The sequence below is a fragment of the Notamacropus eugenii genome, chromosome 4, assembly GCF_028372415.1.
Source record: "Notamacropus eugenii isolate mMacEug1 chromosome 4, mMacEug1.pri_v2, whole genome shotgun sequence".
Lineage (NCBI taxonomy): Eukaryota > Metazoa > Chordata > Mammalia > Diprotodontia > Macropodidae > Notamacropus > Notamacropus eugenii.
In genome coordinates this window covers 37,755,109-37,899,287 of record NC_092875.1, presented here as the reverse complement: position 1 = coordinate 37,899,287, position 144,179 = coordinate 37,755,109, and the positions used below count along the sequence as shown (strand labels likewise).

General features: G+C 41.1%; 3 protein-coding genes across 8 annotated transcripts; 2 read left to right on the top strand and 1 right to left on the bottom strand.

Annotated features, from left to right (window-relative positions):
• The first annotated feature begins 5,710 nt into the window (after positions 1-5,710).
• Positions 5,711-8,528, top strand: LOC140499335 (hydroxycarboxylic acid receptor 2-like). The gene has a single exon (XM_072600598.1). The coding sequence runs from the start codon at positions 5,743-5,745 to the stop codon at positions 6,826-6,828; it is 1,086 nt and encodes a 361-aa protein (XP_072456699.1). The 5' UTR covers positions 5,711-5,742; the 3' UTR covers positions 6,829-8,528.
• A 26,172-nt stretch (positions 8,529-34,700) lies between these two features.
• KNTC1 (kinetochore associated 1) lies at positions 34,701-125,330 on the bottom strand. Of its 4 annotated transcripts, none has more exons than XM_072600587.1 (64): positions 125,072-125,330; positions 122,923-123,069; positions 119,698-119,818; positions 118,047-118,162; positions 117,576-117,654; positions 116,168-116,245; positions 114,701-114,735; positions 114,281-114,391; positions 112,178-112,271; positions 110,706-110,758; positions 110,330-110,445; positions 108,847-108,898; positions 108,140-108,238; positions 107,298-107,341; positions 107,135-107,200; positions 106,950-107,025; positions 105,629-105,754; positions 105,132-105,221; positions 104,309-104,362; positions 103,078-103,139; positions 102,094-102,205; positions 100,153-100,296; positions 99,922-99,978; positions 99,723-99,824; positions 97,766-97,885; positions 97,530-97,673; positions 97,179-97,277; positions 96,280-96,383; positions 95,490-95,589; positions 94,353-94,487; positions 93,752-93,871; positions 92,585-92,657; positions 88,704-88,771; positions 85,303-85,583; positions 84,451-84,623; positions 83,402-83,499; positions 76,333-76,471; positions 76,110-76,166; positions 75,045-75,208; positions 73,815-73,919; positions 71,095-71,223; positions 68,710-68,826; positions 66,961-67,070; positions 65,489-65,699; positions 62,419-62,508; positions 59,854-60,025; positions 59,702-59,760; positions 59,356-59,569; positions 58,364-58,437; positions 57,422-57,632; positions 57,218-57,327; positions 55,749-55,795; positions 49,959-50,034; positions 49,060-49,178; positions 48,188-48,323; positions 47,225-47,320; positions 45,305-45,361; positions 44,937-44,991; positions 44,763-44,826; positions 43,248-43,377; positions 37,582-37,671; positions 36,829-36,974; positions 36,394-36,484; positions 34,701-35,259 (listed from the first exon to the last, which is right to left on the bottom strand). In XM_072600587.1, the coding sequence occupies exons 2-64, from the start codon at positions 123,049-123,051 to the stop codon at positions 35,236-35,238; spliced, it is 6,624 nt and encodes a 2,207-aa protein (XP_072456688.1). In that variant the 5' UTR covers positions 123,052-123,069; positions 125,072-125,330; the 3' UTR covers positions 34,701-35,235. The 4 variants fall into 4 exon arrangements, with proteins under 4 accessions (XP_072456688.1, XP_072456690.1, XP_072456691.1 ...); XM_072600589.1 differs by having other exon boundaries at positions 125,123-125,330; XM_072600590.1 differs by lacking the exons at positions 117,576-117,654; positions 119,698-119,818; positions 122,923-123,069; positions 125,072-125,330 and having other exon boundaries at positions 118,047-118,127.
• On the top strand, positions 125,318-143,846 carry RSRC2 (arginine and serine rich coiled-coil 2). 3 transcript variants are annotated; one of them, XM_072600595.1, is made up of 11 exons: positions 125,558-125,682; positions 130,408-130,564; positions 131,619-131,662; positions 132,501-132,578; positions 134,132-134,344; positions 135,069-135,242; positions 136,335-136,457; positions 139,702-139,781; positions 141,143-141,375; positions 141,680-141,769; positions 142,560-143,212. In XM_072600595.1, exons 4-11 carry the CDS (start codon positions 132,571-132,573, stop codon positions 142,737-142,739), a joined length of 1,101 nt encoding a protein of 366 aa, XP_072456696.1. In that variant the 5' UTR covers positions 125,558-125,682; positions 130,408-130,564; positions 131,619-131,662; positions 132,501-132,570; the 3' UTR covers positions 142,740-143,212. The 3 variants fall into 3 exon arrangements, with proteins under 3 accessions (XP_072456694.1, XP_072456695.1, XP_072456696.1); XM_072600593.1 differs by lacking the exon at positions 132,501-132,578 and having other exon boundaries at positions 125,318-125,682; positions 134,154-134,344; positions 142,560-143,846; XM_072600594.1 differs by lacking the exon at positions 132,501-132,578 and having other exon boundaries at positions 125,532-125,682; positions 142,560-143,846.
• The last annotated feature ends 333 nt before the right edge of the window (positions 143,847-144,179 follow it).

Genomic DNA, 144,179 nt, shown 5'->3' with positions numbered 1-144,179 from the left:
CTCCATTATATGTTTTGTTTTCTTCCATTAAAATGGAGGATCCCTGAAGGCAGACCTGTCCTGCTTGCTTGGATTTATATCTCCAGAGCTTGGCACATTTCTGTTGTTGTTATTTAGGCATTTTTTTCAGTTGTGTTCAACTCTCCTTGACCCCATTTGGGGTCTTCTTGGCAAATATACTGGAGTAGTTTGCCATTTTCTTCTCTACCTCTTTTTACAGATGAGGACCCCTCCCCCCCCACCATGTATAGACCCTTGTCCATCCCAGTCCAACTTTCCATTTCAGGAACCACAATCAAATCAACTCTGTTCCTGTTCCTGGAAAGGCTGTGTCAATCTACTCTGCTGTGGTTCCCCTCATTCACCATCCCTATAACTTTCCATACTAAACCACGTCTGCCAGACCACTACTCCCTTAGATGTATCGGTTCCCCCTAGGACTCCAGGCACTGTTTCCTATGATTTCCCTAACCGAAACATTCCTCCCTGACCACTCAGCTCAGCGCTTGGCATTGAGACATGGCATAATAAATGTTTCCAAATCCATTCATATGTTGGAATTTTTTTCTACTTCCTCTTACAACATTCAGTTTTCTCCATAATTATCAACTAAAAAAATCCCCCAAAACCTCTTCTCTGAAATCCCTGTGATAAGAGAGGGTGGAAAAGAATCTCCTCAGGAAGGATCTCTTCTTCTCCTTTCTCTGAGAAACATGTCATCAGCTCCTCTCCATATTTCTCCCTGAATAACTAATTCCAGATGGTGTTGAGCAATCCTCAAGGATCCTAGATACAACACTCACCTTCTCCCTAACACTAAAGAGATGAATTTTTTGTCAAGTCACTTTCTCAACTGGCTTTTCAAATGCCAACTGTTTTGGCAATTTAATTGGCAATAAAATGCGAAATTGTTTTATCTCAACATTCTATCTGCATCCAAGTACTTAAAAGGAAGACAATGGTTTCTATGGCCTCAGAGAGAAAGGCTGCCTTGAAGCTTTTCCCTCTAGAATGAGTCCTGGGCCTCATGTCTGCTAAGGACCCATCTGATTGAGTTTGGAATTGTTTAATCATTTAAATGGACATAGCTGAATTTGGGATGGGGGGAAATGGAAAGGCATAGGCGTTTTATACAGTATAGTACCTACTATGTGCCAGGCATTGTACTAAAGCACTGTACAAATATGATCTCATTTGAGACTCACAACAACTCTTCAAAGGAGGTGCTATTATTATCCCCATTTTATAGTTGAGGAAACTGCTGGGAACAGGGGTTAATTGACTTGCCCAGGGTCACACGGTCTGTACGGTCTAGGGCTGGATTGGAACTCAGGTCTTCCTGACTCCATGCCTGGTATTCTATGCACTATGGCACCACCCAACAGCCTTTGGACATAGCTCCTCATGAACCCCACCTACAACATTAGAGAGGGGTTGAGATCTGGAAAGAAGGCCCCCAAAGAGAACCCCAAAGCATGTCTAGGGCCTAGCCCACATAGGATCATAGATTTAGAGCTGCAGATGGGAGATCTAAGGCACAGGAGGCTAAGTGACTTAAACAGGGTCACACAACTAGTTAGTCTGAACAGGATTTGAACTGAGGTCTTCCTGATTTCAAGTACAGCACTTTATCCATTATCCCTTGGTGCCTTTCCTTTCCCCTCATTTGGTCCAAGAGAATCGGTATTATACCAAATTCTACACTCTAGTGCATGGTGTATAGATTTCATGGAGTCTGTTAACTCGGATTGGGGGAGGAAAATGACATCTTAATTTTCCTTAACCTTCAACTGAATGCAGCTTTTACTTAAATTATTTAAAAGCATTCCTTTGAGAACAGCTTCTACAGGCTCCATCAGATTGCCCGAAACAATCAAAGATTAAGGATGTCTGCTCTGCTGAGATCTGAGGATGAGGAATAGATGGGAGAAATGTATTATCCCCAGGGAGGAGGACAAAAGAACACAAATGGGCACTTGGTCCGCTTCCAGCAAATGAACGGGTTTTCCAGGACCTCATTCTTCCCCTTTCCTTCTATGGGTCCCTCTGTCCACTCTATGTAAAAATAACCAGCTTCCTCCTAGCCCACTAAGTTCCTTCCTTCCACTAACCCACACTCTGCTTTCATTTCCCAGATCAATTCAGTTCAACAAACCAATTATGACAAAGCATTGGTATCATAAAGATCAAAATGGCAAACATCCTGTCCTCAAGCAACCTAAGTCTATTTTACATAGTGGAGGGGAACAGATATCATCTGTTGGTCTTTAAATATGACAGTGTTGATTTTTGCCAAGTTAATGACAGTAAAATAAAAAATATTGAAAAATACATTTATTATATATGTTAAAATACTTAAATTGGAAATAACAGAGCCTCATAGTTTTATACATTGTTATTTTTCAGTCATTTCAGTTGTGTCCAACTCTTTGGGGGATTTTCTTGGCAAAGATACTGAAGTGGTTTTGCCGCTTCCTTCCCCAGCTCATTTTACAGATTAAAAAACTGAGGCAAACAGGGTTACTTGACTTGCCCAGGGTCACACAGCTAGGAAGCATCTGAGACTGGATTTGAACTCAAGAAGGTGAGTCTTCTTGACTTCAGGTCCAGTGCTCTACTGGACCACCTAGCAGCCCACAGTTTCATATAGAATCCTTTTTTTCAGTTCTCTTCATAATTGTTGTTTATAATAAGCAAGAAAGTTTAAATTTTAAAAAATTCTTAAGTAAATAAAAACAAAATGGAGCCTCTCACATACTTTAACCAGGATGCTTTAGAAACATCAACCAAGTTACTCCTGATCTATGGTGCAGATTGACCAAGATTGGGGGGTGATCCACTGAAAATACTCTGCTTTTCATGGGGTTTCAACCAGCTTGGTTTCTGTCTTTTGAAATGATTCACTGTGACAAGCTTCCTGAGCCTGGTGAATGGGAAAAAAGCCTAAACAAGATTAAACGAGCCTCCAATCTTCCTTTAGGGTAAGAAATTCCCTGAAATTGGCCTCCAGAATCCAAGGAGAAGAGTCATTTGTTGCCTGGAGAGTTTTGAATTTTTGTTTAGAATCAGAGAGCTGGAAAGATCCTTGGTGGTCTAGTCCAATCCCCTTGTTTTATTGATGAGGAAACTGAAGCCCAGAAAAGGAGATGATGGTATCCCAGAAACACAGCTTATAGAAGCAGAGTTAAGTCTAGAACTTCCCCTATAACAATGGAGGAAAGCTCTGAGCATCATAGAATTACAACTGGAAAGAACCATAGAAGTCTATTGACTCTTATTGTACAGATGAGGAAACTGAGGCCTGGAGAGAATAGATGTCTTGCCCAGAATCATACAGGGAGTAACAGCGGCTAGAGTTAATTCAGGTCTTTAGCTTCAAATCCTGTGCCCATGTTGTCTCTTGTCTCTAAGGAAATCAGTCAGCCATTAAACATTGACTAAGCACCTACTATGTGTCATGTGCCACACTAAGTGCTGGGGATATAAAGAAAGACAAAAACCAGTGTCTGCTCTGAAGGGCATTCACAATCTAATGGTGGAGACAAATAACTAGGTACAAACGAGCTACAGACAGAATGAATGTGAAATAATCCACAGAGAGACAGCCATAGAATAAAGGGGGATTGTCATCAGTTCCATAGATTTTACTTCCCAGACCATCCTTCGTATAGCACAGATCTGCCCTACTCAAAAGGGTATGAGTATGCTCCTTGGCTCCCTATTGCTTCTGGGATAGAAATATCAACCCTTTCACTTGACCTTTCAAGTCAACTGCATTCTAATCCCCAATCTGTCATTTTCCTTTTCTCACATTAAAATTAGACTTATTTTATGTTACTCCCTTTCATAAGCTCTTTGGTTCAGCCTTGTCCCACTTCCCCCACTCCCTTGCATAAAATACTTTCTCTTCTCCTTCCTTCCTTCCTTCCTTCCTTCCTTCCTTCCTTCCTTCCTTCCTTCCTTCCTTCCTTCCTTCCTTCCTTCTTAGGTTAAGTCAATTCTCACCTTAGCCTTTTTTAATCCAACTGGCTCACCCCTCTCCGATTCCATAGACTGTCCAGACCATCCAGCAATGTACCAGGACAGCAATGTCCACCCAGTGTAGACCTCTTACCACCTTCCTGTCATTTATACCCCACCCCCACCTTTGCTTAAGGAACAATAATAAAATTAATGAATTGCTATTGGAAAGGCTGAAACAATTTACTATTCCATTTTTCTACTTAAAAATTCTCATGTCTGCCAAATTAAAGCTCCCTTCCCTGGCCACCTGGCCTAGATATGTGCTGTTTCCCCCAGCAACAATAATAATGATAATATCGTACCTATTAGGGGCTAGATACATCATGTATGAGATCTCATTTGAGTGTCAGAACAACCCTATGAGGTAAGTACTACAGTAGTCTTCATCTTACAGATGAGGAAACTGAGACAAACAGAGACTAAGTGACTTGCTAAGGGTCATACAGCAATTATGTATCTGAGTCTGAATGTGAATTCAGATCTTTCTGACTCCAGATCCCTCTCTCTAGCCACCTAGACTGTGTTCCTGAGGTCCTTTCTGACTGATTTTCTGTGAAATTTCACTTGCATGCTATTAATAGGGTCTTGCCACTAAATACCTCAATTTCCTTAAAATAGGAGATCTTTAGAAACTGCCCACATGCGTTTGTGCCTTTCTTTGTAAGTAGCAGTGTCTGACACGTAGGAGCCGTGTAATAGATGCTGCTTTTTATTGTTGGAAAAAAGAAGAAAAGTTCACTATAATTCAATTTCCTGCCCCACTGGAGAGCCAAAGAGGGCTCGCAGCAAATGGCAAAACAATTCATTTTTTAGCATACTTTTCTAACTAGAAAATAACTTAAAATTGAGGGCTGTTTCATATTTGTGGAAGGCATATCAAACGGGACAGTGAAGAGAAATTGAAGATATTTGCCCTTGCAAAGGATTCATTACTATTTTCTCAGAATTCCAAAAAATGATATAAATGGATGTATGTGTTTGTGTGTGAGTTCAAATAGTTCTAGAGGCTTTTTTTAAGAAAAAATTACATTGTTTAGTCTGGCAAATGTGTTTTTGTCAGACATAAATAAACTCATTATTTATCCTTAATAATTTCTGTAAAATATCTCTACGCACACACATACATACCATACACACTCCATAGTGACAAACACACAGGATCACAGAGCTGGAAAAGACAGCAGAGGTCCACCTCTTCATTTTACAGATGGGGAAACTGAGTCTCAGATCGGTTAAGTGACTTGCCCAAATTGACACAAGGGTGCAAGTGACAGAGAGAGGATTTGAGGCTTTGACACTAGAAGTCCTGAACTGGCCTCACAGACTCAATCCTCCCATAGAGGATATCCTTCACATTCATAATAATTAAATAGCAGTCTGTTCAAATTTACCCTTCACATTTTCACCAAGTATTGTGAGTTCTATTGACCTCAGGGATTTTTATTATTTGTTTATGCAAACAGCTAGTGAAAGGTTGCATAATCTCTCTGCTCTCTGTCTTTTTCTCTCTCTCTCTTTTTTTAAGCTGTCTCGTAGTTTCCTGGTAACCATTCAGTCATCTATTTCGACACTTCTGACCTAACATAAAGACAAGCCCACAGTTAGTCACCCTCACGCACACACCTCTTTCCTTGAGAGCTCATGAGGAGAGGCAATCCGATCCGCCAGTTGTAAGGAAGAAACTCTTTGGTGGAGGTTCTCTCTTTGCAAAACCAAGCCATGAGTAGCAACAACTGCTGTGTCTTCCGTGATGAATTTATTCCTCGGGTGTTGCCCCCAGTGCTGGGACTGGAGTTTGTATTTGGGACCATTGGCAATGGTCTGGCTCTGTGGGCTTTCTGCTTTTTCCTCAAGTCCTGGAAATCCAGCCGAATCTTCCTCTTCAATCTGGCTATGGCTGATTTGCTTCTGATCTTCTGCCTTCCCTTCCTGACGGATAACTATGTCAGAAAATGGGACTGGAAGTTTGGTGACATCCCTTGCCGGATGATGCTCTTTATGTTAGCCATGAACCGGCAGGGCAGCATTATCTTCCTTACGGTCGTGGCTGTGGACCGATACTTTCGAGTGGTTCACCCCCATCATGCGTTGAATAAGCTATCCAATAGAACAGCGGCCATCATCAGCTTCCTTCTGTGGGGTATCACCATTGCCCTTACCGGCCATCTCCTTGTCACCTCCCATGTGAAAAAGATGGGAGACTCACAGTTCTGCAGCAGCTTTGCCATCTGCCCAACCTTTGGCTGGCACGATGCCATGTTTCTCCTGGAGTTTTTCCTGCCCCTTGGCATCATCATATTCTGCTCTGCCAGCATCATCTGGAGCCTTCGGAAGAGGCAATTGGACAAGCAGGTTAAGATCAAGCGGGCCATCCGATTCGTCATGGTGGTCACCATTGTCTTTGTGATCTGCTTTTTGCCCAGTGTGGCTGTGAGGATAAGAATCTTCTGGCTTCTCTACTCACAGGGCACCAGCAACTGTGAGATCTACCGTTCAGCAGACCTGGCCTTTTATATCACCCTCAGCTTCACCTACATGAATAGCATGCTGGACCCCCTGGTATATTACTTCTCTAGCCCATCTTTCCCCAACTTCTTCTCCAAGCTGATCACTTGCCATCTTTGGCAAAAGTCAACAGGAGACTCTGATAACAACCGCAGCACCAGTGGGGAGCTCACAGGGGACTTGGGCCTGACCAATTCCAATGGTGGGAATGCCATCACCAGAGAGAGTCTGCCAAATGCATTAATGATCAACTCCAGTGTGGCATGGAGCCCTATCAATACAGCCCCAACTTCTCCTTAAACAACCCAGGTGATGGCAGAGAAGGGAGAGTGAGGCTACTAGAACTAAGATTTCTAGTGGTGGTCTATGGACCAATGCCAATGGACTGGTCCATGGATACCTGTTGTCTTCAGAGCTGATGGCTCAAATGGAACAAGAAAAACATTGCAGTAACTTTCCATTCTGACCTGCTGCCATAAATTCTTCAGGAAAAAGGATGGGAGTAAAGTTCATCTTCTGGACCGCTTGGCTTAATTTATGCATCTCAAAGCATCTGCTACATCACAAACCTAACAACATGGGATCGAGGCCAGAAGAGGCCATAAATTTTGACCAGCCATTCTCTCGGCTGTAAAGCTTCTGGTCAGAACTTACATCTTGTTCCTTCTCCTTCCATGCGTGGAAGTAGAGCTGGTGGGGGAGGACAGGTCCTCCACTTCAGAAGCAACATCCGGCAGGATTGTATGCAGAACCAAGAGACAGGAGGAGAGCCTGGTCCTTCCAGCAAAAACCTGGGTTTAGGTGGGGTTAGTGCATCTGGGATCAAGGAGACTCCTTAGCTTCATTAAATAATATCCGTGTTCTCCAGAATGAAAGGAAGAGAATGAACCCAAGGAAATATAGATCCCATTAAAAGGTGAGGAACTGGACGGTGTTACTAAGTGATATTAAATGACATTTTCAGTCCAGCTAATGGGCTACTAATCCATCCATAGTTTGTTTACACTTGAGGGTTCAGTAGTTAGAAAAAACAAACCACCCTCTCTGGTCTCAGAAGAAAGCTGCCTCTTAATTGTTTGCTTTTGACTTTTAAAGGGAAAATGCTTGACCTGTGGGTCAAAGGAAGGTGGCTTGTGTGCTCTGTGCATATTTTTAACCACCTCGGTTATCCAGTTACCATGATTTCATTACTTTAATAAACTTTAATAGAAAAAATGCCAGCTTGTGTTGCATGTGTTTGGGTGATGGGTCACAGAAATGCTTGTCTGTCCTTTGAGCTGTTATGTTGAGTTATTGAAGGTGTACAATGGGAAAATGCAGAACAAGGACGAGCATTAGTTTTTCACTGGGGGAAAAAGAAGTTTCCATTTTGACAGTTTCAATTCCGAATCTTAACATGGTAAGAAAAAGTCCTGGTTTGTGGCGAGTTAATCACCTGGGTTTCTGCTGAAGCTCTATTCTGGCTCCCAGGCACTCCTGGATTCCTTAACGAGTAGGAACTTGTCCCTGACCTCCTTAGATCCTGACAAGAAACTTACAGATGGTCCCACCCTATCTGCCTGAACAGAGATAAATAAATAATGAGAGTAATCTCTGTATTTCAAGACTCCCCTGGATGTGTTCATCTTACAATACTTCTGAGAATGATAGGGCTACTGGGAACCCAGGGGCCTTGGAGGGCAACCTCCCTACTTACAGATAAGGAATCAGAGTTTCTAGGGAGGTGACAAGATTATGGACTTATAGATCGGAATATGAAAGAAACCTCCGAAGCCATCTAGGCCAATTCTCTTAATCCCTCCCCTCCTATTTTACAGATGAAAAAATTGAGATCTAAAGAGAGGAAATTACTTGTCCTGGGATCACACAAGTAGTACATGACAACAAAATTTGAACCCAGGTCTCCTGATTCCAAATCCATCTCTCTTTCTATTTAATTGCCTTTAAAATTTAATTGAGATCTTTTCTTTTTAACATCATCTAAATTTTCCATGTCGTTTGCCCTACCCAATCCGAAAGAGTCATTCCTAATAACAAATAATGAAAGAAAAGAAGGAAGAGGAAAAAAATCAGCTAAACTGATCATTTTTTAAAAAAATCTGATAATATATGAATCTGATAATACATGCTCATTCATCGATGATCCACATGAATGATTCACATTTGTGGAGCCCTGCACCTCTGCAAAGGAGTCAGGGGGGTTCAACTGCATTTCAATCAACCAGTCTGCAAGCATTTTAGCCCCTTATTCTGTGAAGGGTGTATGTATGAGACACTAAGCTAGGGTCTGGGGCAACAAAGAGAAAGAAGCTAACTAGATTCTGCCTTCAAGGAGCTCATGTGCTAACAGGGAGAAACACTGTGAACATAAAATAATATATGATACCTACAAAGTGGATACAAAGTAATTTTGTAGGGGAAAGCACTTGCTGCTGGGTTAGGGTTGGAAGATTGAGAAGGGTCTCCTGCAAAAGCCTGCATTTGATTTGTCTTTTTAAAAATTAAGTCTATTTTATTGATAGCTTTTGCTTTTTCATTACTTATATTTCTCCCTGGATCTCTTTCACTCCCATACCCCATTATAATAAAAAAAATTTTTATATAAGATGAGGCAAAAGAGAACTAAAATTCAGCAAAACCAATTGATATGCTAAAGAAATATGACACTGTGCAGCATTCTGCATCCCTAGATGTCACTCTTATTCCCTACGTCAGCAAAGGAATGAGGAATAACCTTTGGAGCCAAGGCTATTCTGTGTAATTTGGAGACATTCATTTTTCATTCTTCTTTCCTTTTATGTCGTTAAGTTTCGAAAGAAGCTTGGGATTCTAAGAGGTGGAGGGGACTTGGGGAAAACATTCCTGGCCGGTGAAATGGCACATAGATCATCTCATTTACAAAGAGGAAGAGCCTGGTGCCCTGAGAAACACCAGGGACTTTCCCTAACTCAAAATTCATGACTCAGTGGAGGAATCAGGTTCAGAAATTTCTAATGCTTGAAACAGCTTGAGTCTGCAAGTGTCTACAAAACCATCCCTCATGCAGAGAGGAGGATCCATTCCCTTGAGCAAAAGAAATAGGCAGGGAAGAAAATAAGTTGTCTCTCTTTTCTCTGATCATCCATTTCAACTGATCCCTCCAGGGACATATTATTAGCTTCAGAAAGTTTCCAGCAGTAACATGGAAGGATATTTCGTGCAAAGGCATGATGAATTCTGCTCTATGACAACTTCAAATAAATCACAATATTCTTCAGATATGTTGAGCTCCTTTCAATCAAGTCATGAGTCTATTATCCATGGGAGTTATCATCTAAGCTGATTTTAAAATTATTTGTCTTTTGGGAGACCTCCTCTTGGTCCATGGTTCAATTAAATTGACTCTCCTCTGTATAAGGTAGAACGTTATTTGTTCTAAACAACCTCTTTTCCCAAGCACCAAAGTAATACACCCTAGTTCTAACATTCCAAACACTGAGGGAAAATGCTATGTTTATCATAATCTTATAAACTTCAATCATGGCCTTCTTAGAGACTTCATCTTGCCCATTTTTTAAAAACAAATCCCCTTGATCATGTTCAGTCACATCTGACTTCCATGACCCCATCTGGGGTTTCTTGGCAAAGATACTAGAGTGGGTTGCCACTTACTTTACAGATGAGAAAACTGAGGCAAAACGGGTTAAGTGACTAGCCTAGGGTCACATAGCTAGTAAGTGCCTGAGGCTTGATTTAAACTCAGATCTTCCTGACCCCAGACCCAGCACTCTATCCACTACTTCACTTATGTACCTCCCTTGATCATATTAATACCATTTCTCTGGACCTTCTCTAGGTAAGCACAATATAGTAAACTGGTCTTGGAGTCAGGAAGCCCCAGGTTCAAATTCCACTTCAGATGTGTGGCCCTGTACAAGTCATTTAATCTCATTCTGTCTCTATTTCCTCATCTGTAAAAATGAGAGGGTTGGACTCAGCTACTTCTGATGATCCCGCAAATCTAGGACCCTTGTGGCACTTTTTGTCCTTCTCGAGGTGGGGTGAGCCCCCCAGAAAGAAATACACAGGATGTTTCAGGCACGGAGTTATAATTTTATACAATGCTAGGGATAATCAGAAATGCCATTTACACAGTGATCTGAAATTTGTGTAACACTCTATACATTATCTTATTTAATGATCCCTACAATGACTTTGTGGAGTAGGCACTATAGATATCATCCTCCTCACTAACAGATGAGGAAACTGAGGCTTGGAGGGGTCAGTTGAATGTGAACGTCTTTAGATTAGGTGCTACTTTTTTTTGTCTTTGTAACCCTGGCTACTCGTGTGGCAGATGACACACAGGAGGTGCTTCTTAAATGCCTGCTGTAGTAAACTTAATGACTCATCAAAGGTCTAACAGTGGTCAAGGATCAGAAGTAGAATCTGAACCCAAGTTTTCCTGACTCTCATCGGCTAGGCCAAGGCAGGTGACAAAGTAGACAGAGGGCTGGGCTTGGAATCAGGAAAATCTCAGACACTTACTGGGTGACTTTCGGCTAGTGACTTAGCCTGCATCCTCAGCTGTAAAGTAGGGATAATATTATCACCTCCCTCTGAGAATTGTTGTCAAGATCAAACGAGACAGTATTTGTAAAGTGCCTAGTATATTGTAGGTGCTTAACAAATAGACCTTCCTTCTTTCTAACATCTTTCCCAGTAATCTTGGGCAGTTAGATGACATTTCTGGATGCAACTGACAAATAGGATGTCTTCACAGAATGGCTTAGAACATCGGATCTCCAAGTGTGGTCCCTAGGTCGCTGAGAATCCCTGAAACCCTCTTAGAGGGATCTGTGAGATTAAAACTATCTTCATAATAATACTAAAATTGTATTTCCCGTTAAAATACTCCTCCCTTTCCCACCTGTGTAGTCATGTGAGGCTGAATTTTCTGCCTATACTTTTATCAAAATATATCACCACAGATAGAATACAAAAGCTGAGAGGAGAATCCAGCTGTCTTCTCTTAAACCAGACGTTAAAGAGATTAGCAAAAATATTCTTCTCATTAATTTGCTTTGGAAAATATTTTTTACTAAAATATGCCATTTATGCTAACATGTAATGGGGTTATTATTTTAATGAATTAATAAATAAATATTTTTACAATTTATCAGTTTTCATTTCTAACATGAGAAATATTGATAGATACAGCCACACAAATAAAAGCTCTTTGGCATCCTCAACTGTTTTTAAGAGTGTAAAAAGTTCTGAGACAAAAAAGATTAGCAACTGATGGTCTAAAATGCCTTATAGATTCTTTTCCAGGCTCTGTGACTGACACTCAAAGATAAATCAGCAACATTTGATATTTCTGGCACTGACAATGGTGCTTGAAGTATTAGACTATAGCCGCCATTTTGGTTTTTGTGTTTTTGTCATTGTTGTTCAGTTGTTTCAGCTGTGTCCAACTCTTTGTGATCCCATTTGGGGCTTTCTTTGCAAAAACAGTGGAGTGGTTTGCCATTTCCTTCTCCAGCTCATTTTACAGATGAGGAAACTGAGGCAAACAGGTTAAGTGACTTGCCCAGGATCACATCTGAGGCCAGATTAAAATCCAGGTCCTCCTCTATCCACTGCTTCACCTAGCTATCCATATGGCCACCATAGAGATATGAAAACTTGGGAACTGGGCACTGCCAACAAACCTGGCATTGGCAATCCATTTCTCTGTCTTCACTGTCAGATTCCTGGAATTGAATTCTCTGTACTTTCTCTCATTGGACTTCATCTGGACTATTCTTTTTTGGGTTCCAAGGCTTAAGAAAGACATGAGGAAGCTGAGGAATGTTCAGAAAGGGGAAGCTGAGATAATGAGGGATTTAGAGTAGGTGATATTTGAGTACTGATCAAAAAAACTGGAGATATGTAGACTAGCAAACAGAAGACTGGAGACAGATGTCTTCCAATATCTGAAGGGCAGCCATAGGAAGGGGGATTAGGATCATGGCATCGGAACTGAAAAGAGCCTCAGAGACCATCTTGTAAAATATCATCTTTTTTTCACAGATACTGATTTACTCAGTATGTTGGCCACATCTATATTATATAGCCATTACTATCGACAAGTAACAGGTGTTTGATATACCACTCCTAATACAACTTGAAAAGAAATATAACCTAACACAGAAAATATGCTGGTTGAAGAAAGAAGGGTTTTCTTTTCAAGATGATTATGAAATGCCATCCTTAGGAAATAATGCTTCTTCCCCCGCTCATTTTTAAAAATTCTGAACTTAACAAATATGAGCCCTTGTCCTTTGGATGTGATATAAAAAAATAGAATTTGTAATTTTTATTAAGAAAACAAAACTTAGTTTTATTGTAAAATCCATCATAGCTCATGGGATTGAGATCATTGGTTCCTAGACTAGAGAGCATTAGGTCCAACTTTCACATTTTACAAATAAGGAGACTGAAGCTCAGAGAGGGGAAATGACGCATTCTAAGTCACACAGCTGGTATGCGCCCAAGTCAGAATTTGAACCCAGACCTTCTTGACTCCATAGCCTTATCTGTTATGTTACCAACTGGGTAATACAACCTTCTTCACCAGTTGGGGCTAAGCTGATTATTTAATCACAGGATCATATCATTTAGAGCTAAAAGAGAATTTCTGGATCTTCTTGTCCAACCACAGCTTTTCCATTTTACAAAAGAGGAAACTGAGGGCCATAGAAGATAAGTTACTTGCCCAAATGCACACAGGTCGTGTGAACCAGAATCTAGACTCTAACCACAGGATCACTGAATTTAGAGATGGAAGGCATGTCAGTGGAGTCTACGTCATCCCAAACCTAAAAACAATCCCCACGTGCAATGCACCTGATAAGTGGTCAGGTATCTCATAGTGGGACATATTGGGACAAAGACCCTAACCTATTCCCACCTTTACGTTGAAGTCCCCAGGTATTGTGTATGTTGATTTCATTTGGAGGGTCCCAGTTTTTCATAGAATTTCCATGTTTATCCGTTGAAACTTATGCTGATTGAATTAAAAAATTGCTAAGTGCTTAGTACGTGCTAAGCACTACATTAAATATTAAGGTGAAAAATGGAAAAGCTATATAATTCCTGCTCTCAGGGAGCTTCTTTTCTGACAGGAGAGGACGCCAATCAGAGGTAGCAGCTTCAAGTCAGTCTAGAAATATTTATTAAGTGCCTATTGTATACCAAGTCCTGTGTTAAGGGCTGGGAATTTTGTTCATCCTTCATTTCAAAGAGGGCCAATAACTTCACAGGATGATGGGAATCTAAAGAAAGACAAAATAGAGTTCCTGCCCTCAAGGAGCTCACAGGCTAAAGGATGAAAACAATTATGTACAAAGAAGACACAGGCTACACTGGACCATCAGGAAGCAGATGGCAAGATCCCATGATCCTTGGGGAGAATCAGGAAATAGGCAGTAATGCATCTTTAAGCTCTCTTGATTTCATCATTTCTGATAATGAGCTATTTGAGAGTGCCAAAGAGTTGGTGGGGAGAACTTTCTCTTCTGGATCTTTAGTAGCTCTGGTTGCTGAAGAGGGAGGGACCACAGAGGCAGTAGGAGGTTCCATCACCAAAAAGGCTGATTCTCTGGATAACAGCTAGAGCCAGAAGAAGGGGTGGTGGTCTGAGGGGATTCTGGGACTCAGGGTCCTGGAATTTTCTGCCCCTTTAGCTCCAGCTCTTAAATGTCCTTGGGTTCCTTCGAGAATCATTTCAAATCCTACCTCCTGCTTTCCCAGTACTACTCCCCTACTCCTATATCTCCCCCCCATTCTTCCTTCTGAGATCACCTCTCATTAGCACTATAAATATTGTGTATGTTCATAGTTATTTATGTTTTATCCCCTCTCCTTCACCACAAAGAGAATTTGAGTCTCTGAAAGGCAAGGAATATACGTATGTGCGTGCATATATGTATGTATTTTCTACTTTATATAGTTTTTCCAATTACATATAAAATTTTTTAACATTCTTTTTTTTTAAATTCTGAGTTCTGTGAGAATATATTTGATATGATTGCACATGAATAGCCTTCATCAGATTGCTTGCCATCTTGGGGAATGGGGAAGAGAGGGAGAGAGGAACAAAGGGAGAAAAATTTGGAATTCAAAACCTTATGCAAATGAATGCCGGAAATTGTCTTTACATGTGATTGGAAAAAATAAAATACTATTTACATCAAAAATAAACAAAATTCTGAGTTCCAAATTCTCTCCCTTCCCTCCCCTCCCACTTCATTGAGAAGGCAAGCAATTTGATATAGATTATACATATACGTCAAGGATAATATTTAAAATTTTTTCTTAAGTTTTTATTAGTCTTCTTTTTACATCACCATTATCTCCAGTGTTCCTTCCCCTTCGTATTTTTAAAGAAGAAAAAAAATCAACACAACTGATCAATCCGTTGACAATTTGCAAACTTGTGCCCCTCATCCATGGGGAGAGGGGTGGCAGACCAGGGAACTGGCTGATGAGAATCCAGTCTCAGGAGCATGTATAAGAGACCCCCTTGGAGACTAGAAAAACTTTCCTTCCTCTTTAGAGCATGCACAGGTATCCTATGTATGCTTACGGTCTTCTCACTTCCTGCCTTTTTGATCAACTGCTAACTGGGAACTAGGGGCACATGCAAAAAAAAACTCTCCCAGATGCAGCCAGGTCTCCCTCCTGCCTGTTGCCATTTGAGTAAGAAGGATGGAATGCTGCAGAGCTCTGTGAGAGAGAGGATGTGAACCTTTCTTTTCCTTCTGTCTCTGTTGTCTCTATACTTTCCAGATCTTGGGTGTAGGAGTTTTGGAGATGACAGTGAACTCATGAGCTTCGACAGGTTAGAAGTCTGTGCTTCTAGAGGTCTGGGAACTTTAGTCCGTGCCATAGTTTGCCAGCAGTGAGGAATGAGTCGTAGCATCCCTGCCCAGTGGTGAATCAGACCTGGCAATGAGCTGCTGTTTTCTGGAGTGACTCCTTTGCTCAGCCATGACGCTTTTGGAAGAGAACTTGGTCAGGGAGGGAGGGAGGAGGGATGCTAGGTAACAATCCAACCACTGTAAGTTTGGTCTCACTCTCCCCAGACCCTGAGATGATATAGGGGAGAGGATATAGCCCCTTTTTTGTTCATCTGTTCTGGCTATATTTTCTTGCCTATATATTATCCCTTGGTAAGAGTATTAGTATTAATTGGTTAAATGATACTAGGAGCTAATCAGTGGGTCAATCAATGATATAAGGAAGATGCTTACTATAATACTGGAATGGGAGCAACACATATAAAAATGCATACATACTTATACATATATACACATGGATATATACATATATAAAAATACATATACACATATACATGCGGGGGTACAATACACATATATATATCTGTGTATGAACACATGCATATACATGCATATATACATGCACACACATTCACTTGCACAAATATATATACACATACACTTAGACACAGACATAGACATAGACATAGACACAGATCCACATTCACTCCAGCGAAGCCCTGAAAGCCTGAAGGGAAAATATAACTAGCCTTGTTCTGGGGTGCCTATCTTCTCAGTGAAGGTTCAAGTTGGAACAAGGCTCCTCAGAGTCTTCAAAGGCTGCATTTTTATCCCTTGCATTTAGCACAGTGCCTAGCACCTAAAAAGGGTTTAATAAATACTTATTGATTAACTGTACTTCATTGCCTTTCACCATATGATAAAACCGACTGTCAACTGTTTCTTCTAACCTCATGAAAATGAGAGATGGTATAGCATGTATCACTCATAGGTTCGTTTAATTTGGCCAACATGTCTTTCTTGGGTCTCCCAATCAGCTTAGGTGGTTTCAGAGCATGCCAAATACATTTATTTAAAATCACTTATCAACCACAAATTAGAGCAGAGTTTCAGGTGAACCACACAGCAGAGAAATTCAGCTTCAGGAAGAGTAGGAGGGTGATATTAATAACAGCTTGATTTTTCCATAGGCAAACAATGTCCAAATGCTCTCTCCTTCTTTCCACCTGTCTTTTATTTTAGTGAGGGAAATTAATCACAGAGCTACGTAGGATGCAAATTAATGGATCCCAGAGAAACAATTCTTATTGGCCACTTTTCACGGTAGAGAAAAGAATTAGCTCATCCTCCAGGGTTCCCATGGTAGCTGAACATTAGGCTGGTTAATACTTATTAACTTTTCCCCTCTACTTTTAAGGAATTAAAGCAAGACTGTTATAAATAATATAGTTGTTTCAGAAATAATTAAACACCTCTCTACCTCAATATATCTAACTTTATTATTTTTCTTAATAAAAAGCTCATTTATTTTTTATTTTAAAGGTTCTAGGTTCTAGGCTTGTTATTTTATCTGTATAGGAAACTCCTGGATGAAGAAAGTCTCTTACCACTGCAGGTCAGCACCTTCTCTGCAACTTAAATTAGCCCATCACAATGAGAAGCTGAGTGACTTGCCCAGGGTCACACAATCAATACATATCAGGGACAAGATTTCAATCTGGGGTTTCCTGGCTTCCAGACCAGCTCTCTCCCCACTTTGACTTATTGCCTCCCTGTTTTAAAACATGTGACTTGGGCAGCTAGGTGGCTCAGTAAATAGAGTATTAGTCCTGGAGTCAGGAAAACCTGAGTTCCAATGTGACCTCAGACACATCTTAGCTGTGCAACCCTAAGCAAGTCACTTCACCCTGTTTGCCTCAGCTTCCTCAACTGTAAAATGAGCTGGAGAAGGAAATGGCAAACCATTCTACTACCAATAAAACCCCAAAAGGAATCATGAAAAATTAGAACAACGATATATTGCATTTTTGTTTATTCTGTTAAACATTTCCCAATTATATATTAATCTGGTTCTAGCATACTAGGCTACTTTCCTGGCCCCATGCAGGTGGTTCAGCAAAGTCTGACCCCTCAGCACTAAAGGATCTTTAAACTCCTTTCCCTCTTCATATGCACAATCCCAAACAAGAAGGAGAGGGGTGCTTTGAACCCAGGACTTCTCATTCCAAAACCTTAGCTCTTTTCCTTTCATAGCACCCAGTCTCTAAGTCATAAGTAAATTTTAAAAAAATTTTTATTGACCCCTTTTATTTTGATATTACATTACTAGTCTATCCCTCCTCCTCTGCTTATCCAGAAAACTAGCCCTTCAAAATAAGGAATAAAAGAGAAAAAAACAAAACAAAACAAAAACCCAGCAAAATTAACCCCTGGATCTGACAAGTCTGACATTGAATGTCGTCATCCACACCCCCGGTCTCCCTGCTGTGCAAAAGAAAGGCGAGTGTAGCTTTCTCATCTTTCTTTTTAGGAACCAGGCTTGATTTTGTTTCAGTTTAGTTTAGTTCTCTCTTTTACTTAGAGTCACAAAAATTGCTGACCAGAAAATGGTTAACTTTGTCCGCCAAATTTGCATAAGCTTCATCCTAAATGTCTGGGGAAGCCAAACCTACTCAAACTGAAATTGACAACCCATACCCCTAGGTTTATAAAACTGCCTCCTGTGGAAACATTGCAAGTTTGAAGCAAAGGCAAACTTGGCCAAGCCGACCTGAGTCAAAATGTCTCAGATCTCTTCCTAGGTTTCTGTAAGAACGTATTTTTGTGGGTTAGCCATTTATAAAAACCCTGAAATCAATCCCAAGAGCTTTCAGTTATCCTCAGTTTCCCTCCTCATTCCATAAAGTGAACCGGGAAGGCACCAACATGTGCAGAGATAAGTAAATAGAAAAGAATCGGGAGAAGCAGATTTCAAAGGGTTCTGTGGAAAGATAGGTAGGAATCTATGGATTAAAATGTTATGAGAGGAAGTTAGCCCAGCAGGGATGGCAGATACTCAAGAATGAAATCTTGATTGGTTGGTGTCTCTCATGCTTGGGGGACCAAAATGACATTACTATGTGGGGTCAAGGTACAGCGTGTCTAACTGTGGCAGATGAAACGAATATAAGTTTGGAAGGCTCTACCACAGGTCAGACATAAATAGTCATCTCTAAATTTGTGTATCTTGAGTTTCTTTTGAGCTACTGCAGTTCTAAAGAGTACAATGCTTTCTTTGATGCTGGCACACTCTGCTGGGGGGTCCTGGGCAAGTGTCTCACAATTGATTCCAAAATTCTTCAGAGAGGTCTTGAGAATATTGTCATATCATTTTTTTCTGACCCCTGTCTTGTGTGAGTTCTCCACAAAATAGTCTTTCAGGCAAACATTCATTTGGCTTTTGAACAACATGGCCAGCCCACCAGAGATGCACTCCCTGTAATACAGTTTGAATGCTTGGCGGTTTAGTTTGAGCAAGGACCTCAGTGTCTGGTACCTCGTCCTGCCAGGTGATCCTCAGAATCTTCCTAAGACAGTTCAAATGGAAGCGATTCAGTTTCTTGGCATGGCACTGGTAGACTGTCCAGGTTTCACAGGCATACAACAATGAGGTCAGCAGAACAGCTCTGTAGACCTTCAGTTTGGTAGTCAGTTTAATATCTCTTCTCTCCCATACTTTCCTTCAGAAACTATTAATTTGTCAAAATACCTTTTAGCGACATATTTGATTTTTGATATCTTCAGAACTTTGACAGGCATCCCTTCCTTTCCCCCACTCCCAGACAGCCTTCCCATATAATAAATAATATTTGAACAACTATTTAAGCATCGTTGTTCAAGGCATAATGCTCGGTATTGGAGAGGAGATGCAAAGATAATTAAGACATGGCCCTAAGGGAGTAGATAGCAAAACAGGAGGATACAACCATACACACACAGAGATGTGTGTATATATATATATATAAAACTATATTATTATAGAAATGTTACTCTAATGGAGCTCTGATCTCCTATTAGCCATAAGAGCTAACATTTATATAGCACCTTCAGATGATTTGCAAAGTTCTTTACATAAATTATCTCACTTAATAAATGCTGTTATCTCCTATTTACAGATGAGGAAACCGAGTCTCAGAGAAGCTAAGTGACACGCCCAGGGTCACACAGTATCTGACCCAAGATTTGGACCCAGGTCTTCCTGACTTCAAGACCTGTGTTCTAGCCACATCTAATAGTCATAATAACTATTTAGATTTATAGAGAGCCTTAGGGTCTTCAAAAGTATTTTCTTCACACTTCTATGAGGGAAGTAGGAGCAAGTGTTGTCACCTCCCGGCCATTTCCAAACCTTGCCACAGATACCCAAGCTGCTCCATTCTTTCTAGCACTGGACCTGAAATCAGTAAACTTGAGTTCAAATCCAGCTTCAGACACTTACTAGCTGTGTGACCCTGGGCAAGTCACATCAGCCCTGTTTGCATTGATTTCCTCATCTGTAAAATGGGGATAATAATAGTACCTACCTTCCAGGATCATTGGGAGAACTAAATGAGATAATAGTTGTAAAGTGCTTAGCAAACCTTTAAGTGCTATATAAATGCTGACTCCTCCTCCTCTTCCTCCTCCTGCTCTTCTTCCTTCTCCTTCTAGCATCTTTTATTCTTCTGTCCCCAGTGACTAGCACTAGTGTCTGGCACATAGAAAGTGCTTAATGGTTTTTCATTTATTCATTCATTCCCTTTTTAGGGAGAGGAGGCTGAAGTTTGGAGTGATTAAGCAACTGCCCCAGAACATACACAGTATGATGCAGTAACCAAGATCCAAGGAAAGGAAAAAATCCTAAGATCTCAGAGCCGAAAGGGACCTCCCAGGCTTCTGGAACAACTGGTTTCTGAGCAAGCATCTGCTCTTCGACCCGTTGACTGCGGGGGGATGAAGTCTTAGAATCCATCATTTTCTACTTGGACAGTCAAGAGAGGCCTCATAGGGGTGGAAATGAGGAAGGAGAAGGAATTCGAGGCTTCCTCGCTAACACTAGAACAGGAGAATATTGCAGAAAAATTCAAGAAAACAAGTTCTATGTGACCTGGATAAGTAAACCACAAACTGTCATTTATACGTGATCTTAATATTTGCAAAGCCCTTTACAGACTTTATGACGTTTGAATCTCACAACAACCCTGAGAGGTAAGGACTGTAGGGATGTTTATCCCCATTTTACAGGCAAGGAGACTGAGGCAAGCCTGGGGTAACATAGCTAGCAAGTACTGGGATTAGGATTTGAACTCAGGTCCATTTCCAGCACTCTTTCTATTAGGCAGCCAGGTAATGCAATGCAGTGGATGGAGAGGGAGACCCAAAGACAGGAAGAACTAAGTTCAAATGCAGCCTTATGACCCTGGGTAAGTCACTTCTCTGTCTGCATCAGTTTCCTCATTTGTATAATGGGGATAATCATAGCATCTCCCTCCTAGGACTGTTGTGAGGATCGGATGAGACAATATTTATAAAGCACCTTGCGAACCTTACTTCACTATACATAGTATAATAATTATTATAATGATTACACTAATAATTATTACTATTACCTGTTTGTTTTACCAAGAAATGACTGGGGTAAGGCGGAGGGGCTGAAAAGAAATAGAGGAAGAAATCAATTGCTCAATCAACTAGTATTTATTAAGTTCCTACTGTGTGCCTGAGACTATGATAAGTTGTTGTCCTCTCTGGAAAGCCAGTTATTCAATTTCCATTGTAGCATTTGAACCACAGAAATAGACACATGCTACAAATTAGCACTTAGTTGACTGTTTTGTTGATGGTCTAGCCTTAAGAAAGCCATGGAGAAAAAGTTAACAATGTGGATTCAGCTTGAAAGAGTGAATGGGTTTCTGGAGAGCCGGTTGCTAAACATTGATCAGCCCACTCCCTGCTCAGAGTATGGCAGCTCCTGCTTGTTTGTATTATCATCTCCTTCTCCCTTAACTCCCAGTAGAGTTTGGAAGTGGAGCCATTCCAGAGAGTTTTTGTTGGGTGGCAAGGTGAGATGGGGCAGAGAGGTCAACAGTAAGAGATGGATTATGAGTGTCCCTTGGTTTGTTGTATTTTGAGACTGTTCTTAATAGACTTCTCCGCTTCAATAAACACTGGCACTTATTCTTAAGTCAGTGTGTAACATGTAAACTATAAAACCGAATGACCAAGTCACCTGCAGCCTAAACCTGTGTCAAAGTCAAATGATTAGGAAAAACAGGTCCCTTCTTGAGACTGCTGATTGGGTCAGTAACATTTTGAGCAGAGAGGAGGTGTTTAATAAGTGCTGGTTAAATGAAGTGCCCTCAGAAATTCAGTGTGGCTCATTTGAATTGGAGCTGGTCCCACAGAGAACTCCACACCAAGGGGAAGAGGAAGAAGGCATGTAAATTCCACTCGCTCTTCCAGATGGGGTGTTTTTTCACACCCATCAGGGAACTCAATATCTCCACTGTGTATGGTCTAGAAAGAGGTGGTTTGCTTATTCAAAGGACCTTCAGTTGGATGGAATGTGAATTGTTTCCAAAACAACCAACAAGGGTTGGTTAATTAAAAGGAGAAAAAAAAACTCATAGCAAAACATGAAATCCTGCTGATTGAGGGCTGGATACAGGGACTGGGTCCCTTGGCTGCATCAAAATGACAAAACCCAGCATGGGTTACCATGAACTGTCCACTTGCCAGTGACACAGTCCAGCCAGTGCATGGGAGGAAATTTGTTTCTTATACACAAATTCTTCTTTGTTTCTCTGTTCATGTAACTTGAGATTGCTTTAGTTTTTTCCCACATACAAGATGGGATGAGTTCACTGCCTTTAGTATTGGGGGGGGGGGGCAGGGAGAAAGGGGAGAATGAGGAAGGTAAGAGACTAGACTTATGACTTTACTGGTGAAGAGAATGCCCAGTGAGGAAACACCTTGTTCCAATGTAGATCTAACCCTAGTATCATAGATACTACCTGTTATCATACACACACACACACACACACACACACACACACACATACAGTGTTATTATCATCCCCATTTTACAGTTAAGGAAAGTGAGGCAGACAGGGGAAAGGATTTGCCCAGGGTCATACAGCTTGTGCCTGAGAATGGATTTGAACTCAGCTTTTTCTAACTCTCGATTCAGTGCTCTATCTACTGCATGACCTAGCTGCCTCTAGACATAAAACTCTCTATTTTTTCCTATTAATATTTAAACATAAAGTCTAAGCATTTAAAAAGAAGATAGTTTCCTGCCCCAGAGTCCTCCTCTGATGACTCATCTTGGAGTGGTTACGACCCTGGATTCTCAAAGGCTATGCTCCATAGGAAAACAGTCTTTGGCAGGCCCTACATCAAGCTGGAAGACTTTGAGTGCCTACCAGGGGATGGACTGAACTCTGGCAGAGACCTGAGATAAGACCTGAGAAGACTGGATCCACCACAGGGCAGGCGCATGTGATGACAACACCTCTCAAAGACCATAAACCAAGTTCTAGACAATGCAACTTATGTCCAGTTAGGGAACCCACATAAAGGAGAAATTTCAGACCCTCAAGAGATGGACACATGATTTCCCAAAGGCAGAAACAGAATGCACGCAATGAATGAATGAATGAATGAAAAAAGCATTTAATAGTTATCAGGCAGGTAGGTGGTACAGTGGATAGAAAGCTGGGCCTAGAGACAGGAAGATTTGGGTTCAAATTCAGCCTCTTTGCTAGCTGGGTGACCCTGGACAAGTCACTTTATCTCTGGCTGCCTCAGTTTCCTCAATTGCAAAATGGAGATAATGATAGCGCCTACCTCACAGGGTTGTTGGGAAGATCGAAGAGATAATATTTGCAAAGGCTCTTAGTACAGCACCTGGAACATTGTAAATATCATATAAGTGCTAGCTGTTATTATTAATAACAAGAGGTTATCCACCCACAGAGAAACAGAGGACAAATGAGTATAGTATGGCCTTACATAGATGCATAGGAATGTATATGTCCATACATGACTGATTATAAATATCTAAGTATGTATGTGTGTATGTATGTATGTGCATGTGTACATATGTGCATCTTTGTGTGTATATGTATATGTGTGTACACACATATACATGCATATACATGCACACACACATATATGATTATTTGTAGCTGGGGGAGGGGGAAAAGAACAAAGTAAAATGTGTACAGCAGAGAACTAAAGAAAACTTACAAGGAAGCGAAGGCTCTGAACACAGCATGCAGCATTTATATACAGGCTTTCCTGAAATGGAAATTTATTGCTGTGTATTTTGAATCCTCTCATGTTTTGCTGTGCACATGGCAATGTTTTTTTCTTCTTTTCTTACTTTGTATTATTTTAGTTTTAGAATTTAAAACTTTTCTTATTTTGAATTTAAGTTTAAAACAAAAAAAAAATTACCAAAAAAAAGGGAGTTTCTTACGTGCCAGGAACTATGGTAAGTGCTAGGGATATAAATGAAAGTAAGCACAATGGTCTCTGGGAAAGACGAGGCAAGACAGACAGGAGAAGTTGGATGTGGAAGGGGGAAAGGTATGGAATGGACTACATTGTTTGGAGGTGCCCAGGGAGTATCCTGGTCAGATTCTGGGCCAGATAAGAAGGAAAATCCTGCAGGAGCCCAGGGTCCCAAGGTAGTCGGAGGTTTGAAAATGGAGGCCATCGGTAGTGGGAAATGAAATGCTCTCCTTTGTAACCTCGCCACTGACCTTTTACTGTAACTCTGGAATGGGGAGAATAGTATTGACCCAGCAATTAACCCAAGCACCCTCTCCACAGCCAGACAAATGTCTCTTCCCCTTTATGCTTCAGCCACCTTCTCTTACTACCTTTTGTCTACTGTCTTCTTCCTTTCTCACTAACACTGACCTCCTATTTTTCCTCTTTGCTGTACTGCTTCCTTTTTTCAAAAAGTCCAAAATAAAAATTAAAACAGGGTAAAACACCCCCCAAACCAACACAGATAGACAGACAGACAAAGACAGACAGACAGACCGAAACATAGATGATAGATATATGATAGAGATATAGACAGAATAGACAGATAGATGATACATGAATAGATGATAGATGACAGAATAGACAGGTAGATAGATAAATTATATTTCAGTAGAGTTGGTTTCCTTTGTAACTCTATGTATTTTTCAGTCACTCAACAAGCATTTATTAAGTACCTACTATGTGCCAGACACTGTGCTAAGCACTGCGGTTACCAAAAAAAGGCAAAAGATAGTCACTGCCCTCCAGAAGCTCACAATTTAATGGGGAAAGAAGGAAGGAAACAAGTCTATATTAAGCACCCACTAGGTGCCAGGCTCTGCACTAAGCACTAGGGACATAAAGAAAGGCAAAGGAGTCCCTGCCCTCCAGGAGCTCATGACCTAAGGGACATCTCTTTTGTTCTATGCATTTAAAAACAGAATTCTGAGAAAGGGTCTAAGACTCTGACTGTCAAAGTGGTCCAAGACACACACACACACACACACACACACACACACACACACACACACACACGCAGAGGTTAAGAATCCCTGATCTAATCCACCTTTTTCTGGATTGTGCACTCTATCCCATACAGCACGTATGCTCGAGAGTCAGGGGAAAACACATAGTGTGTCAGTAAGATGTCCAGCTCTGTTGTTACACCATATACAACAATGAACCAGTAATTAAGGGGTTCATGACCATATAGGGGATGGGACTCCTTGGGTGTTGCAATGACTTCATTTGACTGTACGGACAAACAATGTGAGTTATGAGTAATTTATTCCTTTAAGGCCAAAAATACCAAGTCTATAAAAAGAATGCCGAACAAAATGAGTTGGTGCTAATCATTCTTTAGCTGTAACACAATGTTCTCCTGAATCATTTTGTGGTTCATTTGAAGAAAAAGGGATCTTATCCCTGGGCTAAAATGTTATGTCCTTGAAGGCAGGGACAGACTTGGTTTTGCCTTAGTATCCCCAGTACTGAGCATTATACCTGGCACACAAGACGAGGTGACTAAAAACTTGTTCATTGATTCTATGGACATACACAAGACTTCTTAAACTTTTCTCACTTTTGACCACATCAGCACTTCTTAAACTGTAGGTCTAGACTCCATAGGGTCACGACCCACAGTTTAAGAAGCAATGCGAGGGATAGTGGATAATGGGAAGACCCAGGTTCAATCCTACCCTCAGATCTTTCCTAGTTGTGTAATCATGGGCACATCCCTTAGCTTTCCATTTCAGTTTCTCTATTCACAAAATAAGACAAAGTGTCCTGTCCTTGGCCCTTTGGAGTTGTGGGGAAAGCTCATTATAAAACTTAAAGCACTGTAGGAAATCGAGTTCTTAGTGATAATTAACATCTAGATGTGTTCTTCATTCTTCCCTTATAAAGCTACTTTCCTTTGGCTTTCCAAGAAAGCTGTTCCCAATGGTTGTCTCTTGTTTCCAGTCTAGAATTTGTACTGGAGATTTTACAACGTCCATGATGGTTTCATCCATTTAGCAGATTTATTTAAAATACACTTACAATGTATTTACTTATATTAATTAGTTTGACTGAACTTTCTTTCCTGCTTTCCTTCAAAATCTATGTTAAGAGGAAGGGCTCATAGGATAAAGGAGGAAAGAGGGATATATTAATATATAATATAGAAACACATGAAATAACATTAATATAAATACATTATTAATGTATAATATAATATTATTGTTACATGTTGTGATATCATATGTCATAATATAATATTGGGAATTATACAATATATTATATGTAATTATAATAGAAAGATATTATTATTAATGTATGGTATAATATATATCCATATATTCAGAAATGAAAGTGGACAAGGGACTGGACCTGGAGTTAAGAAAGACAATTCAAATCCTACATGAGACACTTACTGGTTATGTGACCTTGGTCAAGTCACTTAACCTGCCTGCCTCAGTTTCCTTATCTGTAAAATGGAAATAATAATAGCACCTTCTCTCAGAGTGGTTATGAAGATCAAACGAGATAATATTTGCAAAACTCTTTGCAAACCTTAAAATGCTATATGGATGCCAGCTATTACAAACAAATTAAGATAAACTTTCTTTTTAAACTCAACATCTAGTCCGGGGAGGGGGGAACCTGTGGCCTCAAGACCATATGTGGCCCTTGAAGTCCTCGAGTGTGACCCTTTGACTGAATCCAAACTTCACAGAACAGTTCTGTGATCTAGTCCTTTAGAATTTCCAGGGGTTTGGACTCAATTTAACCAACTTGTATTGAATACCAGTCACATGCCAGGCATTGTACCAAGTACTAGGGACACAAGGACCAAAATTACATCACTACTGGTCCTTGAGAAAGTTCCAGGCTAATGGTGTACCTTGTGTATGTGACAAAAAAACCACACAAATAATGAAACACAAAGTCATATGATGTCATTTCAAGAAAGACAGAGAACTGACCACGGGGAGGATCAGGTGAGCCCTCCCGCGAGCTGGAGAGGCGCCTGATTGGTTTGAAGAAAGTTGGGCTTCTAAACAGACAACAAACACAACATTCACAAAGAAAAAACTCCCAGGTATGTTTTTCAAAGATCCCCTGGCCTAAGGAAGGAACACTAAGAGAAAAGGAAAATGTCTCCCCAAAGCCTTAGATAGAAAATATTCTGTCCTCACTGTTCTCCAAGTGACTCACTTTCTGGTTGGGTTTGTAGCAGAGATACAGGAAGAACTGACATTTTGCAAGACTCCCTAATTTTACATAATAGCAGAGTGGTGGGGCTTACTCTCCTGTTAAGCAAGATTCAGTCTTACCATATATTTCTCATTCATCTCATGACAGATGGGAGAGCTATTTCAATAGAGTAATGGTCTTCTGACTAGCTGATTCATGTATCCTTTGAGCTTTTCTTTATTTTTCTTACTACTAAATGACAAAGAGTTGTATATACAGAAAGAGGTCACAGAATCTCAGGTTTAGGAGTGACCTCAGATGTGGCCTGGTTCAACCCAGACTGGACCAAGAGTCTCTAACATTCCTAACAAACTTATATACTGATTCTCCCTTTGCATAGAAAAAAGGGATTCATTCATCCTGTTTCTAGATAACTCTGATTGTTAGGAACTTTCTTCCTTGCATCTTTGAGCCCAAATCTGTTTCCATTGCTTCTAGCTTTGCATTATAGGGCCAAAGAGAACATGCCCTTTCCAAGGTCATATTGGTCCGATCAGTCACAGTCAGACACATTGAAACTTCACTTTATCATGGTGATGTCATTTTGGTCCTCTTTGAAAACGGAGGACAACAACCTTTAAATGCTTGAAGGGGAAGGGGAAGAAGGAAGGGGATGCACTTTATTAAGGTGCAAATATAAAGATGTAATGATATTTATTAAGCACTCTGCAACTCCATTTCATGTTTTCTTGGCAAAGATACTGGAATGATTTGCCATTTCCTTCTCCAGTTCATTTTATATATAAGAAATTGAGGCAAGCAGGGTTAAATGACTTGCCCAGGGATACATAGCTAGCAAGAGTCTGAGGCCAGACTGAAACTCAGGAAGATGTCTTCTTGATTCCAAGCCAAGTGCATTGTCCACTGCCTCTCTTACCTGCCTTTATTAAGCACCTACTATTGGTGGGGTAAGGGATCTGGACCCCCTCTCCCTTGGACTTTCCCAGGAATTTCAGGAACCCAGATCCCTGGTGTTGGCCTGAGGCATCAACCTCATCCCGGTATAATCCTTTCAACTGTCCTTTCACTGTGGCCCCTAGACCCAGCCCAACCCTTCATTCTGTTACCTCAGACCTAGTAACTGAATTTTCCCATACATTTTCAGTTTCAGTCGATGCGTCTGCCCAAGGCATTTGGCTCACCCCAGTCTACCTTGATTACTTAATTAGTTTACTTGACATTCCTTAATCCCATCCAGTCCCCCTTTCTCTGTTACCTCCGGGACCACCTGGGCTATTGACCACTCCTTAGTCCTATCCAAATCTTTCCAAAATTTTTTTTCCCTCTAAAAAACATCAGTCTTGTCCCTATCAAATGCACAGACTTAATAGGAATCTCACCCACCCCAACATGTGTTTTAATAAATTCACCACTTGGACTAAAAGAAGAATTGAATGGTGGAATTCTTTTGAGGCAGACCCAAGTCCTTTACCCTTACATTTCAGGGTTCCCAAGACCCCAACACTATGTACCAAGCACTTTACAAATATTGTCTCCTTTGATGATAAAAGGGAATGAGCTTTTATTAAGGGCTTAGCATGTGCCAAAGGCTTTACAAATATGATTTCATTTGATGATAGCTATCACATCCTTCCTAAGGTTTCTTTTCTCCAGACTAAACAAATGTCATTTCTTTAACCAATACTTGTCCTGTTGAAGATGGTGATCTTCATGATCTCAAAGCCCTTCACCAATCTGATCATTCTTCTCTGGCCTCCTCCAATTTGCATAAATGTCAGCAATATTGCCATTATTATAAAATTATACACTCAGGAATCAGAAGGGTTCTCGGGAGCCATTTAGTTTTGAGCAAGATCCCTTCTATATAATGTCGCAGCACAGAGCAGTGTAAAGAATGCTGGATTTGTAGTTAGAGGTCCTGTTGTTGAGGTTTGGGGTGCTTGGGATCCCAAATACCGACACCCTGGGTCCTGCCTGAATGAATTTGACTCAAGCCTTCTTTTAGTCAAAGAAAAACAAAGTTTGTTTAAGATCCACCATATTGGGTTCACTCTTAAGAGGTCTCACCATTGTATTGACAAGAGGGCCAAATGGAATCTGAGCTAGATTGAATCTGAGCATCCTCATGGAGGCAAGAAGGATATTATATATAGAAAGACTGTGTGAGGGAGCTAGTGGAGGTCTGGGAGGAGACATCTAGGGAGGGTCTTGAGGAGAAGTCTAAGGAGGATCTTGATGGGACTGGGAGGACTAGAGGTCAGAACTAAGAGAGTGGGATTTTGATGGGATCAAGAATGGGAAGTAGCTGGAGGCAATTAAGAAGTAACAGACAATGGAGGGCTAGGCTCAGTTAAGGGTAATGAAAGGCTTCTGGCTTCAGGCAAACACCAGATCAAGTGAGAAGGAGTTCAAAGGGGTTCCCAGAGCCTATACCCCATCACTGGGTCCAAATCCTGGCTCTGTCACCTCTTCCCAGGGGGTGTTCAAGCAGAGACTGGATGACCATTTGCTGAGAATCATAGATTTAGGGTAGGAAGGGACCTCAGAGTTCATTGACCCCAACTCTGCCAATCAGACCCATGAAGATTTTAAGTGACTTGTCCAAGGCCATCCTGGTAATAAGCAGTATGCTCTCTAGCTTCCCAAAACTATTAAGCTACATTTACTGATCCAAAGGTCACATTGTCCTAGACCACGGAAGGAATTTTTTGATGGATTTATGCAAGGAAGAACCACAGGATTATAGATGAACAGAGGTCAACTAATTCATCCTCTACATTTTAAAGGTAAAGAAAGGGACGTGTTAAGAGGTGAAGTAACTGGTACAAGGTCACACAGGTTCCTTCTAAACGGCAGAGTTGGAACTAGGCCTGGGATCTTTCTTCTACCTACTGGGAGAATCTGCTCTAACTCAAAGCTTCTAACAATCAGAAAACTGTTTTTGCTTTCCCTATCCCTTAAGGTCTTAAAGGCACAAGTGCCTTGAACACAGTAGTGTAGGAAACAAAGGAAAGAGTTCTGTTTCCACAGGGTAGAAACTTTCAGCTTTGAGTGGTAAGGGTCAATGAGAGTTGTGATCTAGCATGATCAGGTAAAAAAGGTCAGAAACTTGTAACAGAGAGCAGGGGTTAAGTATCCACAAAGGCTGTTAGCCCCTAAGGTTACGGAATAAAAATTGCAAGTGGCCCTGACCAATCAGAAAACAGTTAGGGGCTTTCAGAAAGACCCATGAAGAAGATAGAACTGGTCCAGCTTAAATCAGCTGGGGTCACTGACAGGAAAACCTAAAAATCCAACTGACTTACTAATGACATACAGTGAGCCTGTCAAAAGATTGTGACCAGAAAGAGAATGGACCAATCTGTCCTCTGATGGGAGGATCTGTCCTGCACTAATCCTATAAAATGCTTTCACGTCCTTATCTCTCTCCCCTTTTTGAAGAAGGTTGGAGTTCACTTTGGCCAAAGTGTTCGATTCCTCTAAACTCTAATAAATTTTCTTTGATACTTTTCAGTATCAAGTATGTTTTTAACAGCAGGCATTTAATAAATGCTTGTCAGTTGACTGACAGATCAAATTTTCAAAGAGAAGACTTAACCATTTTCTAAGTTGGGAGGGCCTATGGTGGATGCACAAGGCCAATTACACTCTGCTCAAGTCTTGGGCTGAACCCAAGAGGCTTCTAGTACAAAGTAGCAGTTAGCCATGACAGCAGAATTAGTTAAAATCACGAAAATTAAGCATGGTACACTTACTTAATTTGTCTGTAGCTAATCAAGTAAAGCAGGTGCTAGCATTTGCTCATTTAATAACAAAATGTTTAAAACATTCATTTCCCTCTGGAATCTGAGGGGGATATGCTAAAAATAAGCAAATGCTGAAGATAAATTTGTATTCCAAAAGACATTAGACCTCTAGCTCACAAATGCATGGGGGCTTAGCTCTCAGGAGGGGATGCTAAGCAATGAGATCAATGTAAGGTTCCTTTTCAGCTCTTGAAAATGACTTGGTCAAAGCATTCTATTGCATTCTAGTGCCCCCACGTAAGCCTTTCCTTCCTTGGCATCTTTACCCAAGAAGGGGGCGCATAACATCCTTAAGAAATTTCAGCCTCAAAACCCCTATTTGTTGATTTGGGAATGAGTTGTCACTCAAAATGCTTTCTAATTTTCCATTATCTCTAAGAAAATGAATATTCGCTTGTAATATAAATCACAATCCACTTAATTTTTAAAAGTTGATGTTATTGTCTCTATGTATTAATTTAATAGGCAAGATACTTCTAAGTAACAGGTCTAGAATGGACCTGAGAAATTATTTAGTCCAATATCTTTATTTTACAGATGGAGAAACTGAGACCAGAAAGATAAAGTAAGATCATGAATGTGGAGAATCCTTGTTCTATATTAAGTTTTACTTTCCCTTACTGTATGCACCATATGGTTAGACATCCTTGTTCTATATTAAGTTTTACTTTCCCTTACTGTACGCACCATATGGTTAGACTAAACCCCTGAAGGGACGAGACATTTTTGGGGGCTTTCAAAAGAATTTTTTAATTTTTACTGCTATCTTTTTTCACATTATCTTCATTTTCAAATATATCATTCCCTTAACCAGTGAGCCATCCTTTCTAACAGAATAAAAGGAGAAGCAAAGAAACGATTCTGACAAATTAACCAAGAGACTCGTGAAATTTGACAGTCACCTCTGCAAAGAAGAAAAGATGCATATTTTTTTATTTTTTCTTCTTAGGCCAAGCTTGGTCATAATAATTACATAATTGAACGAGCCCCTTAATATGCAAATCCAACGGGTCTAGGGAATGGGCCTTGATTTTCTAGGTGTGGGGAGCTTTGGGGAAGTGCTCTCTCTACTAGTGCAGGCTGCCACCTTTTCTGAAACTTGTTGTCTTAGAGGGTTGCCTGGAACCTTAAAGGTCAAATGACCCACCAAAGTCACTCCTGGGATGTGAATGCCTATCTTCCTGACTCCAGTGCTAGTTCTAGATCAACTAAGTAAGGGATTCTTTACTTTTGTTGTGTCCTGGACCCCCTATCCATCTGATAAAGACTATGGACCTCTTCTCACAATGTTTTTACCCAGGCTAACAAAGGAAGTCAATTATACTAAAATACAGTTATCAAAATATTAAAAAAACAAACCCAGAACTATTTCACAGGCTCCAGGCTAAGAGTAGGCCATGCTGCCTCTCACAGAAAAGCAAAATGCCACCAGCTAATTGTAAACTATTCCCGATATTCCTTTACAGTGACCATCATATTTCCAACCTCCCTAAGATAGGCAAGGCTCTTACCATCTTGTACCTGGATTGTGGCAACCACTTCCAAATTGAATATGTTTTCCCTCTGGGGCAGTATGTCCTGCTCCCCTCTGGTGGATTATTTTGACTAAATACCAGTTCTCTTCACATTTCCCAGGCTCCAAATGTTTCACATCGCCTGGGAGCACATCAGGATTTCCTGGCAGCCCCATCCTACTGCTGACTCATGCTAGGCTTCCTCACAGGTCTCAGCCTTTGCAAAAACAAGGAGTGCAGTCTTTGCAGGTCTCCCCCACACTCTGCTTGTACAGTCACTCTCTGCAAGCCACCTGTGTTTTCCAGCCCAGCCACCAAGAAGGAAAGAAAGAAGGGTAAGAACATGGACAATTCTGAAATGACTCAGGCCAAAGGTGATGCCTATTCCTTATACTTCTGGGTTTCTTGGTTTCTGGGCCTGTTTTCCTTCCTGACTGTTGGTTTTTGAGTGTCAAAAACCATACTGCAGACATCACTATTATTCTAAAAGTATTGACTTTAAGAGATGGAGGATAAGAAAGTAATATTATTAATAATAACAGCTAGCATTTGGTTTTCAGGTTTATAAAGGGCTATACATACTATCTCATTTGATCCTCACAACCTTCAGCAGTAGGGTCTCTAAATATCCCCATTTTACAGGTAAGGAAACAGAGGCTGAGAGGGGTTAAGTGTCTTGACTAGGGTTCACACAGCTACTAAGGCAGGATTTGAAGTCAGGCTTACCATTTCTATCCCCTGCTTCACTTTGGGAAACTAAGTAAAGCTCCTGATAAGTAGCTTTGCTTTAACTTCATTATCCCTCTCTCTCTTTAGTAGGAGGAATGAGGGTTGGAAGGGGGGGTAAGACCTCCCCAAAGACTGGAGTACAGGGGCAGGTCACCTGGAATGAATTCACGGACTCAAGCACTGTTGAGGTCAAGGTGGTAAAGATTTATTACGTTTTTCAGTGGGCAAGAGTTCTCAGGGAACTTGCAACCTTAGAGGGGTACAAGTAAAGTTTATATAGTATATTCTGTGGTATAATATGTGCCAGGTCTACTGAGTAGGTGATTCAGGGCGAGGATTAAGGAGTGGTTAGTTCTTAAAGGAACATGCACTTCTGGTATCTACCGTACAAGTATTTTACCCAGAGTTAGTTGGGAAATAGCCCAAGGTGGGGCTACATGGAGGTGTGGTTTTAGGCCTGAAACATCACTAAGTCAATTAATGGTCAGGACTGACTAAGGAATACCAGGCTGCTCTCATCAATGTCTTGTTAGACAAGATAAACGTAAGGGAGTACACATATGTCTAAGTCTAGGATATGTACGATCGGTCAGTGAGTAGTAAATGTCGTTATGACCCAGTACACAGCCAGTTCAGCCTCATAAATTCTATTGGTGCAGCTGGCAACTGTAGGAGGAAGGGAGATAACAGTTGCTGCTGGGGCAGGCTGTGTCCTTGGGCTGGGGAAAAACTGCCTGGGATAAAACTGTCTGGGATAGTGTTTTGAGGCTAGGGAGAAACGTGATTTTTAAGGAGAAAGGCAATTTTAGAATTAGAGTCCAAGAACATGAACCCAAGCACCCCTTTAGGAGCAACAGTTTCCCAATCAGAAATTATCAATTGTAAAGAGGCTCATTTAAAATATACATCAAAGCCCATAACTTGTGCAATTCTCTGTACAACAAAAGGATCTCTCCCCTCACTTGCTTGGAGCAGTATTCAGGAAGTTAAATCAGATAGTTTTTAATATGCTTCACATGTCCTTTTTTTAAATCTGTGATTTTCATGGGTTAGGAACTTGCAGAAAGGAAACTGCCTCTATCAATGCAGAGAAACCTGCTCTACTGCTTCCAACCTCTGATATCTGGGGGAGGAGGGTGCAGGGAGCGGGGGAAGGGCCTTGAGGGCTTTAGGGAAGAGAAGTGTTGATTTACTGAACAAATCTAGAAGCAGGAAGAGCACTTGGAGGCCTGGATGTCAGAAGAAAGGTGAGAAGGCAGGTGTTTGAGGCTCTGAGGCCAGCTTGTAGGGCCATCTCCAGTCCTCCTGATCAGTATGTGGCAACTGAACCCAGATGGCTGCAGAGGAGAGAGCGAGGCTGGTGACTCTGCACAGCCCTCCTCACTTAAATCCCATTCACTTGCATGTCCTGGAATCACCTCCCTGAGGTCATGGTCCTCTTGGAGAACGAAGGACAAATAATCAGTTCTGGCCTGTTGCCTACTTCTCCGTACTGAATTCTGCCACAAGGGGGGGAATGAGTAAAGAATGTCAGAGCAGGCTGTAATGCGACTTGGTCTTTAATGTAAAATTGAGTCAGTGATGATTTCTCAGTGGTCAGAACAAAAATAAATTACATTGTGAATAATCACAAATGTCTTAGGCTACAAACAGAACAAAATAAATAGGGAATCTAAGTTCTATACTATTGACAAAGCATTATTTTTCCAACTGCCTTCAACAAAAGTGACATATTGAGGATAACAAAGCATTTTGTGGATACATGAGATTTAACAGAGCATACATAAAGAAGCTGCTTCTTCCTCCTTTTTTCCTTTAAATAAAAGGGAAGAGAATTCTCGTGTTGATGCAGTCACCAAATTCTAGAAGCCCGTGGGGCATGTCAGAGAGGTGTGTGGCCTTTGAGCCTCAGGTTACCCAGAGGCTAGACAGGGCATGGACACACCGGGATGTTCCGTCTCACTTGACAAGTGGCTCCATTCTCTATAGCGCAGTAAATGCTTAAATCCAGTACCACTGTCAGTGAATGTCGAGTCCAAACCTCCACTCGTCCTTCCTGTGCAAGGTTTGTGACGATCACTTTGATTCACTTAGAAACATCTGATAGGAGAGAAAGGAGAAAGAGTAAATAATTGGGAGTCTGGTTTCTTAATAATTTTTTTCCACAAGAAAAAATATTTTGCAATCTCAAGCAGTGTTTAAAAACTGAATTGGATTACTGAAATGCACAAGCAAAGAAGCTCATCTGATCCTTGGAGGTTAGGCAAGACAAATGAAAGGTTGAAACATAATCTCCAGACAATACAAGCAACTTTTTTCCCCACTTCCTAATTTTATTTTCTAAGTTTCTCTATCGAATGAACTTTCCCTTTCTTGAAGTCTTGCACCATCAATACAAGTGTGTTTGGTCTGATCTGAAATGAAGAATAACAAAGGGACCAAGGATGTTTTAATAAAGCTTCATTTACACCACATTCTAAATAAAAACTTCCAACTTGTACTTGAGTTACACACTTGGATTTAAAGTCACTGGCACGTTGGGAACTGAAGATTTGGCTTCAGAGTTCAAATCCTGCCTCTGATATTTAATACCTGTGTGACTCTGGGGAAGTCCCTTATGCTCTCTAAATGAAAGGGTTGGACAAGATGGCCTCCAAGGTCCTCTTCAGTTTTAGAACCAAGACCCACCAATACAAACTGAAAGCTGCCTGTAACAGCCCAGAGAGGTTTGTGACTGACACAACACAATCACCCAGCTGCTAAGTGTCAGAGTCCAAGGCCAGGCCTCTGCCCATCACCCCTACAGGGCCTCCATGTCATCAAACTCCAATTGGCCAGGGGCATTATCATTTTTGTTGTTTACTTATCAATACAACACCTGTTTTTCTACTTAAAGTGTAGCTCTATGAACAATCACAAGAGACTGAAAGAGACTTAGGGACCCACTGAGTCCACAGCCAGGGAATGGCAAAGCTGGGCAAGGAGTCAGGGCTGAATCTTCTGACTCCAGAATCACTAGGACACTTTTCCCAACAGATACACTGCTAATAATCTGTATTTCAAAGATTTGCTGAAAATATTAGCAAGTTCTGAAGTATATGCAGCCAAAAAGACTGCAAACACACACACACACACACACACACTCTCTTAAGAAAAACTGTCCACTTCAGGACACCAGGAATGTGCACTTTGGAAGTGAGGGTCACTTCCTATGGTTACAGAAGCTATCCTTACCTTCACAACGTCACAAGGAGCTACATCTGGAGGCACAGGGTTCCCACACTGTTTTAAGTATTCCTTTATTAAGAGTGAGGCCTCATCCAAACTAGGCAATAGAAACAGTGATCTCGTTAATGCTTTAGCACTGATGTGGTTGCAATACAAATAACTTGAAGCCATTACCAACTATAGTCACCCTGGAGAAGAGCTGTAGGAAGGGGTTTGACCAGTTAAGTAAGTGCATCCCAACCAACTCCTGGCAAATCCTATTCTGGTGAGGGAGAGTGCTTTGGGTCGCTGATATGCAATTATTGATTCAAATAGCAGCCTTCTTCCTCGAGTAAGTCTAAAACCCAAGGAGTTTCAGCCCCATCCAGTTGTCTCTGTTTCATTTCTTGCTTCAGACACACAAGGAGACAGCCCACAATGCGCCTTTCTGGGCTAACATACCTGTCATCATGGACGAGATAGGTCACCAACTCCTTGACCTTCTGGGTACTTATCACTTGGGATTTCGACAGGGGAAAGTACTTTGTGTTTGCCAGCATTCCAAACTGCCTCTTGTTTATGATATGATTCAGAATGAAATTCCTCACCTGTGAAACAAGTCTCCTTCCATATGAATCGTGGCACAGACCTGCGGCATCACCCCAAGCTAAGGCATTGTTGATAATCATACACAAGACACCACGGTCAACCCTTTTTTGGGGGGAGGGGGCCCTAAATCCTTTGTATTACATGATACAACAGCAAAGACTCAATAGTGTCTGTTTATTGTTTTGTATTTCATTGGGATAAATCTGTTTAAATAGAAATAATAGCTAGAGATGCATATTTGAACATGTGACTATGCTAAGGAATGCTCCAAGGAGCAGTAATTTTGTTAGTACAGAGAAGGCCTCCTCCACTGATCTCATCAGGCCCAGGACTTGGGTCGAGGCCCAGAGAAGCCTGTCCCCCTTCTTCCACCCCCATGTCTCCCCCCTGCCCTTCCCCCCCACCCTCCCCCCGCTAGGAAGGGTCAGCAGTGGTGCTCAACCAGGTCTTCCTGATGAACTTGGGTTCAACATCTTCTCCCTCTATGCCAGGCTGCCCCTTGGCAATCTGGACATTAGAATACTCTGGTCCTCATTTCGGCCCAGCTCTCACCCGCTAAGATAAAGCCTGTGATGTTGTCAAAAGTGAACTGAAGTGGTGACTCACTTGACAGGCAAACCCTGCCAGCCGGCCGGTGTTCATATGTTCATCTGCTTGTTGTAAGACGGTCTCAGGATTACAGCAGGCCAAGAAATTCTGTGGGGAAAAAATGCAAGCATGAAAAATCAATAGTGGAGATTCAAATGTGATGAAAAGAAAGAAGCATCCTCACTAGGAAGTTAAGTCATGCTCGGAGTATTTCTACTTGAAAACTGCCAAGCCTTCAGGAGAACCAAGTGTAAAAGAGATGATGGATCTATCAGCAGGACTGCTCATCACTGCCGAATTACAGATGAGTGCATTTCAGTTCAATGTAACAGGTTCTTACTGAGTAAGGCAGCAGAAGCACAAAGACAAGAGGACACGCAGTCCTCGCCATCTTCCTGGGAGCAAGGGAGAGATCTAACATTCACACATATGAACAAACAAGACAGTTTTGAAGAGGAAGGGTATGCCAACACATGGGGGAGCAGGGAAGGGTCCCTACAGCACCGGGGTTAAGCCTTGAAAGACAGAGGGATTCTAAAGGAAGAAGGGAAGGAGGAAAGGAAGGAAGGAGGGAAGGAAGAAGAGAAGGAAAGAAGGAGGGAACGATAGAAGGGAGGAAGGAAGGAGGGAAGGAATGGAGGAAGGAGGGAAGGAAGGAGGGAGGGAGGGAGGGAAGGAAGGAGGGAGGGAAGGAAAGAAAAGAAGGAGGGAAGAAAAGAAGGAAGGAGGGAAAGAAGGAAGAAAGGAGGGAAGGGAGGAAGGAAGGGAGGAAGGAATGGAAGAAGGGAGGAACAGAGGGAGGAAGGGAGGAAGAGGGAGGAAGGGAGGAACAGAGGAAGGACGGGAGGAGGGAAGACTTCCAGGCTCAGGGACACAGGCTTGGGACAGCTTGTGCAGAAGTACAGAGGAGGCAGGGGAAGGTCATTTTCAGAGAAGGGCAGGTAAGCCAGCTTGGATAAACTTGGATTCACTACAGCACGTGAAGGGGAGGACTATATGACAGTCCTAGACAGATAGGGCGGACCCAGGTGGGGGAGGGGGCTTTAAATGACAAGCAGAGGAACTGAAGTTTTATCCTCAAAGTAAAAGGGAGCCAAGGAAGCATCCTGAGCAGCAGAGTGACTTGGTCACACACAGGGTGACCAAGGAGGAGTGTTCTGGCAGCTGTTTCTGGAGCTGCTGCTGCGCCCTCCAGGAAGACCTCATCCAGACCACAAGCTTTCTTCTTCACCCTGGGCTAACTGGAGCATGTGCAATGTTGTCCTCCTGGCCCCCAACCCCCCATTTCTTGCCTGGGAACTATAACCAACACAGCCACTATTCCTGGAAAGGCTCTTGTTCTAGTCACTGTCTCTGTGAGTTCCCCTTTCCTGTATGTGTTCCCTCAGGGACTAGTTCGCTTTTGTTTTTGTATCACAAGAACACAACCTAGTTCCTGGCCCCCAGTAAAGGCTTTTTCATTCATTTTTCTGTGGAGGATGCATGGGAGGGAAAGACACTTAAAGCAGGAGGCCAATCAGGAGGCTGTTACAGCCATGTAGGGGAAAGGTAACAGGGACCCGGCCATATGAGCAGAGAGAAAGGATGTCTATGTGGAAGATGTCGTGGGGGTCACTGCCCACAGTGAGAGAGACTTCAGACGTCCTATCAGAGTGTCTGGAAGGACAGTGGGTTCCTTAGCCAACATCAGGGTGTCTGAAGAAGGTGGGGGAAGATGCCACATTCTGTTAACTGTTTAATGCTCAGCTGTCTTCTCATCTCATGCCTCCCTCACTAAAACCATGAGGGTGTTTTTCACATCAATGACTTCCTGTCCACGTTTCCCTCCTTGCTCTTGCACAGGTGATACTGTGAAGCCAAGTGCTAGCCTTAGTCCTGCTCACCTGTCTCATCAGCTTGAGAACATGCCCCAGTCTGGTGAGTTCTCCTCAGTGCTAGAAACGCTCTTCTCTCTTAAAATGCTGTGTTTGTACTGGGTTCTGGAGAAGGGATGCCCAATCTTGCCCAACAACTTCAGGCTGAGTTTATTCATTAAATGAACTTCTATCAAGTTTCCAACATGGGCAATGTTCGGTGATGGACATGGACATGGAGACACAAAGAAAGGAAGGGGACACTCTTTGTGTTCTAGAAATACACACCCCTCCCAGCTGGGTAGAGTGTGGAGCACTGCCCATGGTGTTAGATACTCACCATCATAACTAACATTTACACAGCTTATTTTGTATCAGGCACAGTGCTGAGCGCTTTACATCTGCCCCGGGAGGGAGGTACTATTATCTTCCCCATTTTTTACAGAGAAGGAAACTGAGGCAGATAGCAGTTTAGTGATCTGCCCAAGGTCGCACAGTTAGTAAGGATCTGAGGCTGGATTTGAACTCAGGTCTTCCTGACTCCACTATGCCACCTTGTTGCCTGAATCCAACTAACATGTTGGTTGGTTTTGTTTTTCGGTGTTTTGTATTCTAGATAGGGAATGGAAAAGAATATAGTCAGAAATAAAGGTGTTGTAAGAACCAAAGACATGATCAACATCCCCCCTAAAAAAAAGGCATAACTATAGCCTTTATCCCCTAAAGGGATCTGTAATGTAGGAAGGGAGATAAGATAGAGATAATAGAGTAACTATTATAAAATGTGGACCTTTTTTGGGCACCAAATTGGTTGTATTAAAATAGTACCTTGTTCTGGTTTCCCTGACCACCCTACCTCCAAAAGCTAGTATACTAAGCTCATAAGTGACTAGTATAAGGTAACAGCAGTAGGGAGTTGGATTGCAAAAGGGGAACACAGAAGGCACAACTGTTCCACAAATTAAGGATGTATAATAGTTCCTTGAAAATGGTCTCATAAATTTACAGGAGCTTGAGAGGCACCGGGAACTGTCACATAAACTCACTGAGGCCACATCCTGAGATTATGCGCTAAATTAGGGGGAGCCAGCTAGGGCCTAAGTAACAGCCTCTCTATCCATCCGTAAACTATGGATAAGCCCCAGACATGTGCAGTAAAACTAGGAACACATTATGCAAATAAACTCACCCTACGGTAGTACTGGTAACTTGAGACATTGACGTGTTAATGAACTAAGCCTGAGGTGGTATGGATAAGAGTTAGTCATTCCCACCACCAAATACAAAAAGGGGACCCCAAACTCCTGGCCCTCCATGAGCTAGGGTCCAGTTATGTAAATGATTCTTTGTGGCCCAAGGCCTCCTCAATCTCTTCCCGGACTGTCCTGCTCTCTCCCTGGTGCCCATGCTGTCAGCCTCAGTGGGACTGAAGCACTACTCCCTACCTGCTGCCTTGCAGGCTTTCCCAGTAAGTCCTTTAAATTCCCAGTGCCTGGCACACAGTAGGTGCTTAATAAATATTTACTGATTTGGTGACACATGTGTGGTATATAAACATTGTAAAAGAGGCACCACAAAGAAGAGAAGGAACACTTCACCTAGAGAAATCAGTAAAGGCTTCAGGGAGGTGTTATGTGAGCTGAGGCCTGAGGACAGATGTCATCGGGAGCTAAAGCTGGGAAGAGGGAGAGCAGCTTCCGGGTGAGCAGGACAGTGTGAAGAAAGGCAGGGGCAGAGGCAAGTTTGGTACAAGTGCTGGGAGGGCCAAAGAAATGTCGAGTGTGGAGACTAAAAGAGAGAGGCGTGGAGAGACAGGTTTGCTAGAGGCTGTCAAAGATCTTCAGTGTCAGGTTAAGGACAAATCATGCCTCCGTCTGAGTTCTGCTTAATAGGGGTGATATTTGTACTGTCCCGTAACACTGTCTTGTAGCTTTAAGCTACTAATTAAATCCTGCAAGGCTTCGTCACCTGTTTACAGTCATTCCAACTCTAAGTTGGTAAGTAATAAAGTCTGTCTCTGTAACAAAAACTCTTGCTTCAAATGACATTTCTTTTCCTTTCAAAGGCCCATAGTTCTTAGTTTGACTAGTTAAAAAAATTTTTTTAAAGAAAGAAAACTGTCATTAGTCTGAAGGGATTTTTCTGGTCCTTCAGCCACCAGCCCCATAGGAAAAGATAGACAGCAGGGGGTCCATGCTGCAGAAGAGACAAGGCTCCTTCTGCTGGCCACGCTCTGAATTGCAGGCAGCCACAATTCCCTCCCACCAGGGTCTCTTGCCCTTTTCTGTGTCTTGGACACCTTGGGCTGTGTCTGGTGAAACCTACCGACCCCTGCTCAGAATCATGTTCTTAAATGCATCACAAAAATGCAGATTACAAGGAAAATGAATTATATCGAGACAGTTATCAAAATATTACAAAAGGATCGATGGACATGAGATTAAGAGCCTGTGCTTTAAAGGAATGATGCATTTGAGGATTACAGGCTCACAGCATTTAGGCTTGGAAGGGACTTGAAGATGGTCAAGTTCAGCTCCATTTTACAGAAGAGGAAACTGAGGCTGAGAGAGGGTCTCAGAACAATCCCAAGAAACAGGAACTATTATCACGCCCACCTATACTGATGAGGAAACAGGCAAACAGATTAAATGACTTGCCCACAGTTACACAACTATTAACCATCTGAGACTAGATTTGAACTCAGGTCTTCCTGACTCCAGGCCCGGTGCTCTGTCCACTGAATCACCCTATACTGTGCTACGAGTTTAAAAGAAGGGCAGCTAGGTGGTGCCGTGGATACAGCACTGGACCTGGAGTCAGGAAGACTCATCTTCCTGAGTTCAAATTTGGCCTGTGACACTTCCTAGCTGTGTGACCCTGGGCAAGTCACTTAACCCTGTTGGCCTCAGTTTCCTCATATGTAAAATGAGCTAGAAGAGGAAATGGCAAAAGTCCAGTGTTTTTGCAAAGAAATCCCCTCCTCCCCCCAAAAAACCCCAAAAGTGGTCATGGAGAGTTGGACACGACTGAAAAGTCTAAAAGGAATCTCTTGCATGAAATCTTCCTGGACTGACCAATGGAGAACTGAGTGCTCCCCTCAGCACCACCCCCTCATGCGGAAATGTCCGTGTCTAGTCTTTCTACCCCAGGCTCCTTCCAGACACACTTAACCCAGCATTCAAGAGGGGGTTCCTAATCCAGCACACTAGCTGAGACAAAATACATCAATAAAAATAATGGACAAATGAAATGAGTAATTTCACTGGTAATACAACGGCTGATCTCAATCACACCTGTGCATCAGGGAAGGACAACCATGGCCCCATGAATGGAGCCTGTTCTGTGCCTGCCAAAAGAAGGGCAGCTTGGGTACATGGAGAGGTGACAATGACTACAAGGCATAACAATGTGGGCACTGCAAAGAATAAGAACAGCCCGAGGGAGCTTCAGCCTCCAGAGGCACACATCTGGGCCCACTCTGGGCAAGAACGACTCAGGAGAACTAAGGCCCAGGACATGGACAGGGTGGGGAGGGGGAGAAGGAAGGAGGAGCAGGAGTGGGGGAGCTCCTTCAGTGCCACTGTCTTGAAAAATCAAGACTTCACGTGGTTTTTTTCTGGAAGTAAAAAGTTAATGTGGTCAAGGGAGAGTCACTTTTGAGTGCTCCGTCTTGATCACTGCTTTTCAGGAAATAGGAAGGAGACCTGACAGCTGAGGTCTTACAGGCTTGTGGAGAAACAAGCAGAGCCATGGGCCAGGGACATGCTATGCAGGCCTGAGGGGGATCTGATGGCTCCTGGGTCAGGGGTCCCTCCTCTACCTCTTCAGTACCTGGAGCTGCTGGTCTCTCTTGTCCGAGTGGGGCATCAGCAGGAGGCAGGCCAAGGCAAAGGCCGGAAGCTCCAGTTGGATGTACTGCTTGGCAATTGCAACCATATCCAGGTCCATGGAGACAGGGCACCTTCAAGAGAGCAGGCAGTTACTTCCTAAAGAAGCGTCTGAGGCAGAAGACACTAATCACCTTTAGCGATTTCCCACAATTGCTTTTTACCTCTTCAACTTTTCATTATTTAAAAAAAGATTTTCTTAACAGAACTAAAAACTATTGGCTTAAATGTTAACTAATAAGTAAACCAGTCATCCGAGAACTTGCTCATGGTCTGGTGTGAAAAGGAAGGCTGAACTCACAACTAAATGTATCATGGACAACTAAAGGTCTATTTAGTGCCTTCTATGTGTCAGGCACTGAGCTAAACTGGGGAGAAAACGAAAGGCCCGGACACTATTCCTGGGCCCTCGAGGAGGCCATCCTCAAGAGGGAGACGACTGTTAAGTGAGTAGGAAAGGTGAGATGCGTACACAAAGGATGGAAGGGGATCAGATGGGGGAAAGTAAAGAAAGCTCCTAACTATTTACTGATTGGGGCCTTCCCTCCTCTAGCTCTTCCCTATTCCCTCCTATTACGTCTGGAGCTCATCTGTCCACAGCTGTTTGCAAGACATCCCCCCATTAGACTGTAAGCTCCTCCAGGGCAGGGAATGTCTTTTGCCTTTCTCTATATCCCCAGCATTTAGCACAATGCTTGGCACATAGTAAATATTTAATAAATGTTTATTAACTGACAGACTACTTCAATCAGGCTTGAAAGGCTAAATCCTTGGATAATATGAGTATCTGTCTCTAAAGACCTAGAAGTCTTAAGCCTCAAGTCTCAATATGTTAAACACGTACTTGGTGCTCCGCAAATCCTTGGGGGAAAATAATCATTTTATTTACAGAAAATAAGCTAGGTAGTGCAATGGATGGCATGCTAGTCCTGGAGTGAGGAAGACTCAGTTTCCTGAGTTCAAATCGGCCTCAGCTACTCCCTAGTTAGGGGGCCTGGGTGAGTCACTTAACCCTACTTGCCTCAGTTTCCTCTTCTGCCAAATGAGCTGGAGAAGAAAATGGCAAAACCGCTCCAGATCTTTGTCAGGAAGATCCCAAATGGGGTCACAAAGAGTCAGACATGACTGAAACGACTACATAATTAAAAACATTTATCCACCAATGTGCTACTTACATTGCAGAAAAGAGGAGAGGTGCACTGAGGTCAAGCCCCTACATTTCACAGACGAAATTGTGACTTGTCCAAAGGCACATGGACAGTAGGTGGCAGAGCTGGGATTTGAACCCAGGTCCTTGGAGCCCTCAGTACCACACAGGGCAGCACAAAAGCTCCGAGGAATGATGGGCCATGAGAAAGCCACAGCAGGGCTAGCCTTGGCACAAATGTGGAGGGCTAGCTAGAGATTTTCTTGAGATTAAAAGCTTTTCTTAAAAATACAGAAATAACATTTTACTTACTCCAGGAGAACCACAAGACTCTCACGACAGGCTGATAACTGTGTAGGACTGAGTGGACAGGAGGCTGAGAAGACAATTAAAAAACCCCAATAAAAATACAGACATGACAATAACAGTGTTGTTATTGAATTATAACGTCTGGGTATTGGCAAAACAAGGAAAGACAAAAGGCACCTGAAATGAGCGGTTTCTGGGAGACCTGCTGCCAAGCTCTGCCGAAGTACGGGATCTGTAGGAACCAAAGCCATGGCACAGATTCAGGGTCTGGAGCAGATTCTGTCACCTCCAACTCAGGGCCCTCAGGCAGAATTCCTGCACACTAACTGGCTTCCCATTCTCCTCTAGGAAGGGGACTCCACCACCCAAGACAGTCACAATGCATGGACTTGGCCCCTCCAACAAGAGGTCTCATCCTGGGACAGAACATCCTGTAGCCTACTGGACGACCACACATACCTCATGAGGGTGGAGCTCACACTAAAATACCCACCCTAACCCAGGAAAATGCCACTGCACAAAATTTTCTTTTAAAAAGTACATACGTGCCATAAGGAATGTATATTGGAAATTGCTGTCAAAACATTCCTTAGATAGTTAATCTGGAAAAAAAAATTTCAGTGAGTAATTTATCATCTCACAATTTCAAATGAGATATTTGAAGATAAAACATATATTCTACCAAAAGCATACTTGTAAATTATTCATATAAAGTACCCAGAAATCTGTGCGGACACTTTACGTATTAATTGAATAATAAAAGCTAGCATTTCTAAAGCACTTCAGATATGTAACCCTAACCCTAACCCTATTTAATCCACATAAGCAACCTGGCAGATAGGCACTATTATTGCCCCTACTTTACAGATGGGGAAACTGAGGCTGAGTGAAGGTGGATCACATAGCGAACAAAAATGTGGGGCAGGACTGTGCAGGTCTTCCTGACTCCAAGCCCAGCTCTCACACTGGCCTTCCCAGTTGCGTCCAAATGTCTTTGTAAGTTTGCCATGTCCTACTCCCAAGCCTCATGAGGGCCTTAAAGGGGACCCTGGGCTCTCAGAGGGTATGCCAATGGAACATAAGCTAGTGTATGGCCAGGCTTGAAAGGTTTCAAGGAAAGGCCTACAACATGTCTTCGTCATCTGAGGATCAGCTAAGGTAAGGATAGAAGCTCATCACTAGACCTCCGATCACCAGACTTACATGGTTGATGGTTGATGTTTCCAACAATTCATGACAACAGTCTATTAGGGGCAGCTGAGTGGTGAAATGGATTGTGTAACTGGCCTGGAATCAGGAAGACCTGAGTTCAAATCCTGATTCAGACACTTACTAGCTGTGGCCGTGTGACCCTGGGCAAGTCATTTGGTCTGTTTTCCTCAGTTTTTCATCTATTAAAGGGAGATAATAGAACCTTCCTGCCAGGGTTGTTGCAAGGATAAAATGAGATAATATTTATAAGTACTTTGGAAATCTTAGAGCATTACATAAATGCTTATTATTATTATTTTTATTATTATAGCACAGAGGGACTGCATTCTCCATCGACAGAGAACGTACTTAGACTGATGAAATCTTAGCTTGGGGAAGGACTAAAGTACAAGTTTAACAACAAATCTTGTAAACAAGTTTGTATCTAGAGATTTAACACCAGATTGTACCATATCCATTTATGGAAGGTGGGCCACCTAATGGAGATTTGGAAAAGAGGATAATCTGTCTAAGTTATTAATAACTATGTGCTTTCTCTCCCTACTGCATCTGAGTCTCACCTCCTTGAGGGAACAGAGGGACTTGGGTTTTTTGTTTCTTTCTCCATTTAATAGTGTTTTATTTTTTCCAATTACATGTAAAGACAATTTTCAACACTTACTTTTATATGATTTTGTGTTCCAAATCCCTCCCCCCAAGACAGCACGCAATCTGATACAGGCTACACATGCACAATCATAGTAAACATGTTTCTACATTAGTTGTGTTGTGAAAGAAGAATTAGAACAAAAGAGAGAAAGCACGAGAAAGAAAAAACAACAACAAAAACAGAAAATAGTCTGCTTTGATCTGCATTCAGATTCCATAGCTCTCTGGATACAGATCACATTTCCATCATGAGTCTTTGGGAATTATCTTAGATGATTGGCTAAGTCTATCGTAGCTGATCATGGCACAGTGTGACTGTGACTGTGTACAGCGTTCTCCGGTTCTGTTCACTTCACTCAGCATCAGTTTATGGAAGTCTTTCCAAGTTTTTCACACAGAGGGATTTGTGTAGGAGGGTGTATCTTATTTTTCTTTCAATCCCTCTGAAAGCCTAGCCTGGGCTTTGCCTGTAGTGCCTTTTAATAAAGGCTACTTTTTAAGTTTACATATCTGCATTAGGTAATAAGAACCACCACCAATGTAAAATTCTTAAGAAACTCTCTGCCAAAGTTACATGTTCTCTCCTGAAGAGGAATGAGGCTTACCAAGTTGAAGCCAAGCAGCTTTTGTAACAGACCACTCCAAAGCTGAGTGTCATATACCTTGTATTCCAAACAAAGTTCAGTCACCAGTCTCACAGCCTGAAAAGGAATCACGTTATCAGTCAGACATTCATTTTAAACTCTGAGCCAAGTCCTGGAAGCATCAAGACAAAAATAAAACAATCCGTACCCTCAGAGAGCTTGTATTCTATCATTATGTCACTTCATCAGAGATTTACGCTATCACCCACCGCCATCTCCTCCCCAGCTGCAGCTGCTGATGGACCTTCAGAACAGGAGCCTTGTCCTAACTACCAAACTTCCACACTGACTGGTGAGGGCCTCATGTGATGCCCATATGGAGACAAGCCCAGCCACTCCCTCCTTTATGTGCCATCATCTTTTCATCAACTGCATCTGAGTCTTTCTGATCTAGAACCATCATTGAATCCATACTACCACTGCTTCTGGAAAGGATGTGCACACCTACTCCCATATGGCTTGAGGAATCATCCCTGTAACTTTGCAAACCAAGATGCAGCTCCCCGCTCCACCCATGTGTTACGCCTGCCCCTGCACTTATGTGTTGTTTTTCCCATTTGAATTAAAGCTCTCTGAAGGGTAAGGATTGCATAATTTTTGTATTTGTATCCCTGATGCTTAGTACAGTATCTAGCAAAAAGCAAGCATTAATAAAAGCTTTTTAATTCATTTGTCCATTGAAAAACTAGAGGGAATTTTGAATCTTATGTAAAAAGGAACTGAACCTGGGTGTACATAAGCACTAATTTTATTTTTGTACATCAGTTGCCTCCAAAAAGTCATTAACTTGTAATGAAGGGGAAAATATGGTGGCTTCAGGGTATTAGAGAGAAAAATAAATTTAGGGCTGCAGAAGATCTCTTTGACCCCTTTTAGCCCCAGAAAAAGAGTTTTAAATTTACCTGATTGACTTAAATTACATACCATAGGTTCATGGCTATGGTTTTTCCATAGGCCCTTAATCATTCCTTCTTTGGGACTGTTGTGAAAAGATTCATATGTGAGAGGGATGTTCAACGTTTCAAATGCAGCCAGGAAAGTGATGCATTTCAGAAAACATCTGCAAAATAAACACATAAATAAAAAAATAAAGGAAGTATTTGTAGGGACAAGAATTCTAGTAGTAATCTCCAAATGAAGAATTCTACCCACCGTACCTAAATGTCTTCAGAGAAAACATTCACAATTTGACAATATTGTAGATTAAATAAACTATTTATTGCAACATTAAAACAAACGAATATTTCTAAAAAATTTCTTTCATCTCCAAAAACATTTTAAACATTAAGTTATAAATGAGCGTATGGTGGCAAAGAGGGCAAAAACACACTCTGTTAGTGAGGGTGTTTTAAGAGATTTTTTTTTTTTTGCTGTGGCTGTTCAGTTGTTTCGGTCCGACCCTTCAGGACCCCATTTGGGGTTTTCTTGGTAGAGGTAATGGAGGGGTTTGCCATTTCCTTCTCCAGGTCATTTTACAGATGAGGAAACTGAGGCCAACAGAGTTAAGTGACTTGCCCAGGGTCACACAGCACAGCTATTAAGTTTAAGGCCAGATTTGAACCCAGGTCTTCCTGCCTCCAGCCTGGTACTCTATGCATTATGGGCCACTTAGCTGTTCTAAAAAGAGAGTTTTAGTTTTTTTTTTAATGTTAGCATCATACCTTAGAATGATTAATCATGTTTGTTAACATTTATTCATTCTCAAAGGCAAAATCCACTAAAATGAATGAGGCTCCACTGATTTTTCAAGGAGTCACAACTATACATGTTTCTGCTACAAATTTAACTCCACTTACTTTACTTCCTCAAAAGGTTTTCTGAAGAGAGACTCGATTGTTTCTCTGTCTGCCAAACATAAGAGACAGTGAAGAGCTCGTCTTCTGTAGGCAAATGTCAACTGACCTACGGGACGCGTCTGAAAACCAAGAAGAGTTTTGAGAATCTGTTCCCTCCTGCCGGTGGTACCAAATGTTACCTGCTCAGACTTAGAAAACAAACACAACCCTAACACAGCTCAAAGACCAGGAGGCCCCTGAGAACCACAGCTCAGGCTCCTTGGAAAAGCAGATTTGCTTCTGCATACTCTGTTAGCTCTGCCAATGGGCAGTGGCATGCACCACCACACATGGACTGTGCCAGGGATGCGGGTAGAAAATGCAAATGGAGCAAAGATGGTGACAGGAGCCCACATCGAGCAAGGATGCTTAATCATATACCTCATTCACATGCCTTATAATGGATGACTTGCTTTCCAGAAATCCAGAGGAAAGCAATGACTTCATTATGAGTCATCCAAATTTCTTAAGGAAGTTAAATCTAAAAATGTGAAAAAAGCCTAACATGCAGAATGGTCGAGAAAACTGGGACTATTTAGCCTAGAGAAGAAAATGGGGCACAGAGGTTGCCCCTGAGTATCTGAAGGGTTGTCATGGGGAAGAGGGAGTCGCCTGGCTCTACTTGGCTGCAGTGGATAAAAGTAGAGCAACAGCTAAAAGTGGCCAAGGGACAAAACCTAGCCTGATATGGGGGGAAGTTCCTAAAAGTCTAAAAATGGATGGAGCACTTCAAGCGGCAATGGACTCCCAGACTCATTCGAGGCAACCAGACTGCATCCAAAGCTGCTCCAACCTGAGATCTTAAGATTCAAACATGAGAGGCAAACATGCGTTTCAGTTGTGAGTTTATGTAAACTTACAGATACAGATGTTGCAGCCAAAAATAACATTCTTGAACTATAATCAATGGGACGTATTTGGAGGAGATATAGAACTCTGCAAATAACAAAGAAGAAAAAAATCCATTTATATTTAAAATAAATGATAAAATACTATGAGGTTATATATAGTATAAATGAGATTTCAATTTCTATCGGAAAAGGGAGAAGATTTCCTTTAAGTATAATTATATGTACACATATTTTATATAAAAAGTATATATGTATGTACACATACACATACACATACCCCTTAAGTATAACAATCAAAAAATGGCAAAGAAAACTTGTTTAATGATGTTAAAAGGGAAAGCCAAAAAGGATGCTTCTGGGCCCAAATGGCTTTAGTCTTCCTCAGGTAACCTTACTAATACTTGTGATAAAGCAGGAAGTTCAAGTTTTGCACTATACCACATTCTAGGGACCCAAGGCAAAAGGAAACCAGACCATGACCTTAAGGAGCTTATATTTTACTGGAGGGAATGATCCACACACAAGATAAAAAATGAATTTTATATTTAGCAATTTAGGGAGAGTGAGCACTAGGAGCTGGGGAAAATTAGGAAAGGCTGCATAAAGTATCTTTTTTAAAAAAATAAAATGCATAGAACAGGGCAGAAAGAAGAAAACAATTACAGACAAGCAGGACAGTTTTGAACATTACATACTGAATTTGTTATATATTTTGAAAGAAAAGCAAGCCATACGTAACCAAGATTCGTAATTTCAACTCCATTTTTTCTGTTAAATTCTGAATAAAACAATTTCTTTTAAAGGTGTACTTGAGGCAGATGAAAAGGATGAGGATTCCAGCCATGAGGGACACAGCCAATGAGTAAGAATACAGAAATGTGGGAAAAAGAAAACTAGACCACAATGTGTAGGAAGGGAAGCAAGGTACAAAAAGACTAGAGAAGTGGGCGGGAACCAGGTTGGGAAATGCCAGGAGTTTAATTTAGATCATAGAAGCAACAGGGAAGTTGATTGAGGAGAGGGGGTGACGTGCTCACATTCTGCCAGCTGTGTGTAGGAGGTAATGGAATGGGGAGGGACCTGAGGCAAGGACACCAATTGGGAGGCAATCGCAACAGTCCAGGCTAAAGGTGAAGAGAGCAGAGTCCGTGTGGTGGCTGTGAAATTAAAGACGAGAAAGTTCCGAGTGATGTTGTAGGGATGGAAATAACGAAACCCAGCAATCAAATGGCCATGGGGCTGAGGCAGAGCAGGGAGCTGCAGATCAACTTGGATGGTGCCACCCTTGACAGAAAGAGGTTGGTGGGAGGATATATTCTGCTTTGGATGGATAAAGTTGGAGATGCCCAGGGGAGATCCAGCTCAAAATTCTACCAGGAGGGAATAAAGCTTAAGAGAGAATAGGGTTGGTGGTAGGACTATGGGAGTAATATGCACAGAAATGATCATTTTACCGATGGGGGCTGATGAGTGCTCCAAAAATAGAGAGGAAAGGACTTTGGACAGAGCTGTGTGATCCACCCACAGTCAAGGGGTCATGACAAGGACGACGGTCAGCAAAGATAGGAGGAACAATTAAGACACTGGACAAGAAGCAATGAGATCTCCTTTCATCATCCCCCCCATAACTAAACTTTGGCTCCTCGTTGCTTCTTATGGTCTAAAAATCAGAAGAATACCAGGACAGAGGAGTTTCACAAAAATCCTGAGAGGAAGAGAGAGTTATTGGGGGAGAAAGGGCAGCCACCAGTGTCAAATGCTGCAGAGAGGCCAGGAAGGATGAAGACTGAGAACAGGCCATTAGATATGGGAAGTAAAAGATCACTGACAACTTAAGACAGAGCAGTTTCAGGTGAGTGATGAGGTTGGAAGCCAGACTGCAAAGGGCTGAGAAACCAGTGAGGAGAAAAGAGGTAGGAACAATGAGTGGGGAATGGCTTAACAAACTGTGGCACACAATATTATGACACTGCGGTTCTGGGAGCCAAGATGGTGGAGTGATCGGTAATTGCTATCTCTCTTCCCTTGTTGACCTTGACAAGCCCAGAGAATATCTCCCTGGGAAAAACCCTGGAGCAGTGGGAGCAGCAGAAGGGCTAAACAGTCTCTTAACCTGTGAGGCTAGGAAGATCGCTAAGGAGGGTCCCTCTTGCTATGGTTGAAGGTGACAAGTGCCAGATCAGAGTTGTCCCAGACAGACCCACCTCAACAAACCAGGAGAAGATCCTGAGCCCCAGAGGGGTGAAGCCAGCAAGTGCCAGCACTAGGATCCCAGGCGTGCCTCAGCATCCCAGGGGAATCAGGAAGACACTAGCGCCAATGGGATCACTAACTGCTGAGTTTGCCTATGCTGTAGCTCAGCAGAGGAGATCTCCTGTGGTCAGACCACCCCTCCCCGACACTTAACAAGATAGCTCCAGGGTAACTGCGGGGAAACCCAAAAAGACCTCACTTGGCCTCTGCTTTCCAACACCAGCCAGCTTAATGCCAGGTAAGCTGCAGCATTTTAGCTTTCGGCTGAAAGAACCAGAGGCCACAACACACAAAGCCTCAAGTTTTAGGCACAAGAACTGAGGGACAGAGCCCCCTATGCCCCAGATGCAGAGATCTATTTGAAAAGCCAGGAAAAAGGTGATTATCATGAGTAAGAAGCAAAGCAGAAAAGAGAAGACCATAGAATCTTTCTATGTGGACAAGGACCAAAACACAAATACCAAAGAGGTCAGCATTGAGACTGTATTCCCATCTAAAACTTCAGAAGGAAATATGAACTGGTCTAAAGCACAAAGAGCCTTCTTGGAAGAGCTCAGGAAAGATTTTAAAAGCCAAATTGAAGAAATAGAAGAAAAACTGACCAATGACTTTAAAAACATGAAAAAAGAAATCACAGAAGAATTTAAAAGGACAATTGGACAAATGGAAAAGCAAGTACAAAACCTAACTGGAGAAAATAACTCCTTAAAAGGAACAATTGGACAGATGAAAAAGGAGATGCAAAAGTTAACTGAAGAAAATAATTTGATAAAAATTGGAATTGGGCAAGTAGAAGCTAATGACTCTATGAGACATGCAGAATCAGTCAAACAGAATCTAAAGAATGAAAAGATAGAAGAAAATGTAAAATATCTAATTGGAAAAACAACTGACCTAGAAAATAGATCCAAGAGATAAAATGTAAGGATTATTGGTCTACCAGAAAGCTATGATGAAGAAAAGAGCCTGGACAATATCATCCAAGAAGACATCAAGGAAAATTGCCCAGAAGTTCTAGATCCACAGGGCAAAATAGTCATCGAAAGAATCCACCATTCACCTCCTAAAAGAGACCCCAAACTAAAAACACTAAGGAATATCGTTGCCAAATTCCAGAACTATCAAGTGAAGGAAAAAATAATGCAGCCAGCCAGAAAGAAACAATTCAAATATCAAGGAGCTACAGTCAGGTTCATACGGGACTTTGCAGCTTCTACATTAAAAGATCAAAGAGACTGGAATATGATATTCCCTAAGGCAAAGGAGCTGGGACTACAACCAAGGATTAATTACCCAGCAAAGTTGAGCATAATATTTCAGGCAAGGAGAGGGACATTCAGTGAAATAAAGGATTTCTAGACCTTCTTGATGAAAAGGTCAGAACTCAATAGAAAATTCGATCTTCATCTGCAGGTCTCAAGAGAGGCATAATAAGGCAAACGGGGAAAAAAAACTTGTTACTCAATATGGGCTAACTATACACATCCCTGTAAGGGAAGATGATACTTGTTAAATCTTGAGAATTGTATATTTATTATGAAACGTAAAAGGGATACGCATAGATGGAGGGAGTGGGTATAAATTAAATGATGTGATGATAACAACCGTGATTTAAGAGAGTGAAGGGATTGCAATGGGAGATGTGAAAAGGAGGAGGCAGAAAAAAATAAATTCCATCACAGGAAGAGGCACAAAAATATATTACAGTAGAGGGAAAGAAGGGAGGGAGATGAGCATTGTTTGAGAGGTATTCTCATCTGATTGATTCAAGGAGGGTAGAACAAACTCAGTTAAGTATAGAAATAAAACTAGCTTTACAGGCAGTAGGAAGGGAAGGGGGAAAGAAAAGGGAGGGAAGGCTAAAAGGGAGAGAAGAAGTAGTAAGGGAAAAGGGGATTAAAAAGAAAGGGGCTGAAAGAAGGGAGGGAAGACTGAGGGAGTCAGTGGTCAAAAATTAAAACTCCATTTTGGAGGGGAAGGGAGAAGGGAGAACTAAAAGCATTAACAAGGGGAAAGGGTATGGAGGGAAAGACACAGATAGTAATCATAATGTGAATGTGAATGTAAATGGGATGAACTCTCCCATAAAACAGAGCCAGGTAGCAGAATGGATTAAAAACCATAATCCAACAATATGTTGTTTACAAGAAACACATTTGAAACAGGGGCATACACACAGGGTAAAGGTAAAAGATTGGAGCAGAATATTCTGAGCTTCAGCTGATGTAAAAAAAGCAGGGGTAGCAATCCTAATCTCAGACAAAGCAAAACCAGAAATAGATCTAATCAAAAGAGGAAGGAAATTATATCCTGCTAAAAGGCACCATAGACAACGAAGCAATTTCATTACTAAACATATATGCTCCAAGTGGTATAGCTTTCAAATTCTTCAAGAAGTTAAGGGAGTTAAAGGAAGAAATAGACAGCAAAACTATATTAGTGGGGGACCTCAACCTCCCCCTCTCTGAACTTGACAAATCTAACCTTAAAATAAACAAGAAAGAAGTTAAGGAGATGAATAAAACTCTGGATAAGGTAGATATTATAGATCTCTGGAGAAAACTGAATAGGGATAGAAAGGAATATACCTTTTTCTCAGTGGTACATGGCACATATACAAAAATTGCCCATGTACTTGGCCATAAAAACCTCACAATCCAGTGCAGAAAGGCAGAGATAGTAAATGCATCCTTCTCAGATCATAATAAAAATTATATGTAATCAAAAGCCATGGAAATGTAAAACAATGTTATGACATTACTGAGCCATAATGAATGATGAATACAAAGAACTACTGAATTTCAGGGCTAGAAGCCTATCACAAAATTCAGAACAACATGGAAAGACTTGTATGAACTGATGCAGAGTGAAGTAATTATAACCAGGAAAACAGTATACACAACGAGTACAATAATGTAAATGAACAAAAAAATGAAACTGAGTGCTGTATGATTATAATGACCAAATTCTGTCCTAAAAAGATAAGGAAATGCAACCCTTCTCCTGCCTTCTTTAGTGGGCGTGATGGGGTGGGAAAATAACAAGTGTGGAACCGTGCCATTACTATTAAACTCTACTAACACATTGGTTAATTTTATTAAACTACTTTTTTCTCACTGTCTTTTTTTTTAATCTATGTTAATAGGATGGTTCCTTGGATGAGGGAAAAGGAAATGTATTCAGAAATGAAGATGATATAAATAGAAAAGATATTGATAAAATATTTTAAAAGATGTCTGAGTTGTGCACTGCCCATTAATGATAAACAATCATGATTTGATGAGTATTATCAAATAATGAATCAATGAAATGGACTTAGGGGAAAAAACATTCTCGCATAAACTATATCAAGAGTGTCTCAATGACAAATCATTAACTGACTCTGTAGTAAAACTCCCTAAGATCTAGACCTGTGACAAGATGCAGTTTAGAGTCCAAGGCTTAAGCTTTTTCAACTTCCAACCGTTTTGGTGCTGGGCTTTTAGACACAAATAAAACATTTACTTTTATAAAACTGTCTTCTTTAAGTAAAGAAAATGAGTGTACCTTTGGAGGGCTTCATCTTCTTGAATATTAAAGAATTCTGAAGGTATCTTTAAAAGTAAAAAAAAAAAATCAAATTAAAAAAATCAAATAATGACATACCCAAGAAATCCCTTAGTTTGTGTAAGTATAGCTCCATTTGGAAAATTCAAATTAAATCCCATATGTGAAACATTAAAAAAAGTCTCTCTTTGTTTATTCTTCTCTCTACAATAGGCTCCACCATAGGATTCATTTCAATACAATGCCCTCTTTATGAATTTAAAGTATAACTGATATGGCCTTTTCAGGAGTTCCTCAGGAACTGAGTCAGTGCCCGGCTTGGTCAGTGGCTAGGGATCTGATACCCTTCAACAACCTCTCTCATCCATACCCCGTCACCCCTAGAATACCAGTTTCCTGAAGGCAGTTCCTTCCTCCTTTTGTTTCTGTATCCCCAGTGCCAAGCACAGCGGTTCATGCATTGCAGGCGTTCAGGGAATGTTTGACGAACCTTGAGGGAGAAGGCAGACTCCCTGCTCCCCCACCTGTTATTTCAACGGTGTAGGGAAATCCTGGTGAAAACACTTTCTCTACCAAATCAGGTGAGGCCTCTCTGCAATTTCTAATCCTAGCAGAGCCTGCCTGGGGGCAATGAAAGTAGAGGATTTGGCCAATAAGAACAGAGGCAGGACTTGAATTCAGGGCCCCCAGACTGAAGCTGGCCCTCTATCCTTAACCCATAGATCTCTTTTAAGGCATTATTTATAATAATATTATTATTATTTAAGGCTTATGAATAACCACACAATTAAAAGAATATGCTGCTTGCTCCCAATACAAACAACTGTTAATGATACTATCCGCTAAGTTCTACCTAAAAATCCCGAAGAAACAATGAAAAAAAATCAGTACTGGGATAGCAAATCCTATCCTGAACTAGAAGTATTTCTCAGGTCTTCTTTTATGAAGAAAAATCACACTTTGGAAATTCTGAATCTTAAGAAGTTAAACTGCCTAAAAAAATAACATTGTAAAGAGAAAAAAATGCAAAGCACAAAAAATCTATCAGGCAACAAAATTCACCCTATTCCAACTTTTAGCCATGAGACCTGAAAACTGAGTACAGGAGTTTAAAAGAAGGTGGCTCCCCCCAAGTGGGGAGGGCTCTTTTCAGCTTTGGCTGGAGTTGTTGTCAGGTAGCAAGAGTAAGAGATAAGTAATAGACCATCCACATGTCTCATTGGCATCTTTAAGACGTCCAGAAGATGCTGGAAAGGGCCTAGACCTGGGGGCTGGCTCTCCTGTGGCAAATTCACATGAGGACATGGACAAGAGGCTCACAAGAAGTAGGACCCAGATGGGCTGCAATCTGTGCCTTTGGAGAGCATGCACACAGTGAGGTGCTTCAGATCCATGCGTGGATTAAGGCAGAGGTCATGAGTTCCCATGTTTATAACACAAATCCCCAGAGGAGATCATTAATGACTCACATCACTGATCTGTGTCGTTGGACATAACCATTTTTCAAGAAGTGTATCCCAGATTTTTTCCAAATCCAAGTTGTTAATTTCAGCTATTTCCTTGGCAGCTGCATGAATATCTACAGGCAAACAACAGCAAGTCAATTTTTAACCAGCATTCTGAATACAAGAAGAAGGGAAACCTAAGCAGTTTCGTTCTGTGCCAGGGCTCACCAGGATAGTCTTGGCCAGCTGGTCCCTGGATCCTCAGCAGGATGCTGCTGTGCTCATACAGACTAGTGATGAGCTGCATTGGCTTCCCCAGCAGCCGCAGGTACTCCGGGACACTCAGGTGGTGGGTGATGAGCACAGTCTCAGTGCCTGACCGCTGGTACTGCAGCCTCAGTTGCTTCAACAAGGCCTCAGCTTTCTCATGGGTTTCATTCTTTAAAAAATAAAATCACAAACCAAAAGACAATCCTGTATTACAAAGAACAAGTGATGTTTAAACACGACCTTCATGCTTTCTCCACACTGACACTGCACAGAAGGGCATGCAAATGTTACTCTCTGCATTCCATAGACAGGGCCCTAGAGCCAGGTAAGACAACTGACCTGAGGATGGGGTTTCAGTTTTCTGACTGGTTGTTAGCCCACCACTCCTTCCACCAATCACATGTGGTCCCTTCTGCGGACCACTCATTTCAGCCTGGAAGACCATACTAGTAAGCAGCCCCTTTGGGTCATCTACTGGCTGCTGCCCCAGAGTTTCTCCTCACCAGCTCTAGTCCCTTGACTGACTTAAAAGCAGGTGCCTCAGCCCCTGAACAAACCAGGATCTCCCATGGATAGAGAGGTGTTTATTTATTGAAGTACAGTTTATGTATTAGTGTGGACCTGTGATTTCACTGGGAGAGAGAACTCCAAAGTAGATTCCCTCTATTGGCACAGATCAGCGACTGGCCTGAATGTCAATCTACTGGACAGTGGGCTGGGGACTGAGTGGTTCAGCGGTTTCCTCATGGCCTGTAGCCACCACGTATCATCCTGTGTCACAGGAAGAGCTTCCTCTCTCTAAGGTGGTCTGCCACAAGGACACGCTAGCTCTCAGAAGGAACCTTCAACAAACACAGCGCACATAAAGGATAAGATGAAGATGATGTCCAAAGGACCAACCTGGGATGGAATCTTCTTTAGCCATTTCTCAGCCAAATAAAGGCAAAATTTCAATGTAGTTATCTTGTAGCAACCTAAAAAGGGGAGATTCACCTTGTCTCAAATGATCCTTTTTTAGTTAAGCTAGAAGTTCATTTCATTTACACGTCTGATTGCTTATCTTGTATAAATTACCTACAAAATGCTCTTGAAAAATATGAAAAGTACCTGTGTCTTATTTCACAACATGACTAATGTGGAAACACGTTTAACCCGACTGTACGTGCATAACCTACATCAGACTGCATGCTGTCTTGGGGGGGGGGGAAGAGGGAGGGATAAAAATCTGGAGTTACAAATCTTACAAATATGAATGCTGAAAAGCTATCTTTACATGTAACTGGAAAAAATACAATACTATCAAGTAAGAAGTTATTTTAAAAAAGAATATGAACAGCCCTTTGCATTTCTCTAGCTTAACCAAGGTAGTTTTTATTACCTGTAGCCACAAGGAGAGCCCTGAACCATGAATATACATGCAAGCAAGTCTCGTAACCCTGTTCTCCAATCATGGAGAATGGCCAATTGATATACGTCACTGAGGAGTCGAACAGATCACATGGGAGTGGAAAGGACTGAAGACAAATGAGGAAGAGTATAGCAGGGAGATGAAGGTATGAAGTTGGGAAATTGATGATGGTGTATCATCAGGGGCACAGTGACCATGTTGAGAACTCTGACTGGGCACGCTTCACCGTTCTGCCTAGGCACAGCCTACTTGCCCATGGAAATGCATTTCCCCATTGTTTTTAGGATAGCAACACCTAGTTCATCCAAGGCTTTTGCAATAATGCCAAAAGTTTTAGAGGCACAATAAGACAGACAGATAGAACTGAGATCTTGATCCTACACATAAAGCAGAAATACATCATAGACCCACATCTATTCAGTCAATGTTTCAACGCCTGAAGGAGTTGGGAGAATGCCTTCAATACCCCTCAATTCCTTCCTACCTTCTGGAATGTCCTGAGCAAAGTTGATGGCCACAGCAACAGCCCATTCAGGGTTACCTATGGATAACAAATAGGATTGCAGAGTCTCATAGATTTTCGCTATTTCCTTATTCAGGTTCGAGCCCTGGGCCTGCACTTGCTTCAGCAACTTGGGCTTCAAGCTTTTCTCAAAGACTTGCTTGGCTGTTGACACATACAAAGAATCCAAAGAAACCTAAAGGACAAAGTAGAAGGGCCACAAGTTAATGACAATTCATACAAGGTATGTGAGCGGCACAAAATTCTTGGAGCCAGATCCTGGACTGCTGGTTTAAGAAGAGAGCTGGCAGCGGTTTGTGCCAGTTACCTTCATGAGTTTAGTGATCAACAGGAACGTTGGGAAGGACTCCTCCCTGAGCTCAGCAGCTACGAGAGAAACAGAGAAAATGGTCTGTCTGAGAAATCAAGGGACACGTTTTTCACTTAATGCTGAACCAAAGAAACCAGTGAATAACATACAAAGGATTTTCCAGAAGTTCTGCACTTTTCCAAAGAAAATTAGGTGAAAAGGCAGCCGAGTCTGAGCAGCTGAGGGCAGGGTCATCGCATGCTTCATGATGTACTCGTGTTCCAGATTCCCAGGAGGAGATGCTCGTCTATAGGACTTCAAATGCTTCACGAGACTCAAGCCCTACGTGGAAAGAACAGTGGTATCCTATCAGATGAACATATATCTCTGCTTCCAAATATCTGAGCCCCAAGGAAGATTACTGCTCCCACAGAGAATATCAATTCCTGGTCCATGTTTTACTCCAACTGATGATTCCTGGCCTTTGTATCTAAGAACATAAAACATGTCATACAAGACCAGACCTCAGGGCCTTCAAGCATGAGATCCTGTCTTTCACAGCAACACAAAGGGAACATTCCCTCAAAGAATATGGATCTACCTCAGACCAGGCTGTTTTACTGAAATCCTTTCTGAACACCACCTTCCTTCAGGCTCATCTAAGAAGCCTCTTAACGTAATGGATCTCCTTACTTTAAGACAACAAGACGTGAGACTCTTCACAAGATCAGCTGCTAGGGGATGAATTTTTAATCTACAGCTATTCTCAAAGACTGTCTACTATAATTGAGGGGGAAGGTGCAAATTTTATCAAGGGAGGGAGGACCCGTGACAAAATAATGAATACTTGAAATACTGAAAGATGAGGGAAAACAATTTAGAAAAATTTCAGTGATGGACCCGCTAACATAATAAAGAAAGAAATGTGTACTTTTTATATTTAATGGAGAAACTGCCATGAAATTACTAAAACTTTTGGAGCAGACTTTGTTTTGTGCATCTTGGGTGCACTCAGTACTCCTTGAACCCCAGTTGATATACACATCTCTTTTGGGCAAAAGCAAACCATTTCAGTCTCATGTTATGTTTTTATTCTCCTCATTTGCTGATCCAAAGATCTCACATGCCAAGGCTAATGGCTTCTCTGCAGCATGTGACACTGCTGATCCCCCCCTCCTCCAGCATTCTCTCCTCTCTAGACTTTTTTGGACTCTGCTGTTTTCCTCCAACCTATCTGACCTTGACCTTGTAGTTTCCTTTGCTGGAAGTTCATCCAGGTCACACTCACTAAGATGAGGCTTTCCCCAAGGCTTGGGCCTGAGCCTCCTCTTCTCCCTCTATGTCACCATACTTGGTGATCTCATCATTTCTCACTGGTTCAATCATCATCTCAATGAAGATAATTCCTGGAAATATAGATCCAGCCCTAGTCTCTTTCAAGAGCTACAGTCACACACTATCACCAACTGCCTCTTGGACATTTTCAAAGTGCATATCTTGTAGAAACCTCAAAGTTCAACATGTTCAGGCAAACGAATTTTCTTTCCCCTCCAAACCTACCTCTCTTCAAATTTATGACCATCCTCCCAGGCTCACTGCCTGATCATTAGCAGCTCCTCATGGCATTCGCTCCACAAAACTCCCCTTCTCTCCCCTCCCAAAGCCACCACTCTCATTCAGGCTTTCATTACTGTTGCCTAGCCTTCATTCTTGAAGAGGACCGTGACATCAGGGAGGTGAAGCTATGACATGCAAGTGAATTGGGTTTAAGTGAGGGGGGCTGTGCAGGGTCACCAGCCTTACTTTCTCCTCCTGAACCATCAAGGTCCAGTGACCAGATATACATCAGGACAACTGGTAATGGCCTTTATTACCTCTTGCCTGAGCAGAGCAATAGCGTTCTAAGAGGTTTCCTTATTTCAAGGCCCCCCTGCTCTGGTCAATCTTCTGCACAGCTACACAGTGGTTCTCAGCAGGCTATGTCACAAGCCTTCTTGATAAACTCCAGGGGCTCCCTATTAGTTCCAAGAATACAAAGTCCTCTGGCTTTGGGATTTCAGACTTTTCACACCCTGGCCCCTCCCCATCTTTCTAGTCTTCTGTTATACTCCCCTCAAGAAATACTTTACACTCTCTACAATTTAAGTGCACTGGTCCCCTTGCTGTCCCTTGTACACAACATTCCCTGTCTCCTCTCTGTGTCTCTCTGCTAGCTCTGTCCCCATGCCCAGAACACTCTCCCTTCTTACTCCCCGTCGCTTCTCCCTGGATTCTTTTAGGTCCATGTCTAGGCCCTCCAGCTGCTACCTCATTCTCTGAAATTACCTTCACACATCCAGTTATTTACATGTTTTCTCTTCCGTTAAAATGTGAGAGCTCCATGAAGACAAAGACTGTCCTGGCTTTTTTTTTTTTTGCATTCCCAGTGTGTTTAGTGCTTGGAACAGAGGAAGTGCTGGACAAATGCTTATTGATTGATTAAAGGGCAGATCTGTCCTTTAAGGAAGTTTCAGCCCTTTAAGAGTATAAGGAAGTTAGTTTACACCAACTTAGAAAACACCAATTTAGCAACAATAAGATAAAATGCAAAAGAAAGGCAATAAGGAAATACTGTAAATACTTCAGAAACTTCTCAAAGGAAAGGCTGCTCAGGAGATGTGAAAAGTCTAACTCTCACGATCCAACAGAAACCTAACACAGGAGGTTAGTTATTGCTTATGGATTCTCTGGTGTACCTGATTAATATTGACATTGGTGACCTTTTCATCAGCTTTCTGCATGATTTTCAAGACGACTTCAATAATTTCATAATCATACGGATCCAACTGTTAAGAAATATAGACGTAAAAAGAGTCACACTGGAAAGTAGGATCAGCTTTCAAAAACGATATCAGTTCAATTGCATCAATTAAAATTGTGGATACACATTATGAAGCACTCTCAAATGCACTCAAATGATTCATAGCATTTTTGTAAATCTTCAATTGCTATTAAAATAGGAGCAATCAAAGAATTTGCTTAGTTGTTTTTTCAGTAATGTCCAGCTCTTAGAAGTCCAAGTGTTTCCGCAAAGATACTGGTGTGGTTTGTCGTTTCCATCTTCAGTCCATTTTATGGATAAGGAAATCGAGGTTAACAGGCTTAAGTGATTTGCCCAGGGTCACACAGCTAGTACACGTCAGAGGCCAGATTTGAACTCAGGAAGATGAGTCTTCCTGACTCCAGGCCTAGCACTCTATCCACTATACCACCTGGTTACCCCCAATTAAAGAATAAGTAGACAATTTTTTTCATTTCTAAAATTAGCATTACCAGAAAAAAATCTGAATACTAAACAGCAGCTTGAGGTAGAAAATGCCCTTCTAAAAAATGCTGGTGCCTTTTGGTTTTTTTGTTACAGTCACTTCCAAATACACCCAAACATACCCAACAAGCCCTTCTACTGTAACGCAAAAACAATTAAGCAATTAGCAATCTCATCTGACCATGCAACATTTGTACCACATGCTCTACCTCTCCAACAAAAGAACGGAGGCGGCTTTCCTTAAGTCCTGGACCAACAGTGGTTATTACAACTGGAATAGTTGTATTCTTAGCATTCTTTTTGTTGAGGTTACTAAATAGTTCTCTGGAAATGGCTTACGTCACTCTGTTATCAGTTCAGACAGCTCCTCCTGTGCTTCTCTCAACTCCCATCGGTCTTTTCTTAGGGTGCTAACACTATTCCATTGCATTCATTATCACAACAAATTGGTCATCACCCCCTTCAAGGGGAGCCCACTTGTTTCTAGTTTCTTGTTACCACTAAAAGTGTCCATGCATAAGAACCCTAGCTTTCTGTCCTTGATCAACTTGAGGCATGTGCCTATTAATCTCTGAATCAAAGGAATAGGAACAGTTTAGTGGAATTTCTTATTTAAATTCTAAACTGACTTCCTGATTCATTGGCTCAATAGTGATTAGCATTCCTGTCTCCTGCAGCCTTTCCAATACTATTTCCATCTTGTTTTATTTATTTTCTTTTTAAAATAACCAAATATCAAATAACCAAAAATCTGGGAAGGGTAATATTTGTGCTTTAAACCTAATAATTGTGTGAGATTCTTCGTTAAAGTTAAGAATATTTTATTTTTTCCATTTATTAAGAGGAATTTGGAAGAAAGTGAATAATGACCATTCCTTGGAAGTAGCAAAGCTGGAAACCTGGGATCTGCAAGCACGATTCTCAGAAAGGTTCTCCTTTTTAACGGAATAAGAAGGCAGACAGCACAGTGAGAGTGACATAGGTCAACGAACGTTAGGGGAAAAAGGAAAGCAGTGGCTAAGAGCTACATTGACTTTCTCTCTGCTGCCACCATGTGGACACTTGAGGACAGTAACTGACCTGAGCATTCAGTAGTCTCTACCAAGGCAGTCCACAGCTCCCGTTTTAAAATAAATCTCTGGCTTCTTTTCAGCCCTACTCAGCTTGTATCATCCCTCTCTTCTCAGCCATCCTCTATATCCGACCTGTTGGCAATCTTGTTCTCTACCTGCAGGCCTCTCACTTACATCCCTTCTGATCTGCTCCCGTTGCCACCCCCGCTGCCAGCCTCCACTACTGCACTCACTTGTAGATGGGTCAGCCTACCCCAAGCCTCTCCCCACTCCAGCCCATGCTCCAAACAGCTGCCAAAGTATAGGTCCACTTGTTTCATTTTCCCGTTCAACAAACTCCAACGGCTCCCTATTCCTTCCAGAACCATACATCAAGTCCTCCATTCAGCACCGAAGGCTCTTTCACAAGCTGGCTTCTTCCCGGACCTTTCCGGCTGTCCTAAACTTCACTCCCCTCCATGCTGACCCATCTACAATTATTTGTACACGACATTCCTCTGCCCAGGCTGATCCCCGTGAGCCCCTTGAGCCTTCACCTCTAGGGTTACCTTCCTTCAACTTTGTATGTATCTTGTATGTATCTGAATGTAAGTTCCCTGAGGGTAGGAATTGCCTTTGTTTTTGTCTTTCTTTGTATCCCAGGGCTTAGCATAATGCCTGGCACCATGCCTATTAATTGGAAATGGAATTCTGAGCCCTTTCTAAAAACAATAATTAGAAAGGTCCCAAATATACCAAGATAATATCGGGCAGTACTTTTTGTTGCAGCAAGGAAAGTGGAAACAAAGTATGTATCAACCTGTTAGGGAAAGGCTGAACAAAGGAAACATAAATATGCAAAACATATTTACATAAGTGTGAAGAAATGCCAGTGTGCCAAAAGAAACAAAGACAGGAAATTCACAGAAACACGACAAGACCCACAAGAACCATTTCAATGCAAAGCAAGCAGCATCAAAAGAATAACAGAATGATGAAAACAAGAACGAAACGAAATGAAATGCTAATGAAGACAACAGTGAGAGACAGCTCAGCTCGGATTATACGGAATGGCCAATCACCTTATAAAATAAGGATTTAAAGGACTTTCTTTGGTTGGGAGGAAGCCATAGTGCTTTGCACAAATGTTTTTTCTTTGTTACAAGGGTAAATTCTCTTGGAAAGGAATCAGGAAATCGAAATAAAAAGCATCAATAAAATTTAAAAATTTTTAGTGGTTTGAAACCTGAAAAAATAGAATTAAAAAAATCAAAGTGATTATCTAGCCCAACACTTACTGGCTACATCATTTTCCCACTAAAATAAAAGAGAAAACATGTCTCCAAGTGCAGAATGTATTAAAATCTCCCTTAGTCCCCCTTCAAGTGTTAGAAATGCCAAAGAAAGAGAAGACAGAACTGAAGGAGGCATGATGAAATGACAACCCACCTTGGACAGAATGCTGCTAAGACTCACAACCAGATTCCTCGTGCTTTTCAATAAAGGCACGATCTCAAGTGCTTTGGCCAGAATTTTAGAGTGGGGCTGATTCAGAGAATACATGGCAGTGTCTTCCTCACAGTGGTTGACAGGATTATGGTGGAGAATGAGGGTTTCAATGAAAAGCTGAAGAGCTGCATCACTGTCCAATTCGTATGTGCTTTAAGGAGGGAAAAATCAAGTTCAATGTACAAATCCATGTTCTCTTAGGTGAAATGCAGAAGGGGTTCCTGAGGACACAGGCCCAGCACCTGGATTAGGCCTCCTCCTCTCAGTCTGACAACATTAAGACAGCAGCTACTTCAAGGACCTATGACCTATGTTGGTGTGGCACTCTATTAACAAAAAAGATTGGAACCACACGGTCTTATAAGAGGTGTGACTGAAAAACTGACTGAGGTCAACATGATCATGAGTTTCAACAAACTTCGTTAATCTGGTCCCTGAATGAAACAACACAGTCATTCTCTTCCAGCCCATATCTACAGAAATCCTTACAAAACAAACTGCATTTTTGAAAGTGGCCAAAAGGTTCATGTACATCATCATAAAACCTTCAGTCTCTGGTAATGTTTTACCCACAAAACTGAAAAAATTAAATCTGCTCCAGAGAATGATGATTGACAGCTTTTAAATCTAAAGATCAAGAAAGGCTTTGCGAGGATTTTTAAAAGAACTATGTTCTCTCTCCTATGGAAGGGCATCTGTATTTAGTTGAATAACCTGGGGCAAAAAGGCAGCATATGTAGATAACTCCTGACTGCTAAGTTTATAGGTACGAATGTTTGCCCCATACTCTCATTTGGAAGATTTTAGGTGTAATCTAAGACTTGACATTTCTAGGGTCGGCTAATTTTGAGAACAGTGTTCTGCACTAGCAAGACTCCCCCAAATTCTCTCAGTGCACACCACTAAGAGAGAAGGAAAAGTCGACTGTGAACTGATAAGTTCAAATAAGTTCACTCTTCACACTTCAAAGTCTCTAAAGCTGCTGGCACATGCAGTGACTGGAATCTCCAAGCCAAGAGCGAAACCCCAGGCTACCTCTTTGGTAGAATGGTAGCCTGCTGAAAACACTGTCATTGTCAGAAGAGAAACTATTCACACGGGGGAAAGAGAGCGCCGAAGAAAGAACCTGACATTACTTAGAATCTACTCATTTGTGTATCTAAAATGTTAAATCCTCCACCTCCTGTATTTTCACAGCTGAGCCATTAATCCCCACGACCTGGGTCTCTCCTACTCATCCAGAATGAAGAGGAAGAAATTGAGACAAGTTTGGGTTTCTTCTGTATCCCAATGGATTAATCCCAAGAATCAAGAGTACACAGGGCACTCATGAACCACATGGGTATTATTATTTTTATTCTAGTTAGATGTGCTGCTGATACAATGTTCTAAGATATACCTAAACCGATTACCTGCAATATTCCAGAATGAGAGCTGTGTCCACATCTGTGTTTTTCACCAGTGTGCTCAAGAGTTCTTTCTTTCTTAGTGAATGCTCCCTGAACACTGGTTGAAAAGAAATCTAGAGATAAAAAGCAAAAAGATACCACAAAAAAAAACAGAGAAATGCCTGAGAATCAAGACACAGGTATGAGAATTGAAATAATGACACATAGAAACATAAAATTTTTCTAATTTTGCAAAAGCAAAACCAGAATTCCCTAAAGCTACTCAAATTCCATTTCCCTATCACTCCTCCTGAAAGTCTAAATATGCTACGTATAGCTGCAGCTTACAACATCCCTAACAGCCACATTTTGGGAGCAATCCTGTGCTTGGCCTTATGAGCGACATGTAAAACGTCATCTCAAAACATTATGGTCATACCATGTGGGACTCAGAGATACTGAGCCAAAGAATCAGAGCTTTAGAACTGGGAGCATGTAATGGTAATTTAAGGTTAATGGTGGGTGAAGGGGAAGAGGTAAAGATCTTTCCTGCCCATCAATAGGACTCAATACCTTTTGTTAATTTCTACTGAGGCACTGGCTCAGAGGGTCCTGCCCTCCAGCTATGAAAGTGTATAAATACTCTGAGGTGAGCTTTTACTTTGGGGCTTACTCATTGGAAGTGTTTGTTTGGCCAGATGAGACTCTGGGTAGCTGCTAAGGAGCCCCCAGTTTTGGAAGCCCAGTTCTCTCTCTGGTAACTATGTATGTAATGATCAGACAACTGGATTTGTCTGTTGATCTGTGATGTATGTACTGCTTATGGTCAGGCAGTTGGAAGCCCTATATGTTGGTCTATATTTCCTCTGTATTTTCTCTGAAGTTCAGGGTGCTGACTTTTCCCCCTTAACTAAGTAAATGAAACATGTACTTGATTAAAGTGATTGTTGACCTCTCAAACACTGCAGATCGAAGAACCTGTACAGCAGCCCCCTGCGTATGCTTGCTGATACAGAGCAACCACAGAGGCCATTCATTTTAAAAGACTTGGGTCATAGGATTTTCAACTACAAGGGACCTCCTTTTGGAGACTATTCAGTCTAACACCATCATTTTACAGATGAAGAAACTGTGTCCTGAAGAGTTAAGTGACTTGCCTGAGGTCACATAGGTAGCTAATTGGTAGCTAGGATTGTAACCTAGGACCTCTGACTCTGAATCTCCTTTCTACTATGCCTGGATGGATTCTTGAAAAGTTCATTATTTATTTGCCCCACAAAATTAAATCTTAAATCTACTGCATTTATACTGTACAATATAGTTGTGCAGTAGAATGAGCACTAGATGTAGTCAGTTAGGTCCCTTCAGCCTGCTGCTTATTCTCCTTATGACCTTGGGGTCCACACTGTTCTGGGCCTCAGTTTCCTCATGTGTAAAAGTAGGACATTAGATGAAATGATCTGTGAGGTTTTTCTTTCAATGCTCATTCTAGAATTTGATGAAGCTGTCTACTTCAAGTAACCCTAAGATACACTCTTGAACCATCCAGTGACCCTGCTGCTAAAGGCTAGGCCTGGACTCAATGGAGGGTATTGGGAAAGAGCAGGTAAGGCACACACACTCTCTTTTCTCATTCTCTCTCTCACAGACACAGACACACACACACACACACACACGAGAAGAAAACAGAACTCTCCCCTCTACATCTCTAACCTAACAAGGGAAGGCTATCTCACAAACAAAGCATGTGAGTCAAACACTCAGGTCACCTACCCCGAGTTTTCCAAGGCGAAGTCCCCACTTGGAATCTGTGATTAATTCCTGAAACTTCAGCCTTATTTCTGGTTCCTTATAGAGATAAGCCAGTTGAGCTCCCACCTGGGAGACAGCCTAAAGGCAAAATTGGACAAAATTCAATTGGGAAGTGAAGATGCTCCCATCTAGTTGTATGAAGGTCCCAAGTCCATCTATCAATCAATAAGCATCTACGATACACCTACAGGTGCCAGCACTGTGTCCAGTACTAGGGATGCAGATGAAAATGGAACTCTAAATGAAATAAAATAATGGAGATCTCTCTCCCGTCTCTAAGACAAACTCTAGAAAAAGCTGTCTTACTCTGCAAACAAAGCCAGTCTCAGTCCCCAGAGGTGTCTCCTGGTCCTTGATTCCCTCCATCAGAGTTTAGGGCTCTCCAGCTCATGAGGGAGAAAACTAGCCAGAGAGGTGAGGTAAAGATGGAGATGTTCCTCTGCCTGCTGAGTCTCATGATCAAACTGTATTCTCAGCAGGAGGAGCTGAAGACTTTTAGCCCACCTCCTCATTAAATGTCCACCAATCAGGGTGGAATTTCACTTGCCAGGGGAGTCAGAAGGTATAGACCTGATTTAAAGTGGTTCAGAATCTCCCTTGGTCTCTCTGGTGACCAAGAGAAACCACTGACCATCAATTTATTGATTACTGGCTAGGCTAATTAATAAATTGATTAATAATGCCTGGAAACCTCACCTCTCAGGGTTTTGTTTGCAATAAGTTCCCTGCTTCCCCACCTCAAGCCCACTCCTCTTCCACACTCCCCTGTCTGCTATGGACACCACTGCCCTTCTAGCCTCCCTGGTTCATCGTCCCCAACTCCTCATTCCCAATCATACTCAAGAGTAGGTACTTGATAAATGCTTGGTGCACTTACAGACTGAACATTAAAATGCTGGGTATGCCATCACATTATTAAATGGCTTCTTCATCAAAAGGGTCCAGCAAATATTAGGAGAATTCTCCCATTGGAATGTGGCTCTGCTTTTAAAAAGGAAGCCAATGGATTCCCCTCACTGAAATTTGCTTTATACTTGGCTTTGCTAGAATGGGACTATTCCTCAAAGGAAATAACTGTGTTGGTGGGAAGGGGGAAGGTGAGAAACACCCTAATACTCAATATTAATTGTAATTATGGGTTGAGAGCTGAAGGGGTCCTCAGAGGACCTTACAGACTCGATCAGCTCATCTTTCTCCATGAGGTCTCTCAGATTAGACCTCTTCTCTCCATCCCAAAGACTCCCAACCAATCAGTCAACAAGCCTTTATTCAGTGCTTACTGTGTGCCAGGCACCGTCCCTGAGCCCTGGGAATACAAAAAGAAGCAGAAGGATAGTCTAATAGGGGAAGACAACACATAAAAAATGTCTGAAAACCGGGGGAAGGAGGCATAGCAGAGAAAGGTCTATGGAGGCATTTCAGCTGTTGGGCCCAAAGAGGCTTCTTCCTTCAATTGAAGGTTTTAGGAGGCCCCGGCCAATTAGAAGGTGAGACCTGGGGGGGAGGGTACTTCTAGGGTGAAGGTAGTGCAGGGCTGGGGGAGGAGGTTCCCCCCCACACACACACACAGAAAGTTCTGTCCAGATACTAATACCACCTTCATTTCTCAGTTCTGTATCTGCCTCCCTTTGTCCGCCCTTTCCACATCCACAAGAGCTCTGCTTTCCCACAAAACTACTCTCTGATGGTGTGAATCTGACAGTGTATCTTCTGTTTGTTTTGTTTTTTCAAAGCAGGAGAGCTGGAATTTGGCTTCACAAAGGAGTCAGCAGTGCAGCCTCAGCTCTCACTGTCACAGGCCCCTCACTGGTCTCCAGCTTTCCCCAGCCCAGCCCAGCCCAGCCTATCACCCACACAGCTGTCAACGTGATTTTCTGGAAACACACATCTAACCATCTATCCCTCCCCTACTTACTAACCTGGAGCGGCTTGCCTCTGGGATAAAACAGAAGTCCACAGTCTAGTTTTTAGAATACTTTGCCTCTCAGTATTGAGCTATCTGTCCCAACTCCCAGCATGCAAGAGTCCAACCAAACTGGGCTTTTGGATGTTTCGCATATAGGGCACCATATCTTAACTCTTTGCCTTTGGACTAGACCTCCTGCATGCCTGGAATGCAACTGAATCAGCTCTGCTTTGCTAAATCCCCCTTCAGTGTCTTCAAGGCATAGCACCAAGACAGCTTTCTGCACGAATCCCTCCTGATGCCCCCAGTTGCCAGAGCCCTCTCTCCCTAATTACTTATTCACCTGAATACCTCCCCTAGCACCAGGTAAAGAGTAGAAGCTTCAAATGCCTATGGATTGATATTTAAATGAAACAAAGGATTTCTTTTCTTAGCCATACCAAAATCTTGTGGTAATTTTGCCATGTGGTATCAATGACTTTCCAGATAATTTCAAAGACATCTTTCTTAGGTAAAAGAGTACAGTAACCCAAGGCCAGGTCAAGATCCACCAGACGACAATTAAATACCTAGAGGAATAAAGCAGCAAAATCAGTAAAATCTTCCCATTAAAACAAGTAAATTCCTAAGGACCTATTAACTCCTAATCTAATTATGCATTGTCTAGACTGAGCACAAGGAAGGGGAGCTATTCATCCTCATTTGCAGTTATTACTTCCATTTGCTCATCTGGATGTTCTCAACCACTCACAGGAAGTTTAGAAAAGCTACACAACTCAACTGTAAATTCCCTGAAGGAACGGACCCCATCTTACCTAAACCCTGCATCTCTGGTGCCCAGTAAGCTGCTCTATTCGGAGTAAACCTTTAAAAAGTATCTGGTGAGAGGAAAAGTGTCCATGATAAATTCTATAATGTAAAAATAGACAAAAGCACAATAAAGTAGGAGAACTTGGGGGGAAGCGGTCAGTGCAGAATGGATTCAGTGACTACAATGTCAGATTTTTAGAACTGGTCTAGGAGGAGTAATTGGTTGCACACAACTGAAAATTTATCAGATTTTTTAGGCTAGAAAGCATGAATGGATTCAAGAGCCCAACGAGCAACTGCATCTCTGCTCTTCAAGACATTAAAAAGATCCCAGCCAATGAAAGCAGAAACCAAATTTGTGGAGCTTCTAATATGGCTGTGGAGGATCTCCCAGCATGGGAGGAAAAAAAGATAGCCCTATGGTCCAGAGGGACATGAATGACATCTGCAGATGGCTACAAAAATGGGAGAAGAAACCAGGAGATTAGTCTTTATTAGATTATGATATAGATGTATTGATAAGGTTACAAAATGCTACACTGATTGAAATGTAGGTCAGCCTTTTCCCCCAAACCTGACTTGAACAAAATCAGAGTATGGCCCATAAAATGGTGTGATTTTTCAGTTTTTACCTGGATATTTTTCTTTTAAAAGAAATCCCACTTTATGGGAGCATTCTACATTTGGACTAAAGTGAGAAGATAATTCAAAACCCTGATAATTTCACAGCAACCAGGAAAAGACCAAGGCAGCAAATCTATCTCTCTAGGACTAAGGATTCCCAGCTCATCCATGAATATAGTCAGTTATCTACTGGGACTGCCTGGGCAGGCCTCTAGGCCTGTGCTAAGGCTGACTGTTTACTGGAGCCTTCCTGCCTGTGGCTGCAGGCCAATTCTGTTACCTCTGGTGCTCAGAGGAATACTTCATTAGCCTTCTTTACCAAGAGAGGAGTGTGGGAAAGCTGGGCAGGTGTTTCCACCCATCCTCCTGGGGTTGGCTTCTCTCTACACCTCATTATGACAAACACCTCCTGCTCCTCGGTCCACTGAGAACTTATCTGCCCTCAGGTAGGTAACTCTCTCCCCATCGGAATTTCCTCCCCCATTCACTCCCCTCCCCATCGCAATGTAAATGTATAAAAGGCGTTAGTGCTCAGACTCAGAATCAGTGCTTAATAAATGCTTGGTGCATTTACAGACTGAATATCAAAATGCTGGGTATGCCACAGCGCCAAACGCTGCTTCATCAAAAAGGTCCAGCAAATGTCCATCAGGAGAACCGTTCCACTGGAATGTGGCTCTGCTTTTCTAAAGGCGGCCAATGGATTCCCTTCTCTGAGATTTGCTTTATGGTTGACTTTGCCAGAATGGAACTATTCCTCAGAGCAAATGACTGTGCTGGTGGGAAGGGGGAAGGTAAAATTGCTATTTATAATGCTCAGGATTAACCACAATCATGGGCTTACAGCTGAAGAGGACCTCAAAGGGAAGCTAGTCTGACCCATTCATTTCATAGATGAGAAAATGAAGCCCTGATAAGTCAAGTGACTTGCTTGATGTCACACAGGCAAACAAGGCCAAAATTTGAACTCAGGTCCTCACTGCAAAGGAGACAGCTAGGTAGCTCAGTGGATAAAATGCTAGGCCTGGGGTCAGGAAGATCCAAGTTCAAATCCAGTCTCAGACATGTACTGGCTAGATGACCCTGGGCAAGTCACCTAACCTCTATTTGCCTTAATCTACTGGAGGAGGAAATGGTAAATCACTCCAGTACCTTTGCCAAGAAAACACCACATACACTTTGGGTATGGTCACAAAGAATTGGGCACAACTGAATGACTAAAAAAATGATAACAAATCTCACTCTAACCCAAGGTTTTTTTCCACTGAATCACATTCAAGAATACCTGTCTAGGTAAATTAGAAAATTCTATTAGCTAGAGTAAAAACAAAAATATAAAATGGCTACAATAGGGGAACTGGGCAGGCTCCAAACCTGCTGTTTTCACTGATACCACAGGGTAAGGAAATGCCCCCTGCCAATGCAGGGTGACCTCCTGTCCATAACCTACAGTCTTACAAGAGTTGTCTAGAGCACTGGGTGGTGGAGCTACTTGCTCAGTGTCACAACGCCAGCATGTGTAGGGATGTGATGTGAACCCGTTTCCTGGCTGGAGGCCAGCTCTCTATCTACTGGGCCACACTGCTCCTCCCTCTCTATCCAGGATGCCATGTTTGTGATAAAATGCCTTAAAGATAAATTCTTAACAGTCCAGAAGACAGAGCTACGTGGAGAGGGGTAACCCTTGATAAGCACCAAAGGAATGATTCCCACCAAAAGTACTCACTTTGTGTAACAGGGCCGTAGCATTTTTTCTGATCAAGGCCGTGGACTTTTCTTTTAAGCCAACAACAATACTTTTGGTATGGATTAATAGTCTCTCTTCATACAGCTTTAAGAAAAGACTCAGAGTTACAATCATAAACGCTCAGTCCATATGACTTGGTGTTATATTCTCAGACCTTCCTTCTTGCAAGACTGAAAGAACTTGGAGAACAGCACACGAGAAGATTCCAGCGCCTCAGGTAAATTCAATCAGAGAAAGAATGAAAGTTGTCCACCGAATCAGCTTCAGCAGTTATTAAGCCCCTGCTGTTTCCAATGGATATTCTTTGATGCTTTGAATTAATATCCCTTACAAACAGCAGGCACTTAAACAACGCTTGCTGATTGATTACAAAGCACAGGGCTATGAAAGGAGTTGCTATTACTACCTAGAAGTGATTATTCCCACCCCGAGGACAACAGCTCCCACCTCACAGGCCTCACTGAGGTGATGTCCGATGTAGTCACCTGGACAGGGATTCACTGAGCACCTTTGCAAAGACCCCACAGGGTAAGGTATCAATATCCTCATTTTATAAACAATAGAGATTCAATGACTTGTCCAGGGTCACACAGCTAGTATCAGAAACAGAATCAGAACTCTGGTCTTTCATTGTTCTATCTAAAGCTCCAGAAAGAATGACTCTTGAATCTCCTCAATACCTAAAGGAGCTCAGCACACAGTAGGCACTTAATAAATGCTTATCCAAAGGAACAGGCTACCTACTGGTAGCACCATCTGATGAAGGAAATCCCCAGCCAATCACAATTTGTCCTTCAGAATTGTTAGGTGTCAGAACATTTAAATTAAGCCATCAACTAGGGAAACTATAATAGGAATTTGGGTCACATTACCAGTTAAGAGATAGGAAAAACCTTGAATTCTCTCATCATGAAGCCCAGACTAATTAAACAATGCGTCCAAATTCCTCCCTTCAATAGATCTGATTTTTGAACCTTTGAAGAGACCAGGCCTATGTAGGGAGTTGTGAGTGAGGAACCTCCCCTACCAATACATAGAAGGATTGGTGTCTTTTCTGCCAATGATGGTCTCAGAGAGTCTCAGGGTCACTAAGAATTTAAGTGCCCAAGGTCACCAAGCCAGGATGAGGCAGAAGATGAATTGAACCCAGTCTTCCCGACACCAAGGCCTGCTCTCTGTCCACGACCCTCATCCCCACTTGCTCATTACCTTCTCACTCAAGGAGATACTCATGCAGTTCGACATTCCGTGCTGAAGGCAGATGCCAAAGGAACCTACTATAAACTTCAGAGCCAGCTCCCACTGGCTGGATTCCTGCAGGTTCTGAAGCACAGCAGAGATAGGGGTGATGACAGGTAAAAGAAGACTCTCTCCTGGGAAATGACAAATAATTTGGTGGGTCAAAAAGGTTCCCCCTTCCTCCATCAAAAAGAAAAATCAATGACAGGAAAATGCAGATCAGGTTGTTGGCAGCAGTTTTAAAAGGTATTTGTTATATACTTCATTATTTCAACACCTCAAGGCTCTCTGTCTGTCAGAAAAAGCACAACCCTCCAGAACTTACTACACAGTCTTGGTGCAATGCATTGGCCAAAAAAAACGCCATCACCCTGAGGTCGATCTTGAGAGTGATGAGCCTCCATAAACTTAAATAAGCTGGCTCTTAGTGGGAACTGAGGGAGTATCACCGAACCTCAGCTGGCAGAGTTCATGGACTCCTTGTCCCTCCATACCACCCTGAGGCATCGGAGCCAGACTTTGGTGGAGAGCTCCTCTGTCCCAGGCTGGAGCTAAGACTGCATAAGTGATTCCCCCACCAATGCAGATGGCACCCATTCTGCAACTCCAAGAGCTTTAGAGAATCCCTTTGGAGTTGACAATAACATCTGCATTCAAGAGCTCTGATATCACACTGACAATACTAATGACTATGGATATAAGGAAAATCTGAACTATAACATCATTAAATGTGGCATAACGAAGGACTTTCATGGTACTTTATTTATTAAAGAATTCCTCAATGACAATTATTTCAATTGACCAACTGTCACTAACCAGAGATCTCTTTCCTTTGAAATGAAATTAAAATTTATAACTTTACTCATAAAATTTTTTATGTAGTTGAATAATATAAGGCCCCTGGAAAAATAAAACCAATCAAAGATGATAGTGAAGAAAGTGAACCTCCCATCTAGAACTGAAGATTTCATTTAAATTGACAAAAATAGAAATATTAACCAACTGGTTAATATTTACTTTTTTCATTTCAGATACCTTTATTAAATGGACAATATGGCAAACTGGCAGAGTCCAAAGGATATCTTCTGCCTCCTACAAAAAGAGAACATTAATTTGAGTGATTATCAGGGAAAAGCTATGAAAATATCATGGCTTATTTAGAGGCTAGATTATATAGTGACACTTCATAGATTTTTTTAAATGAAATTAAGATAATTGTAAAAAAAATAAGTGTAAGAAAAATATAAGTGAAAGTTACCAGATGCATGAATAAGAGACGAAATCAACTCATAGACAACCGGCAGCACCAGTTGTGATTCAAGAACAATTCCATCCTCACTGAAGAAGTCACTGTAAATCCACTCTTCGTAGGGATCTCTATCAGCTCCAAAGGATGTCTAAACGCCAAATAATGGGGAGGGGGAGAACAAAAACACAAATAAAACAGGCCACACACAGACCCCAACTGCTCTCCAAGGAACCAAGATTGGCCAGACCAATGCAAAGAACTTGGTTTTTCTGGGAAGAGAAACAGATATTATTAATTCTTGATGTAAATGGTCTCTAATGTCAAAAGTGATGACTTTAAAATCTTTAATATGATATAAACTCTTATTCTAAACTTAGGGAAGAGGAGTTGGGTGTATTGAAACCTAAATGTTAAAGTAAAAGACTATACAAGTAAACTGGGCCAGAGTGAAGAGAAGGGCAGCTGTTGTCTAAGTTATTACTTGAAAGAAGGGGAGAAGGCCCAGAAGGGAGGGAGGCAGAGAAGTAGAACAATAAAACCAGCATGAGGTCCATGTGGAGTGTTTAAACTGTTCTTGTTAAGCTCCTAGATTCAAATTCTGCCAACTTTCTGGCTTTCTTGTCTGTGACTTTGGGTTCATCACCTAAGTGCCCTGGGCCTCAGTTTCCTCATCTGTAAAATATAGAGATTGCATAATCTAGATCTAAAATGCAATGAAATTAAGCGAATCACATACATTGCTGGGAAAACTGATACCGTCCTCTCATATTAAAGATACGTAAAGACAAAGGGCACGCTCTGGTTCTCCCTGCCGTCAGGAGGGAGCGCTCATTCTGCTTAAGAACAAGGAAATTCACGTGTTTGGGTCACAAACAAGCAGAGAATTTTTCAAATAAACTTCTTCAGTATAAGTTGCTTTGTGAGCTGTGGGGCCTTGGTCCATCATGCTTATTGGATGCCAGGTAGCCAGGTGGCACCGTGGAAAGGGCTGCAGGGCAAAGTCAGGAAGACCTCAACTCAAACCTGGCCTCAAACGCTCACCAGCTGTGTGATCCTCAGTAAGTCACTTACTTTCTGTTTGCCTCAGTTTCCTCAACTAAAAAATAGGGCTAATAGTAGCAACTACCTCCCAGAGTTGTGTCAGGGACCCAATGAGATAACTGTAAAGTGCCTGGCTGGCACATAGTAGGCAATTAATAAACACTTGCTTGTTTCCTTCCTACATGCTAACTTGGGCACAGAGGAAAGTCAGGATAAATGATCATTGCAGACAATTTGGCCAAAATACCCTGATCTCAGGCAGGATTCCAAGAGAGAAGGCATAGCTGTGCCTCTGGAAAGGCTTTATTTCCCTGCTTTATTGTCCCTTATTCCTATAATAATAGAATTATTACTCTACTCAAGAATTTCAGGAAATAGCCTCAGGGTGCGCATCAGCCATGGTGGAGAAGAAGCTGGCCTGGCGATGGCAGATGAGCACAAGGGAGGAGAGCTCTACGTGGACATTCAGGATGAGTGAGTGGATGACAGGATGTGTCCCATGGCCACCGGGCCAGGCACCCCGCTACACACATATTGTACAGAGATCAAATGGACTGAGTGCAGTCTAGTAGATGCATGTGACCAGCTTTGTTCCCATACCTCTTACACTCTTTCCAGCACACTTTGAGGAAGAGAATACGTGAAGGGGGCACAAGGTGGAATGGAACATAGGAGATGGAACTATGTGACAACTTCCAGACCTTGGGATGCCAAACAAAGTCAAGGAGTTAAATGGGCACTAACTGGGGCCGTTGTAAGGGGGCTTTGTCCATGATCAGGACATAAAGAGCTTGTGACACCAGCAGCCGGCTAGATCCTCAGAGCGTGACAAACTCCATGATGGTATAGGACCATCTCTGCCTCTATGTTTGGGCCATCACTGGGGTGTGAACTAACATCAGAATGTAGTCCAACCTATACTCTAAATTTGAATAAAAGGAATATCTCAAAAGATAGCCAGTCCAGCTGTCAATCCTCCCTTACACCATCTGGCTTCAAAACTTCCAGAAGTTGGAAGGGACTTCAGAAGACATCTAATCTGATCAGATGGGATGAAGAAGAGGAACCAAGTGGTCACCTGGACACACCAGCCACGTTCCTTGGCAGCCGCCAAGAGGATTTTCCTTTCCATCCAAGTTACACCTCTTGACACTCCCACCCCCTGCTCCTAGTTTGCTTTCTGTGGTCAAGCAGTCCGAGCCTCACCTTCACCATGAAAGCCCTGCAGATACTCAAAACATCATGTCCACTTTGGATCTCTCCTTTCTCAGACTGACAGAACATCCCCAGTTCCTTCCATTCACATCCTTGCCCATTCCAGTTGGCCTCTAGCTTACCAATAGTCTTCCTAAACTGAGGCCCCAAGAACCAGACCCAAAGCTCCAGAAGTGGTCTTGTCTCTCTGGTATCACACCCTGGCTGCCTAAGCTTTCTGGGTTTCCATATCTAATACTGTCCACTCAGAGATAGCTCATGGTCCACTAAGGTCCCTAGATGAACCACCAACTAGCCATTCCTCCATTATTTTGTAGTTGGTGGTTTATGGAGCTCAAAGCATAAGAAATTACACTTATTACCACAGATTTTCATCTCACTGGACTGCCCAAATATTCTAACCTGTCAAGATATTTCTGAACATGGCTCTGTGAGCTTCTCTGAGCTCTCCCTCTCAGCATGGCCTCACCTTCAAATATGATAACTATGCCCTTTGTGCCTTTATCCAAGTCATTGGGAAAAAGATTAAATAGCAAAGAGCCATCCCTGAGGCACTCCATGAGAGACCTCCTGATTAGATGACATTGATCTGTTAATGATTAGTCAACCAGTTCTGAATCCAGCAAATCCTTTTATTGTTTAGCCTGTGTGTGTGTGGGGGGGGGGGGGGGGGGGGGGGAGGGGAGGGTATGTATGTGCATGTGTGGCTGTAGGTGTGGCTGTATGTGCATATGTGAGTGGGGGTGTGTACGTGTGTGTGGGGGGGTGTGTATATGTGTGTGTATGTGTGTATGGGGGGTGTATGTGTGTGTGTCTGTGGGGGGGGTATCTGTGGGGGGGGGCGGCGGTGTGTGTGTGTGTGTGTGTGTGTGTGTGTGTGTGTGTGTGTGTGTGTGTGTGTGTGTGTCTTTCTTACAAATAAAGCAAGAGAGAATCTGGCAAATGCTTGGCTAAAATCTAGCTCAGGGATGAGGAATCCTCCAGGTCCTCAAGTGCTGCCCTTTGCCTGAATCCAGACTTCACAGAACAAATCCCCTTAACCAAAGGATCTGCTCGGTAACTTGGACTCAGTCAAAAGGCCACACCCAAGGACCTCCCAAGTCACAGGCTCCCCACTCCTGATCTAGGTAAACTATACCAACTGCATTTCCTCCACCTACCAGTTCAGCAGTCACATTAACAAAGAAGATGAAGTTAGCCTGGCATGACTTGTTGATGATGAAGCTGGTTCTCTTTATCTAGATCACAGGTTCTTGTACAAGTGTCCAACAGAAGGAAAAAAAGAATGACATCTTTGTTTTCATAAGCCTCTAACTGAAATCCAATTATTTAAAAGCATGATCGTGAACGTGGGTCCCAGATGCCACTAGACTGGGGGGAGAGAGGTTCTGGCTACACAGAAACCATCTATTTAATAATACCTTCTAGAACCTTGCAGGAGTAAAGTTAAACTCACTGACTTACAGTTTGCTGTAACAACAACAAAAAAGGGGGGCGGAGCCAAGATGGCGAAGTAGAAAGACTCACATACACGTAGCTCCAAACCCACAAACCACAGAAGGGCTAGAGGGGACCAAGCCAGGGCGAATTCTGCACCCAGAGACCACGGAATATTGGAGCGAGGGAGATTTCTGCTCCAGAGAGACCTGCAAACCTCTCGCGGGGGGTCCTTCGCGCTGTGGACTGGGCACCGGGAAGGGGAGCAGAGTGCAGCCCTGCCGCAGCCACGACACCGAGAGGAAAAGATCCGAGAGGGCTACGGGGACGGGATCTCCAGCAGCCACGCGGGTCCCCCCATCCACAGAGGGACCTGCAAACCTCTCGCAAAAGGTCCGTTGCGCTGCAGATGCGGAGCCCAGCCCGGACCTGCGGCAGCGGCGGCGACCGCGGCTCCGAGAGGCACAGATCTGAGAAGGCTCCAGAGACGGGATCTTCAGTGGCAGCACAAGCCCCCCCACCAACAGGTGACTGACGGGGGTAGGTGAGAGAGTCCCTTTGGCGGGTTGAGAGGGGAGTGGGGTGCCCCCATGGCTCGGGCCCCCCCAGGAGATAGAAGCTGAGAGGTGGCTACAGACAGGGGCTCCCCAAACGGGCGGGAGCCTGGATCCATTGTGGAAGGTCTGTGCATAAACCCCCTGAGGGAACTGAGCCAGAGAGGCAGCCCTGCCCCTGACCACCTGAACTTAATTCTCACACTGATTAGCAGCCCTGCCCCCGCCAAAAACCCTAAGGCGGGAAGCAGCATTTGAATCTCAGTTCCCAAACGCTGGCTGGGAGGACCAGGAGGCGAGGTGGGTGTGAGGAGAACATTCAGAGGTCACGCCACTGGTTGGAGAGAATGCCAAGAAAAGGGAAAAGAAATAAAACTATTGATGGGTACTTTACCAGAGAAAAGACACTTTCTCCCTTCCTTTCTGATGGGGAGGAACAATGCTTGCCATCAGGCAAAGACACAGAAATCGAGGATTCTGTGTCCCAGCCCACCCAATGGGCTCGGGCCATGGAAGAGCTCAAGAGGAATTTTGAAAATTAAGTTAGAGAGGTGGAGGAAAGACTGGGAAGGGAAATGAGAGGGATGAGGGAGAAGCATGAAAAGCAGATCAGCTCCCTGCTAAAGGAGAACCAAAAAAATCTTGAAGAAATTGGCACCTTGAGAACTAGCCTAACTCAGCTGGCAAGGGAGGTGCAAGGGGCCAATGAGGAGAAGAATGCTTTCAAAAGCAGAATTAACCAAATGGAAAAGGAGATTCAAAAGCTCACTGAAGAAAATAGATCTTTCAAAACTGGAATGGTACGGATGGATGCTAAGGACTTTATGAGAAAGACAGATATCTCAGAACATACCGCGCAGATTCGAAAAATGGAAGATAATGTGAAATATCTTATTGGAAAAACAACTGACCTGGAAAATAGAATCAGGAGAGACAATGTAAAAATTCTGGGACTACCTGAAAACCATGATCAAAAGAAGAGCCTAGACATCATCTTCCATGAAATTATCAAGGAAAACTGCCCTGAGATTCTAGAACCAGAAGGCAAAATAAATATTCAAGGAATCCGCAGAACACCGCCTGAAAGAGATCCAAAAAGAGAAACTCCTAGGAACATTGTGGCCAAATTCCAGAATTCCCAGGTGAAAGAAAAAATATTGCAAGCAGCTAGAAAGAAACAATTCAAGTATTGTGGAAATACAATCAGGATAGCACAAGATCTGGCACCCTCTACATTGAGGGATAGAAGGGAATGGAATAGGATATTCCAGAAGTCAAAGGAACTAGGACTGAAGCCAAGAATCACCTACCCAGCAAAACTGAGTATAATATTTCAGGAGAAAAAATGGTCTTTCAATGAAATAGAGGACTTTCAAATTTTCCTGATGAAAAGACCAGAGCTGGAAAGAAAATTTGACTTTCTAACACAAGAATGAAGAGAACCAGGAAAAGGTGAACAGCAAAGAGAAGTCATAAGGGACTTACTAAAGTTGAACTGTTTACATTCCTACATGGAAAGACAATATTTGTAACTCTTGAAACATTTCAGTATCTGGGTACTGGGTGGGAGTACACACACACACACACACATGCACACATGCACACATACATAGAGACAGAGTGCACAGAGTGAATTGAAGAGGATGGGATCATATCTTAAAAAAAAAAAATGAAATCAAGCAGTGAGAGAGAAATATTGGGAGGAGAAAGGGAGAAATTGAATGGGGCAAATTATCTCTCATAAAAGAGGCAAGCAAAAGACTTATTAGCGGTGGGATAAAGAGGGGAGGCAAGAGAAAAACATGAGGTCTACTCTCATCACATTCCACTAAAGGAAAGAATATAATGCACACTCATTTTGATAGGAAAACCTATCTCATAATACAGGAGAGTGGGGGACAGGGGCACAAGCAGGGTGGGGGGGAGGATGGAGGGGAGGGCATGGGGAGGAGAATGCAATCCGAGGTCGATACTCATGGGGAGGGAAAGGACCATAAGAAAATAGAAGTAAAGGGGGACAGGATAGGATGGAGGGAAATATAGTTAGTCCTATACAACACAACTAGTATGGAAATCATTTGCAAAACTAAACAGATATGGCCTATATTGAATTGCCTGTCTTCCAAGGGGAAGGGGTGGAGAGGGAGGGAGCTAAAGAAGTTGGAACTCAAAGTGTTAGGATCAAATATAATGTTCTTACCACTGGGTAACAAGAAATACAGGTTAAGGGGTCAAGAAAGCTATCTGGCCCTACAGGACAAAAGAGAAGACGGAGACAAGGGCAGAGAGGGAGGATAGAGGAGAGAGCAGATTGGTCACAGGGGCAATTAGAATGCTTGGGTTTGGGGGGGGGGAGGGGATAAAAGGGGAGAAAATTTGTAACCCAAAATTGTGTGAAAATAAATGTTAAAAGTTAAATAAAAAAAAAAAAAACAACAACAACAACAAAAAACCCCACAAAAAAAGCAGGACATTTGCTATATTACCAGCACACAGAGTATCAGGCTTGGGATCAGTAGGTCAGATCAGACCTACTCAAACTGGAAAAAACTAGATCATTTTGAGGGACAGGGGAAGTACAATGGAAACAAGGGGAGGTGGGGAAGGCAGCCCACTCTCTCCAGGAAAGCTGCTTACACTTACTGCCCCTAGTTTCTCCTCAAATCTGGGATCTATCTTGCTTCTCCCACTCCTCCGCTAGCACACCCCTCCCTACCAGCCCAGTGGAATTGGCATAAACAATCTTGCAGGTCACTTCAAAATCGAACCCAGTAGGTTAAAAGATATATTTAAAAGTTTCTTAAAGAAGAAGAAATTCAAACAGACAATACCTTTGTTAGACTTCCACACTCCTCCAGCTGGCACTGTCTGTAAATCTCCATGGCAGTTAAAGTATATTTACACATTTCCAGAGCATCTAATAAAAAATCTGGGAGAATGTAAAAGATGTGTCATGAGTCTAAATATAGGAATCTTTTTACCTGAAGCAGTCACTCAGCCATTTCCATTTAAGATTTTCAAGGTGAAAAACGGAATGGAGAAGGTGATTTAGTTTTGTCTTCCTATGAAATATGGCCCCACATTTTTCTTATGTTCTGGTTTGAAAATGAGATATCACCTCTCTCCCTTCCTTCTCTGCAGAGGTGGGGGACTATGGATATGGAACACTGCATATACTGTCAGACCCAGCTGTTTTGTGGCAAATTTTGCTGAACTTTTTTCTTCTTTTTCTCTTCCTTTTTAATTTTGTGTTAAGAGAGATGACTCTCCAGTGAGGTGAATGTAAAGGGCAGTAGTTGGAAATAAAGATGAAGGAAAAAAAAAGGACATCAAAAAAATTGGTGAAGAATTAATAAAGAAAATCAGGAGCTGGGACAAAAATGTTCTCAGTCTTACAAAGCTGAACTTGGACAGACACATAGCTACATAAGGACAGACAGACAGACAGATAGATAGATAGAACGTGTGAGCATTTACAAACAGATCGCTACTATGTGCCAGACATGGCGCTAAGCACTGAATATCCCTACTCTCAGGGAGCTCACATTATTCAAATGGGAGAAGACAGCACATTCACAGCAGCTGGAAACGTGGGAGGGCAGGTCCTGAGCAAAGGAGGCAGACAAAGACAAGAATGAGAAGTACGGAGAGGGAGCTCAGGCATGCGCTGATTCACAGCTGGGATTCTGCTCCAAATGGCAGGTCCAGAGCTGGGTCTCCTACCCTCTACAGTCAACAATGAAAGGATCTACGTTAAGGGCCAATGCATATTCAGTTTAGTTTCTTCTAAGCCAGTAGAGAGAATGAAAGTCCTCAAAGCTTCCTTGGCAAACAGTACCATGGAAAGCACATCATGCTGTTAACGGTGCTTCAGTCTCACCTGGGCTACAGATGGTGGCTGCCTGGCACGCCAGCTGATGGATCTCCAGAGGAAGATTCAAAGCCTCCGGCAGAGCCGTTGGAGCATCAGCCCCCAATCTCTGACAAAGCTTCTGACAGGCCAAAACTAGCACTCTTCCTGTGTTGGGACTGCGGTGATTTTGAAACAAATCACTTTGGAAAAAAAAAAAAAGGATGGTTCACAGTTAGAACCCTGGTCTTGGAAACTGTTGTCACTGGCTTGTATCAAAGGAACATTTTCAATGCTAACAGTTAAGAAATGTGGCTAAAAGTTGTTAGTTAACTTGGATACATTATCAATAGCATCGTTCCTTTTTCATGTCGTGCTCAAGGCCAAGGCCCTGCCACATCTGGCTCCTGATCTCTGGGGCTGCAGAGATGTCCTGTGTGCAGAGGACACAAGCCAGGATCTGAAGCTAGGAGGACCTATGTCAATTCCTGCCTCAGATACTCCTGGTTGTATGATCCTGATTAAGTCATTTCTAACCCTCTGACCCTCATTCTCCACATCTGACTCCAGGTCTAGTGCTCCTAGGCACAGAGGATGAAGTGATTTGCCCAAGGTCACACAGCTACTAAGTGTCTGAGGCTGGATTTGAGGCTAGGTCTTCCTGACTCCAAGCCCCTGCCTGCTCCAAGCTATTACCGTCAGTAAAACTAATATACTGGCTTAAATTTGTGGAAAAGCCCTCATGACAACTACCACCTACTGTAAATCACTAAAATGCTTTTAGAGAAAAGAGTCCATCTGTGCTATGGGAGCAAAGGAGGAAAGTGACGTCATTTTCAGCTCATTGCACGGAGCTGGGACAGGCAGCATCCCTGTGGTCACCTGCAGAGCTGAAGAGCTTCCTCAATTCTCCCTGAATTTAAGGTCTCCAACACCACTTCAGCCTCCAGGTCTTGCTCTGACACCAGCAGATTCAGACTCTGTCTATACAAACTTGATCGAAGGGACACATTCTTTGGGTTAGTGGGGGTCTCCTCCAGCATCCTCGTAGATTTTTGCCAGGCCTGGGAAATTTCCTGAGTGTTAATGGGTTCTTTGTGAAGTCCAGCTATCAGTGAATGATTCCTGTAGCCTTCAAATGGAAGGAAGAGCTCAAAATCCTCCTGTGATAAAACAAGAGAGGACCCCCAAGTATTAACACCCCTCCTTTACCTCATAATGTGACTCCCACTGCTCATTGGGACAGGAGCTCCATTTAAGCAGGATGATTTCATCTTTACCTTCATATCTCCAACCCATTGGGTATCAAGTGGGCATGAAGCACCTATGTGCCAGTTACTGAGCCCTGGGAATACAAGGGCTAAGAACAAAATAATCTCTGTTCATAAGGATTTACATTGCAATGAGGCAGGCCCCAAAGACATTTACAAGTATATAATAAGAATAAGTAAAAACAGTAAACACAAACCCATAAAAAGGAGGCAAAGACAAGGTCATGTGAGAGGGGGCACTGAAAGCTGAGGGGATCCAAAAGGGCTTCAACGAGAAGGTGTTTGTACTGTGTCCTTCAGAAACCCAGGGATTCAGGGACTGCAGGCAGTGTGCACCATGAATGGAGAACAGAGTGCACTGCATGAGGAACCAAGACAAAGTCACAGAGAGGGGGTGCAGAAGCTCCAAAGAGTGCAGGGTTTTAAAAACAACTCAGCAGGGGGCAGCTAGGTGGCCCAGTGGATAAAGCTGAAATCAGAAGGGTCTGAGTTCAAATTCAGCCTCAGACCTTTACTAGCTGTGTGACCCTGGGCAAGTCACTTCATCCTGACTGCTTCCCAAAAAAGGAAAAAACTCAACACATTATATTCTGGAAGCTACAGGAAAGCCAGTGGAATTTACCAAGTGGGACCGTGACAGGGTCAGAGGGCCCAGGACAGAGTAGGTGCCTCTTGTCATTCTCAGGCATGTCTGAAATGACTACCTTGGGAGTCTTTTTTGGGCAGAGATACAAGAGTGGTTCACCATTTTCTTCTCCAGCTCATTTTACAGAAGAGGAAACTGAGGCAAACAGAGTAAAGTTTCTTGTCCAGGGTCACACAGCTAGTATGTGTCTGAGGGTGGATTTTTTTTTTTTATTCATTGCTGGACAGCCAACAGCAGACTATCAGAGTTCTTAGAACATAGAGCAGGATCTTTCTGACAAATAACAAGAGACCCAAAGGGTTATTTTTTATATATTAATAAAGGGAATCTGTATTTAAACTAGTTTTATACCAATAAGATTGGATCTGTCCCCCCACAGCTTACATTTAAAGGTCCTCCAGTCAATCCTCTTTCATGTAAAGGCTGGGGCAGGTACAACAACCTTACTGTGCCCCACTGAGAGCAGGTTCTTGATGCAGAAAGACCACTAAAGGGGCGTGCGTGAAAGCTACCGTTGGAATCAGGAAGGAGCTGGACTCAAATCCCACCTGGACACTCATTAGCTGTGTGACCCATAGCAAAGCCTCTTAAGCTCACTAAGGTGCAGACAACGTGGAAGCCCAGGCATCACCTATAGGATTGGCCCCCATGAAACAAGCTCCTGCACCTAAGCAAGGGCCCTTGAGCAGGTGACGAATACAAATCACTTGGTGACACAAATGTAGGTTCAGAACTTTTAGCACCAGTATGCTACCTCCATTTTTTGTAGCTTTATTTTTAACAAATCAAATGATTTTCCCATTTAAAGTTCTCGAACAATCTTATAAATATAATTTCTGCTTAGTGTTAAGAAAATCTTTCCTACATAAATACCTCTGAGAGTTAGAGTTAGGCCTCAGTCTGATACTGTAGTTAGTGGAAAAACGACACAATTAACTAAAACTTGTTTAACAATTGTCTTTTCAGGAATGCTTGCTTTCAAAAATTAATGTCCTTGGATTGGTTTGTCTCTTTCCCTCTGTGTGTTTCTCTCTCCTTCTTTCTGTTTCTCCACTCCCCAATGTCTCTCTCCCTCTCCCTCCACCCACCTCAGAAAGGAACATAATGGTACCTGACTAGGCCTTTAGTGCCTGAATCTGAAAAGCAGAAACTCATGAAAGCTACCAAATCTGTTTCCCCAAATGCTTGTCAGCCAAGCCCCCGAGTCCTCCTGCTTGCAAAGCAGTTCCACACCAACATAAGCCAAAATCTTCAAAGTCAGATTTTAGGATGCTGACTCTGTTCAAGGTCAACTAATTTTTTAAATTAAATTTCCAAGTAAAAATAGATTGGCTAGAAATCAACTAAACCAGTGTCCCTGAAGATATTAGCAAATGGTATATGACAGGAATGAATGGTTGCCTAGAACCTTTCTTTACAATCCTTTCCCTCTTCAGAGTAAAGGAGCTGAATGAATCAATGAAGAAGCACTTACTCAGTATTTCCTTACTGAGCCAATCAAGGGGGAGGACCCAGTTCTCAAGGAGCTCTCACTCTAATCAGAGCAGACAGAATATAAAGGAGCATTCCACAGGACTCCTTACAGGAAGATCTGGTACCTAACCCTAAGAGCAGCAGCCTGCACTGTATCCCCAAGAGGTCATGAAAATGGGAAAGGGTCCCACCCACATGTACAAAAATATTTATAGCAGCACTCTTTGTGGTGGCCAAAAACTGGAAATCGAGGGGATGCCCATCAACTGGGGAATGGCTAAACAAATTGTGGTATATAAATATAATGAAATGCTATTGTGCTATAAGAAATGATGAACAAGAAGACTTCAGAGAGGCCTGGAAGGACTTATATGAACTGATGCTGAGTGAAAGGAGCAGAATCAGGAGAACTTCGTGCACAGCAACAACTACAAGGTGCGAGGAATTTTTCTGATAGACTTAGTACTTCATTGCAATGCAAGGAGTTAAAAAATTCCCAATGGACTCGAGGCAAAATGCCTTCCAGATCCCAAGAAAGAACTATGGAATTCGATTGCAGAAGGAAGCAGATCATTTTCTTTTGTATTATGTTTTGTTTTGTTTTATGATTTCTCCCATTCATTTTAATTCTTCTATGCAACATGACTAAGGTGAAAATATATTTAATAGGAATGTATGTGTACAACCTATATAAAACTATATGCTGTCTCAGGGAGGGAGTGGGGAAGAAGGGGGAGGGAGAGGAAAAAATCTAAGATACATGGAAGTGATTGCAGAACACTGAAAACAAATAATTTAATTTTTAAAAATTAACAGGAAAATAAAAATCAATATATGTGTAAAAAAAAAAAAGTAGCAGCCTGTGCCAAGACCCCACAACTCAGATTCCTTACCTGTAAGCTCCTAATGGTTTTAAATATTTTTAAATTTTCTTCACATTCATCCATCTTCAGAGGATTTTCTGCAATTAAATTTTTCGAAATAGCAGCAACAAATTATTACAAGAGCCTTAAGATGAGCACATTGACAAGTTCTAAAGAGATCAGAATGCAGGGTTAAAAATGTAATTGACTTTATTTCTTCTTTCTGTCATCTTTAACAGGTTTTCACCAGGGCTAAGTGGATGAAATCGAATTCAAAGCGCTTGATTATCCAGTGTGATCAGAGACAAAGAAAAGTGCAGAGGATGAGGAAGAAGGGGACAGAAAACCTTGAACTCACCTATAGTAAATGTTGAAATGCTCTGGGAGCAAGGTTACTTTCCTGATGAACTTGATTAGGTTAAGAAGACAATGAGCTTGTGCTTTCCTGACCACACACAAATGAATGAGAAGGTAGCTCTGGAGTAGGGTAGATGGCAAGGAAAGACAGCCTGGGATCAAAAGCTAAGTTGCCTTTCAGTCTGTGTGCTAAGAAAAGCTCTACCCTGGATTCTTTCTGGAGCTCTCTGACAGTGCTTGAAGCAAACAGGTCATCCATGGTGCTGAAGTCTGCAAACCCAAGCTTAGGACATAGATTTCAAGTTGCGGTTTTGGCCAGCCTGACCCTCCTGAGCAGAATCCTTTTCTCCACTTTCTGAGATATATACCCTTCTCCTCCCCCTCTTACTTTCTGTAAAATCCCATTGTATCCACCTGCTTGCCTATTACATTCTATGGAAGATTGCTGATGATGCTATTCTGGGCTCCATACAGAGGAGCCTGAGCTCTGAGCATAAATAAAACCGGCAGATAACGATCTCTGGGTTGTTGATTAGGTAACCAGTGGACTCCTTGGGTAATTCTTATCAGTAGAGGAAGGCACACCCCCAGGAAGGACCTGTGAACTCTTCAATGAACACAGATCAAACCCATCCATGACATAACAGATAACTCCTAAGACGCTGCCTGAGTCAAATGAAGATACCTTGATGAAGCATCTACTATATGCCAAGCACCATGTTGAGCCTGGGGAATCCCAAGAAAGGTGAAAACAGTCCCTGCTCCCAAGGAGCTCACAGTTTAATGGGGGAAGAGAAGATGTAAACAACGATGCACAAAGAAGTTACAGAGTAAATTGGAGAAAATCAACAGAGGGAAGGTATTTGTATTAAGGAAGGCCAGGAAAGGCTTTTCTGCAGTAAGTGAAACTTTGGCTGGGACTCGAAGGAAGTCAGAAGGAAATGAGGAGGGAGAGAATTGTAGTCACAGAAAGATGGAGTGTCTTGTGGAAGGAACAGCTAGGAGGTCAACGTCATTATATTGTTGAATATATGGAAGTTAAAAAAAGGTGTAACAAGACTGGAAAAGTAAGATATGGTCAGACTACAAGGGTGTTGCAAGCCAAACAGAGGATTTCATATTTGAGCTGGGGGTAACAGGGAAGGAACTGAAGTTGATTGAATGGGGGTGGGAGTATGTAGAGGGTGTGACAGTTTGGAAAGATCAATCATTGTCCTTCATTCTTAACATCAGGGAGCTGATGCCATGACTTGCAAATGAATTGTATTTAAGTGTGGCAGGGCTGTGTAAGATCACCAGCCTCACTGGAGCCATGTGGGCCCAGTGGCCAGATATTGACCAGCACAACTGGAGATGGCCCAGGATGCAGTGTGAGACCTTGGCCTTTTTAAGCTAAAGTCTTCTCAATTTCTCACTTTGAGTGGGGCAATGCCAATCCAGTGAATAGGTCTCTTAGAATTTTAGAAAGATCAATCAGCTGGACAGCTGAGAGGAGGATGGACTGGAATGAGCAGAGACTTGAGGCAAACAGGAGCATCGGCAGCTACAGCAGTAATCCAGAGGAGAGGTGGGTTTATACGAGAGATGCGTTGCCAGAACTGGGATATCAAGTAACTTGCCTAGGGTCCACCACACAGCTAATAAGGGCAAGAGGCATCAAAAAAGTTTTACACAGGTATATTCCTATATTCTTAGGAAGAAAACTGTCTTAGGAACACTCTGAGGATCGCCTGGCAGGATAAGGTACCAGACACTGAGATCCTTGCTTGAGCTGAACTCCCAAGTACTCAAACTATGCTTCAGAGAATGCAACTCTGATGGGCTGCCCACGTTGTTCAAATGCAAAATGTACGCTTGCCAAAAAAGACTATTTTATGGAGAACTCGCATGGGGCAGGCAATCACATGGCAGTCAGAGGAAGTGATACAAGGATACTCTCAAGGTTTCTCTCAAGAACTTTGCATTTGATTGTGCAACATGGGAGACACTGGCACAGGACCACTCAGCATGGCATATATCATGTGGGTATATCAGAAAAGGTGCTATGCTCTATAAGCAAGGCAGAATTGAGACAGCACAAAGGAAACGTAGGATGCACAAATTTGGAGTAACCACTCCAAGTGTTCACATGGACTATCTGTGCCCAACCTGTGGTAGAGCATTCTGAGCTCATGTTGGTCTGATCAGCCATGGCCAGACACACTGAGACTTCACTTTATCATGGTGATGTCATTTTGGTCCTCTTCAAGAATGAAGGACAACAACCAATCAACCAGTCTGTCAGGAGAACAATGGGGAGGGACAGCTGTCATACGAAGAAACAAGGACAACATGGGGAGGAGGTAGAACTGAAACAAGTTAGAAGATTTGGGGTAAAGTATCAGTTCTGAGCTCGCCTGATTAGCAATCTTGGGTAAAGAACTGTTCCTATCTGTGCCTCAGTTTCTTCACCTGTAAATGAGAAGGCTGACTAGCTGCTGAGTCTGTCATAGCTAAGGTGCTTCAAAACTCCAGCAAACCAGCTGTAGCCAGCATGGAACCATGAAACCAGCAAAACTGCAAAGTGTGGCCCATGATGAAACCTTAGCCAACATTAACAATGATCTTGAATCCCTTTAAAGGCTCAAAATAGGGGACCAACTTCAACCTAACAAACATTTATTAAAGACCGAAGTGGAGAGGCACAGGGGTAGGCATGGGGGGCACAAAGACAGGAAGATGCCAAACTTGCTCTCAAGAAGCTTCTAGTTCATGGAAGGGAGGAGTGGTAGTGAAGTAGTGGAATTCAGTATAGCTGACTCTTTGTACAAGTTCAGCAGGGAAAGAAAAAGAAGACAGAGGACCCTGATCAAGGATGAACTTGAGAGGACGGAGGAGTTAATGGAGAGTCTCCAACAGATGGGTTAGTAACCAAGGTGTTCAAGTTGCATCTCAGGATGGAGAAGCAAAGGAAAGGGGTGGAGAGGAAGATGAAGGTCAGAAATGCAGGAGAATATCCAGAAATGTGGTAGGATACAACTCTACAAATTACAGAACAGAAGAGATGCCCGAACAGAGGTCATTGAGTAATGGTGGCCAAAGCAAGGGCCTAGATGGGGCAGATGGAGCAAGGATAGGCCAAGGATGCTGTGCGATGTGGTGAGTCAGCATTAAAGGGGTCCAGTTAGAGGTCCAGGTTAATGCTGGGAGGTGGAAAGAGCATGAGTTCAAGAATGAGAAGAAATAGGATAGAAATAGAAGAGGAAGGCCACAGGGCACAGCAGAAGCAAGGGAGAACAGGACCTCATGGGGGTGAGCAAACAAAAGGCAGTCCTAGTGTGCAGGGATGCAAGTGTGGGGAGGGATCAGCAAGAGGAGATTGGTAAGTAGACAGGTGTATTTGGAGGATGGGTAAGTAGGAAGGCCAAAGGTAAGCAGAAAAAGTGTTGGGCCTTAGGGGATGGGGAATACTGAGGAGGCACAGACCATAAATGCTTTAAAGAGCCCCAAGCTTCCATTCAAGAATTAAGTTACTCTGCTATACCAAGAAAGAAGAATCAGCATGTAAAACTTGCCTTTCTGAATGTCACGTAGAGCCTTTACAATGTTTACAGTTGTCTTGGCTATAGAGAGCCTCTGAATCTTGTCCTGAAATCAAAGGGACCCAATGAGATTTTTTTTCACCTTGAACTGATTTTAACAAAAAGCAAAATGCATACAGAAATCTACAACAATTTTAAGGACAAAACAAAAGGGCCTGTTAATGGGGTCCCAACAATAAACTCAAAAATCTACCACAGACAGGAGCTTCAACAAGCTGCTCACAAATACTTTAGGTTAGGTACAGTTATACTGAAAGAATTCTTTTGAAATGTATAAAAAATTTTCTGGTTAATGCCCCAATGGTGCTTGCTATAACATAACATGTCTGGCAGATGCTTGCAGTGAGTTATTCCTTGTCATCCAAACACAGGAGCTACTCCATCCTGTTTACTGTGACAGATGTCAGCCTTCCTCCTCTCCCCCACTCAGGGTGGGAAGAACTTCAGAGGCCATTGGATGCTGCCCCTGTTACAGTGGAGGACATGGAGGACTAGAGAGAGTCAATGACTGTCAAGGTCACACAGGAAAGTAATCATCAGAGGCAGAATCTGAACCAGGTCCTCAGACTTCAAAGGACTCCAAAGCAGAGGCATTGAGGGCCTGAAGTAGAGTGGTGGACATAGTGTAGATGTCCCACCAAGCAAATATCAGTTCCTTGAGGGCAGGATGTTTCGATTTTCTTTGCACCCCAGGCACCTAGTCGGATTGGTCGACTTCAGAGATCAGGAAACTGAGGCTAAAAGTTAAGTAACCATCCTCTGTTCTCCGCAAGAGACTGTGGAGGCAGGATTCAAACTCGAGGCTTCCCGTTCACAAGTCCAGAGCTCAGCATTGTATCTACAGGTCATTATCAGACACTTCCCAGGTGGTACGTGACTCCCAGTGTAATTTAATTAGCAGGACACAGTGGGAAGGAGGGTCCAAAGCACCACTCTGGCTTTCCCTTCAGGTTTTCTTATCCCTTATCTAAGTTATATCCTATAATTTAGACATCTGACAAGAAATCTGGTCATTAATTTACCTATGAAATTAAAAAGGTGGCTCTTAGCGAGTCACTAAATTTATGTGACACAGCCCCAAATATTCCAAGCATGGCCCAACTTCCATTCACCGGCTGCTTCACCAAATGTAAATGATACCTCTTGGGAGTTCTCTGGCTCTTCCTGGAGTGCTAAGCGCGCCCATATAATCACTCTTTCTGCAGTTTTCTCAGCTTCAGCAGGAGGCAGAGATTTCAAGAGGGATAGGCATTCTTCACCCTAGGAACATTACATGAAAAGGTCAAAAGTAGATACCACTTACAACAGAAATAATTTGTCCCTCAACATCCTCCCGCTCCTTGGCTTTTGTTTTTCATTTCCTTAAAGATGAAAAAGTGTCTTTGTAGAGAAAATAGATTAACAGGCCAAATTTGGGGAGACAGAAGAAGCACCAAACCCCTTTGCAGGCAACAAATGCTATCCACCCCCACATGCTGAAATGAAACTTAATTTCTGCTGTCTTTGTTTTAAGAATCACCAATAGAGACCCTCTAAGATGCAGAGTATGAAACAAGACCTGCCCTATCACTGGATCTGTGAGTACAAAGAAAGGACACCGGAAATGGCTGCCTGGTGCTTGTGGCCCCCTATAAATAAGTAAAGAGTTTGAAGCTACTTATAAAGGCCATGGCCATGAGAACATGGCCTCTCCTTCATCCCCAAATCACAGCTCACACATCAGTTTCCTGAGCTGACGTACCTCTTCTTTGCTCATCAGGTCGATGATCCTTAAGCTATAGATTTCATCTTTAGACAACAGATATGCTTGGGCTACCTTTAAAGCATCCTCAAGAGAGGTTGGGCCATTTTGTTTAAGGATGTATCTGATCACCCTCTGAAAGGAAGCAGAAAACAATCTTACATTTGGGGGTAAAACGACGCTGTGAGAGTGAAGAAATCCAACTAAGAGAACCCAGAACACCTCAGGAGGTTGTATTTTCCTAGAAGGCCCCAGAGGAACAACAGGTGACCTTCTGGATTAGAATGCACTTGACCTCTACTTTCTTACTGGATTCTCAGACCAACTCTGTGGGTGCTATTTATTATAAGCCTGATTTCACCAAGCAAACACCAGAAAGAAGAAAAGTAACTTGCTCAGGCTGATGGCTCTTAAGTGTCAGAAAAGGGAGTGGGTGCCAGGGCTTCCAAATCCCAGGTGTGCCACATCAGAGAAATGTAAATGAAAGCTGTGCAGGCAACAGCCACTACGTGAAGACAGGCAAGAGGGATAGAATTTTCCACTGAGAAGTCTATATACTTTTTATTTTGGGCCCTTTCAGCCTCTTCCATTATGGTTCTAATGTAAGAGGTGAAAATATTTTTACCAAAAAAAATTACCAAAAAGTAATTCTGAATCTATTTTGGAAGAATCTTAAAGGAACGTCAGGGACCATTTAGCTCAAATCATTCTTTCTATTGCTGTTGTTGTCTGTTTCAATCATGCCCAACTCTTAGTGACTCCACTAACAAAGATGCAGGAATGGTCGCCATTCCTTTCTCCAGCTCATTTTACAGGTGAGGAAACTGAGGCAAATAGGGTGAAGTGACTTGCCCAGGGTCACACAGCTAGGAAGTGTCTCAGGTCTTGCTGACTCCAGGCCTGGCATTCTATCCACTATGGTGCCCACGGGCTTCATTTTACAGATGAGGAAACTAAAGCCCAGAGGTATCTTGACCTGCAGAGGTCAAGAGTAGGCTAGGATCTTCACAGCCAAACCTTGAAACTAGTGCATTACCAAAGGACTCCTTTAAAGGAGGAAAAATCTCATGACATTTTCTATTATGTTGCCAGAAGTTGAACGGGGTGAAGGGACAGTGAGCTTTCTTGCTTCCTCACCATTATCTCCTTGTTTAAAAGATTTGCATCTCTTATTCCATAACCTCGTAGAAGCTTCTTCATCTCCATTAACTTGTAACTTTCCTGTAACAGTTTGACTCTAAAAAACAAATGTCAGAGTATTGTGAATAGCTGATCTTCTTGTATAATGCAATAATCGTCATCATCACAATAGCTAGCCATTACACACATCTACCACGTGCCAGATGCACTGTGCGTGGCACTTTACAAATGTGATCTCACTGGATCCTCACAATGGCTCACTCACTCAGACAGATCTGTGATCTCATTCAGTCAGTCAGCAAGTATTCACTGTGCCAGGTTCTGCAGTGATGAAGGAATTCCCCCCAGCTCCTGCCCTCCCTGGGGGACTTCTGCTGACATCATCCCAAAGATCTGGCACAAGGGGTCCCTCTGACTTGCTAGTGGCTGTCCTCAGTTTCTCCCAACATTAGGGTTAATGTTGTTGTTTAGTCATTTTTCAGTTATGTCCACTTCTTTGTGACACCATCTGGGGTTTTCTTGGCAGAGACACTGAGGTGGTTTGCTATTTTCTTCTTCAGCTCATTTTACACATGAGGAAACGGAAGCAAACAGGGTGAAGTGACTTGCTCAGGGTCACACAGCTAGTGAGCATCTGAGGCCAGATTTGAACTCTCTTCCTGACTTCAGGCCTGGCACTCTATCCACTGTCCCACCCAGCTGCCCATCAGTGTTAGCATTGCCAATTCAATTTAAATGACCTACATTTTGTCTAATAAAGTAAGTGTTTAATAGAATCGCTTCTTACTTGGGATGGTCCATTTCCAAGTGCTTTTTTACCAGCTGTTCCACAGCTGTGCTCCAAGGCACCACAGCCCCATACATGATCTGCAGCACGGCGTCAAAGATGAGCTAGGAGAGTAGGCAGATGGCTGTCACGACAGATCCCCACATCGTAACATGGCCTTACCACCTCAGTTTCATCCCACCATCATTCATGTCTCCCTGTCTTACCCAAGTTTTCCAAACAAGGCCATTCACAGTATTTCAAGTTGCCACACAGGCGTGCGGCTACCTTGGGTTTACTTTGCTGTGTTTGTTTGGAACCAATAGCTTGGTTTCATTTTTTAAAAGAAATTTTCAAGATACATGTTTTCTAACACACTCATTTGCACTGTTATAAACCACAAATTTAGGGTCTTCTATAATCTGCCCCTAATCTACCTCTCTGGAAATTATCTTCTATTTTTCAAAAATTTCCTCTGCACACCTGGTACTTCAGGCACGCTGGTTTGTTTGCAGTAGCCCAAACCTATCTTGTGCCTTCCTCCATCCATGCCTTGGTTCATGCTGGTACCTGGGATCCCCTCTCCATTGACTGTGAGCCATCCGGCAAGGTCCAGGTTCAAACACTGCTTTCTCCCTGAGGTTTCCCATACCCCAGGCAGAGAAGCGAGCTCCTCCTTGGTCTTGCTCCAACAGCTACTCTTCATATTGCCTTCTATTGTAACTATGTACGGACAGGTCTTATCTCTCCCACTAGATTGTAAGATTGTGAAGGCAGGGACCGCACTCTGTCTATCCTTGTACCTCCCTGGGCATCTTGCACACAACAGGTGCTCAGTAGCTGTAAGGAGCATGGATAATCAAGCTCTTTTAGAAAAAGCGAGATAAAGAACATTCCAGCTCCCTGTGGCGGGTACTTACATCTGTATCAGATAAACAACGTATAATTGCCATGGCTTTGGACTCCCAGGACGTTTCAAATAGTGATGTGGATTTGCAACTACATCTCTCCAACATGTCCTGTAAAATGAGAAATAAATCAGTAGAGAAAAGTCAGCTGCTTACAGACATGAATGGAAGGCCCTGTAATTCTTGAGACAAGAAGAACAGCTCAGTCTGCTCCCAGGAGCAGCAGTGTGCTGGCAGCACAGTGGGCACCCACTGCCCACCTGCAGAAGCCCCAGAGCAGATGCCAAGGAACCTCCACAGGAGTCCAACACCTGGTCCACTCTCACGCACAGTGAGCACAGGTGTGCCCATGATGAAGCTCACCTTTATGTACAGCAAAAGAAGCGGCTCCTCTTCCAGGTTATGTTCCTTCACGTACAATTTTACATATTTCTCTAAGACAGAAGGAATAAGCTCAGGGGCGAAAACTTTGTCAAGCATCCGAAACACAATGGTGGTGGTGTCCTCCTAAAAGGCAGAAGACAGAAGGCCCAGATGTAATGGGTTCTGAGCAGGGCAGGATGCGGGAGGGGAGTCATTCATGGAATTGGGCATTCTACCTTCTCAAATTCAGAAAGAGCCAATTTGCAATTGTATTTCCTGTACAGTTTGATCAGTTCTTGCAAGCTGTTCACCAGCTTCCTCAAACGGCAAACTTCTTCAGCGTTCTGATAATCCTTCTGAAATAAAGCATTGTCAGCATGAAAGCATCTTATAAATTACAGGGTTACACATAGCTCTCATATATCGGCCAACAACCGTATCAAGGGCATCCAGTTCCTGCCATCTGTCCTGCTGCAGACCTCCTGTATAGGCGGCAAATAATTTCCCCCAATTAAATGTGGGGAGAGAGCAGGAATTACCACCTGCTCCTATCTGTATCTCCAGTACAAGGTTCAACATAAAAGAAATGGCTCATAAAGGCTTTTCTATTCATTCCTTCATTTATTCATTCTGGTAGTATTTTAAAAACGGCTTTTATTGTCTACACATGCCAAAGGTTTTTTTAAAAGTAGTTTACATTTTTAAGAGATTCAGGGTAGCCCTAGACTAGAATTATGCAAATATATTAAGAATCCATGATTTTGTTGTCATGGGGAAGAGATTGCACGTGTGTTTGACTTGGTAGATGAATCCCAGCAAGCCGTTTAAAACATACACAGAACAATGTCACACAAAAATGTCACATAACTAAGTGTCAGAGGCAGGATCTGAACCCAAGTTCTCTTCATGGCAAGCCCAGTACTCTGTGCACCAAGGGACCCTTCCTGCAGGGTAAGCACCATCACCATCCTCACTCATGATAGCATTGATTTATATTACATTTACACAGCGCTTAAAGGTTCTAGTGTACTTTAGGTACATTATCTCACTTGATCTTGCAATTGAACACACAACAAGATTCAGTATTATCCGTCTAGGAACTGAAATGCTGAAAATCAGCAGCATAAGACTTCTACTTTTGTCAGAATATTTTAAACTACACTGGTGCTCCCACTTACTATGACAGCTTTCAAATTTGACATCTTTAAGGGTTTTAAAAATCTTATATGTGAACTCAAACCACCTATCTGTGTCATACTATACATACAACATCCTGGAAAAAATGCTGGCCCCTAAAGACAAGAGGCCCGCATTCAAATGCTGCCCCTGAGTCTATTTTACACAGCCATGGGCAAGTCATTTAACCTCAGTGAAATTGTTTCCTCGTCTATAAAATTAATACTTGCACCATCCTACTTCACAAGGATGCTGTGAAGATATTTGTAAAAAGCACTTTTAGTACAGTACCTGGCACGCAGTAGATGCCATAAAAATGCTCATCTCCTTCTTTTTAAGAGGAGAGTAAAGAAACTTGCTCCCCTTCACCATGCCCCAGAAGTACCAAATACCATCTTATGAGGTGCTAAGAACTTAAATGTTTAAGAAAACAGGAGGAACAAAAGGTATTAACTCAGAATGAATGTATACAGCACCAAGAATTCCACTCCCCTTACAGCAATGCCTTCCAGAGAGTGACAAGATCACTGCAGAATTTGTCAGGCAGACCTTTTGGAAGCTTGTTCTTTAAGCCACAAAAGCTTCCAAGATCTTCAGAATGATGAGATGAACTTTGGCGTAGCTTAATCATTCAAATGAGGGCCATAACTGGACCAGTAGAGCCTTGGAAAACCAATGTTAACTTTGCTTCTACTAAGGATTTCACTTTTTAAAAGGAATTTACCCTACTTCCTCAGAGGAAGAAAGTTCCCCTTAAATTTGGTCATGTTGTTTTTTCAGTGGGGACTCTGTATCGTTCTTTTGATTAACTTCAACTGGTCAAGAAAATGGAAACTCTCAAAAATCTGTATCAGGAAGAAATGCAGAAAAGCTGTGAACACAGAATAAGAGCCAATCATATTCCTGATCCCCCAACTGACCACTATGTACTCACAGAAATTCTCAGGGTTTTTCTGCTACATAACTGAACATAACTTACAGCATAAGAACTTATAACATAGAATATAAACATCATACCAACAAGATAGAATGACAGGAAGATGTCAGCCCTAAGGAATCCGGATTTTCAGACGTAAAAAATACTTGTGCCACCTCAAGTCCATTCTCTGGCCAATTTGCCTATAAACAGTATCAGACACCAGGAGAGATCTTTAAAATCACCAAAGGAATTACACAGAACCGAAGCCTTTTTCAGTATCAATTACACTCTTATTACCTTATCAGTTAATTCAAGATTCCTCGCGGATTGCTCCAACCATTTGGCAAGTATCCTCTGAAAGAGAGATTGTTCTCAAACTAAAGGCACACTTGTCATTGTATGCACACAGTAGGTAATCCAGAACTGAACACAGTGCTGTTAAAATGAATCGACTCTTCAAGAAGAAAGCCAAGGAAGCAGAGAAAGGAGTGACTCCACTAGAATGGGGGGGGCAGGGGGGTTGCTTACCTGCCCACCTGGTAAGATTCTTCTCACAAATGGAATCACATCACTCTGAAGCCACAGACAAAGCTCTCGTGTGGGGATACTTGTGCTAATTGAGTTCAGCAAACTGTCCAGCGTGTTCACATCAAATCTGCTCTCAAATTCTGCCTAAAAATACAACCAATTATTTGAGTTTGTCCTACAAATTTATGCAAACTGATCAAGTTTGCTATATCAAGAGAGCAGCAGAAGAACAGCACGCCATCAGTAAAGGGCCTCGACCTGTGAGTACCGGCTAATCAAGTCAGACAATGTGCTGGTACTGCCAACTCCCCGCTGACTGCTCCTCTGGCATGGTCTGTACTGTGTGAACTGTGAGATCAACATATTTACCAGCACATAGCCATCATGCCCACTAAGAAGCACAAAGATTCAGTGGGTTTTTTTTAGGGTTTGAGACTAATAGCTAATAAAACCTTACAGGATGGACACAATGTAAGTGTGCTTGATATAACAAATGCTTATTGTCATTAACTTGATAATGAATTCTACCATTCTACTGTCGACAGATATAACGAACTATGGAAACAAATAGAGCAAAATCTGTCATGCCTGCTCTGATTCTGACTTTTATTGGCTCTATGACTAGAGGCAAATCATGTTACCTTTTTGTGCCTAAGTTTCCTTATTTGTTAAAAAAAAAAAAAGTTTCCCATAAAGGGTGCAGCTTGTTATCAAAAATGACGTATAGGTGCATGCACACTGTAAATGTCATCTTTTATGATCAGAAGCAGGTGGATGGGTTGACTGTGTACCACGAGCCAGGACAATAGCACAACCCCCACAGGACAGCCTCTGCCATGCTAAATGGAAGTTCCAAGGAGAATTTACAGAAAGACTGAATGAAGCCAGCTGGCAATTTGAACCAAAAGAGGGAAGAATGCTCCTAACACCTGCTGTAAACCATGAGCATTGACAGGTGAGGTAATTTGTCTTTGAGCATAGCAGCAATATGCACACGGATTCTGAACACATATGATACAATCCCAATGTAAGAAAGGATTGAGTTTTCTATCTATTAATAGAAAACCTCAATATTTGAGTGTTTTGAATCCATGACTTCAGAGGGCAACCACTTCTATATAAGAGACGCAACGGAGACCCCTCAACTCCCAATGTAGTGTTGGATTTGGGGACTTCTCATAAGGGAAGTATGTAGATTTTAATATGCTCCATTAAATGTTAAATGTTCTCATAGTATCTGTTTTGGGAAAGTTATGACCTATATATCTAAACGTATTTAAAAACAATGATGATTGCAAGCCTGTCTTGCTCTGCTGAGTTTCTAGGGAGCCGGACGTTACTGCAAAGGGGTACAGGCGGACTAGAGATCACTGTCCTAAAGGACTACGAGAAAGCATTTTCCCACAGGAACTGGGGCTGCCTCTAGGCAGCTCAGTGGAGAGTACCTGCTCAACCTGCTATAATGTTTTTCTCAGAATATTCCATTCCCCGCCCCATGCAGCCACTGAGTCTCACTGACTCTACTTTAGAGACTTTCACTAACCTTCCAACTTGTACCACCTTCATTTGAGTCATTTTTGTCTTCTCAAAAGATTATGAAAAATTCCACTTTGATCTCACTGGGGAAGGTGCTGCAGCATAGACTGAAGACTCCAAATCAATGTTTGAACAATAAAGAACACTTGGGCCAAATGAGAAAGATCCAGAATAATGAATGAATTATTCAACAATTACAATGGAGGCAGATTATACCTTTAGAGCTATTTCATGAGCAGAGAGCAATTTCACCTCTTTTAAGGGGCTGGCATAGAACACTCCTTGCTCCAAGAGTTAAGGAATTTAAATTCAGCATCTCATTTCTGGCAGTTAGTCTCCAATGTTTGTTTAATGATATTTCCATGAGCTACAGAGTTATTCAAATAATAATATAAAATCTCTTACATGATGGCGAAGCCAAAGAAACTGTGCACAAAAGAGGTTTCCCTCCTCTAGCTGAAGACAGACATCCTTTAGAATATCTTCATTTTTCAGAAATTCAATCCAACCCATTCCACTGGGATATCAAAAAGAAAAAAATGATTTGTCAGGTAAGGATGAAGTATAGGTCTAAAACATGTCTATAACACGAATTACACATGGGATACATGTGGGGTAGCTAGGTAGTAGAGTAGAGCACTGGCCTGGAATCGGGAAGATCTCAGTTCAAATCTGATGTCAGACACTAAGCGTATGATCTGGAGCAAGTCACTTAACCCCTAATTACCTCAATTCCTTAGCTGTAAAATGGGGACACAATGGAGAAGGACATGCAAACCACTCTAATATCACTGCCAAGAAAACTCAGGGATTTTGAGGTGATGAAGAGTCAGATATGACTAAACAACTGAACAACCACATTTGATAAGGGCAGATAGACAAATACAGGAGGAGGACTAAAGGAAACTTAGCAAGGAAAGAGAAAAATATGGGGAAATGTGGGCAAAAAAAGAGGATTCAAACCAAAGATATCAAAAAGAATCTTTTTATCAATTGCTTCATAAGGCATTCAGTTGACCATTTAGCAGGAAATAAAATCTTCTATATACTTTTGACCCATCAGAAAAAAAATTCTATCTTTCACAACATGACTATTATGAATAAGTTTTGCATGACTACACATGTATAACTATATGGAATTGCTTGCCTTCTCCATGGGGGGTGGGGTAGAGGGAGGAAGGGAGAGAATTTGGAACTCACTTTAAAAATGAATATTAAAACTTGTTTTTATATGTAGCTGGAGGAAAATAAAATAATAAAAGCTTTAAAAAAAGGAAAACAAATTGTGCTTCCCTTTACTAGTTTAGTTAATGAAAACGATTCACCTATGATAACACTCCATAGATTCAATGCATAACTTAAAGTTTAAAAATTGGTAAAAACATAAACCTGAATTTGTCTGGTCCAAATGCTCCATAAAAAGTAGCCAACTTTGCACGGGCCTTTAATACCTACAGTGGAAGCAAGATAATATACACTGTAAGATAATATACAATGTTCCCATGCAATATAAGAAATTTAAACATAGATATCAAAAAAATACAGGAAAAAAATATAGAGAATACTTCAGAAGCTTTGAATCAAAGGCAGACACAAAGACAAACACGCACGCACATGCGTGCACACACACACACACACACACACACACACACACACACACAAAATCACTTAGAGGAAACCTACACTAAAAGTCTAGCTTTGATGCATCTTTGTGGTACAAAGGTGAGTCCAAGTTCTTAAAACTATGTTGGTGAAACCGAATTTGGCAAGTTTCTGCCAACTTGGAAAGACTTCAGATGTGGGTCCACAGTGAAGGACCCAATGTATAATATACCAGGATCATCCCAACTAAACTCAGAGAGACTCACCACCAGAATGGGCATCAGGGTGATGAATCTTCTAATCTTTTGGCTATAGAAATTCTTGAAAACCAGCTACTAGTAAGTCTGAGAGTGGGCTGATTTCTTAGTTTGTGGAAGGAATAGTCACTGTGATAAGATTACAGATCACTGAAGAATATATGAAATGTACATCTGAATATGTATATACTCATATTTATACACATTTACATACTGGTGAAAAAACATTACAATAATTAACACTACTTAGAAAATGTTGGTATGATAAAATTATTTCGAAGCCCACTAAGCAGAATGTCATTTTAATACTTTCAACATATCTAACATCTCCTTGAAATGTTATTAAAGGCACATAAAGTATAAAGTAATTGCATGGCCCCTTCAAAATCAGTTGCTTCAGAGTCTCCACAATGATTTACATAAGAGTGCTTAGGGCAACAACTGAGCTCGGTGGGGCCAGTTGGTTTGTTCCAAATAAAGAAGTAGTAGGGATATTTCTCATGCAAATATCATTATTGTTAGATAAAACATTACTGATCTTCCTGGTCAACAATGAACCACAACAGGGGAAAATCAATGTTCATAAGCGCTAGTTTTTCATAGATTAATTTATAATAACTAACCAAGTTATGTCAGATATATGAAAATACTCTTTATTTGATATGTAAAAATTTTAAAAGGATGTCAGAATGTAAGGCAAATCCTATTTAGTAGAAACATTAATTTAGACAAGTCAAATACTATCTCCACTCATTACTCACCTCTGTTAAGCTATCTGAAAAGGTAACAGTCATTTTATCTTCTTTCTTCAAAAGCTAAGACAGTTAAAAAAGAAATATACAAAGTCAGAGGCGCATGTGTCCAAATGAGAGCTATATAGTATTCTCCTTTCATGAGGATCTTTTGGGGTTTTTTTATGTATTAAAAGAGAATTTTTCCTTAATTAACATAATTGTTCTTAGTTCTGTACCAAAAGAATTGGAATAACCTCATACTGTTTAAAGAGACACACATTACATTTGTCCTTCATTTTCCAAGAGGACCAATGACATCACAGGCTGGTATCTTGACTCATAAGTGAATTGGACTGAAGTGAGACAGAGTTGCACAAAGTCATCAGTCTCACTCTCTCTTTCAAGGTCATCAAAGTCCAGTGACAAGACAAAAGAGAAGACAACTGGCAATGGACCAGGATGTGATGGGGGTCCAATCTTTGATGTCCAACCAAGCTCAGAGCCTTCATGGTTATTGGAACAAACTGTTCTCATCCATCTGAGAAGTCTTCACGTGCTTGGGGTAGACATCCCCCAACCTACTGATGGGTTTGAGGTCTGTCAGTTACCCTCAACTTGGCTTAGTGCATTTGCTGAGACAGTTTATCTGGATGTGACTGCTGCATATGCTATGGCTTCTGGGAGCCACAGGTGAGAGCTGAGTGAAAGGTAAACACCAAAGGTAGATGAACAGCCCTGAAAAGGGCTTGGTGAGCCCTCACACCAGAGGTAACAGTCCTGTTGGAACACCCCATACACCCCAGAGGGACACATATAACAAAGGAGGAAAAGAAGACATAGGAAAGCTTACTCTGACTTTGGCATAATTCAGCATTTCCTGAGTTGTTTGGAAGGTTGGCCACTGAGCTTTCAAGCAGTAATCCACCACAAACTGGTCATCCTGTTTCATAGATGATATACTATCAGACTGAGACTTTTTAAACGAAGGTCATTGGGTTAAAATGCACTACATATATATATATATATATATATATATATATACACACATATGTATATACCTTCAGAGTTATTTCATGACCAGAGAGCAATTTCACCTCTTTCAAGAGGCTGGCATAGAACGCTGCTTGCTCCAAGTGTTAGGGAATTTAAATTCAACATGTCATTTCTGGCAAAGTTAGTCCCTAATGTTTGTTTGATGATTGATTTTATATATATATACATATATATATATATATATATATATATGTATATATATATATACACACACATATACACACACACACACACACACACACACACACACACACACACATACATACGTAGGTATATATAGTGTGAACAACATACCTTGATTTTACATAAACTTTCTTTAGCTTCATCCACAATTTGCCGCCAAACTGTTGGCCCATGAGTGTCAACTGAACATGAGGACATTCTTTCCAATAGGTCATTTGATTTTACCTTATAAACAAGCTGTTAAATGGATAAAGTAATTTTAGTTTATGCAATAATATTAACACCAAGCATATCTTAAACAGTTAGGCACCTCCATCCGAGCATTTCTTAGTGGCCTTATGTAATGGCAATATAAATGAGAAAAACCTTTCCCATTCATTAGTAGGTCCATGTGACCCATTTGGATCACAAGGAAGCCCAAGTCACATATGGTAGGAGGAGCTTACTGGATGGGTAGAACAGGAAGGATAGAGCAGAGCTGAGAGTAAGTTAGTCAGGCTAGTCAGAGCTGGGAAAGACACAGGCAGGCAGGCATAGCTTAGGCTCCTGAGTGTCTGTTTGTTTGTGGGTAGGTCCCAGAAGGGGCACGGAGGCTTGGGAATGGCTTTGCCCCCTGCAGTGATATTGGCTTCTTGTATTGACTTCTTGGTTGCTATGACGGATTTTGTTTTCTGGTGTCTAAATAAATGTTTTTCTTCTGACTTCTACATGGAGAGTCTATTATACTTTGTGACTGAGAACTACACCAGCATATTCATAGTCACCACCAGTGCTGTGAATACTGCCTTGGCAATACATCTTAAAGCAAAGGAGACAAACTCATAGCCTTTAGCAGATGCTGGAGGAGGTGGGGAGAGGGGGAGGGAGGCGTAACTGGGAAATATTTAACAAAATAAATAAAAAGACCACAAATTAACATTATCTGCAGTTGTGTGGTGTTTTTATTGGGGGGGAAAGAACTTCAACACTTAAAAACTGATATAATTAAGAATGCCTATACTGCCACGTTTTCCTGCTTTAGTATGTGCTGAGGTTTTAAAAACTGATGCTGCAATTGTGTTTCACTGCTAATCATCAAGGCACGTCAATATTTCTGTGCTAGCTAAAAGCAGCTAGAATTCCTGGGTCTTCTTTCTGGGGTCAGTGTCACACCTGACAGGCCAACCTTGTGTTCTCTGGTTCAGATAGCCAGAAAGAGTCTGGTAGCACAGAGGAGCTACTAAGGCCAGTCCTTCCTTGGCCAAACATGACTCTCCTCTTTCATTCAGCTTTTCCTTGAGGTTGTCCTGTGAGAGAGAACCCACAACGCTCCCAAGATAGCTCATTGCACTTGACCAGCTCTAATTGCTAGAAGATTTTCCCAAACATCCAAACTCAATCTGTCTCTACAACTTCCACCCATACTGTGAGTCCTGCCACTGAGACCCAGTACCTCAACATCCAGTCCAAAACTGAGGGCAAAGTTTTCAGCTTCAGTAAACTTGTGCTTATGAAGTAGTCTACTCAATCTGGGAATCAGAAAAGCACAGCAAAATATACAATATTTATTAATTAAGCATTGTTAACTAGTTAATTAATTAAAGACCATTTCATCCATCAACATGAAAAGTAAGATACCTGTTTTCTGGCAAGGCTTCTGTTAGACACCTAAGTACTACAATGGACACTGAGCCTTCAGGGGAGCTGAAAACAACGGGAATCATTAGGAATGCCCCTCTTATTCCCTGCTCAGAAGAAAGGCAAGCTCAGACTGCCTGAGGAAATAGAAAATATTACCTACTTGTGGTCATTTTCGTTAATTCCTTCCAGAAGATAAATTGTATCCTGCAAAAACCAATCAATCAATAAGTGCTGATTAAGCATCTACTATGTTCAGGGCTCAAGGCACTGTTCAAAGCATTGGGGAAACAAAAGTAAAAATGAGAGTGGCCCTGTCCTCAAGGAGCTTAGACTCTGTTGCCAGAGACACATAAACACGATGAGCTGCAGGGGGTAGGAGAACAGAGAAGCAGGAAAGACAAAAAGAAACTGAAAAATTTAAAAAGAAAAATGAAAAAAATCTAGCCCACTTTGATCTCTAATTTCTAGAAATAAGAAACAAATATATTCGCATTCGAGGAAGTAGTTTTACTTTATTTGATTTTTGCTTTTTAATTTGAAAGGCTGATATTGTCTTGGACACATATTTTGAAAGACTATGGCAATCAGTGAAGATTTTTATTGATCTGAAACTAAGCCAAGAACTCAACTGCATTCCACTTGGAACATAGACTATTGATACGTTTAAAGCTGGGGCTCTTACGCTTGTATTCATAAACTTGCATTTTAAAAAAATGTTCATCTTGATAATAGTATTTTAGTCTAATTTATTTCCTTTGTAATACTATGCAACTAATCTCAGGAACTTAAAAGCCTGATTCTGAGAAGGGGGTCCGTTGGTTTTCCTAAACTATCAAAGGAGTTCATGACACAAAAAGATTAGGAAGAGATTGAAAAGGGTTTTCTGTTTAAGGAGTGAGTGTGTGTGTGTGTGCACCTTGGTACACACATAGACACACAGACACAGACACACACAGACACACACAGACACACACAGACACACACACACACACACTAACTTACTGAGCTGATTCCCATCCTGACAAGTGAAGAAATAGCAGAAACTTCCAAGCAATAGAGCAAGGTCATTGTAGGCAGTGAATAAACCATGAGGTTTCTCATCTTAATAAAAGCAAAAAAAAAAAGGGAAAATGATTCACTCATTACCATCTGATCCAAAAGATAAAGCACAGATCAGTTAAAAGTGCAGTTGGGCAGGAATTATTATGGGATGTTTCTTTGAATATATGGGTCTCATAAAAAGCACTATCTCCTTAGGGACAAGTTCCAGTATTCAGGACACATGTATCAGCAAAAATTTTATACTGGAGCTTCATGGCAACTCATTGTTATTAAGTTGGACATATATTAATCAAACTGAATCCCTCTCAAACACAGTCACTAAAAGAAAAAACTTATTCTGACAGCTGATAAGGGGGAATCTATTGTTCTTACTTCCCAGAAAAAGAATTACAAGGTTCTGTTTAAAACACTCATAAAGATCACCTATTTCCTGACATATATTTTAAGATACAGAAAAATCATAATTATACTCTAAGTTTCGGAAGGAATAAAAGTAGTTCTACTGTGTTAGCTGGGGATACATGTTCAAAATCAGACAGCTGGGCTAGTGTTCTGAGCACTAATTAACATCATTTTTTAAGTTCTGCTAATGATGTTTTTTCAAGACTGACCCATAACAAGAACTAGGTCATCAAAAGTATCTTTACCTGATTACTGCAAGTAGTGAGAGCTATTAGCTTCAGATTGATCACGCCTTGCCTAAAAAGGGGAAAAAAGGGCACTTTCATTAAGTCAGGTAATTAATCGTTGCCAGCTGTTGGGTATATTAGAAAAAGTGTTATTTCCAGTCTGGAAACAAAAACTACCTCACCTAAGAGGCCTCAGATCAGTTTTTAAATCACCATGCTAATATCATGTTTCCTCATCTGATTCAAAGTTCATTTCACTTCAATCACTCAGCATGCCATAGTACTCATCGATTTGTCCCATCCCAACTTTTAAAAAAGATCACTAATGAAGATGAAAATGGGCACATCACTAGAAGGTATCACGATCCCCCTCAGTTTAATTTATGGTTCAGTGTGCCACCTTGTCCCAGAATGGTAACTAACTACATCTTACCCAACCTTCAAGTTCCAAATTGAGCCCCATATCCTGCCCCTCAAATTTTCTCAAGTATCACAGCCCACAATAGAGTCTGAGTTTTTCATGTAAGAAACTTAATCACGTACTTGTTATCTGTGTCATTAATGTACAAACTCAGGAACATAATTCTAGAGCTAGAAAGAACCTAAGGGATTACACAGTCCAATCCTCTCATTCTACCTAATTATTTAAATATGGGCTTGATTTCACCCAATAGAAAATGGGAACAACACACAGTTAAATGCTCAAGATACCCCTCTTCTTCTCTTTTCTTTCTGAGAAGTCCTATCTCTCCAAGGGAGCTATGGAGCACTCTGGCCTTACAAGACCAGGCCATCCCCACCTTCAGAAAGGAAGGGACTTAAAATTGCTAAGGAGGCCAGCAACCTTCCCTCTGGTAAGCTCCATTAGTCCAGAATCATAAAAGAACCTTTCAGACTTAGAGTACTAAGTCACTTCAACCCTATATGCCTCAGTTTCCTCATCTGTAAAATGAGCTGGAGAAGGAAATGACAAACCACCCAGTATCTTTGCCAAATGGAATGATGAGGAGTCAGACATGACTGAAAAACAACTGAAAAACAACAAACCACATACACCCCCACCTCAAATTTAGACAACACCCTCATTTTAAAGGTGAGCAAACAACTGATCCCATAAGAAGTAACTGATCCAAGTCCATATAATTAATAAGTAGCAGAAATAGAATCGAAAACTCTGAATTTAAATCTGGTGTTGTTTCCAGATATTACAGATCTCAAACTGATGGGCACCATCTCAGGTTCCAGTTCTTCTCCACCACAAAAAAGGCCGCTAAAATATTTTTTACACATGGATCCTTTCTTCTTTCTTTGACCTCTTTAGAGTATGGACCTAGGAGTGGTATCAAGGAATTGATGTACCTATTTTCCCATAGCCCCTCCAGCACTTGTCATTCTCCTTTAGCCTCATTTAGTAAGCATGTCATAGTTAACTAAACCGTCAGACAAGGAAAGGGACAGGGCTAGGGAGAAGAGAAGAAATCCATAATATGTCTCCATTTACCAAGTGACTGATGAAGAAGAGTCAGCCTCGGTGGTAAGGATAAAGTCCTCGAAACAGGTAGAAGGCCAGTTCCAGATGGGAATTAGAGTGTAAATGTCCCATAAGCTCAGTATATTCTGTCAAAAAAGAGAGAGATTTTTACCATTTCAGACTTATTTTGGTATATTGTAATAAAAACAATGAACACTTCTAAACTCTGAGAAAGTGTGTGTCTGTGTGTGGGTGTGGGTGTGGGTGTACAGCATACACAGTTTTGGGATAGAAATGGACCCTTCTTTCCACAACAATATACCCATTTCTATTTAGTGCATAGGTCAACAGCAATCACAAAGGTTACGCCAGCATTTGAAGAAGAGGTCTACGATCAGAGACGTACAGCTGTATCCAAAAGGAAGAGCAGATTTTCTGTAAGCTGAATCTTCTTCACACCTACAACAGAAAAGATGGGGCAGAGTTGCAGCTGGGTTCTCTACACGATGACAGTCCCATGAGCTTCTTCATACATTTACTGAATATCAGAATTATACAGGAACATAGGTCTGCCATGAAGAGGAAGGTTAAGCTTTGTCATTTAATTAGATCAAATATTGATGAGACAGTTTCACTCTGAACCAGAACATAAGCTAACCCTTCCACAAGTCACTTCAAAACAAAAGACATTCCAGTGGGCATTTTTCCCTTGCCCTAGTTTTTGAGGCAATCCCCAAAAGTGAAAACAAAGAGCAGTGATAAGGAAAGAGAACTCTAAAACTCAGATCATCACAATAAAGTCACTGGAGGTTTATAACGAATAATTTTAGTTTAAAAATTTGTCCTTGTTCAGTAATCTTCTCATAAGTTATGAACTTGTAACATCATCGGGTTTACCCTCTACTAATGCAGATCTCAACAGGGCTAAAGTGCAGTAAAGTATCTGCTTATGTGGCTACGGCCAACCTGGTGATGAGCCTCACTTGGCCGTCAGGTGACAGGTAGCCAGGCCATCAGCAAGTCTGTGTAAGAAGATGTTCTAGGCTGAAAGGACATGCCTGAGTCTGAACTCTACTGATACAGGCTCTAAGAACCCAACAACCGAGGTATATCTTCAGCTCCTGACTCTCCATATCCGATTAGTTTCCAAGTCCTGTCAATTCTACCTTCACAAGATTGCTTACACATTGCTTACAGCTCTTTCTCTCCTCTAACACTGCTGCCACCTTGGTGCAAGCCTTCAAACTTCATGCCTGGACTGCTACAATAGCTGCTGATGGGTCTGCCTGCCTCAGGTCTCTCCCACTCCCATTCTGCTCAGTGCTCAAAACTCCCTTCCTAATAATGTGTGGGTCTAACCATGCCATCACAATATTCAGGAAACTCCAATAGCTCCTCACTACATCCAGGATCAAATAGAAAATCCTTTGTTTGGCATTCATAATTTGGCCTCCCTACCTTTCTAGCCTTCTTACATCTTACTCCCACTCACATCCACTTTAATCCAACAACATTGACCTTCAGGTTGTTCCTAGAACAACACACTCCATCTCCTGCCTCTGGGTGTTTTTCCTGACTGTTCCCCATGCATGAAATGCTCTGCCTCCTGGCTTCCCTGGCTAACACTTAATGCTGGTGCCTCCCATGTGAAAGAACTCCAACTTATCCTGTGTCTCTTGTCCAGACGTAGGTGTTCACACAGTGCCTACCCCACCAGACTGTGAGCTCCTTAAGGACTGGGACTGTGGTCTCTGCTTTTCTTTGTATCCTGGGTGCTGAGTGCAGTGCCTGGCTTAATAAATGCTTATTGGCTGGAGTTGCACTGAAGGAGGACAATAGCAAACACCAACAGTAGCTTCATGGGGTTCCTGTTTTTACCTTTAATCATGTCTGAATCAATAAAATTCTTAACAGCTGCCACTTTGCTCTCAGGATCTAGCTCCCATTTGGAGAGCGCACAATGACCACTTCCCTAAAGGAAAAAGGAAAAAACGATAGTGTCATCTGCAAATGTGCGAGAAGTCTGATAACATAATCTACAGCTATCAAAGTTCAATTGTAGTTTTGTAGACAATAAAAATGATCACATGCTATTGCTTTATTAGTTGGCTTTCAAGTGCGCTGAAAGGGAGTAAAATCCCAAAGGTGAATTGTTTATGGGTGTTACACAGGTCTATCTATGGAAAGAGTGCAATAGAGAGAGGAGACAGAGAAAGACAGAACAAGAGAAACAAAAAAAAGGAGAGACGGATTCCCACACAAACACAGAGAGGCCCCAGAGAGAGAAGGCCGTGGAGGCCTGTACGCAGTTTTTTCCTCTGGGATGTTTTGGTTCCACCTTTGCATGACAAACAAGAGGAGAAAGCACACAGTTTCTGGAGATTTCTTCTAGTCTTATTATTGATCTGTGATCTTAGATTTATTAAAGAAGTCATCCATGGTCCTATTTCGCAGTCAAGGGAATATTACATAAGTGCTTAGCACAATGCTGGTGAAGAACAAGTTAAAAAGACGCTTACGGTACTATCACAAGCTGAGACCTAGGTATCTACAACACGAACTATCAGTTGCAAAGTATGCTAGGTTCCTTGACAGAAGTGACTACAGAATTTTAACAATTCAAATATTAGTAAGATCAAGCAATGCATAAAACTGAAGATAGCTCCCAAGGAGGTTGTTCTACAAAGGGATGGGGGAAAGGTTCTCCAGATGTTCTTATCTTTGGTAGCACTATTCTGATCGCATCAAACCTCAGAGTGATTCAAGGGCCTTCTGGATGAACCCAAGGGACATTCCAAACTGATCAGCCTATCAGCTGTCAATCCACTCAGGAAGAATCAAGTACACAAAGAACACCGATTGCTCAGACTATGACATGTCACTGAGATACTCCATTTTCCCAAGATGATGAGACGGACCCAGAACGGAATAGGAAGAATAGAGGGAATTATTGGCAGTGCTTCCAATGATTCTAAGCTCTTCCTTGACAAAAGTCCAGCTTTTCAAGATTAAAATTCTCTCAGTAACATGCCAAGGCTCAATTCTAGTGTGTGCACAGGAAATACTGTAAAAGGATTGCATTTCAAAGCATGTGATCACCAGAAAAAGAGACAGGCCAGTGAAGTAAGAAGAGTGAGAGACAGCAGATGGGCAGTTTCAGCGTGACACTGGTTTATATCTATGAGATGCTAAAACACCCAGAGAAAGGTCTAGGCTGTGTTAGGTAGAGTTGCTATGGAATATTTATAGAAAAACATGGACAAAAATAGCTCAGGACTAGAGGGCAAAGATGTGCTATGATCTTCCATGTTTCCCTTCATTAAAGGGAATATCTGCACCATTTAGACCAAAAATCCATCAAAACAATGGTGAATGGATATAAAAAAATGCTTTCATTAGCAAATACTACCGAAAGCATATACCTGTATGCATATGGCAAATAAAGATGCTGACATTCTATTTACAAGATTCATTTTGCTCATCCCCATAAAAAGTTATGTTAGTTTTTAAAAGAAATACAGAAAAGTTAAGACCTATACTAGCAGAAATTAAAATGCTGTGAGTCACTCTCTATAGTAAAGAATTTTTGCCACGCTCAGATTATGTTTTTTTTCTGCTTTTCTGATTAATGTGTAATATTTTCTGATTATAAAATATTATAAATATAAGCTTATTTTGCCCAATTTCCTTTTTTTTGTTTATAAACCAATGACAGGTTTGTGAACAAGAAGAGTAACTTGAGTGCATTAAAAAAAAAAAAAGCAAAGAAAATCCTAGGTAGGGATTAAATCAAGGACCTTGGCCTCATTAATAATGAAGAAAGCAAATTGAATCAAAGATCCAAAGCTAATTTTGCTTATCAAGTTTGTTTCAAAGCCATAAAATCTTCTGATTTCCCAATTTACATTTCATTATCGTTTCTATACTAAATACTTCGTTGCATCTAATATTACAGAATGAGATGTAAGAAAAAAGAATTACCCCAATCATCACATGGTTTTCACTTGTTAAATCTCCAATCACAAAGCTTAAACAACCAAGGTTATGATAATTTTCAGTAGCTATAAAATTGGTCTTGGTTTGTTCTTGTAACTGCAAAAAGGAAAAAATGAAGTTAAATTATTATCACTAATTTTTAAAAGAGCATAGGTGGGGTTTGTGTAGTTATTTTTATAAAATTTCCTAATTAAAAAACTTCAACGAAAATTGGAAAATTTGGCTAACTTAAAGTTCAACATAAGCAAAACCACTTTGAAAGCTATTATACAAAGTGAAACTGCTAAAATGCTTGACAATTCAATCATTTCTAAAAAATAAAGAACAAAACAGTAGAGTATTTTATACAAAGTACAGAAGAGTAATACTTTGTTACAAGATTTTATTCTTTATTAGTCTTCTTACCTCCTTTGCTACTCTGAAGTCCTTCTTCTTAACGGCTACATTAAAAACAGCAAAAAAAATGTTGGCATTAGCAAACAATGTGCAAGCAAGGCCCATCCCTCAGATACTATTCACATATTAAAATAATAGCTCCATAAATCACAGAAATCATTGAGAAAACATATGATTTAGTCAAGCAATTCCCAACCACTGAGACACAGACACCTGTGAGGCCATGAAACCAAGGCAAGAGATCCTTGGTTTTCCCTGTACAGCAAGCATAATTTCTCATGAGCAGCTCGGTAGCACCAGTGCATAGAGTGCTGGGCCTGAAGACAGGAAGCTGAGTCTTCCCAAGTTCAAATCTGGCCTTAGACACTTCCTAGCTGTGTGAGCCTGAACAAATCACTTCGCCCAGTTTGCCTCAATTTCCTCATCTGTAAAATGAGGAGAAGGAAACGGCCAAAACTACTCCAGTATCTTTGCTAAGAAAACCCCAAATGGGGCCATGAAGAATGAGAAATGACGAACAACAACATTTCTCAATACATAGTAAGAATACAACTAGAGGTCCATCTATAGAATTTTTTCGTTTCCCTTAGAAAAGTCGGATATTCAACAAAGTTGGGCACCACTGCTCTAGTGCATACAAGCGGACCAGGAATCTAGAAGAGTAAGAGAGATTTCTAGTCGTACCACTGATCAAGAATGTTACCTTGGATCAATACTGTTTGGGCCACTAGCTAAGAGCTGGCCAGGTAGCGCAATGAATAGGGTGCTGAGCCTGAATTCAAATCCAGCCCCAGACACTTACTAGCTGGGCAACCCTGGCAAGTCACTTAACCTCTGCTTGCTTCAATTTCCTCATCTGTCCGATGGGGATGATATATGTGTACCAGGATTGTCGTGAGGATCAAATGAGATAGAAACCATAAAGTGCTTAGCACAACGCTGACACACAGCGGGCACCTAATAAACATTTGTTGCCTTCCTCTAGGCAGATTTGTTTACTCTCTGCCTCCAAGAATATGCCAGGCTCCCTCCAGCCTCGGCTTCCTGAGGACCTTCTACCATCTAAATTCTACCAGGCCTCGGCTCAAATCTCAGCTTGCCAGCTGAACTGTCTTCCCAGTCTGGCTCTCAGTCTCTCCTATCACCAAAGCCACAATACTATTCCTTGGGCCTCTCATTTAGTTTAAAGATCTTTGCCTGTTGACTAGCAGGTCATTTAATTTTCACATCACTCTCTTTCCCAACTAAACTAAAGGTCTAATGAAGCAGAGATAGTTTATACAAGGTATATTTCTTTGTATTCTCCAATAATAATCCAATAATTAGTTGTTAACGCACTAAATCTAAATGAGTAAATGTAGAGTATTTTATTTATACTCATCATAATGAGTATTCCAGAATTCACTAGCGGATTTCTATAAATACAGATGCGAATCAGAAACAGGTCATTTTTACACGTGTGAGCTTTTGTCTTACCTTCCTGAATCTGTGTAAGTTGTAGATCCATAATGCAAAACAATCCATTGTGTGTAAGAAGGAACACATGATACGTACCTATTAATGTAGAAGAGGAAATAATTAAGTCAATTTGAATATGTTTTCACAATATTTTCAGAAATAAAATTTGCAGATTCTGCAGGAATCAGTCAATTACAGAAAGTGTGACTGCCAACATATTTATACAGTCTAGTGAGGACACTCACTAATAGGTAAATAATGGCTATGAAAATTAAAATTCATTTTATTTGCTTAAATGCCAATTCAAAATATCATTGTTTGGCTTAAATACAATTCGGGAAACATCAAACACCTACCACACACAAAGATTCTAAGAAAACAGAATTTTATCTGATATAAATGAAAAATAGTCCCTAGATTCAAAGACTAACATTCTAAAAAAAAGCATAAATGTATAACTTAAGTCAAAAATATGTTTTTTTTGAAATAAACAAATTGGTCCATTTAACATTCGTTAAATAAAAAAATTAGAGATTATGCTCATGAACTTTATGTATTCAAAATAATACTCATGATAAAATAATGGCAAGTTAATTGCAAAAGTGATAGTAATAAATGCTAGTTGATTCTCTGAAGCTTTTCCTAAAATATATTACACTTTCCTAAAATCAAAATAGTTGAGGTGCTCAAAATGTGCTTTGAAGGGTCAGTTTATATTTGCCAAAATACAAAGTATTATGAATTAGTAAAACCTACGTATTTTTCTTTTACAAGAAGTAAATGTTCCCATAGGTATTCATTTTACTGAATTCTCAAAATAGTAAGTAGTGTGCCATTATACTAATTAGCTCAGAAGGGGTTTATATTTAGAGAAATAATTACAGAAACAATTAATTAGCTCATACAACATCTCTGGTATGAAGGATCTAGTATGTCATTAAAAATATTTATTCCTATTCAGAATGTTATAAAACCTCTTGGAAAAGGAACTAAAATTTTTGGAAAACAATATTTTTTGTATTTTGGTTACTTCTACAAAAAGTTTAACACAGGAAAACTAGCACATAAGGAAGGAAATTTGTGTGGCCAAATGCCTGCCATCCACAATAGCACAAGTGGAGGAGGGACAAAAGCAGAACCAGGAGAACGGACTATGCAGTAATTACAACCATCACAGGGGAAACATGAAAGAGAAAAAAACACAGAGTCTTGATGAGGACTTGGAGGAGCTGAAAAATCGCTATGATACTAGGTTAAGATGAATTCATTTACATGTTGCAAGTGACTGAGCAATTTCCAGTGGTTATATTGGTATTCACTGTCAAGTTTCAAGAGACTATTTAAAAATAAAAACAGCTGTGTTAGCTGATCTGGGCACGATCTCAGAGCGATTGCATAGTTCAAAAATCATAGCAAGAAAACTCACCTTCCTTTGCGCCATCTTGTTCTATGATAAGATCCTGATAAGTACACTGATTTTCATCTGGTGCTTGCTGAACAAATGCCTAATTACAAATTAATTTTTTAAATGATGGTTCTAAAAAACAAAAAAGCTTGCAAATGGAAGATGACATATTTCAAACCCAGAAGTAGCATTAGTAATCATTCTTCCCCAAAACAGAAAATGTTAATTATATGATGAAAAATATTTTAGGCACACTCACTAGGAACATCTCCCTCTGCTTAAAACATCTTTTCATTGCTCACTTCTTTACATACAACTTATTTCCTGGCTATGATATCTAACATTACTGAGCACGAACAGTCTGTCTCTTAACTTAAAAGGAAAGTCATTTTTACAAAATAAAATTTTGTTCAGGGCTCAAGCTGGCAATAGTTAGCAAGGAAATGATTCTGAATCTAATTCGTGAAAAGGAAAAGATAAAAGAATTCATACATTAGTAAGCAGTGTCTGGTTAGATGTCACGTGAATAAGGTGTAAGTTGCCACTTCTCTCACCAACCAGAAGAAATTGTCCTCCTTGACACAAGCCAACTACATCCACTTTAGTATCTGAAAATTTGAAATCAAAGTATAAGTTGATTTGGACTTTTGATGTTATTTACAAAGACTACAACTCTTCGAAAATACTTTGCTCGCAGAATCAGAGAATTTTGGAGTTGGAAGGGACCCCAGTGACATAAAGGAATCTCTACTCTAGCACACATGACAAGTGGTCAGCCAGCTCTCCCTCAAGGAAGCTGATTCCACTTTTGGACAGTTCCCTCTGTTAGGAAGTGTGTCTTCCTATCAAGTCTCGATTGGCTTCATTACACCTTCCACCACTGATCCCAATTCTGCCCATGAGGACAAAGCAGAAAAAGGCTGATGCTTCCTACACACCACACCTTCCAAATATTTGAATAAAACTCTCCTCTGTCACCCTCTGAGTCTTTTCTCTTTCATAGATTAACCTATCCCTCCCAACAGACTGGAACAGTGGCCAAATTTAACAAGAGGAAATGTTATAAGAATAAATGAAAAGACCCATAGATGAATTAAAAAATCAGCTGTACAAATAGAGACAGGAAGAAACTGGCTAGAAACACAGTTCACTTGAAGAGATCCTAGTGATCTTAGTGGACCTCAAATTCAAAACAAGGCAAGCGGATGATGTAGTGGTCTTAGCTGTTATCTTAGGCTGCCTTAATAAAAGGATCATGTCCACAAAGAAGGAGATGATCACATTGTACTCTGCTCTGTTCAAAACATACATGGAGTATTGTATTAAGCTCTAGATACCAAGTTTTAGAAACAACACTAATAAATCGGAGTATCTTCTAGAAGATAAAAGTCAGGATTATAAAGGATTCTCAAATTTAGTACAAAATGCCATATAAAATTTAGTTGAAGGACATGGAGATTCTAGCAGGTTCATCATCAGTTTTCATGTTTCAGTTGCTAAAGGGTATTTATTTTTTATTCTCAGGTTTTACTGGTGCCTTAAAAAAAAAAAAAACCAACACAGTGAAAGGCTAATATGTAAAGAGAGAGATTCACTTGTTTTCTTGGCCCTGTATGGAAGAATAAGGGCCACTCAGTGGAAGACAGAGAAAGACATATTTTGGCTCTCTAAAAGGAAACCTTTCCCAAAAATCAGAGCTTCCCCAAACTGCCCTTTCCTGGAGGTTCTCAAGAAAATACTGCATATCAGAGTATAACAGAGGGGAAATTCATGCTTGGAAAAGGCTGAGGTCTCTTCCAACTCTATGAGTCTAATAAAAAGCACCCTTTAATGTGCACTTCAGCAACTCTTTATAGTATCCTGAATGTACAATATTGTGCAAGATTTAGAATGTATATCACATAATGCTCTATCACCCAACAGAGACAGTGTATAAAAAGTTCTGTGCACAAATCTGAAGCATTCCAAATTCACTGAGAATAAGTCTGCCTAAGCTGATTATCTGTGGTTCTTAATATTTCCAACTGCCTAAGATGTAATAGGATAGAATATCAAAAAAAAAACAAGATTCAGTGGAGGTAGAATGCTAATCTCCTAACCTAGCTGACTTCTAATTTGTTTCATCTCTAGTCATTAAACTTACCAAACTGAAGGTGCAGTTGGAGAGATCGACAAATATTGTCGAAAAGTGTCACTGACTGATCAACCACAATGATAAACCCATCACTTGAGCTGCATGCATGTAACTTTGGAGAAAACGATGCCTGTAAGAGCAAAAAACATGTCTCTAAAATCCATAGCATTTGGGGTTCAGCAAAAACATGACTTTAGGTAAAATAATGTTGTTAGTCGATCAGTATTATAGGAATCACGTTGTAAATGGATGATTAACTCAAAATTATATCATGATGGAATTTAGTTAAAATGTAATGATGAACATATGCATATAACGCTACCACAGGCAATGTCACATATCCTAGACCAGCAAAGATTTCCGTCAATGGGATCATTCCTCCCCTAGTTAAAACTTCTCTTTTAGCCCACATAGCCAATCAGTTAAAAGACTGGTGATGGCTCTTGCTTTCATTTATCCCTTCCATTTTATTTTAACATAAGTCACTCTCATCTACTTGACAGTCTTTCATACTACGTTTGTGGAAAAGGTAAAAAGCTATGAGCCACAAACTAATACAATTAATCACATTCAGAATTGGTTGACTTTGTTGTTCAGTCGTTTTTCACTTATGTCTGACTTTTCGTGACCCCGTTTTGGTTTTTTTTGGCAGAGATACTAGAGTGGTTTGTCATTTCCTTCCGCTGCTCATTTTACAGATGAGGAAACTGAGGAAAACAGGTTTAAGTGACTTGGGCAGGTCACAGAGTGAGCAAGTGTCTGAAGCCAGATCTGAACTCATGAGGATGAGCCTTCTTGACTTGAAGCCTAGCACTCGATCCACTGCACCACCTATCTGCCCATTTGGTTGACTGGCAAGACCCAAAGAAGTCATTAATGTTACAATATCATATTGTGGCTGGCCATATGCTGTTTAAAATTTCTATCGCTAACTAAGCTAAAGGTATAGATGACAAAGTTATCAAATAAGCTAGGCAGGATAGCCAACACCTTACATGACAAGGTCAGGATCTAAAAACATCTTGACAGGCTATAACCCTGAGCTGAAACTAACAAGAGGAAACTGAATAGGGATAAAGTAGTCATTGGGGAGCCATGTTTAGATAGCAGTTCATCTGTAAACAACAGTAGTCAACAGGGCGATGATCAGACAGACCAAAAAAGCTAATGTGGCTACAATTAAGAGAGGCAAAGTGTCCAGGCCTACAGTTAATAACAAGGTTATATTCTGCCCTTGTAAAATGACCTCTAAAATGCTAGATTCAATTTTGAACCACAGTTTAGGAAGGATATTAATAAGCTGAAGATTGTCCAAAGAAGAGTATAGTCTGCAAGGCTTTGCTTGAATCAAGTTGAATTTGGGCTGCAGGTGAGGTTACAGAGGAATTTGAATTTGGAAAAAGTGGGTAGCGAATAAGGCAGCTAGATGGCTCAGTGGATATAGCGTCAGGCCTGGAGTCAGGAACACTTGCATTCAAATGTGGCTTCAGACAGTTATGAGCTATGTGACCCTGGGCTAGCGACTAAACTTTTGTTTACCTCAGTTTCTGCAGCTGTAAAATCAGCTGCAGAAGGAAATGGCAAACCACCAAGTATCTTTGCCAAGAAAACCCCACATGGGATCACAAAGAGTCAGACATGAGGTTACAAAGGTAGACAATACAAGGGTGGAGATTCAATTCACAACAGAATTGAGTCCTGAGTGGAGGTAACTACAAGACAAAAGCTTGGCATGCGAGTACTGGTGAAGTTACAGGTGTAAAGCATTATTAACTTATGTCAGCTTGACTTAAAAATAGAATTAAAATTAATTTTCAATTTTACACCAAAATGGTAATGGGCTTTGAGGAAGTACTCTACGAGGATCAGCTGAAATAACAAGGAGTGGTTAACGTGGAAAAGAGAAGACTGAAGGGGGACATGAGAGCTGTCTTCATGTGGAAGAAGAATCAGACTGGTTCTGGGAGGTCCCAGAGGACAGTATTAGGGTGGAAGACAGAAAGAGGAAGGTTCTGGCTACATGCAAATTTCCTACTGCTTTCAGCTACCCTAGAGGAGAAAGGGAAGTCTCAGGAGGGAGTGTATGGCAAGAAAGGCTGGAGGATGATATGGAGGAGGAATTATTATTTCTCCATGGTTCAGATTAGCAGACCTCAGAATTCCCTTCTTATTCTGTGACATCCTTCATCACCTCATCTCTGGACTTCTGCAACGGCCTCCTGATTGCTCTCCCTAATGCCAGTCTTTCCTCCTTGTATTCCCCCTACACATCACCGCCAGATCCATGGTCCAAAGCACAGCTTTCACCACTAACGTCCTCCAGTCTGTCATACCACACATTATACCGCGGATGCCCTGCCTCTCCTTTTGCTCAAGTCCTGTGTTCTGAATAAGCTCCCTCTCCTTCTCTGCCTGCTGAATTCCTGGACAGATGGCATGCTGCAGTGGCACACAGACCTCAGCCTCTTACTAGTTGTGTCCATGAGTAACCCCACTTACCTTTCTCAGCTTTTCTTTTCTCACCTGCAGAATGGGGATAACAAAATATATGGTGGCTAACAATGTAGGCTGTTACGGGACTGAGATGGGAGAATCTACATAATGCACTTTAAGGAAGAGATATCACATCTAAGTCCTGACTGACAGGCAGGATGGGTCTGGTGACAAAAGCCCAACATTTCTTATACTTGAGGAATTTACATTCTATCCAGGAAATACCAATAAAGACAAGTGAATACAAAAATATTACAAGGTAAATACAAAGTAACATCAGGGATCATGAAAGGCCCCTCATAGGACATGGCACACAGGCTCAGCTGTGGTTACGTGAACAATGAATTTAGAAGGGAAAGACTGTCAGGAAGCTATCACTACAAAGCATGGGGGTAATGATAATTAGGCTGGTGCCAGTGTGTTCAAAAAGGAAGCAATCAGCATGAAAAAGACACTGTGAAAGAAGATAATGGAAAAGCAATAGCAACAGATACTGTATTTCATGTCATGGTGATCAAATCAGAATTATACTACATTAACAGCAGTACAAAAGCTGCAAAGGGCCAGTGGTTTTGTGGGAAAGATAGGTTCAGTTTAAGACATGATGAACTTAAGGCGACAGTCCACATTCACATTCTACATGTCCAACAAACGGTGTCAAACTCTTTAGACTGAAGGAACTCACACAAAAGGAATTATTTTACATACCCAGAAGATTGTTTGAGATAGCAGAAATCTTACCTTCTCAGAGGATATCTTGACTAGTGTATCCACTTGATATAAAGTTGTTCCATGTTCTTCTCCTGAACCAATACTTAGGCAACCACTTCCTGTGTCATCAGTTGTTAGAAGTTCGATATCATCCCACATATTTGTCAAACTGTCTTCCTGTGATAATAATGTGTTAAGACACTGGTGAATAAATTTTGAAGTTGCAACATGATATGGAGTCTGGGTATTCAAACATTCAAACACCAGGATAACCTATCATTAAGAGACATCACAGGATGGTTAAAAAGAGTGCTAGATTTGGAATCAGAGGTCCTGAATTCAAATCCCTGCTCTCCTTTCTGGACTGGTTTTCTCTTCTGGAGACCAGAGGAACTCCAAGATTCCTTTCAAGTCTAAACCTGTGATCCAGCACAGTATACTAAAAAGAGTACTGTGACTTGAAATTAGGAAAAACTTGGATTCCAATTCCACCTATACATGTTACTTATCTCATCTTATCCTGTCACCTCATTTGTGAAATCAGATCATTCCTGCAGTTCCTATCTCAAATAGTTATTGGAAGATCAAAAGCATCAAAAGGATGCATGTTAAAGGGTTTTGCAAAGCTTCAATTGCTATAAACTATGAGCTCTGAGAATCATAGATTGAGAGGAATACACTTTAGAGGTTGTCTAAGTCCAACTAACCTCTTATTACCTATCCCTAAGATTCCACTGAGTGTAACTGATTATATGTGATCATCCTGCTAACCAACTTTGATCACAACACTGAAGCGTTGGAAGGAGCCTTGGAAATACCCTTTAGTATAACCCCTTCATTTTATAGCAGAAAAAAATGAGGAGAGCTGAAGCTGTTGGCCTAGGGCCATGATGCTAGCAAGCTACAGAAGCAGGATTTAAACCTAATTCTACCAAGTCCTGATCTAACGTTCCTCCCAATATATAATCAATTCTCAATGGAACTGAATATTGTTATTTACTCTCCATGACCCCATATGGGGTTTTCTTGGCAAAGATACTACAGCAGGTTGCCATTTCCTTCTCAGGGTTAAGTGACTTGCCCAGAATCATGCCTGAGGTAGAACTTGAACAAAGTTCCTCCTAAATCCAAGCCTGGTGCACTACTGGGCTGCTGCTACAGACACTGAAGCAAAAGGTTTCATTGCGACCTTTTCAAAAGCTTGGATGGAAGTTATATAGACTTTGCTCTGATGTTAGGCAACCCTTTCCCCTCTTTGGGTCTAGGTCTAATCTGTAAAATTAAGGGACTGGTCCCAGAGGTTCCTTTCAGCTCAGTTTGTGAATCTAGGATTGCAAATGGGCCCGTGGCTCAGCTTAGGAGGCATTGCTGAGTAAGGGGGTGTGTGGATGGGGAAATGGGAACCTTGAAATCCAGTGATCTAGGATCAGAGGATCTCAAAATTGGAAGTAATAGGAGGTAACCTAGTCCACATGACACCAACAATAAGATTTTTTTGTTGTCATTGTTTCAGCTGTGTCCCGTCCCATTTGGGATTTTCTTGGCAGGGATACCCGAGGGTTTGGAATTACTTTCTCCAGCTTATTCTACAGAAGAGGAAAATGAGGAAACAAGGATAAGTGACTTGCCCAGGGTCATATGGCTAGTCCGTGTCTGGGGTGGGATTTGAATTCGGGTCTTCCTGACTTTCAGAATCCAGGCCAGACGCTCTACGCTGCCCCCAAAATAAGAATTCCCCTCCCCTAGGATTGCCTGTGCCTGGATACCTCGGGGGGGGGGGGGGGGAGGGTAAACCCATTGCACCTTGAGAGATTTGTAACCCTATCTGGAGGGCAATCAGGTAATGCAGTGATGGAGCGCCAGCCCTGGGCTCAGGAGGACCCGAGTTCAAATCCAGCCTCAGACGCTTCCTAGCTGGGGACCCTGGGCAAGCCCCTGTCACCCCAATTTGCCTCCGCTCCTCCTCTGTAAAATGGGGGCACGAATGGCAAAGCAGGGTCTACGTGCCTCGTGGATCGAACCACAACCACCACCTCCGCATCCGAAATATGGCCCCTGGTCCTGCTCTCGGGGCCACGTCACATCCCTCACGTCCTCTATCTGCCCCCCGGCACCCCAGGATTCTCTCTGCCTGGCTCAACGGCTCCCCGTCAACATTTAGTAAGCGCCTGTTGTGTACCTGGCACCGTGCTAAGGACGGGGGACACAAGAGGCGAAAGATAGGCCCGACCTCCTCTGCAGAAACGGCTCGCCTCCCTCAGTAGAGACCGCGTGGACCAGGCAGGGGGGGTCAGAAGGCGCGGCCTCTCCTCCCAACCGCCGGGAATCGGGACCGCCACCCCCTCCCAGCGTTTAAATTGGCGGGAGAAATCCCGGACCCGGCCCTCCGCTACGGCGGCCGGAGCAGCCCAATGTTCTTCCAAGAGCGAAGGCGGGCCCGCCTGGTTCCCAATCCTGTCCAAGCCGTCCGGTTCAGGAGCCGCCTCCCCAGGGCGTTCGCGCCCCGCCCCTTTGCCTCTGGTCCCGTCTTTCAGCCCCGCCCCTTCCAAAGAACTACCAATCGCCGCCGCGAACCGCGTTGCCGTAGTAACTCTTGTCCCCACCCCCTCATTCTTCCCACCCCCAGGATGCTTTGCGGCGCCCCAGGCCCCAGCCCCTTTGTGCCATCCGGGTCTCTGGCGCGAGCGGCTTAGTCAGTCAGCGGCGAAGCCTTGGCGGCGGCGGCGGGTACTGGTGAGAGCGGCGGGTGGAGGCGCGGCCCCAGCGGCCGGGACTCTGCGGAACATGGCGGTAAGTGGTGAATCCTCCAGCCGGAGCCGAGCCGGGGGAAGGGGAGGGAAAGGCCCCTCCGCGAGAAGAGAGGTTTGACAGCCGGGGAGGCAGTGCGCGTCAGTGTGCGGACAAGATGGCGCTGCGGCCTCCTCCAGGCCCCGCCATCATGGCTGCCCGCCGGAGGGTGGGGGAGGCGAGGCGCTGCCGGCCGAGCAGGAAGGGGAGGCCGCTGGGAGGGCCTGCTTCCAGAACTTTCCTCGCGCCGCCCCAGCGGCCTTCCCGCGGCCTCCTGCTCCTCCGTGCTCGGGAGGGGGTGGGGAAGGAAGACGGGAAACGGCGGCTTCCTTCTGCCTCTTTTTTCTTGGGGACCAGGGGGCGTTGAGGGGGGCGGTGTCTACGTAGGAGGGGGGGGGAGAAAGAAGGGAGCCGGGCCCCCGGGCTGCCGCCGCAGCCTGCGCAGGAAAGCGCCCGGGCATCCATCCGGACCTGCGTTTGCTGTGTGCGTATGTGTTTGGGCCGGAGCCAGGCACACTCGGCCGAAGGGACTCGGGGGATGTTCCAGGCGCCGGTGTCACCCGTGGGACCCATCCATCCGACCTGCGGGAGACCCCTCCTTCATTTTCCTAGGATTTACGTACAGCTGGGAGAGACTTTAAAAAAAAAAAGTCATCCACTGCAAGCCCTTCATTCTCCTGGGATTATAGAGATTTGCCCCTGGAAGGGACTTTGTGCCATTTCCGCTCCCAATCCTTTTTCGTAAAATGTTGGTTTACACCTTGAAGGGGCTTTTGAAAGATCGTCCATTCCAAGCCCTTGTTTTCCTGGGATCCTAGATTAGAGCAGGTCGTCCAGTCCTCTCGTTTTCACCGGATCCTAGATTTACATCTGGCAGACCCTAGAGACCATCGACCCCCATTTTATTATCATTTATTTGTAGCTGGAAGGAACTTTAGAGGTCATCCAGCCCCCTGATTGCCATAGGATCATGGATTTTAGAAGCCATCCGGGCCAGCCCCCATTTCCTAAGATTGAAGATTTATAGCTAGCCTTGGCCTTAAAGGCCATCGACTCCAGCTTCCTCTCGTTTTACATAAGAAGATCGGGCCTGAGACAGTTTCAGGGACTTGCTTAAAGCCCGTATAAGTAGTAGGCAGCTGATCCGGGATTCCAACTCACCTAGTCTGCCTCCTGGGCTCTTAACGTTACGCCGTGCTGCCTGTTCTGAGAGGTGAATTTTGGAAGGTAGTGAGATACCTCGGGCTCACCGTCTTCTCCTTGTGACTAGATTTTAATCTGGAAATCTGAAAGATTTCTTTCTTCAATTTGTCTTAAAGATCTCCTGTCGTAATCCTCAAGATAAATGGATCACGTCCTTCCTTATTTTAAGTACGGTACTCTAAGCAACAAGATTTGTGTTGTTCTTAGGACACTACATGCCGAGGGGTGGCATTACTGTGTGATTATATAATTTCCGTTTGTCTTATGACAATAAAAGCGTGAGCTTATTGTGTTCCTTTCTACTGAAAGGTGTAGGGGGAAATCTCTCGTGAAAATATTTTTGGATTAATTGTAGCTTTTTGAAGACTTGTCCTCCTTAGTAATCCAGAGTGTATTAACGCTGCGTCTGTCGCATAATATGTATTTAAATGTTTTTCAGATTAAAGCAGACTAAAGCTTATTGAGATTTATTGCCTTGATTCCCTGTGACTGTTCTTCCCTCAGCTTCCCCCCATCCCCCTCCAGCCATTCTAGATCTTACTAAGTAAACTTTTTCTTGGTTTATACCATATAAGAAAGCTATCAATGCAGATTTCCAGTGAGACAGTGAATCTGACTATACCCATACTGCTAATATGACATCAAGCAGCAAGTCTATTTTGATTGTAGGTTTAGTATAGAATTTTCCCCCAAATAGAAAATTGTTGACCTTTTTACATTGAGTAGCTTTTTCACAGTAGCTTTAAAACTAAGGAAATTTTTCTTACCATATTAACAAGTTTCTGTTAACTTAAGTGTACATATAATTAACTTTATTTTCTGTTCCAGAAGTCATAGTTGCCAGTTCATACTTCCTATCACTTAAGTATTGACTAATGTTGACTTACGTTCTTTTCACCAGCTAATGGTTTTCTTTTCACTATATGATAAATGAATACTGATGTCCCCTCAAGGCTTTGGGGTGTTGTGGGGGCAGGCCATGGCACAGGCATCTGATAATCCTAGCCCAAAGGTGTTTCTCTCCCATCAGTTCATCCTCGAAGATTGATCAGGGACCCATAAAAGATGAACCACTTTAATTTACATATGAGGAAACTGAGAGATAGTTAGGTTAAGTGATTTGCCCAAGATCTCAAAGGTAGTAAATGATGAGTTGGGTTTTGAACCCAGGACCTCAGAGTCCATCTGGTGCTTTTTCCATTTTACCAGCTGCCTTTCATCATAGGTGATAGAAGCTTGAGTACTGGGGGTGGGGAGAATGTGGGGTTTGGGTGACATTTTCTAATTAAGTGCATAAGTATTTATGAAATGACTAATGAGGAAATTACTTCCTATACTAAGGTCTATTAAGATGAAATCCAAATTCCTCAGCTTGGTATTAAAGCTTTGATTCCTCCCTACCTTTCCAGAGTTCATATTCTTTCCCTTCTGCCAAACTATTTCTCCCCTTCCCCCAACTGGTTGTATACTCTTTGAAAAGAGTATTTTTTCTTCCTTTTGTCTTCCAGCCTAGTGCCTAGGCTTCTTGATAACTCCCCATTCCTCAGTGACTTTAGAGTTTAACTGAGAGACAAAAAAATGTAGATAATAATATTTTAAAATAATAAACTGTAAAGATTGAAGTTGAATAAGGAGGAACCAGAGAAGATCATAAAATAAACCATCTGATTCCGGATGGATCAAAATCAGGCAGCTAAAATGATTCCTAGGATTTTAAAGAATTCTGAATAGAACCTCTTGCTCAGCCAAGTTCCTGACTTTCAAGCCCTACATCAGTGGTTCAAATTCAAATAGAAATGGAGGCCACCAAATCATCCATAAGGATCCATGGGTGTTGGATATTGACCTAGAAAACTACATGACTATAGTATCTGTATTATATTTTTTATTTTAATTATTTCCAAATACCATTTTAATCTGCTTTGGACACCATGTATTTGACACTTCTGCCCAACATAATCCTAGCCCACCTTGGCTATACAACTTTCCCCCTACTACTTCTGAACTTGGTGCCATCTGTTATCTGCCAGGTCTCATACACAAACAAACACACCACATGATCATTCCTTGCCATTTTTATCTCACCTTATGGACCAAGGTGCGGCTCACATCCTACCTCTTTCCAGTATTACTCTATCCCTGGACAGAAGAACCTATTTTTAAAAATGAAAATGGCTTATTGAAGAATGTTAATTTCATTTATTCTGTGCTGTTTTTATCTAATTTGTTTTGTAATAACTAACATAATATTAAAAAAACAGACTAGTGACTTATAGCTTAATTTAGAATTGGGGTGGGGGAGTTGTGAATGTTTAATACAGTACTTCTAGATAATGTTTCCACAAAAAAGTGGTTAAGAAATTTAAGTTCATTGTCAGATATTGATTATCCATAATAGTAAATTTGTTAAAACAATCTGTATGGGTAGGTATTATCTTCTGTTTCATCTGTGCTAGAATTACTCTTAATTTTTCTTTCATTCTTTATGCTCATTGTATATTTTTAATAAAATTATAACTTTGTAAAGTACATTTTGGATAAATCTGCCAAGTGAATACTTAAAAGCTAGTAGAATGATCTACCTAGCGATCATACAAAGAACAGAAAAGAGACTTGGATTGTATATTGATGTTGAATTATTGATTCTTCGGATTTAGCCATTCATCCAGTTACAAATCCAACTTTTTTGTAAGTACAACATGAGATAAACATCAAATAAGGACACAGACTGGATTTGTGGCTTTTATTGGCATAGGAAACTTCCCTCTACTCAAAGAGTTGCCTGAAGTACTTTGTTCAGAATTTAGGTAAATTATATCTGCACCATTTTCCTGGCATATTACTCCCTTTCTGGAGGGAAGTCTTCCCCACTTCCCTGCGTTTCCGTGGCTCCCTATTCCCTCTAGGATAATGAATGAAAAACATTTACTAAGTGCTTATTGTGTGCCAAGCATCATATCCAGTGCTAAAGATACAGTTACGAAAGCAAAACCTAGACCTTACTCTCAGAGGGCTTCTAATAAGAGAAAATAATACTTAAATGAAGTGGTGGCTAACAGAGTTAACTATTAACACAGTTCTCCAACATAGACATAATCAATAATGTCATTTTTGAATCTGGTCTTCCTAACTCACAAATCCTGTTCACTTTCTACTTTCATAATTATACATATAATAACTACACTGATCTATATTTTATGAACAAATAGTAGGATCAGGTCCTAATTAGATTACTGGTAGCTTCTTATTAATTCAAAGTTTAACATGCAGTCCTGTTTTAGAAAATAAATTTAGTTTAATGCACGCTGTGTCTGTAGTTAGTCTATAATCCCATCCTACCCCCAAAATAAAAGCACAGCCACTTTCCACAAGGAGCTTTTATTGGAAGATAACCTTTTCCGATCTGCTACTTAGAATTTTTTTAATCCCTTGAACATACGTATTTTTTAAGAAGCTAGGGTGATTGTATATATATTTAAATGATATGAAAAGCTTTAAATTAATCATTGTTCCATGAACATTTAGGCTAGTGACACAGAACGAGATGGGATAGCCACGGAAAAGTCATCTCCAGATAGAGATAAAAAAAAGGAGCAGTCAGATGCCTCTGTTTCTCCTAGAGCATCAAAACATCATTATTCAAGATCACGATCAAGGTCAAGAGAAAGAAAACGAAAGTCAGGTATGCATATTCTGAAAAGCTACTTCATATATTTCATGTTTCCTCGTTCATGTGTGTATAATATAGTGTCCTGGTATCAAAGTTTTATGCCTTAAGGCAGGAAGTATATTGTTGGGGTAGTGTTATTTGCTTTTCCCAAAGTTTTCTGTTTTGAAAGTATAAATTAATTGTCAGTTGTGCCCTACAATATTTATTACTTATAATCCTATAAAGTAATTAATAAACTTCATAGGGGAGAGAGGTGATATGGGGAGAAATAGTCCATTTAGAAATGAAATCAGAAATACTTTGATATTTGCATCCATAATGGGGACGAGGATGATATTTAACTTAAGTATATATTATTTGTAATACATCGTGGAAAATAAAGTCCACATATATGAATGCTTGACAACAGAAGTTTATCCTTTATATACAAAACTTCTTTGTCAAAATGCTGGCTTTTCATAGAAATTTTTGCTCAAAAGATTGCATATACTTTACTATGTGCTTAATCTTTTCTTAATTACTTGAGATCATTAAGAATTTTATAGCCATATCCTCAAGAGCTGCTGAGATGTTGCCATTATACTAAATGGCTTCAGGCTGCTGGGATTTTTTAGTAATTCTGCCTCCTTTTTATATTTTATGACCCTTCATGAAGTTTTGTATTTCTACATACTTTAAGTGGCCCACTTCTAATTTGCTGCCCATAATCTGAGAGCTGGAAAAGTAAGCACCTAGTAGTAAAAGAACTGCTTTTATAATAAAACAGGAGGGTGGGGGAGAGAAGAGGCTAGCTCTTCTCAGTAAAAAATGTTGAGACGCAAGGATTTGTGGCTTTTTTTTTTTAAACTAATGAGGGCCTTTTTAAAAATGTTCTGGTTTTGCAACTTAGATAATTGATGTTGTCAGATATAGGTCTTGATAACAATAAATGGGTGAACAAAAGTTGAAACCTTGATCTTTAGGAAGTCATTCAGTCTCTGCAGAGTTTGTTTTAATAAAATAAAATATTGTAAAATTGTGTCTTATTGAACACTTGCTTATACTACTGACTTTTTTTTCCCCACAGATAACGAAGGAAGAAAACACAGAAGCAGAAGCAGAAGCAAAGAGGTAATTAGCACTTTGTAGAGTATAGGTAATTTTAAAATACTTTTAAAGTTTCTGGTAGAAATGTATGTGTGAAATATATGACCATGATATGGTAAGTACACAAAACTTTGAAAATTTGAAAGGTTAATTGGGTTATGGAGTATCATAGAGAAGCATGATTTGGATTCATCATTTTAACAAGAACATAGTTGTTTATGGGAAAAGTACATTCAGAAACTTAATTTTAATTTGTTGTGAAATTTTTCACAATGAAAATTTCATATGAAGAAATATAATTGGTTCTTTAGGGCTATCACACAGAGCTTCCATTAACCTGAGGTCCCGAGTCTTCTGATGCCTTAACACTGCTCAGGACTTTTAAGTAACAAGCATCTGCCTAGGGATACATTCATTTTATTTTATTTTTTGGAAAGATAACGAGTTCTCTTTTCTCAAATAGTTCAATTTTTCTAATAGTCATATTGAATTTGAAAAGACTGCTTACAGGGTCACAATACTCAGTGAAGGGCAGCTAGAAGTGTGTCGTAACAGCAAAGCTTGAGGAAAAAGGCAAGGGGAGTGAGAAGAGGCAGCAGCTGTGGTGCAGAGGAGATAACTGGCTCATCCACCAGAGAAGATGTGGAGAGAGCCGACAAGGAACAGCAGAAATAGCAGCCAGAAAGGGAGGAGGAGTCCTTTGGGGGCTGGGAAAGGGACTCCTAAAGCTAAATGTGGGGCAGGGACTTCACCTCCTCCCCTAATGGAAGCTCTGTTAAAATTTTAATTTAGGAGAGTTTTTGTGAAAATGACTATTTTGTTTAGCTCACATGATAACATTTCTATAATAAATCATACTCAGCGTGCTAATGCGCGAAGAGACTGAACTGAAGACGCTGCAGACTCAGATAGCAAAATTATAAGCCTACTTCATGATAAGGTAACTATTAGTCATTCAAACTCCTATTTCCCTTAAATATATCTTAAATCAGTTAAGGGTTTTTATGGGTTTTTTGTTAGTAATAAAGTATTATATATGGAAAGCTGAAATAAACTTTGAAAATTGACCCACATTTTGAAAAGCCTTTCTAATTTGCCATCATACTGCAGAGTCTAAGAAAAATTTATCTTAAGTGTTATTTTAGAGGGGAATTGGCAGTAAAAGTTAATACATATCACAGATTTCTGTTGTAAAATTAACTGTTATTATATGATCATTTTCATAATTTGCAACATGCATGTTTAGATAATGGTGGCGCTATCCAAAGTATTTTAGAAAAAAATGCCAAGTGCAAAGAAATACATTATTGCATGTATTTTACTGCATGGGGTAACACTGTAATGTCATGGAAAGCACATTGAACTGGGAGGTAGGACACCTGGGTTCTAGACCCAGTCCTACAGAAACTTAACTGTGTGAACTTGGACCTGTTTTCTCTCATCTGCCAAATTAAGAGGGTTGGACTAGAATATGTTTAAAATGTATTTCAACTCAAATTTTTTTTTATAAAGTCCAGGATCTCGAACTTGAATAATATCTGGATCAGAAATCTAAATCTAGATGCCTGTCTCAGGGGCAACAGAGAATAACATGCAACCTTTCTTGAGTAGTTTGGGTACTAATAAATTTAGTTTTAGCTGAATCTGTAAAGGCGTTGATGGTATATAGTGTGGTTTGGTTTTATTTTTTGTACTGGCAAAAATAATATGATGGCATTGGGATCAATTGTGCTATTCCTATCTTGAATTCTACTACCATTTTTAAAGTAAAAGTGCTTGCCATTTTTTACCGTAGGTACCTGTACCAAAATAAAAATCCCAAACCTGTCTGCATATGCCTAAGAAGAAAAATGACTGCTTCACAATGTAGTCTCCAATGAAAACATTGGAGACAGTCAGAACTGACCTTAAAGAATACTTTGACACTATAAGCTATTAAAGGAAGAATGTTTGTCTGCTTAAAGTAATTGGAGGGTGCAAAAAAAAAGTTTAGTAAGCTAAGTCTTATTTAGAATAGTCATCCATTTGAAACTGCATTTTTCTAATGCATTTCCTAGGTTTTTAAGTGTGTCTAATCAACTGTTCATTTCTAACATCACAATTCAGTGGTACTGTGTATTTCAATAGTTAAAAGATCTATGCATTTATAAGTGATTTTTTTGTCTGGTGTGTATCTATAAATAGTTGGCTTATATATTTGAATAAATATGTACATCTATATTTTATTAGACCTAGGGGTGAAATTGAAATTGTTTTCACCTTGCTATTGAAAAAATAATTTATGGGATGTTACTACTACATTTGGAGGTGGTGGGAGGGAAATTAAAAGGAAGAAAACAAGTAGTAATATTATGCACTTGCAACATTGGGTGATGTGAACATAGATAATTATTGACTGAGCCACACTCCTAAGGTTACTAATGTTGCATCACAACATATTTTTATCTTCTGATACCCATACTAACTCTTTTTGTTGCACTATTTTCCTGAAAGAACCAACTTCTTCTTACAACAGGCAAGAAGACATGAATCCAAAGACAAGTCCTCCAAGAAACATAAATCTGAGGACCATAATGACAAAGAACATTCTTCTGATAAGGGAAGAGAGAGGCTAAATTCATCTGAAAATGGTGAGGACAGACACAAGCGCAAAGAAAGGAAGTCATCAAGAGGCAGAAGTCATTCAAGATCTAGATCTCGTGAAAGGTGAGCTGTTTATATTAATATTTATGCAGCCTCAAACTGTCCTGACCTTTCCCAGATCTACCAGATTTTAAAAAACATATAGAAATTGAAGGCATAGTTAGGTGCAGTAAAAATGGCACCTTGTAGCCCTAAGGATTCAGGAATGGTCAGCAAAACTAGAGAGCCCATATAGACGAGGAAGGACCCCTTGATGCTATCTCGTGATTACGCAGCACTTCTTTTGACTAGATGGAATATAATTATTAACAGTAAAATAGTTATTAACAATAAAAAAGTGCCTCATTTGTATGAGACATTTTTAATAAAATTTATTTCTTTCAGTAGATTGCATGAACCACATTTGTAGAATTTTTTTAAGCTAAAATAACATTGCCTCATATAGAAAGCATTTGAAGCTATACTCAGGATTTTCTTTTTCTATGTGGTTCAGAAGAATCTAAAAGCTTAGGTTACAAACTAAAGCACAAGAATTTGCTTTTTTGTATATTTATGATTTTTGAAACATCAACTTTAGTAGTTAACCTCTTAGAATTTTGTAGAGTGTTGCCATTTGAGGCAACATAATACATGAACTAAATGGCATCCCCCAAATTTTGAAGTGGCTTTGAGGGAACAATAAATTTGAATTATATTTCATCTGGTAATAGTACACAAATGTTTTTAAAGCTACCTGTAATTTAAAGATCAGTGAATAAGAATGTATTCTTTATATTTGTTATTTCAGGCGTCATCGTAGTAGAAGTAGAGAACGGAAAAAGTCAAGGTCAAGGAGCAGGGAGCGGAAAAAGTCAAGGTCCAGAAGCAGGGAAAGAAAGCGTCGGGTTAGGTCTCGGTCAAGGTCAAGGTCAAGACATAGGCACAGAACCAGGAGTAGAAGTAGAACCAGGAGCAGAAGCCGGTATGTGTTTATGTATTACATTTTTTTGAAAATGTGTTGACAATAACTATCTTTGGGTTTGTTTGTTTTTTTAATTTTGAATTGTTTAGAGTCTGGGGTGGGGAACCTGCAGCCTTGATATGTGGCATGTGACCTCTAGGTCCTCAGGTACAGTCTTTAGGCTGAGTCCAGATTTTTAAGTTTGGATTCAGAGGATTGCACTAAAGGACCATATGTGGCTTCGAGGCCAAAGGTTCCCCACTGCTGACTCTAGAAAAAAGAGTTTGTTTTGGTTTTTGTAATTTTTTTTTTTTAGTCATGAGTGGGTTGAATTTAGGTGATTTCTATAGTCCTTTTCTGGTCTGAATCCTGTATTGTGTAGCAATGAGCAGATACTTTTACACTTCAAGACCATAGAAGGCATTATGGATGTGTATAGATATGCATACCACAAAAAGTGGTATTTGTTGTGTTTTTATTTTTATTTATGAGTTGAACTTGTAGTTTTCAGGAGTAGACTTCATTATGAGGTGTATCAGGAATATCTGTATAGCTAGCATGCAGTTTGCAGTTAAGAGAACTTCCATTTGGCCTTGGGCAAGTCACTTCCATTACTTTTGGCCCTAGTATCCTCATCTGTAAAGTTAGGGGGTTGAATAGCCAGTTTTCTTTTTGTTTAATGTTACTGCTTAGTTGGTAATAGTCTTGAGTCTTGATCGTCAGTTTTAGATGAGAAGATTGGCTTTTGTTTTTAAATTAAGTTTTCCCATGAACTCTAAGAATCTGTATTGCTGAAAATATCTGTCCTGCCCCCCAAAATGAAATTATATACAAAATGAATATTACTTATTATAACATGTTTGGCATTTTATAAATATATTCTGAAAAAAAGTAACAATTATATAGGTTGCACCAAATTTTTATAAGAGGGGAATGGAGAACTAAGTCCCATTTATTATTAGAAAACTATGAATCAAATAGTTCTTGAAAGACATGGTTTCATTTTAAAACATTTTACACATAAAAATCTTCAGTTTCTTTTTCTGGTGCTTTTTTGTTATATCAATATATTAATGAATTAGCACCTAATAAGACTCCTAAAATTGATTACAGGGAAAGAAAGAAGAGAATTGAAAAACCACGGAGATTTAGCCGAAGTTTAAGTCGGACTCCCAGTCCACCTCCTTTTAGAGGGCGAAACACAGCAATGGATGCACAAGAAGCATTAGCTCGAAGGTATGTGTGTTGCCTTTTCATCTTTTATGTTAACTTGGCTTTGATGAGCTTGACATCTAAAAAAGAGGGGATAATCCTGTCCCTGAATCATGGGAATCAAGTTAAAATACAATAGATTCCATTTGTAAACATACTTTAAATATTGTAGCCTTTTGCAATACCGAAATAAATAGTTTCATTAACTTTTACCTCATGGCATAGTTTCTGTTATTTTCGAAGCTATGAAGATTGAGGTTATTTGCCACAAACAGCTCCTTCCCCCCCTTTTGCCTCTTCTTAATTTCCTAGGTTTTTGTTTGTTTCAAGGGTGTTTTGTGCCCAGTGTTTTTTGGTTTTGTTCTGTTTTGTTTTTTTCTCCCAAGGAAAGAAAAGTCCCACGATTTGGAATTGAGAGTGCAATAGGCTTTAAATTCTTGAAACTGTTTATACTTAAGAGACATGGGAAATTTACTCTTTCAACTGTAAAAGGCACTTTACATTTCTACTTCTTAAGGACATAAAATAACTAGACCAATGCTTGACCTTTGGTTAGAGTTACCTGAGGTATGATGTTAACTATTTTGAAGGAGGGAATAATTGATATAGTTACATGCTGTGTCAATAAATAGAAGTTATTTTGTGGATTTGCCCTTATAAAATCTTAAAACCCTGTTGTCAAGACAAGAAAAGGTACATATTTTTCTTAGATTTTATTGCCTAATTATATGTGGTTCCTGGGACCACACACAAGGAAGATGGAGCTTTCTCATTCAAATCTAAGTCTTCCCAAAAGACTTAATCATTTGCAAAGGCAGGAGAAAAATCACAGCACTTCATATTTGCTATTTTTCCCATATTCTGCGAATTCTACACTAGCTTTTGTTGTTTTTCTTTTTAAAATTAAGTTTCTATTTTTTTCCCATTGCAAAAATACAGTTATCACAATGTAACCTGATGTACTGCTGCCCTGTGAACCCAGCCTGGCAGAAACTGTCTCCAGCTGAACAGCAGCAGCAGCAGCAAAGGTGTGAGCTCACCCCTTCCTCATTCCATTCACCTTAGTGAATGGTGTTGATTTCAAAACTTGCAATGGCCATTTTAATGCAAGTAGTATCGTTTATTAAGCAGTTACTCATCCTTTATATTTGATTTTTTTTCTTACTGAAATTCAAAGCAACAGAGTAAGTGAGTATTTGTTATCAAATCCATAAATGAGTGTGAGTCAGATGACAAAAGGTGATGCTCTCAAAATGTGAGGATTTTCTTAGCTTTTCTGTGGTTAAGTTTATAGTGAATGTTACCTAAATGCAGGTGTGGAATTTTTTCAAAACCCACCAGTTTACAATTTATTCCTACACTATAATTACATTTTTCACTTTCAGATTTTAGTGGGATTTGAGACTAATACTGGTAGTTCACAGTTCATTGCCTGTTTAATTCTCTGCTATGGGATCAGTTAAGCTGTTCATGGGTTCTTGAAATTTGATAGGACAATAATTTAGTTGCTGAGAAATTAGCTACAGTATAGGAAATCTTGAAAAATAAGGATAAAAATGTATCTGTAGTAAAAAGTACTTAAACAGCTTTACAAATAGTTTTAGGTACATCTGTTAAACTGTTTCACTGCCTGATCTTTAGCACTCATAGAAGTGATGGTTGTTATCTTGTATTTGCTCAGAAAGGTTGAAATCATACTGATTTTATGGGTAAACCTTTTAACAACTATAGAACAGAGCACAAATACAAGCTGCCTATTCAACTGAGTCAGGCAGTAATTTTTGCCAGCCTACTTCCTTAGCATATTACAGGTAGGTGGCCCTGTTGATTTACAGCACTGATCTCTTTTAATTGTTGCTTTAAAAAAAATCCATTTCACAAATGTTGAAAGTGAAGTGCCAGATACCAGATACTTCCTTCTGCCTATGCAATAACCTATAGTTCTCTTGTTCAACTTTGGCGACCAATATGGAATTCTTTTGTTGCAAAACTGCATTCTAGAAGTGCAACCAAAAAAACTTTTTTTCCTTGCCCTTCATGCAATTTTATTAGTAGAAACCCTCTTGGAATTTGAATTTTGGAAAGTGGTTGTGGCTTCTCTAGGAAAACACATTATCAAGAAACATAATGATTTAGATTTTGTGTGCTATATAGTAAATACTTAAATTTATGTAAGGAGGGGAGAACTTCTGAGTTTTTGTTTTGATTTTTGTCCCAGAACTGTGTTTTCACAGGTTTAGAGAATTCACTCCATTAATACAGATGAGCCAACTGGTCTGGGAAATAGAGTATACTTTTTCTGTAACACATAATTGAATCAAGACTAGCATGGTTCTTTTAAAATACATTTCTGTGAAATTTTCAGATGTTTTGCCTTCTGAATTTTTTAGACTACTAATAAAATTAATTTTCAGTCCAGCCTTGGATTAAGTGAACCATGAGTTAATCATGTGTATTTGACTAAAGACCTTGGAACAATGTCTAGTTCTCTGGTTTTATAGGAAATTTAGACTCAGAAAGTTGAAATGACTAATCTCACAATAAATTAGTAACAGAGGGCTCAATCCCTGGTCTCCTCAATTCCTAAGTGCAGTGGTCTTCACACCACCACAAAAATTAAAAGTAATCAAATGAAATTACTAGAACATGTTCACTTTTTTTAATTCTGCACAAGAGTAACAGAGCCACTTGCATTAAGATGAATTTGGGAATTGTAACATTCATTGTTTCATTGTAATAATTTGCAAGGCTGTGATAAATGCTTTAAAAGTATATTCAGACACATAATAGTCAAAGAGTTAAATTTTTACTTGTTCCTCAAAACTCTGCTTCCCCTGAAAAACATTCAGAAAATTCTGAAATCAACATTGTTTTCTACTTACAAACCTTAATTGTTTCTGAATGTGGACAAGTGAGTGTTTTCTTCATATAAGGTTGATTTCTTATTAAAACATTGCCATTATGTGAAAAGTTTACAACCATCATATTTATACGTTCCCAGTAAAAAATAGATCATAAAATAGTTTTATCTCTAACATGGACATTAGGACAGACTCTGTTAACAGAGAGATTGACTTTAGGGTAGGAAAAATTATTGTAACTATAAGAGCTACTGAAAGAAATTCTAAAAGGAAGTTGAAGGATGGGCATATTAAAATCCCTTATTACTTTTTTTTGTTCTAAAAAATAAAAATTATTGTGTAATTTCTTATTTACAGGTTATTTTATCTTAAATACCTTGAATTTTTTTTCTGTTATGAATCAATAGGTTGGAAAGAGCAAAGAAATTGCAAGAACAGAGAGAAAAAGAAATGGTTGAGAAACAGAAACAACAAGAGATAGTAGCAGGTAACTTTTTTCATAAATTTAATTTAGCCAGAATTTTTATAAGTAACCATTATGATTATTCAAGTTTGACTAAAATTATGAAAAACCTTAATTCTTTCTTTGAAAATCAAGTAATGGAAAATGTATAATTGACACCCATTGTGATTAAAATGTGTATGAAAAGTTGGTGGTCAAAAAGAGCTAAATGTGAAGTTCCATCTTAACAGATTTGTTTAGATGCAGTGGGCTGAACTCTAGATTTCAATTTAAAATCCTTTTATTTGAATCTTAGCTCTGCCTTTGTGGCCATTAGTGAAGTCACTCACCCTGTCTGGCTTCAGGTTCCTCAAGTAAAAATGCATTCCTCTATAGGTCAGGGGAAATTTATTAATGATTAACTCTGATCTGAACTATTACAATGGCCTCCTAACTGGTTTCATTTCCAGTCTCTGGAGTGAGACTTGCCACCCCCATATGATTCTGCATGATACTAGTCTTGTCCTTCTCCAATCTATGTGAGATAATCAACACTACACTTCATTTCATGCACTCTCCATTCCATTTAAGTTCGCTTTTTCCATGAAGCTTTCTCTAATTCTTCCACTAAACTAGAAGTGTTCTCTCCTTTTAACTTTGTATCACACTATACTTTTATCTTTCACGTACCTAGCTGTTTTATATTGTCTACAACTGCTACACTTTTCTCCTTTGGACATCACAACTCCCTAGGTTGAAATTGAAGCAGAGTTTGATATAAATCTTCACTAATCCATCCTTTAACAGCCGGTTATCACTGTAGTGTTTGAATTTTTATATTTTGAATTACAACGAGCATCCTCATTTATTTCCCTTAATTCATTTACTGTCCTTTTCTGTAACATTTTATAAACAAAAGAAAAGTCAGACAATTAACCTTAAATACCTACTATGTGCCAGGTACTGTGCAGAATTACTGGTGATACAAAGAAGGGCAGAAGACAGCAAAAGTTCCTGCCCTTAAGCAACTCATAATCTAATGGGGAAGACAATATATAAAAAGAAGCTGAAAGGGAAGGAGTACCACCCAGCTGGAGGCCTTAATACAGACCTGCAGCTGAATGGAAAATGATGATCTGGGTGGAGCTCTCTGAAAACCACCCTCTCCACTCAGATAGAGGAGAAGGGTTTCCAGGCCTAGGGGGTGCCAAGTAGGTGGGAGCTGGAGTTGTTGCAATCTTGCTGCAAGATGAGTTACTGCAGGGAATGCTCCTGGTCCAGAGCACACAGAAGTCCAGGAGATCAGTAGGTGGTGCACTGCTATGTTGTCTCTCAAGTTTTGAACTAAATGTTACTGTGTCTTTAAGCAACTTTTATCCTAATATTTGTTTACTTTTCTTCTTCAGCAGCTGCAGCTACTGGAGGGTCTGTCCTCAATGTTGCTGCCCTTCTAGCATCTGGAACACAAGTAACTCCTCAGATAGCTATGGCAGCTCAAATGGCTGCACTTCAAGCCAAAGCATTGGCAGAGACGGGAATAGCTGTACCTAGCTATTATAATCCGGCAGCTGTGAATCCTATGAAATTTGCTGAACAGGAAAAGAAAAGGAAAATGCTTTGGCAAGGCAAAAAAGAAGGGGTAAGCTTCTGTTATTTAAGGGGTCAGTGTCTCCTTTCTGGCATTTCCTGTTTTGAAATACAAGTGGGGCAGGGGGAACAAGTGGCATGGTAATTTCATCTTGAAAAATAATATTGGGCCCAACTTGCTTTAAGTATTTACCAAGCAACACTTGTTAGCCACTTTATAAAGCAACAGTAAATCCTGGATTATGGGGAATTTCCAGAGCAGAACATAGCCTTAGAATGAGATTTCACATGGTGATATCAAAGACTGTTTTAAACATTATGACTGATAGACAATGTGCATGTTTTAATTTCTACAGGATAAGTCACAGTCTGCTGAAATTTGGGAAAAATTGAATTTTGGAAACAAGGACCAAAATGTCAAATTCAGAAAACTAATGGGTATTAAGGTAAGGAGGGTGTGGGTAAGGATATGTGTTTGCATGTATAAGTAACAATTCTAATCACCTTTATATTCAGCGTAGTAGTTTTCATGTTACCCAGTACATGGTTTCATTAGGAATGCTTATCTAAAACTCTGTGTTCCTTTAGAACTCATTTGTAAATCTGTTAATGACTTCCAAAATCCTAATGCTCTTTGAATGCTGTACCAATTAGCATATCATTGATTATAGTTGAGTCTATACTTAAATTACTCATGCTAATTAAGACATTTCTGCATAATAACAGTCATGACTATTAATTTAGAATGGTAAGACCTCTAATCTGGGTGAGAGTTTATGTAAAGTAACAATTAACATTCTCCAATAATATGTAAGAAAATAGAAAAATGTGTATACTCTCTTATTTCTAGGAGTCATTCCTACTCCTCTAAAATATTTAATGTTTTCATTTTTTATTTTGCAGATTATTTTCTGTAGTGAATTTTTTTTTTATATTCAAGATTGAAGGGAGGTTCTTTTTAATTGAAATAAAATGCAGGTTTATAGGCCATTAGATTAGCATTAACAGCTGGTGAACCTCAGAAGACCCAAGGAAAACATGTTTCCTTCCAGTATCTGTAATATGTTGTCACATACTTCACATTTTTATAAAAATCAGTGTAAGAATTACATGTATAATTTGTAGATAGTTATTTCCAAAGCAGAGCAATTGTAGAGTGTTTCTAAAATGGATTACTTTATGTTGTCTGTTTTGAAAATTTGTCTGAATAAATCTGTTTACATGTTTGATTTTCAGAGTGAGGATGAAGCTGGTTGTAGTTCAGTTGATGAAGAAAGTTATAAAACTCTGAAGCAACAGGAAGAAGTATTTAGAAATCTGGATGCTCAGTACGAGATGGCAAGATCACAAACCCACACACAAAGAGGAATGGGATTGGGCTTCACATCTTCGATGCGGGGAATGGATGCAGTTTGAAAAAACATGATTTTAAAGTTTGGGACTTTGTGAAATTCTTGTTCTGATGTCAGGTCCTTGTTCACCAAACAGCTAGCATTCTAGCTTGCATGGGTGTTGCATTGACTTTAATTTATTGAAAAATACAATTTTTTTTGTAAATATCAGATCAGTGATGCTGGTGTTAGTGTTGTAATCAGGTTAAACCCACTTCCATTAAACTTGACAGAACTATAGAAGGACAATATTTTTTAGTTAACAAGTTCTACTTTTCAAACAAATGTAAAGCTGCAGGTGGGGTAAAATCTCATACATGGATATTTCGTGTCCACTGTCTTGTGTACTTTTGTACTTAACCTTGTACAGTTATTTTCATCTCTTGAAACATGAAAGAAATGTTGTGTAGATGTTCTTTAGAAGATCTGGCCATTGGGCTCATAGTCCAGCACAGAAAGCTGGATGGTGATGATAATAAAAGATGTTTTTTCTCAAAACTGGTGTTACTTTAAGTTCCCTAAAATCTTTGTTGTTTGAGTTGGTTTCTTTTGTGGTTGCTGCAGCATTTTGGTATAGTTTATAAAAATAAAGACCAATTAGGAATTCCCCTTAATAGAATAGTTGGAACTATGCTGTAGGGAATACCATAGTGAGGAAAAATGTAAAAGATTTTTCAAGGCAGGGGATAACAGAAGCTGAATTGAAAACTTTCGTTGAAACATTACTGTTCTTTGCTGCTCTGGGGGGAGGGGTTGTGAAAGTGTACAGAATTTGTTTTAAATACTGTATGTTATTCAGGTAATAGATTAATGCATTAAGGGTGTAAGCACTTTTATTACAATAAAGTGCCTTATAACAAAACAGTGTTATTATGTATGCACTTTGCTTGATCAGCCTGAGTTTGGATCTTTTCATCTCTCTGAGTTATCCAACTTTGCAGATTAGTTGCATTATTAAAGACATAACAGCTCTTGAAAACCACTTTGTCTCTAAATGGAATTAGGCATAACTCTGAAGTTTGTGATTTTTGTATTTGTTAGACTGGCAGAACATTACTGTAAAAGGAATCCAAGTAACGTGGCCATGACTTTTGTGGGGGTTTTTTACTTCTATTAAATCCAGTTCCTAATGCTTTTTCTCTCCTTTTTACTGCCTGAAAGAAGTCAATTAGGTGCACCTTTACAACAGATTCCAAAAATGTTGCCTATAATGCAAGTTTGTATATGTGTTTGAAACCCATTTTCCTGTTGACTTTCATGATAACGTTAGAGATGGCTTCCTTTGGAAAAGATGTTAGCCACAGAATGGTAATAAAATTTCACAATGCAGCAGAAAGGAAAAACATAGTGTTTTTCTGGTAAAGTATTGGTGGAAGCCCCTGGTATTCATTAAATTTGTAGCATTTCAGAACAAGATCATCTGTGTTTCTAGTTTGACAACTCTGTTGATACTGTGCTGGATAGG

Coding starts and splice junctions, on each gene's coding strand:
- KNTC1 (XM_072600587.1), bottom strand. CDS start 123,051: ATGTGGGATGATATCGAACTTCTAACAACTGATGACACAGGAAGTGGT. Junction 112,272..114,280: donor AAAACCATGTGATGATTGGG/GTAATTCTTTTT, acceptor TTTTTCCTTTAG/GGAAGTGGTCATTGTGCGCT. Junction 65,700..66,960: donor CTCATTCTGGAATATTGCAG/GTAATCGGTTTA, acceptor CCCTCCTTAAAG/CACATACGAATTGGACAGTG.
- LOC140499335 (XM_072600598.1), top strand. CDS start 5,743: ATGAGTAGCAACAACTGCTGTGTCTTCCGTGATGAATTTATTCCTCGG.
- RSRC2 (XM_072600593.1), top strand. Junction 136,458..139,701: donor CAAGAAGCATTAGCTCGAAG/GTATGTGTGTTG, acceptor ATGAATCAATAG/GTTGGAAAGAGCAAAGAAAT. Junction 141,770..142,559: donor GAAAACTAATGGGTATTAAG/GTAAGGAGGGTG, acceptor TTTGATTTTCAG/AGTGAGGATGAAGCTGGTTG.